Here is a 103,884-nt window from a genome sequence, read left to right on the forward strand (position 1 = left end):
TGTGTGTTTTCATGAAATATTTCCGAACAACCATTTCCAACATTATCCTTAGAAAATAAACCCATTTAAAATGATAGTGGTATCATATATCCGCAGAACGAACAGGTACAATGCGTTTCGTCTGAGGTTAAAAGTTAGGGGAATTATTCCCCTAAGTCATCTCTGTACTGTCTGTATCTGTGCATGTAAAATTGTTGCTGAAAAAGCGCATTGAGGTCGACCCCCAGAAAAGGGACATCTGGAATTTCCTTTTTTATTCTGGAACGCATTAGAGGTATAAATAAACCGTATAATTGATGCCTAAAATTTCCTAAAATTTATCTGTCCACTAACAAACATAATACCAGCTGTAAACTATGTCACTAATTTAGAATATTCTTGTCTAACTTAATAATTATTACTTAATTTACACAAAAAGTGATCTATTTTAAGCTGCTAGCGTATATTTATCGATTAGAACTTGCATACATATTTACAAGTTTAAAGATTTAAATCATCAAAGTATTAAAGCAGATATTCTAAAAGTTGCATCAAACACTAACATTAAAATCTGAAATTTAAACGCTTTAAAAGGCATTAAGAGAATAACAGAATCTAACCCAACAGGTGCGCAAGTAAGAAGTATATACATGCTTTATATTTTCTGTATAACGTATTAGTTCTTTTCTTGAGTATCATAAATTGGCAAATAAATGAATTCAGAGCAGAACATATACACTTTCTGAACATTAAAAAGTTCATACCGCTCTGTTTCGAGACGGAAAAGGTCTCAACCTATCTTTTAGATCATAACTATTTAATAAGTGCTTATAATGTCTACACGTGCATAGTATATAAATATTAAATGCTAACATCCTTAAGTTTGTTTTTTTTAACAACAATTTTGCTTTATATTGCAACTTTTTACAATTACTACAAGCATGTTGCATGTAACAAATAAAACATTCAAATTTACTCTGAAAACCTCCATTAGTGCTCAAACCCAGGCAGTGTCAATGCATTTTACTTGTTAACCAAAATCTCTCATGCTGATACCAACTAAATAATGACAAAAAGTAAATTTCAGTGAAAAGAATGAATCGCATCTCACCAAAAGAATAATAGAATATATCATTGGGTTAGATAGAGGATAGGGCAATCCCAATTTGGGGATGTTCAATTAAATTGGGAACGAGCCTTGGCGAGTTCCCGATGGAACCGATTGCCCGAACCTGACTTTCTATGGTTGACAAAAAGCATTTTACTGTCCGCAAAAAAAATCTTCTGATCCAGTTTACGTGTCGAAATATTCAACGAAAATAAATTCATATAAGATTTGTCATCAAAAAGCAAGGTTATTATGATAAAATACTTCAATATTTAAGTGGAAGATGTCATAATATTAGTGTTTATAAGGAATTCAGTCCATACCTCAATGGTTGACAAAAAGCGTTTTACTATTTTTTGCGCAAACATTACTAACCCTTTTCAGTTATATATAAGAAACGCATTTTTGTCAATAACTTAAGTATTTATTAACCTACAGCTGTTAAATCAGGATGAACAGCCATGTCCAATACATGACCCCTATTGATTTTAGGGTCATACGATCGAATGTCAGGGTCACAATGACCTTAAAACTGAAAATTGTACTTTCTGGAGCATAACACAAGTTCTACTTTGCTTGCAGTGTTCAAACGTCATATGATGATTGCCTATGTTGAATAAAAGATCCATATCTATATTTGGGTCATAAGGTCAAAGGTCAATATCATATGACCTTAATATTGTTAACAGTTTTACAACTGTCAAACTTCATAGGAGGATCACTTATATTGAGTACGTTAATTATATGGCCTTTATCTTTCCGTCTATCCGTCGTAGCATTTTTTCTTACAAGATACCAACTTGATGCTTTGGAAACAGCAACTGTATATTTGAAGGTTCTTCAGCTATAAAGGAGGGAGATATTACTTTATTTAATTCCCATGTATAACAAATGCTTCATCCTTACTTAAAAAAACACTTTCGGGCATATAATGCTCCGCCTAGCGGTGCTCATGTTATATCGTGTAATGCACAGTTCGAGGAGTTTCTCTTACATAAAACATGTCCTATTACAGCATGATAATGGATAGTTTTATTTGTCGACATTCATGCACTTCATGCACAAATTGAAAAATGCTTGCCTCCTTGTAAAACTATAATAACCATGCTTTATCACCACCTTTCGTTTTAATGTCGAGGATTTTTTAAAAATTACAAACGGTTTATACGTTCAGTTTTCAATACATGTTGGAATAATATATTTAAATAATAAAGATGCTGTCAGACTTATGACTCTAGAACGAATAGATAACTGTCTTATATTTTGTTCAATTTTGGATATTCAAACATTGGATTATTGTTAATTACTTCAACTGTCAGAACAATATTAAAAAAAGATGACAACACAATCATGCTTTAAACAATAATACGTGTTACAAACTGTGCAAGCGATATGTACTGATAAATATTTAAACACCCTTTACATGTATTTTTCTTTTCAAAGAATAACCTATTTTTACAGTTTATGGTTTGATTTACGTCAAATCGACACAATACTAATGACTGTCTAGCTTTACTTTCGGATGAGAAGCTCACGCTCTGCTCATGTGAGCTTCACATAATAAATTTATCCAAATTTGTTAACTTTAACTGTACCTGTTGAAAGATATGTAATGCATGCCAACTTGTCATAGATAATGAGATAGAATAACGCAACAGGTTACTCATAACTATCAATGAAAAAATGGGAATGATATTTCTGTATTATAGGCTTATAGCAACGACAAATTATAGTCAAAGTACACATATTTATTGAATTAAAAGAAACATCTTTGCTTTCTGAGTAATTCAATACTTTTGATCAACTCGGGGGAGAAATAATAAGGATGATAGTCATGATTTTGATGACGCTACAACAGTTTTGCTAAAATTACGTCCTGTTATTTTTTATCCACATTGACATTTTTTAGAAAGCACTTTACTTATAGAGTCATGAAAACAATTAAAACTGACTCTTAATATGACCTTAAAACAATGGTTAACCTTTACCGGTGATCTTACTAGTATTTTGGTCCCGGCTTTCTCAAAACATACCAATCAAGTTTATTACAATTTAAAGAAAATCTTCTTCAGACTTGATACAGAGTTTGTGGTAATTGATGATTGCAAACTGTTTGTTAGTCGGAGAAACTCCGTATGTTATCGGTTTGACTTTCTGTAAAAAAATAACAGGGAAGGACTGAATTTAGATGAATTTTCATTGGTCATATAAAAATTGCAAACTGAAATCGGTGAATATCATTGGTCATTCTAAAATTAAATATAAAAAACAGTTCTAATAATTCTAAAAAATGTAAAGGATAGTTCTTACCATTTTAAAATAAAACTTTAAGGATAGCTCTATGATAAAACGTAAGGGATATTTTTGTCACGTAGAGATAGTTCTAAAATGACATACGTATACAGGAATTTAACTTTAAAGTTTATTTGTAAATGATAACATATTTTTTAAAGTCAACCGGAAAACAAGAAAAAAGCACATCTAAAATTGAAGTTGTTTTTCTTTGAAAAATCACCAATATCAATATGCTATAATTTAATTTGAATGTTTACAAAATGGGTAATTTCTTAAAGCTACAAGAAATAATTATCATGTCATTGTTATACAAGTATTGCTTAAATTTTTTTTGTATTGACTTAAAAAACACAAATGTTAAACAGTTATACTTCATCCGTGTATCTTTTTAAAAAGATAATTCTTGTTTAAAAGCATGTTACGTCAGATATGACACTAATTGAAGCATTTTTTCATCATTTTGGATATCACAATCAATACTTTCAGGAATATTCAAAGTATTATACAACTCTTCTATGTCTTCGTAACTTAATGTTTCGTTATTAATATCACACATGTGCAAATGCAGTCTAACAAGCAAAAACCTCAATTTTCTATTTGTTAACATGATTCTCATCATTTCTCCGAATGTTCTTGGTATTTGTTGAACAGAGAGGTGAATGTAATCAATAAAATGTATGATAATTTGTATCTCATGAAGATTCTTTGAAACTCGATTAAATTCTGTTGGAGACCTGTACAAAATTGAGAAAGCAGTCCGGATCTTTGCAATTTTTAAGACAATGTATGGTCCTTCCTTCAGAAGAGAGTCTATTCTCATACAAATTTTGATTCGTTGAGAGTGTGTTAGTTTGCCTTCGAGCAAATTTCTTTGTGGAATCATATAGCTTGGAAAATTGTTCGTGACAACAAAATGTTTCAGGTAGGCAAGTGCCTTTTTAAGTGCTATTAATAATGCATGCTGGGTAAAATAATTATAGTCATTAAGTTCAGCTAACCAGAATACTACATTCTTCATAAGATATGTAGACATATCTTTACTTAGAGGTTTCAAAGTGACTTTAGGAATTTGTTTTAGCAATATAAAAACTTTTGTAAGGCAATCATTCAAACTATGAACCAATTTTATTTCACCTTTTGTGAAACATATTCTCCATTCTAAGAATTGAAAAAAGCTAGCCGTATGTCCTACGGGAACCACGTGTGAATCTAAACTTGAAACTTCTCTTATGACTGCAGCAGGCGGCCACTGATAATTTCTGCTTCTACATATCCATGAGCTTAAGTAACCAGGACACTCACATTTAAGAGCCATCACATCGTCTTCCGAAGTTAATGCCAAACGGTTTGATACTACTGAGGGACCTTGAGTTTCTTCTTTCACATTAATATATTCTTGATTTCCAGGCAAACGACTAATTTCAATCCTTAAATTTTTCATTTTATTTTTCAAAAAATCACTAGAAAGATATAAGCTATTTGGAGCTAGTTCAACCATGGATTCGTAAAATAATGTGGCTGTTGGAAGTCTGTTACAAATGATAACAGTTCTTAGTAAAGAATAACCAGGACGCGAGTGTTCCAAAACAAGTTTGAATTGGTGTTGTTCTTCATGTGCTACCAAGTTAGAATGTTCTTTGCAGACTGCGTCAGGTAAAACTTCCATTACATCTAGATCATTCTCTAATGGAGCTGTCACACCCTCAGCCTTACTCCCAACTACAAATCTGTTGATTGAAAGTCCAGAATGGATCTCATTGTTGTAATTCTCTGCGGTAATATCTTTATATATTTTCCTTCTAAATGCTATCATTTGTTTACCGTATCCGATGTCCGTAAGTAAGTTTGAAATAAGAATTGATTGGTTTTGATACTGTGTCATTTTTCTTGTATTTCCTCTTAAAATGTCATTGCTATAAAATCTGAAATGTTGATAAAGAAATATATTTTTTGATTAAAATACACTTATGTACACGATCACAGTAAAATATAATATTTTAACTTCTATTTCTATAAGAAACATTGTTTTAAGCAAATGTCTTTTGTTGAATTGAATTTCTATTTTTCTTCAGTAGTAAAATATGTAAATTTTATTTCATCGTGTAAAATATCAAATATGTATGTGTTTGAATAGGAAAGCTGTTATCCAAATATCATTCAAAATGTTTATAAAATGTGAAGTAGAAGATAATCATAAACATAATGATGAAAACATATCATTTAGATTTATAGATAGGGAGATGCTCCTAAAAATATGATACAGACTTAACAAGAATTGACAAATTAAAAGAAACTAGTTAGGAGCTTAAGTGTCTTAACTTTTTCTTTCTAAATCATTGGAAAATATTAAGTATGATGTTTAAAGTTAAATAAAGCTCTAAACGAAAAATAATCACAGAGTTATATTTAAATGGAGAGGAAGCTACGACGTCATACAAGTAATATCTGTATCAAATATTTATTATCAGGCAAGTTCACATTTTTGCGCAATATTCCGAGACCACGTTTGACACGATACATGTTTACATGTACGCTGTCATGTTGTCTAAAAGTTATTGTGGTAATGAAAGAAGAAGTTACAAGTTTTGTATGAAAAAAAATAAAGATCAAGATGAAAATTATTCTCTGAAATAGATGTAAATGAAAACAAAAAAGGCAGTAAAACAAGATGGCGGAGCTGATCAAATCTAAGACACAATAAATCTCGCACAAAGGATTGTGGGTCAGGATTAAAAAAAAAATATTTGGCCGAGCTTGGGCCCATACAAACTACTTCGCCGAGAAAGACAAAAGTTGGAGAGGGAACTGTTTTACGAAAGTATAAGACAAATGATTTTTATACAGAATTGGTCTATCTCGTCGGAATCCGACATGACCCTACAGAGAAAGCATCTTTTATAAATTATTTTTGCCCACCACTAATCTATGGTCATTTTCGAACTGGCATAATTAACTGTTGAAATTCATTAGAATATCTATAGCGAGTCATGATTTGAAGAAATTTTCTGTTAACATTGTGTTCAAAACAATTTTATGTTCCATAAGGATATCATAGCTAAATCGATCAATACTCATTAATAAATTAATATCTTCCCGCTCTTTAAAACTATGTATAATGCTCTGCCTCTTTGAGTAAGTTCTTATAATAGAGTTGTTCAGTAAACATTAAAAGCAAGAAACTATCTTTTGGGTCTGTGTTATCAAACAATCCCTTTAAGGGTCAACACAACAATCTCATCTATGTACTGATCAGCGGAAGTAGCTTTTGCTGATACACTACAATTAATTTTTTGTAGCGGTTACTTCCCCTTATTAGTAATCAGTACATAAAGTTGATAAACGTATTATAAAATAAATAAACTCCGATACGAACAAGTTTGATGTAAATCTTAAAAATAATATTCATTCTAAAAAGGGTACATGGGTTTTAACTAATTATTTTTAACACGAATAACAGTAGAGGGCTTTAATACTAGCAGGCGGAAAAAACATAAATTTACATTATATTGCGCACAATGTAATATTAGAATTCACTGCAAAAGTACCATATAATTGTCCGTTACATTATAATAGAAGATATTCAATATAAAAGGAAGGAAAAATCGAAAAACTTGTTTATTCTCAATCATGGAAAGAAAACGAAAAGAGTTTAGAAACAAAATATTATTTTTTATGAGAAATTGAGATAAGGAGTAAAACTAAAACTGAAATAGCAATATTTTCCATATTCCAAAAAGTACGCTCTCGGGTATTGTGTCTAAAATAGAAACAATGGACTATTTTTTCTTCATCAAATGATCTTCAAAATGGCGGACAGTTCGTTATATGTAAATCTGTTCGCTATAAAAACTCCTGATACAAAGAACTAATTCGCTATATGCTTACAAGGAATTTATCACAATTCGTTGAAATATGACTCACAAGGTCAATTTTCAACAGGATCAAATTTTGATATTACTTTTATCAATTATGTATATGAATATAGTGTCTGAGTAGAACTTCGTTAAATAAAACATCACACTGATAACTTACGAATTTGATCGTGGAAAATGTCCAGATATTCTGACATGCCATGAACAAAGTTGTGTTCAACCCGATTCTGTTGGTTTAAGAAATTGTTATATGTTAAAATGAAAACAAGTTCTTTAAACAACTCAAAAGTACTGCAAAAGTAATTTAGCTGTGTGGTGAAACATATAGGTGTTAAGAATTCAGTTAAAATGTCAAGGTCACGCTTGAAAGCCTCATTAGCTAAAAGTCTAGTTCACATTTAAATATTTCCATGTTCTTTTGTCTTTCAGTGAAAAACTGTAATAGCTTCGTTCAAAGGTTTGGTTCATTAAAACAATTTCTGATGAGTTTGAAGCTTAAATATCAAGGTCAGATAGATACTCTTAAACTTTAAATGTTTATAGTTACTTACAAGTACATCAATTATTATATCCAGTCATCAAGTCTGTCATTCATGAACAGTTTTTGAAATAACTAGGCATATTTCTATGGTAAATTAGGAAAACATGCCACATTCAACTGGTTTTGTTTTTAATCTGAAAATATGAAAAAATACATGTTAATGTTTCTACATTATTGAAACATACTTTTTAAAGTTACTGTAACGATGCCTTTGATGCAAGACAATGTCTAGCTGGTCCTATTTGGGGCACTTGCCTGTTTCTGTCGACAGTTCTCGTCCTTATCAAAATTTTGATATATGTAATGTAGAAATACAAGTAGTTCTAGTATTGAGGAAATTAAAGTTTAATTTGAAAAACCAGAGTTAATTTTTTTTAAGATTAAGTATTGAGTTACAACTAAATATTTCTGTAACAACAAAACTGGTACAGCTGAGTCTCGATATACATCAGATGATGCAGTGAAAGTATCATCACTATTATGACATCTATCCTGGGAGATTTCTCCCTTAGATAAAATTGTCAAAGCAATATACACTGATAGATATTGAAAATGCAATTAGGAAAAGCATTAAACAAATTCTAATAATGCTGATAACTTGAAAGGTGTTGATCATCAATAAAACGATTGACACTCGTTCTCTGATTAAAGCACAATACAAGTCTTATATATTCACGTAATTTAATTATTAACCAGAATTTCGAAATAAAATATCATCCATCAAACTTAGCAATGGTAATAAACTTTATTGACAGGCAAAAATATTTGCTTTTTAGTTCTAATAAGTTTTTGTTGCACTTAGTTATAACTGCAAGTTCTAGTAGTAGCAACATAATGAGCCAAAGCAAGCGTCGGACAACTGTTATGTACAGTGTCAATTATTTAGAATACATAAAATTTAAAGCCGGTGTCTTTTAAAACAAATCAGATTATGTAATTTTTAAAATCTTAAAATATTCACAACATTAACAGAAAGTATTAAACGTGATTTTTCAGAGGTGTTATTTTTTTTTTTTCAAAAATCAAAATGCATGTCTTCTGTTGTTTCCGACTTATTTAATTTATTTAATTAGTTTTCTGACTACACAATTATTATATTAACTTCATTACATAATAATGAACTCCTTTTTAATTGTTTAAAATAACAAGCTTATTTTTAATAATACAACATATGTTTATTTACCTTTACAGTGTTTGTCTCGTCACGATGGTTTATCAAAATGCAATTTGCAAGTCTTTTTTGCACACGAAAATAATGTAAGTTTATTTTTTATTTCCCTGTATTTTTGTTATCAAAGACTATAAATCTTTTGAAACTACGGTGACTGATTTAACCCCATATCGTGTATTTTGATTTCTTTTTCGTCACGAATATACGAAAACAAGTAGACACTATTAAGTTGCATTTTGTACCTGATATCAAAAAATAATTATCAGGCAAGTTGCCCTATTGATATCTGACATACAATGGTTTGAATAGGAACGTTAAATTAATTGACTGATTGAAAGACTAATTGATTGGTTGATTAATGATTGATTAATTGCTTGATTGATTGATTAATTAGAATAATATGAATTTTTTGTTTAATTGATTGACTTAATGATGCTTAAAAATGCTTTTTAAAAACGACTATATTTTTGTTTAAATAGAACAACCGCTATACATTGAAGTTTATTTGGAGCTTTACACCGCTTATTTTCCTTTATATGGAAAGAGATAAAATCACAAGTCCCCCTTACGTTGAAGTCAAAATAAGAGGGCTTTCTCCGTTTTAATGGCTGTACGCATGCGCTTGTGCAACCGGAACACAGATGAAACGCAAAATGCATCTTATGTGTTGTAATTATGGCTTGATTTTGTCGACATTCAGTCATTTCGCAACGTAAATGCGAAACATTTATTTGGGTTATTTTGGTTATTTGGGCCATGTCAGGCGGAAACAAAAAACTACCACATAGCGGTTGTCATATTTTCATGTTTTTAATTTAGCTTCCGCGAATTGAAAATCTTGCAATATTACTTGTACGTGAAACTGATTGTTTATTTAGGGGTTTTGTAAGTTTCAGTAATACGCTACAATTTACGCATTTTCTATAAAATTTTAATGATTTATATACGCGGTATATATACGAAGGAATTTATACGCCAAGCTGCACTTGCCTATGTGGCATATACATTAAAATCAGCATGGTTTATTTCGAAATTTGGTAATAACTGATAAGAAGTCTGGCTATGGTTAATATGTGCACACAAAACCCTAATATCATATCAATGCTGTTTGCAATGTTTTACTGCATTTTTAAGTTTACTCTAAATTGCGCTAAATATGTTAGTCCTCAAAAGAAGCTATAAATAAAGACAAAAGAACGTTTGATGCAAGAGTTAAGAGAACACTGTTTTATTTTGATGTTGACTATTTACATATTCATTATTTTAGTATAACTATGTGTTAGAAGGTTGTCCTGTTGATGTGCTCCTTGCCGTTGGTCCTCTGTTGCTAGGTTGTCATGATGGGTACAAACATTGAATGCTGCCCTTCCTTGCCGATCTTGTTGATTTTTGTTTATGGAAACAAACTAAAACCATGCAGATTTGCTGACGTCATTCATGCAATGTCGATTTTGAAATATACATCATACACATGTATTGTCTATACTGTTAAAGGAAAACAATTACTAAAAAGTAACTTCTGAAATACAGAATCGATGCTTGGAAAAGTCAATGATTTTCTGTTAAAAATCCCTGTGTATCATATTTTATTACATGCTTTTCGGTGGTTTATAGAAATATACCAGTGATATAAAACTGGTAATTTCACTGTTTGAAACAGTGAAATTACCACTTTGATAATTTCACTGTTTTTAATTTAAGCCCCTTACGTCGTTTTAGTGAAATACCGGCGTGCACAGTACTGGGTACCAACTTCATGACGTGACGTCGTAAATGACGTCACGTTGTATTATTATTTGGCGCGCTTTTCATTCAGTATTAGATTTAATGTCTATTTAAAACGTTTCTTTGCATATAATAAAAAGAAAATTTGTTTAGTTTAGTGTAAGATCGAAATATATTTCACCTTGTGAACACCAAAACTTCATATTTCACTCGTGGCTGCGCCACTCGTGAAATATACCTTTTGGTGCTCACTCGGTGAAATATATTCCGATCTTATACTGAACTAAACAAATATCCTCTATATAATGTGAAACATATTCCACTATCTGAATGAATATATTTTTGAAGCGCCCAAAACTAAAGCATTTTGTCATGAGGAACTTCCAAGCTAAGATTTCACAAAGAAAGTACGTACCAACTCATTTTTATTTGATGTTTTAGCTTGGTAGCGAGGTATTAAGCCGAAAAAATAAAAGATGGGTGAAAGCATGATTTCTTAATCAGCTATTATTTTTCGTAAAACTAGACTCACGAACGACATTCTTACAATACTAGATAAAAGATAAAATACAAGCATTACAGGTAGCTGCCACTAGAGTGTCGTATGTAACACTCAATTTACATTTCTTTTATCATCTTATCATTATATCTTATCATTCATTTAAAAAAATGATAACAAACAAATATCATATCATTATGGCAATCAGTTTTAAATTTATCATAACTTTTTAGAATTACATATTTCTCAATTATATCATAGGCGGGTATTGAAAATAACATAGTCAAATATGAAGTTATAAAAGGAAACTGGTACAGACCTGGTACAATTGAAATATTTGTTTTTGGCAATATCTTTCTCGAAGGTATAGCGAGCTTTCAGATCGAGATGCTGGCTGAATGAAATGTGTTAGTTAAGTATTAAAAAAAAGCATGATTACTTGAAGCTCGCAGTTAACAGCCTAGAAAGTCATCATACATTATAAAAAGTAAGTTATTAGTGTTTATCAAGGCATATTAAACTTCAATTGAAACATTTCATTACTATTTATAAAACAATTTCTTATAATGTTTTCCAGTGTGAAAATAAATTTTAACTTCAAATCTTATTGCTTAGAAGTTCCTCACGACAAAATGCTACAGTTTTAAGCAGCGCTGCAGAAAATTTATATTCATCTGCTAACAAAAAAAGTCTATTACAGGATGACAAAATATAGGCTATATGATGTCAATATCTTTTTAACGGTTTGCTTACATTCATGCTTATGAACTTTCTCATATCCTACTTCCTTCAAACTGAAATCCACATTGATGAATACGGTAGGGGACTGTCTGTCCGTCCGTCCGCATGTCCGTCCGTACATCTGTCCACAACACTTGATCACGTGATAACGCAAAAGTACTAAAATGTTTTTACGAAACTTGGAATATGGCGAGATGTCTGTCTGGAGATTATGGACATCTTTGTCTTCTTCCTATGATGAAAAATTTCTTGCTGTGGCAACAAATACACTTGAAATAAAATATTTCTTATAAATAAATGACAGTATGGTGTTTATTCACATCATTTTAAATTTAGTTAAATTAGTATATTGAAAGCTATCCTATTCAGCTAGAACCGGCGACTGTGTCTTGATTTTAAGCAGTAAAAATCTTTTTCATTATTGCTTCTAAATTTCTTAAGACATGTGTTTCAACTTGAAATATATGTTTTTGTCCATAAACCACATCATGTGTGACAATATTCTTAAAACTAGCTGGATACTTTCAGAATAACCACCCTTGAACTTAGCATCTCCATGACAACTTTTATTTACCTTATTAAAACCAACATGATATGTGGCAAGGTTCATAAATCTAGCAGCTATATGATCAGAATTATTATCATTGAACTAAGAATTTGCATGAAAATATTTTGTTCGTTTTTTTAAACTTCGTTCTTTCTTAAGACATTACCTCACACTTCAGGTATATGTTCCTTCTTATACCTCAAATGTGTGAGATGTTTAGATACTAGCTTGACAGTTTCCACAATTATGTCCCTTCTTTCTAGTTATTAAAATCTATTAAAATCTCTTCATTTCTTAAAGGATTGCAAACTTCGACATCTTGATAATATGACAAGCTTCAGTGTTGTTATATTTTCTGGTCCTTCGGGATCATTGATGCCAACACTATAGTGTTGAGAATTGAGAATTGAGTACCGCTCAAGCCGGTGCTAGGGGGCTTGAGGGATGTTGCACTTATTCATTATCCCTCATGTACAGACTCAATCAAACCGAGTCTGCAATTCTTATGTTATTTTGTTGTGATTAATGCTACCGAAGGATCACTTTGTTTCCAGAATTTTGTACTTCACAACAGCAGGTGTCAAGTGCTGTGTGGCAGCTGTAAAAAGTTGCCCCGTACTTCACTTCAGTGTTGTTATATTTTCTGGTCCTTCGGGATCATTGATGCCAACACTATAGTGTTGAGAATTGAGTACCGCTCAAGCCGGTGCTAGGGGGCGTGAGGGATGTTGCACTTATTCATTATCCCTCATGTACAGACTCAATCAAACCGAGTCTGCAATTCTTATGTTATTTTGTTGTAATTAATGCTTCCGAAGGATCACTTTGTTTCCAGAATTTTATAAATCTAGTGTCCATATTTCCAGTATTATCTCCCACATAAACTTTAAATTTTCCTTCTTTGTTCTGTAATTTTTTCTATTTATTCATGCATTTACTTCAAATTTCAAATATTTGTTCGTTATCAACACCTACACTAAAAGTCTAGCACATGGATTTTCATGATTGTTTTCATTTTGAACTTAGAATTTATAAGAAAGTTGGAATATATATTATTTTATTTTCTTCTTCCTTCGTATAAATGGTATTTATGTCAACATTTCAATTTGTTGTATCTTTGCCTGAAGAAGTTTTCTCTGTTTGATAATTTTCAAGAATAACAACTACACTTTGAAATTGAAATGGCCATTTAATAATAAATGACGGAAAAACATATAATACAATGTTGATATGAAAGTTATCAAACTAACATAAAATTGTGAAATGGCCATTTAATAATACATGACATATAAACATATAAAACAATGCTGATATGAAAGTTATAATATAACATAAAATTGTATACAAAGCAAGCAAACATTTCTGAAAAATGTATATAAAATTATATACACACATATCCCGAAAAATTATCAAAGGTTGGGTTCTAAGAATATTATATTGCTTTGCCCAACCTAAGAATATTGCCTAAAACTGTGTATGAAATTAATATACACACATCTCTTGAAGTGAAAATAAAAATCATTTGTATATAAAATTATAAACAAACACAAAACCTTATTGATGTTTATAAGCTTGTCAAAAATTAAATACTGAATGTGGGTGGGATGGTGGGTTATTGAAAATTGTTATGAATTATTTCTTCTTCTAAAATGGCGGACTTAATCAGCATCAATTATCACATTGTACTTACGCATAACGATAACCTTAGTGTACTTACTAGTACGGCTTTTTCGAACCAAATATATTTCGACCTATGACTAAAGACCTAATGAAACCCACCATCAAGCTTGTAAGTGACCATAAAAACATTTATTTTGCAATAAATTAAGTTTTATGTCAACATTTCAATTTGTTGTATCTTTGCCTGAAGAAGTTTTCTCTGTTTGATAATTTTCAAGAATAACAACTACACTTTGAAATTGAAATGGCCATTTAATAATAAATGACGGAAAAACATATAATACAATGTTGATATGAAAGTTATCAAACTAACATAAAATTGTGAAATGGCCATTTAATAATACATGACATATAAACATATAAAACAATGCTGATATGAAAGTTATAATATAACATAAAATTGTATACAAAGCAAGCAAACATTTCTGAAAAATGTATATAAAATTATATACACACATATCCCGAAAAATTATCAAAGGTTGGGTTCTAAGAATATTGCCACAAATTGTGTAAAACACAATTCCCCAACCATATAAATGGTATATATTTTTATGAAAAAAGAGTTATTTTTCTCCACTTTTCTTATTTGTTAAAGCAAAATGATATCTGCTTTAGTGCTCAGATGATTGATCTTTGTCATCATGTTTATCGTCTTATTTCAAGACTTATCTCTTTACTTTGAGACTTTTGCTTTTAAACATTTCTGTTTAACATAAAGCTTTTGTTAATGTCAGTGTCTGAAGACATTTTTGATATTCATTTGATCCAGACATAGTAATAGTAGGTTATTGCTTCTTTAGAACAACCATAATGTTGATAACTTTCGTTTTGGTAAAAATTATCTGAAAAACACAGGAACAGTAAAAAGAAGAAATGACATGTTACCCAACTTACTCTATCTTTCGCGTGACACTTATTACCCCGTATGTCGGACAATTGATCATAGCGGCCTGGTAAACCTAATATGACTAATTGTCACAAGATTTGCAGTGCTTTAAGTGATAAAATATGAATTTATAGGACTTGAAAAAAGGTTTGTTTTTTAAATGTTTTTTTTAGTCAAGGTGTAACAAGTTAACAGATAACATGTTATTTTGTTTATTATCATGTTTAAACTTCTATATGCATGTACATGTAGTTAATAGCTGCTGTTTTGTTCATGAAATTAGAGTCGTTTTTATCCAAGCATTGATTTATGCTTTACCTATCGCTATTGTAAACAAAATTGAAAAATGTACGATTTTCCTTATCAGTACCATGATTTTTTAAGCATTTATATTGTGAGGACTTACATCTTACACGTTTTCAAGGATAATCTTATCTTCTTGCAACGTTCATGTTAATCTTTATAAAGCAATATGTGTACAAAATGTTTTGTCAAAGCAATACAATTAAAGGGACTTCACTGCGGCTTTTATTAGATGACGGGACTGGAAACATTTTTTTTATTGATATTTCACTTGATGTAAGTCTAGACCAGTACATAAAAAATAGCATAAGAATACGATTTTTTAATTAACTTGCGAGTATGTGTCATAATTTTATAATTTTGCTTTACTTACTGTTTTAAGTGATCCAGCCGATTTATGTAAAAAGTTCAAAATTTATTGTTTGATTATCGCTTGCCGCATGGGTTCAAACTCCGTCAGTGGCTACTCGTTGTTTTCTTGAGCAAAAAGTTTGCAACCATCGCTCAGTACTGAATGGTTCCAGGAATGGATTCGAAGGTGTATCATGACTTTGGTCATGTGAGCGACATACGTCTCCTTACTTCTGGCATCATAACAACCGGGATGTTTGTCTTGTTGAAACATTGAGAGATTTGAAGACAACTCTGAGGAGTGGACATTTATCAGATTATTTTGATACCGATGTTGACATTCTAAAAGGGAAAGATAATAGTGTGTGCTTAGTATTTGTAACATTTACCTGTACATTTAATTAGAACATGACTCAAATACCAAAAGCATGTAAAGACATTATAGTTCTTTACAAATGTTATATTTGTACTATGTAACATTTAATTAGTCGTGTCCTATAGTGGTTAAAATGTCTGCCTTTGTATATAGAAACTTACTCCGTTTACGAACATGTTACCCCATATTATGTCAGAAATCGTTAGATTGTGAGAGCAGGATATCAATTGCAATAATTTGTTTCATATATTATTATGTCTGAATCTATAATTGACCTTTCCCCGCAGAACATGTTGATCAATTTACACCTCAGGAGCGATATAAACGAAAAAAGACATCTTAATTATCCATTTATATTATTTTAAACACATGGTCTATTAAACAATTCAACATAAAACTTATCAAAGTGCTTGTAGGTATACTCTTGTAGAAAAAATATACATTTTCCCATGGTTGGAGGTTAATGTAAAGATACGGCTCTACTAGAAATTGTCTGAAGCACACATACTTTTACGAGCAATTTATAACACATTTATATATGGGCTTCAAATTTGAAGTCTAACAGAGCTAACCCTTGCTTTGAATTTGCTAAATTTATTTTTGAACTTTTGTTTGAAAACGACACTTTGAGGGCATACCTCAATATATGAGCTGTGATTACTTTAATTTTAAAATATACAAATTTTATCAATCTTGACACATGTTCATTGATTTTTTTGATTTTTTTTTTGGAATCGATATTTCACAAAACATTTCTTGCAAACAAAAACCAATTCAGTTAATATCAATGGAACCTATTCCTTTTTAATGTAACTAAACATCGGATTAAGATAGAATTATGTTAGATCAACTTATTATAATGTTTTTTTTCTGTTTTTTCTTTTTAATTGTTGTATCAAAAACTATTTTATTGCAACACATGTTCTAGCAAGATCGTTTCCACTACCAATTACCCATTCAAATCATTTATAACTCATTCCAAAAATTACTTTTTTCTTTTGATTTAATATTGGGTGAATTCAAGACCAGCCTCTTGTTTTTTTTCTTTTCAGACAGATTTTTTGTTCATTAGAACCTTTCCATTCAATCAATACCTTCTTTCAGTAGCTTCTGTCACAATAATTACATTTTCTTGGTTAACAATATAATCAGGGCGCGTTTATATTATACGTATTCTTCAGAACAAGATGTCAAGTAATATATTGTGGAACGTCTCAATTATGTAATTATGTTTCTTAGCGATGACATATAGGTGCTCCACTGAGGTCTTAATCCTAAACACGTAAATTTTGAATTTCTAACATATATCGACTGGTGGGTTTTAAAACAAAAATAATTTTGAAAGTAAAATATGAATATTTTATGGGCACACATGCCTTTATTGAATGCCACCTTCCTTGTTGAATTTGCTTTTCATACTTAATTTGTTCGAAACACGTGTATCGGAATACTTCATAGGTAGTATTTACCCTGCAAATCCATCTACACAGAATTTGTAATAAACGTTTGTTGTGATGTTGTTGTTGTTGTTGCTGCTACTACTGCTGCTGCTGCTGCTGATGATGATGATGATGATGTTGTTGTTGTTGTTGTTATTTGAAATCACAACACAGTCCATATAACTGCATTGAAAGAAGATTTAATCATTGTTCTAGTAAGGCTCGAACCAAGAACAGCCATCAAGTAAAGTTTTGAAGATGCGACTGTCTAATATTTCATCATCACCTCTGTACAAATATTTCGGATGTTTTTTTATTAATTTTGAAGATAAAATCAATTAATTCATTAAAATGTTATTACAGATTGTAACCGTACAAAACATATTTCTTAAACTACTAGATAAATTTGTTTAACATTTTTCATAAATATATCACGTATACGGCTTTTGACTTTACGAACATGTTTAGTGAATAGGTTGCTGAAAATGTATTAATGTTTCGAAGCGTGCGTTTTAGTAGACCGTTAAAAGACCTTGCGGCTCATTTAGTACTCCTGAAGCTTCATTTACCCTGTTACGTAATTATGAAGATGATGTTGCTAAACTGGTTATATTAGATTTGTTTACTTAGAAATCTCCATATTTTCGTTCTTTTTCATTCTTTTTTTCTTTGTTTTTACAAAGTGGCTAAAGCTTTGTTAGTTATGAATGGATACTCCTCGTAGTAAATGGATACAACAGTCTCTTGGCATATACCTTTAAAGTTGATGAGACTTACATTGAATTTAAGTACTTACATTGAACTTGAGTCATAAATGATCTTTATTCTTAAGGTCAATTTATATATTTAACTGGCTATAACTTTATTATTGATTGCTCTGTCCCATTTAAGTAGCCGTTAGAGATATACATAGAAGTTCAACATGAAAACTCTGATAGGTAGTCTTACATAATTAAGTTCATTTTATTCAAATTATTTTCAGAAGATTAATTTTCTTTATTTATTCACCTCCCTTTCACTTCTTTAAAGAAATAATAGTAAGCAGATGATTATAAAGCTGATTTGACTTATGATATTGCAGATATTTTAGAAAATATAAAAAGATAATAAACAATTTAGTTTACATTGATGGAGACTAAAAATTATTTGACGTTAGCTCTCCATAAAGCAATCGAAATTTTACTGGACACTCGATTAACCAATCATTGTTACATATTAACATTTAAACCGATTTCTTGTCCTATAGAAACACATTTTGATTTGATTAATATTTAGTTGTTTCTTTTTTTTGTAAACGCATAATAAGACGGTTTAACATTTTTTGTATTTTTTCTAGCTGAAGTATATGCAAGTTGATTTTTTTGGAGGTTGTTCAAATATATAGAAATTTTATAAATATACAGGGTACGAACAACATTTTTCCATTTTGAATTAAGAAGTAATTGATAAGTGTTTATATTTCAGCAAAGATAATTTGTGAACAATTACAACATCTAATACATTCAGTTTAAACAAGAGCACACAAAATCAGGTAGATAAACACAATCAACATAAATGTAACAAAACACTAGTAGTTCTGTTTCATTTGTATTACTTTAAGTAAGCCAATCTCAACGCAATCTTTTTCATTCATTAATAAATCATTCACTAACAAAAGCATATTAAGGTTCTGAAACCGTCACAAATATATAATATAATATTTGTTAGACTTTTACTTGCTTTTGACACTTAATTAAGGATTTCATCATTTGACTGCAAAAGAAAAAAACATTTGACGTTGAGTACAAAAGAAAAAAAAATATGACAAAGTTTTGATTGGCAAAGAACATATTTAGTTTTGTTTTTGTAAACCACACCTGACAGGCTATTGAAAAGTGTTTTTATGCCCCCACTTCGAAGAAGAGGGTGTATATTGCTTTGCATTTTTCGGTCCGTCGGTCCGTAGACCAAATGGTTTCCGAGTGATAACTAAAGAACCCTTAGGCCTAGGAACTTCAAACTTGGTATTGTGATTGGTCATGACCAGTAGATGACCCCTATTGATTTTGGGGTCAAGTGGTCAAAGGTCAAGGTCACATTGACCTTGTAGGTAAAAACGGTTTCCGATCAATAACTAAAGAACGCTTAGGCCTAGGAACTTCAAACTTGGTATGGTGATTGGTCATGACCAGTATATGACCCATATTGATTTTGGGGTCAAGGGGTCAAAGGTCAAGGTCACAATGAGTTGTAGGTAAAAACGTTTTCCGATCAATAACTAAAGAACGCTTAGGCCTAGGAACTTCAAACTTGGTATGGTTATTGGTCATGACCAGTAGATGACCCCTATTGATTATAAGGTCAAGGGGTCAAAGGTCAAGGCACATTGACGTTGTAGGTTAAAACGGTTTCCGATCAATAACTAAAGAATGCTTAGGCCTAGGAACTTCAAACTTAGTATGGTGATTGGTCATGACCAGTAAATGACCCCTATTGATTTTGGGGGGTCAAGAGGTCAAAGGTCGGTCCGTCCGTCCGTTGGTCCGTGGGTCCGTAGACCAAATGGTTTCCGAGTGATAACTAAAGAACCCTTAGGCCTAGGAACTTGAAAATTGGTATGGTTATTGGTCATGATAAGAAGATGACCCCTATTGATTTTAGTGTCAAGGGGTCAAAGGTCAAGGTCACATTGACCTTGTAAGCAAAAACGGTTTCCGATCAATAACTTAAGAACCCTTAAGCCTAGGAACTTCAAACTTGGTATGGTGATTGGTCATGACCAGCAGATGACCACTATTGATTTTGGGATCAAGGGGTCAAAGGTCAAGGTCACATTGACCTTGTTAGTAAAAACGGTTTCTGATCAATAACTAAAGAACCCTTAGGCATAGGAACTTCAAACTTGGTATGGTGATTGGTAATGATCAGTAGATGACCCATATTGATTTTGGGGTCAAGGGGTCAAAGGTCAATGTCACATTGACCTTGTAGGTAAAAACGGTTTCCGATCAATAACTTAAGAACCCTTAGGCCTAGGAACTTCAAACTTGGTATGGTGATTGGTCAAGACCTGCAAATGACCCCTAATGATTTTGGGGTCAAGGGGTCAAAGGTCAAGGTCACATTGACCTTGTAGGTAAAAACAGTTTCCGATCAATAATTTAAGAACCCTTAGGCTTATGAACTTCAAACTTGGTATGGTGATTGGTCATGACCAGCAGATGACCCCTATTGATTTTGGGGTCAAGGGGTCAAAGGTCAAGGTCACATTGACCTTGTAGGGTAAAAACGGTTTCTGATCAATTAACTAAAAACGCTTAAGCCTAGGAACTTCAAACTTTGAATGATGATTATGCGTGACCAGCAGATGACCCCTATTGAGTTTTGGGTAAAGGGGTCAAAGGTCAAGTTCACATTGACGTTGTAAGTATTAACAGTTTCTGATCAATTACTAAAGAACGCTTAGGCCTAGGAACTTCATACTTGGTATGGTGCTTGGTCATGACCAGCAGATGACCCCTATTGATTTTGGGATCAAGGGGTCAAAGGTCAAGGTCACATTGACCTTGTAGGTAAAAACAGTTTCCGATCAATAATTTAAGAACCCTTAGGCTTACGAACTTCAAACTTGGTATGGTGATTGGTCATGACCAGCAGATGACCCCTATTGATTTTGGGGTCAAGGGGTCAAAGGTCAAGGTCACATTGACCTTGTAGGGTAAAAACGGTTTCTGATCAATTAACTAAAAACGGTTAAGCCTAGGAACTTCAAACTTTGAATGATGATTATGCGTGACCAGCAGATGACCCCTATTGAGTTTTGGGTCAAGGGGTCAAAGGTCAAGGTCACATTGACGTTGTAAGTAAAAACAGTTTCTGATCAATTACTAAAGAACGTTTAGGCCTAGGAACTTCATACTTGGTATGGTGCTTGGTCATGACCAGCAGATGATCCCTATTGATTTTGGGATCAAGGGGTCAAAGGTCAAGGTCACATTGACCTTGTTAGTAAAAACGGTTTCTGATCAATAACTAAAGAACGCTTCGGCCTAGAAACTTCAAACTTGGCATGGTGATTGGTCATGACCAGCAGATGACCCCTATTGATTTTGGGTCAAGGGGTCAAAGGTCAAGGTCACATTGACCTTGTAGGTAAAAACGGTTTCCGATCAATAACTACAGAACGCTTAGGCCTAGAAACTTCAAACTTGGTATGATGGTTGGTCATGACCAGCAGATGACTCATTGATTTTTGGGTCAAGGGGTCAAAGGTCAAGGTCAGTTTCCAATCAATAACTAAAGAACGCTTTGGCCTAGAAACGTCATACTTGGTATGATGGTTGATCATTGCCAGCAGATGACCCCTATTGATTTTGGGGTCAAGGGGTCCAATGTCAAGGTCACATTGACCTTGAAGGTAAAAACGGTTTCCGATCAATAACTTAAGAACGCTTAGGCCTAGGAACTTCAAACTTTGTATGATGATTGGTCATGACCTGTAGATGACCCTTATTGATTTTGGGGTCAAGGGGTCAGTGTCACATTGACCTTGTACTTAATGACGGTTTCTGACCAATAACTCAACTACTCAAGTTGCCTTTGTTGATATTTTTATATTTAACTAAAAATGCTTTTGGTATACACATTTGAAGGTTTTAAATTGCTGCACACAACCTATAGGGTCACAATAATTATTACCTTGTGACTAGTCATGACCAGTAGATACTAGATAACCCTTATTAATTGTTTGTTCACTGGGTCAGAAGTCATGCATAATAACCTGATCACATGACTAATTGGCTGCCGACAGGGGGCATACATGTTTTACAAACATATCTTGTCTTTAAAAGATATGTGAACAGTACAACACTCTCCTACGTGAGAATCCGGCTATAGTTCTTTTGTAAAATTCAAATACAGATTAACTTTCAAGATCTTTTAGATCATAAATATTTAATAAGTGCTTAAAATATCTACATATACATGGTATATAAATATTAAATGCTTACATCCTTAATTTTTTTTAATAACAATTTCACTCTATATTGCCACTTTTTGTACGAAGTATATACATTCTTTATTTTCTGTAAAACATATAAGTTCTTTTGTTGAGTATCATAAATTGGCAAATATATGAAGTCAGAGCAGAACATAATACACTTTCTGGAATACATCAAAAGTTCATACCGCTCTGTTTCGAGACGGAAAGTGGTCTCAGCCCATCTTTTAGATCATAAATATTTAATAAGTGCTTAAAATATCTACATATGCATGGTATATAAATATTAAATGCTTACATCCTTAATTTTTTTTAATAACAATTTCACTCTATATTGCACTTTTTGTACGAAGTATATACATTCTTTATTTTCCTGTAAAACATATAAGTTTCTTTTGTTGAGTATCATAAATTGGCAAATATATGAAGTCAGAGCAGAACATAATACACTTTCTGGAATACATCAAAAGTTCATACCGCTCTGTTTCGAGACGGAAAGTGGTCTCAGCCCATCTTTATGATTATCAATATTTGATAAGTGCTTAAAATATCTACATATACATGGTATATAAATATTAAATGCTTACATCCTTAATTTTTTTAATAACAATTTCACTATATATTGCCACTTTTTGTACGAAGTATATACATGCTTTATTTTCTGTATAACATATAAGTTCTTTTGTTGAGTATCATAAATTGGCAAATATATGAAGTCAGAACAGAACATATACACTTTCTGGAATACATTAACAGTTCATATCGCTCTGTTTCGAGACGGAAAGTGGTCTCAACCCATCTTTTAGATCATAAATATTTAATAAGTGCTTAAAATATCTACATATGCATGGTATATAAATATTAAATGCTTACATCCTTAATTTTTTTAATAACAATTTCACTATATATTGCCACTTTTTGTACGAAGTATATACATGCTTTATTTTCTGTATAACATATAAGTTCTTTTGTTGAGTATCATAAATTGGCAAATATATGAAGTCAGAACAGAACATATACACTTTCTGGAATACATTAACAGTTCATATCGCTCTGTTTCGAGAAGGAAAGTGGTCTCAACCCATCCTTTTAGATCATAAATATTTAAAAGTGCTTAAAATATCTACACATGCATGGAATATAAATATTAAATGCTTTCATCCTTAAGTTTGTTTTTTAACGACAATTTCACTATATATTGCCACTTTTTACAATTACTACAAGCATGTTGCATGTAACAAATAAAAAATTCAAATTTACTCTGATAACCTCCATTAGTGATTTAACCATGGCAGTGTCAATGCATTTTACTTGTTAACCAAAATCTCTCATGCTGATGCTGATGCCAACTAAATAATGACAAAAAGTAAATTTCAGTGAAGAGAATGAATCGCATCTCACCAAAAGAATAATAGAATATATCATTGGGTTAGATAGAGGATAGGGCAATCCCAATTCGGGAGTGTTCAGTAAAATTAGGAACGAGCCTTGGCGAGTTCCCGATGGAACCGATTGCCCGAGCCTTACTTTCTATGATTGACAAAAAGCATTTTACTGTCCGCAAAAAAATCTTCTGATCCAGTTTACGTGTCGAAATATTCAACGAAAATAGATTCATATGAGATTTGTCATCAAAAAGCAAGGTCATCATGATAAAATACTTCAATATTTAAGTGGAAAATGTCATAATATTAGTGTTTATAAGGAATTCAGTCCATACTTCAATGGTTGACAAAAAGCGTTTACCAATTTTCCCGAAAACATTACTATCCTTTTTCAGTTATATATAAGAAACGCATTTATGTCAATAACTCAAGTATTTATTAACCTACAGCTGTTAAATTAGGATGAACAGTCATGTAAAATACATGACCCGTATTGATTTTAGGGTCATACGATCGAATATAAGGGTCACAATGACCTTAACACTGAAAATTGTGCTTTCTGGAGCATAACACAAGTTATATTTTGCTTACAGTGTTCAAACGTCATAGGATGATTGCCTATGTTGAATAAAAGATCCATATCTATATTTGGGTCATAAGGTCAAAGGTCAATATCATATGACCTTAATATTGTTAACAGTTTTACAACTGTCAAACTTCATAAAATGATCACTTATATTGAGTACATTAATTATATGGCCTTTATCTTTCCGTCTATCCGTCGTAGCATTTTAACTTACAAGATACCAACTTGATCCTTTGGAGCAGCAACTGTATATTTGAAGGTTCTTCAGCCATAAAGGAGGGAGATATTACTTTATTTAATCCCCATGTATTACAAAAGCTTCATCCTTACTTAAAAAAACCACTTTCGGGCATATAATGATCCGCCTAGCGGTGCTCTTGTTATATCGTGTAATGCACAGTTCGAGGAGTTTCTCTTACATAAAACATGTCCTATTACAGCATGGTAATGGATTGTTTTACCTGTCGAGATTCATGCACTTCATACACAAATTGAAAAGTGCTTGCCTTCTGGTAAAACTATGAAAACCATGCTTTATCATCATCATCTTTTGTTTTTAAGTCGGGGATTATTTAAAAATACCCATCGGTTAATGCGTTTAATTTTCAATACATGTTGGAATAATATATTTGAATAATAAAGATGATATCAGATTAATAATTCTCGAACGAATAGATAACTGTCTTATATTTTGTTCAATTTTGGATATGCAACATTGGATTCTTGTAAATTACTTCAACTGTCAGAACAATTTTAACAAAAGATGACGACACAATCATGTTTTAAATAGTAATACGTGCAACAAACTATGCAAGCGATATGTACCGATAAATATTGTAACACCCTTAACATGTATTTTCTTTTCAAAGCATAACCTATTTTCACAGTTTATGGTTTGGTTTACGTCACATCGACAATTTATTAATGGCTGTCTAGCTTTACTCTCGAATGAGAAGCTCACGTCCTGCTCCAAGATTCACGAATGTAATCTTCGCAGAATTAATTTATCCAAATTTGTTTCCTTTACCTGTTGAAAGATATTTAGTGCGTGCCCTCTTGTCATTGATAATGAGTTAGAATACCGCAACATGTTACTAACAACTTTGACCAATACAAGAGATCCTTACTATCAATGACAAAATGGGAATGTATAGGCTTATATTGCAACGACAAATTTATAGTCTAAGTACACCATATTCTTATTGAATTTTAACAGGTAAAATGCCTTTCTGATTGTTCGATATTTTGATTCAACCGGATGAGAAAATAACAAGGATGATATTCATAACATAATTTATTAAAAACGGAAATTGTACGAGATTATAAAAAAAGGTAGAAGAGCAGCTTAATCTTAATTTTTTCCCAAACACCTGATCATCTTATAACAAGCAATTTATTAAGGACTAGCCGACTTCGTTTAACCGAACATTTTCAGATTTCCATAGGGTTATCAGTGTTCCTTAGTTTACACTGTATCAATAAACTATAAAAACATTTCACTTAATAGTATCACAAAGTAAAATGATTTTGATGACGCTACATTACAGTTTTGCTAAAATTACGTCCTGTTATTTTTTATCCACATTGACATTTTTTAGAAAGCACTTTAAATTACTTATAGAGTCATGAAAATAATTAAAACTGACTCTTAATATGGCCTTAAAACAATGGTTAACCTTTACAGGTGATCTTACTAGTATTTTGGTCCTGGGTTTCTCAAAACATACCAATCAATTTTATTACAATTTAGAGAAAATATTCTTCAGACTTGATACAGAGTTTGTGGTAACTGATGATTGCAAATTGTTCGTTAGTCGGAGAAAAACTCCGTCTGTTATGGAGGGAAGGACTGAATTAAGATGAATTTTCATTGGTCATTTAAAAATTGCAAAAAACTGAAATCGGTGAAATATCATTGGTCATTCTAAATTAAATGTAAAAAACAGTTCTAATAATTCTAAAAAATGTAAAGGATAGTTCTTACCATTTTAAAATAAAACTTTAAGGATAGCTCTATGATAAAACGTAAGGGATATTTTTGTCACGTAGAGATAGTTCTAAAATGACATACGTATACAGGAATTTAACTTTAAAGTTTATTTGTAAATGATAACATATTTTTTAAAGTCAACCGGAAAACAAGAAAAAAGCACATCTAAAATTGAAGTTGTTTTTCTTTGAAAAATCACCAATATCAATATGCTATAATTTAATTTGAATGTTTACAAAATGGGTAATTTCTTAAAGCTACAAGAAAATAATTATCATGTCATTGTTTATACAAGTATTGCTTAAATTTTTTTGTATTGACTTAAAAACACACAAATGTTAAACAGTTATACTTCATCCGTGTATCTTTTTAAAAAGATACTTCTTGTTTAAAAGCATGTTACGTCAGATATGACAGTAATTGAAGCATTTTTTCATCATTTTGGATATCAAAATCAATACTTTCAGGAATATTCAAAGTATTATACATCTCTTCTATGTCTTTGTAACTTAATGCTTCGTTATTAATATCACACATGTGCAATTGCAGTCTAACAAGCAAGAACCTCAATTTTCTATTTGTTAACATGATTCTCATTATTTCTCCGAATGTTCTTGGTATTTGTTGAACAGAGAGGTTAAAAATGTAATCAATACAATGTATGATAATTTGTATCTCATGAATATTCTTTGAAACTCGATTAAATTCTGTTGGAGACCTGTACAAAATTGAGAAAGCAGTCCGGATCTTTGCAATTTTTAAGACAATGTATGGTCCCTCCTTCAGAAGAGAGTCTATTCTCATACAAATTTTCATTCGTTGAGAGTGTGTTAGTTTGCCTTCGAGCAAATTTCTTTGTGGAATCATATAGCTTGGAAAATTGTTCGTCACAACAAAATGTTTCAGGTAGGCAAGTGCCTTTTTAAGTGCTATTAATATTGCATGCTGGGTAAAATAATCATAGTCATTAAGTTCAGCTAACCAGAATATTACATTCTTCATAAGATATGTAGACATATCTTTACTTAGGGGTTTCAAAGTGACTTTAGCAATTTGTTTTAGCAAGATTAAAACATTTGTAAGGCAATCATTCAAACTATGAACCAATTTTATTTCACCTTTGGTGAAACATATTCTCCATTCTAAGAATTGAAAAAAGCTAGCCGTATGTCCTACGGGAACCACGTGTGAATCTAAACTTGAAACTTCTCTTATGACTGCAGCAGGCGGCCACTGATAATTTCTGCTTCTACATATCCATGAGCTTAAGTAACCAGGACACTCACATTTAAGAGCCATCACATTGTCTTCCGAATTTATTGCCAAACGGTTTGATACTATTGAGGGACCTTGAGTTTCTTTTTTCACATTAATATATTCTTGATTTCCAGGCAAACGACTATTTTCAATGCCTGAATTTTTCATTTTGTTTTTCAAAAAATCACTAGAAAGATATAAGCTATTCGGAGATAGTTCAATCATGGATTCGCAAAATAATTTAGCTGTTGGAAGACTGTAACATATGTGAACAGTTCGGAGTAAAGAATAACCAGGGCGCGAATGATCCAAAACTAGCTTGAATTGGTGTTCTTCTTCATGTGCTACCGCGTTAGAATGTTCTTTGCAGACTACGTCCTTATAAATAAACATTAAATCAAAATCATTCTCACATGGAGCTGTCAGACCCTCAGCCTTACTCCCAACCGTAATTATGTAAAGTGGAATTGATTTATCACAGATATTTTTGTCTAGAACGTCTTGGATACATCTACACATGTTCCTTCTAAATTCTATCATTTGTTCACCATATCCGATGTCAGAAAGTAAGTTCGAGATAAGAATTGATTGTTTTTGATATTGTGTCATTTTTCTAGTGTAATTGTCTTAAAATTGCATTGCTAGGAAAGTCTGAAATATACAAACAGAAATATGTTATTAAAACCAAATACATATATGCATAAGATTATAGTAAACTATAATATTTCACCTCTATTTCTATAAGAAACATTATGCAAGTTAAATGACCTTTGTTGACAGGTTAATATCATTTTCTACATGAGAAAAACTATTGTTAAATGCCTGCAATAATTACTGAATGTAACTGTTCAACATAACGAATATGATTACTAATCATCTAAACCATATTAATAAATTTCCATGCAAAATATTGTAACCTATGTATACTTTCTGTCTTTCATTAATGTTTTAACTGTGATTTTCTGTCCGTCTCCTATGTCGTACTAGAGGATAAGCAGCTCCTATATACAAGTACTTCATTGAAATATCACTCATGCCTATAAAAAGTGAAAAATTAGGCATTTTGTAGCAAATAAAAATTTTATTATATAATCTATAAATAGCTTTGAAACGCCTTTCCCTGATTGGCTAACAAGCAACTTTTTGTAAAAAATTACAGGTCAATATCTGAGTATATTCACTGTTTTTTTCCCTAAAATTAGATTTACAGAGTATATTCACCGGTTTTTCTTCTAAAAATAGATTTTTTCTGGAAATTCCCGAAAGACGCGAGACTACGACGTGACGTCACGCCAAGTTTTTTGTTAAATATTATTCTGGAAAAATGTAGGATGCCTCTTAAATAAAAGTCAAATTAGTCTATTTTAGTCTTTTTTATATTTTAAAGAACACTAAGAACAAGCTTGCTAATGCGCTCATTTATAAGATAAGGCAAATTTATGGAAAAATTAGACAAGCTGAAAAATGTTGATTTCCGACGAAGGCAATGACAGGTTTAATAAGCCATATAAAAGCTATTTATAAATAATATAAAAAAACAGATATGTACTTTTTAGCAGGTGAATATGATGTAATATGCACTGAAAAATTAATATTGACTTTCCATGCTTTTCACTTAGAAAAATATAGCATAACATACCCACTGTGCCAGGTTTTTCGTCATATGAATAGTTTTGTAACAAAAATTATTAAGAAGTTCTCTTCAAAAAGTGATGTATCATTTATTTAAATGGGAACTGTAATTATTTTGCCTGCAGCCATAGAAAAATGCATAAGCTTTCAGAAAATGTATTATTTTCCTGATTTTGATATCTGGTTAATAAGTTTAACTTGCTACAAGTTTTTAAGTTTAGCAGGCACGCGTGATATTTTAACTGGTAAGGAAGTTGCCTATCTCTGTTATCTATGTCTCTGGTTGTACAGTATAATAGCTTAGGGACCATAATGGAAATAAGAATTCTATTTTTGTATAATACTGTATCGACAAAAACGACACGTTTCTATAGTTGGAGAAACAGACACATTACTTCTATTGTAAACACTACAATTACTACGAAGAAATCAGAAATGCACATATCTTGATAACATTTTTTACCGATGAACCTAATAACTTAACAAACAAGTCTTATTCCAGGTTTTAATTATCCTTTAATTATTTTCGTTGCGTTAATTAATATTGTAAATGCAATCTAAATTACCGATATGTCTTTAGACATATTTATTTAAGCTCGATGCGAAACAAGTTCTTGCAACTTATATTATTCACTTTCCGCTTCCTGGAACCAACCAGTACTGGTGTCATACGAAGATACATGGTCGTGATCCGGTTAGGACTCGAACCCATGACACCTGGGTTGAGAGGCAGACACCTTAACCACAAGGCCACCGCTCCCTTTTAACCCGATATGTCTTTTAATAACAAGTGATCAAAGCAAATAAACAACATAAAACACATAAGAAACACACAAAACACTAGTTTTACCGTGTAAAAATTGCGGATTGAAGTGGTTCATAATAAAGGATTGTTTTACTATAACGGTTAAATTTGCTTATACCAATTTACTATGTACAGACTCAATCAAACCGAGTCTGCAATTCTCTTGTAATCTTGTTGTGATAAAAGCTTCAGAGGGATCACTTTGTTTCCAGATTTTTTTTTACTTGAATCATTTGTCTGACAAGATATGCGAAACATAAAATAATACAAAACACTTTAGAAGGTGATACTTTTTAGCTCGACTATTCGATAAAAATAAGTAGAGCTATTATAGTCATCCGAGCATCGGCGTCGACGTAACTACCTATGTTAAAGTTTTTGTAATAGTTCAAATATTTTCAAAGTCCATTGAGATATGGCTTTGAAACTTTGCACACTTGTTCACCATCATAACCCAAACATGTAGACAGGAGGAGGTAACTCTATCAAGCATTTTGACAGAATAATGCCCCTTTTTCGACTTAGAATTTATGTTAAAGTTTTTGTAATACCTCAAATATTTTCAAAGTCCATTGACATATGGCTTTTAAACTTTGCACACTTGTTCACCATCATGACCCCAACCTGTAAACAGGAGGAGGTAACTCTATCAAGCATTTTGACAGAATTATGCCCCTTTTTCGATTTAGAATTTATGTTAAAGTTTTTGTAATAGTTCAAATATTTTCAAAGTCCATTGACATATGGCTTTGAAACTTTGCACACTTGTTCACCATCATGACCCCAACCTGTAAACAGGAGGAGGTAACTGTATCAAGCAATTTTTTTACTATCGAGCACTAAGAATAGTCGAGCGTTGCTGTCCTACCAACAGCTCTTGTTGTAATTGTTTCTAGGGACATTTCTGGAGATAGAATATTTTGATAAAAACCAAAAACATTCTTATCCTATAGAAATTTGTAATGCCCAGATAAATACAGAAACTACTGTAATGCATAATGCTTTACAACATAATGTTAGTTTGGATAAAAGAGACAATCGACTTTAATCGAAAATTAAGCAAAAACTATATGATGACTGGTAGAATGGTTATATGTAACCCAGCAGGCATATCTACGTTGTAACAATATTGAAATATGGCCACCTTTAAACGTTGACATAACGTTAGATTTAACGTTGGATTTGAAAGTTGAAACAACGTCGCAGTTTAATTAAATGTCATTATAACGTTGAAATTGAAAACCTATCTTACTTCATCGTTGAAATATTCATCTTATTTAAGATCAAGAAATAATGTTTGTGAAAATTATTTGCTTGTATTTTCATTTGTCTATTGTTACAAGTTTGTAAAATATGATAATATGCCCGCATATTCATATCAGACTGTACTATTTTGAAATTGAAATACATCAATAACAATCACAGGGTATAAAAGTGAAGAGATCTTTTCAGAAGTCTTTTTTTATTTTCAAAAATCTTCAGGCTGATTTAATTTTTCTGAATACACAATTTATATATTTAAGAAAATTACTTTCGGATTAAGTATTTTGTTTACTATCTCAAATAACAAATTTTGATTAATACAAATAAATTTACCTTGATATGTTTCTATTGTCATGAAGGTTTTATCCAATTGTATTGACTAGCATTCCTTGCATGATAAATTATGAACAGTTTTATTTTTGTCACAAATTTCATACCGATATTTTTGTTTTTGAAGACTATCGATCTGTTGAAACTATGGTGGCTAATTTACCCCATATTCTTAATTTGCTATTACCACCATCTATCTATCTATCTATCTATCTATCTATCTATCTATCTATCTATCTATCTATCTATCTATCTATCTATCTATCTATCTATCTATCTATCTATCCATCTATCCATCCATCCATCCATCCATCCATCCATCCATCTATCGATCTATCGATCCATCTATCGTTCTATATCGATCGATCGATCCATCGATCCATCCATCCATCCATCCATCCATCCCTCGATCCATCCATCCATCCATCAATCCATCATTCCATTAATATTGTTTGAATTGAATGAACGTTTTATTTATTCCTTAATGATTTATTATTTACTTTAGTAGTAATTTTGATGCGAAAAATTGACATTATAGACTTTTGTGCTCTATTCCTACACATCAAAACTCCACACCGATGTTAAATAGGCGATATATACTGCTCAGACCCATGAATTATTCCAGTTTTTTATAAAGACAATATAACTAAGATTTTTTGTTACCAATTTTCGAATTGAGTTGTTCTGCTCGGCACCCTACAAACGATATCGTTATAAACAAAAGAAATTTTAATAATTGTTTGGTATATTTCGTTATTCTTTGAATGTTATTTTATCATGTTTCCAAGAGAATTAACCTTACAAAATCAGGCTTGTTCATTTAGTGTTTACATCTGTCCTTCACTTATGTAAGTTTATATTAACGTATTTCTGTCTCCTTTCATGAATGAGTTGTGCTTAGGATAACGGTATTTCGAAAGTTATGACTGGAGTAAAATTCTAGTCATACATTATTTTGGTAGGAGGTATCAAAGTATCAAAGCAAAATAGCGAAAATGTAACGAAATACTAGAAAGTTGTTACTTTGTTGTTTCTTCGCTGCTTTTCCGCCACACCAAAAAAGCCAAAACTCAACAGTTGTAACACAAAAAAAAACATTTGATATGTCGTACTTTTTGCCTGATGTTGTCAACTTTCCGTAATTTCGCCACGTAAATGCAAAAATATATGATGGCTGATTTGTGCCCTTGTGATATTTTTGCTCTGCGGGCTGCGAGGCAAAAACACAAAATTACTACATTGTGACCACTTTGCCGTTCTCTTGCTCTGCTGGGCATAAGTCCAAAACATGAAAAAAAACGGTAAAGTGGTTTTCGTATCTGGCGGGGCGCTGAGCGAAATACGACATGACATAAATCAGCAACCACAAAATGTGATATCAAAAAGTGCAAGAACGTTTTCCTTTTTCTTATCTTTGTTTTTTTTTCATATTTTTGTTGCGAAAACCCGAAAATACGCCATGAGACAGCCACCACACGAAGCATTTTTTCAAGTTTGTGACGCTATTGTTATCTAATCCATGGCTACGCGTTATTTGAACGTGTTCCAATATAAATATAAAAGAAATACTTTACCAGTGACTTGTTTTTTAAGATCAAAAATAGATTATTTAGATGACATAGACATTATATTCTACCTTAAAGTTTCTGTCAACAAGCCAATTACGTAGTATTTGAACAAATTATATCTTTACGCAAATTATTATTGAGATATAATAAAGATATAAGAAAAGTTAAGTTTTTTTTAATATTCTTATATCATTTCTTTCGTTTAACATTCTTTCATTTTTTAAGTTCTCTTCTTCGACACAAATGATTAATAGTAGTCAATATATAGAATTATATATCCTGAAAAAAAATCCTGTTGAACATTTAAGCGTACATAAAAGTAAATCACTCAGATTTTAATCAAGGTCTTTCGAATAGAAAATAAATTCATTTTGAAAGACCAGGTGTTTAAATCAACAGCGAATTTTCCGTTTTTCTTCTGGAAGTGATGGATTATAGAAATGAAAACTCAGAACATTTTTAATTAGACATACCTACGGAAGAGTATATTATTACCCCTCACTTTTTTCGTAATGTTAATTTCCCATAGGCCTCTGGGAGTTATTCTTACTGTTAATGCAAGTGTACAACGTGACTAAGAATTTTGTACTGATACATAGGTATCAGTATTTTTTAACACTATAAAATCTGGTCACGTGGTCTATTTTCTAAATAAAATGAAATAAAATGGCCGCCATTTTGTTCTCGATTCATTTTTATTTTCGACGATAGGGCATCGCCGAAGTAACTATTACTCTCATAAAATTTAGTTCTTTGCACCCTAGAGTTCCTTTCGCGTATAAAATATCTTTTTGTTGAATAGTCAACCGGAAACATCCGTTTTCAACGGAAGTAATTGTAATGTAAATAATTTTGTGTCAAACTGGAATATGCAGACAATTAAAGCATGCAACAAAGGATAATTAACAATTTTAACCAGTGAAACGTTACAGATAGAGTTGGTGGACAGTCATCAGTAGGATATCATCGTTATTTTCTAAATGCACTTTGTCAAAAACCATGCGAAGAATATTCTGGATGCAGACGGATCAGATTTCACAGATCATAACCTTATAAATGGGTTAGTGTTTTGTTATCTAATAAAACCTAGCATATTGTATGTTTATGATTTGTAGATGTCATCATTTGCTTAAAGAATAAAAGAAAAAGAGAACTTCTCAAGTAGGCCTAAAGTACACTTAAAACTTAAAAGGTAAGGACAGTTTAAAATCAGTTATTGTTACTCTTGGTTTATTTTTGTTACAGTTAGATTTAGTTGACAATTTCAGATCATCACAGTATTTTTGTTCGGGGGTAATAAAATAAATAACACATGGGTTTGTGTTTAACAGTAAAAATATCACCCCTCGTAAAAATACTGTTACCCTCGGCTACGCCTCGGGTAACAGTATTTTCCTCGGGATGATATTTCTACTGTTACCCACAAACCCATGTGTTATTTATATACTGACCCCCAGAAATTATTAGACGTTCAAAAGAAAACAAACGATTTCAAAAACTTAAAGTACTGTTTTGAGCGTTTGTACAAGTAACTTAGCTTCGCTATATATAGGAGAACATTTATTTCTGAAGGCTCAGAATAGAATGACTCTGCTAATGCTTACATTACTTTGAATGAGTGTAAACGGTATGCAATTTAAAGAGTTCTGGTGTTTGTTAAAAAATTATAGCTTCCAATGGGTCTCTTATAGGTCTCTCTTCTTCAAGATATTAGAGGTCATGGAGTATTTTCTAGGCCAGGCAGATTTTTTAATTAACTTTTGATTATAAACCTTTTACTCTTAATTATGAATGTACATATAGACAGATTCATAGTGTCTAACATAGATATGAAATTATTGTTCATTGAATGCATGCAATAATTACAGATTTATAGTAACTGTTTAAAATATAGAATGCGAATACTAATTATCTTAAGCCTATTTATAAATTTTATGCAAAGTGCACTGAATGAGAAACTTAAAATATTACATGTATATGTCTTTCATTGATGTTTAAACCGTGATTTCCTCTGCAATATGAAACACATGTCTCAAATGTTATTCAATATTCTAGCTTAAGGACCATAATGGCAATAAAAAATACAAATGTATTTTTGTGACAGCCTTATCTTATTCACTGTATCGACAAGCCTGTCACGTGATTATAGTTGGGAAACAAAAAAGGGCTGCTGTTGTAAATTATACACTTTACTATGGTGATTGCAGAAATAGACACAGCTTAATCACATTTATTAACTGATAAAAAATCTTGCGAAAGAGTGATCCCTCCGAAGCATTAATCACAACAAAGTTACACGAAAATTTTGCAGACCCCGGGAATTTTAAGTGTTGTACTGGGGCCCCAAATCTGATAACATAAAAAGTTTTATTCAGGTTGAAAATCTTCATTGCGTTAAAAAGTAAAAATCAATATTGAAAATAAATTTAAAATACTGTTATTTTTTAGATTTCCTAGGTAAAAACTTTTTTTTCTTTTTAAACTCTAACATTTAAACAGTGTGAATTCATATAACAATCATAGATTCGTTATGACTGAAGAGAAAATATGCCGTATGCCTCTCAATTTGAGATGAACATATAGTAAACAAGAAAGTCTACAATGTTTCAGCAATTCATTTTCAACAACAGATCTGTCAATATTCACTGCAAGGAGAGGCGTAAAATTTGCTCTTTTCATAATCCCTCATGTACAGATTCAAACAAACCAGGCCTGCAATTTCATGAATACAGAAACTATGTAAACTGTATGCGTAATGTACAGCGCACGAGATACTATGTCGAGGCTGCGAGTTACTAAGTCGTGCACACGAGATAATCAAGTGGTGCGCACTAGATACTATGCCGTGGCCACGAGTTACTATGTCGTGGGAACGAGATAATTCAGTGGTGCATGCGAAATACTATGTCATGGCCACGAGTGAGTTAGTGAGTGGTGTGCATGAGCTACTATGACTTGGCCACGAGTTACTTAGTCATGGGAGAAGGTAATTAAGTGGTGCTCATGAAATACATTGTCGTGGACACTAGTTACTTAGACGTGCACGCGAGATAATTTAGTGGTGCGCACGAGATACTTTGTCGTGGCCACGAGTCACTATGTGGTGCGAACGAAATAGTTCAGTCGTAATGGCTTGCAACATTATGATTGTTTGAACAAAAAAAGACCATCAGATTTATCTGAAAAGGACACAAAAACAATAAGATGACTAGTAGGATGGTAATATCTGACTCAGTAGGCAAATCAACGTTTTTACAACATTGATATATGGTCAGATTTCAACGTTGTCATAACGTTAGATTTATATTTGGATTAGAATGTTGAAGCATCGTTGCAATTTAAATGTCAGTACAACGTTAAAAGCTTACAATTCTTCAATGTTGAAATGTTCAACTTGCTTTCTAATCAAGACATGTTTGTGAAAATTGTATGTTGTATGTGCACTTGTCTAAAATAACCAGTTTAGAATATATACATAAACCCTTTTAAGAAAAAAAATCAAATATTGAAAACATTTATAACATCAATAGAAAAGTATCACAAAGTATCAATGGAAATGATCTTTTCAGAGTTATGTTTGATAGTTTTTTCTTGTTGTTTTTGTTGTTGTTGTTTTTTTGTGTTTTTTTATCTGTTTTTTTTTACAAAATCCTCCGAATGATATAATTTTCTGATAACACAATTGATACATTGAAGAAAATTATATTTGAATGAACTGCTTTGTTTTCTATCTAAAATAATTTATTAAATTAAAAAGAATAAATATTTATTTACCTCGATGTATTCCTCTCGTCATTAAGGTTTTATTCCAAATGTAATAACTCGCCTTCTTGGCATATAAAATACATTTTAAAACAGTTTATTTTTGTCAATTATCTAATACTGGTAATTTTGTTATGAAAGACTGTTGATATATTGAAAGTATGGTGGCTGATATAGCCCATATCATATTTTTGCTTTTTACGCCACGTAAATGCGAATAACACATTTGTACAATCAAGTCCTACTTTGTACCTGATATCAAAAATATAAATGTATGTATGTATGTATGTATGCATTTATTTATGTATTTATTTATTTATTTATTTATTTATTTATTTGTTTATTTATTTATTTATTCATTTATTTATTTACTTAAAAGTAAAATTTAATATAAAAGTTTTATCTATTTCCATATTTATTAATTTATTGCTTGCTTGTTTGCTGGTTTGCTTGATTGATTTATTTATTGATTGATTGATTTTTGTAGTTTTTATGCGAAAAATTAACAATCCAGATTTACGAGGTCAGTACCTACACATCAAAACTCCGTATTGCTAGGACTGATTCTAACAAGTCAAAATACGCAGATTTTTTTCGATGTCGATTTTCGTAGTGGTCTGTTCTGTTCGGCACCCTACTAAGACAAACGTAATAAATGAAATAAAGATAACAAGTTATAGTATTAGTGTGGTATATTTCGTTATCCTTAAAGTGATATTATACCAAGTTTCCAAGTATTAAAGCTTATATATCAGAATTTATTCTTTTCAGTGGGGTACTAAATCATTTTATCATTGTGATCCCTTCGCTTAGGATGACGTCATTTTGCAGGTTATGAATAAAATTCTTATCACACATGGTATCAATTAAAATAGATAAAAAATAAAGTAAATCTAAACTTTCCGCGTAAGTGGTTATGAATAGTTTATTGTTTTACATAATATCGTGAAGAAAACAGAATAGGAACGGAAAACATAATAAAAAGGCCTTTGTATAAGTTTATTCATGTATAAATAAAACAAACGCATAAACATGTAGTCACTAATCGAAGTTTAAGTGCACCTCCTTGACAACGCTTTTTTATTCATGTGTATAGCGACAAAACCACGAGTCAAGTTATAATCAAAATTATAGGTTACACAACTTGGGAGCTTTCTCCGTTTTAATTGATGTGCGCATGCGCTTGTACAAAATGAAAGCGAACAAACGGCAATGTGAAGGGAAGGAAGTAAATTGCACCAAAGCCAACTGGCGAAAATTGTGACGATGCGAAAATACTATAAAGTTAACTGCTGCTTTTCCGCCACAAAAAGCATCATGTCAATAGATGTAACGCAAAATGCATTTGATGTGTCGTACTTTTTTTACCTTCAGCTGTTTCGCCACGTAAAATTCAAAAATATATGGTGGCTGATTTGTGCGTGGCAAGAGGCAGACACACAAAATTACGCCAATGCGACCATTTTGTCGTACTCTTGCTCTGCGGGGCACAAGGCAAAAACATGAAAAAAACGGCATAGTGGTTTTCGTATTTTCATCTGGCGGAGCGCTGAGCGATATAAGACATGGCACAAATCATATACCACAAAATGTGATATCAAACAGTGCGAGAAAGTTGAACTTTTTCTTATCTTTATTTTTTTTAAATATTTTTGTGGCGACAACCCGAAAATACGCCATGGTGTAAATCAGCCACCATACGAGGCATTTTTCAAGTTTGTGAAGCCTTTGTCATCTGGTCCATGGCTACGCGTTATTTGAACGTTTTCCAGGATAGATATAAAATAAATACTTTACCAGTGACTTGTTTTTTAAGATCAATTATAAACTATTAATTAGATGACAAAGACTATCCTACATTAAAGATTCTGTCAACAAGCCAATTACGCCTTTATAATATCATTTGAACAAATGATATCTTTATCAGATTATTATTGAAACATGAAAGATATAACAATAGTTTAGTTGTTTAATATTCTTATACCATTTGTTTTCATAAAACATTCTTTCAATTCTTTAAATTAAAATATTTTGTTCTCTAAAAATTACGACACAAATGATGATTACTCTAGCAAACTAGATATAAAAGATATACAAAAAATGTCAATTGAAAAAGCTAGTTAATCATTTTAACTTATATAAAAATTTTAAACAAATTTAAATCAGGGTCTTTCGAACAGAAAATAAATTCTCTTTGAAAGACCCTGTTTAAATCAACAGATAATTTGCTTGTTTTCCTTCTGGAATAATGATAATGAAAACTTAGAAAATCTTTAATTAGACATACCCACGGAAGAGTATACTGACCACACCCCCCCCCCCCCTGTATAATTTATATGCCCTATCCAGCTATCTTACGGAACGTCGGTGGTTCTACTCAGGTGCCCGTTCGTGACTTCAAAATAATGCTCGGAAGGGCATCTGAAGTCTTCCTCCATCAGTAAAGCTGGAACGTCGCCAAATGACCTATACTGTGTCGGTGTGACGTAAAACCAAATCAAACAAACAAACAATTTATATATGCCTGTTTAAAATAAGACGATAAATGATGACAACATAGTTCGAAAAGGTTTTTTTCTCTTCTTTGGCTACAATAGTGTTAGAGATTAAAAATAATAAAATAATAATTAAGATTAATTATCTTAAACTAAAGACTTTCTTAAGAACTTACTTTGATTTACAAGAAATATGTTTTTTCCTCTCTTCATTGAAATTCTTCTTTAGAAAGCAGACGTTTCCTTTGGGTAAACCGCTTTCATTTATCTAAAAATATATGTTTTCGGGGCATAATTTGTTCGACAGATATAGAGATAATATAATCAGGTATATATATATATATATGTGTGTATATAGAAGTCGAGATCGTACAGTCTTAAGAATTACCCAGAGTGTGTACCCACTCAAAAAATATTTTAAACATAAACATAAGCATTTGTCAATGCACATGCCCTTTATAAAAATGTTTATTTTATTTATGTCGCTAAAATCCCAAGATTTATATATCGATCAATAATAAAGTTACTAAAACTTTATTAGTAAATAAAGTTAAATATACCAGGTGTAGTACTTCCTCATTCACGTAGTGAAAAACGTATGTTTCTTATATGTTAACTTCCTTTTTGCGTTCAGGAATATTTAATTTATACAGTAAACAAGATTACAGAATGTTGGTTTCTGCTTTAATTGTTATGGAAATTATCGTTACTGGTAAGTGCTTCAAACTTATTGATATTATTAAGTTTTAATTCGTTACATATTGTGACATCAAGTTTACGTATTATTTTGAAAGTGTATTAAGATAAAATATTTGTGGTTTTATTTCACATGTGCATTTGTATGTTATTTGGGTTGATGTGTGTATCTATCAAAATTACGGTGAGAAAAGGAAAAGAATTACACTGGAATGATACATTTGCACATAATTTGCTATTCAGTATCGACCACGCACGTTTTGTTTTTGTTTGGTTTAGCGGCATATTAACGCAAATGAGGTCATTTTATGACGAAAGTATGGTGGCTGATTTGGTACACTTTGCGCGTTGCGTTGTCGTTATCACCTTTTAGTCTTGTCGCTAGCATAATGCGCAAACGGTGCGTTGTCTCACTGTCGTCTTGTCATCCTGTCTTTATCGAAGCACGCCAAAAGGCGCGTTGTCATGCAGCGGGATGTCGCCTGTCACTTGGCCCTGTACCAATCCTTCGATTTGAGCCGAGCGACAATATCACAATTCGACAACTCAACGCACGACAACGCGCCGTTTGGCGTGCATTGTTAGCGACAGGACGACAAGACGAATGTCCGACAACACGCCTTTTGACACTTTGTCGTGTTTTCGCTAGCGACAACACGACGCACAAAAACGTTCCAAATCAGCCACGATACGAAAGCGACCATATAAGTTAATAGAATAAGAGGTTTAAAGTTTTATCAATATCAACTTAATTTCATTTTTTTTATTATTTAAGGTGGAGTAAAAAATCTGTTATTTAACTCATTATCGGTTTTCCATTACTTTTTTGCAACAAGTGATACTATTGATATTTTATTTTTTGTATATGTTTAATGTGTCTGGATTTTATAGGCTTAACAATTTATCTTTTGATTTTACAATTTTCATAGAACAAACGTCTTAAGTCCTGACATATCCTACTCCTGACATAAGCTCTGTGACAGAAATAACATTTTGAATTTCAACTTGCTACGTTTACTTAAATTTAAATTACACTGCAATGAACCTTTCCAGAGTTAACAGATGTTAATGGCTATCTGATTGCTACACACACGGGTTAAACTTGTTTAACGCAATGGAGCAGCACATTTTGTGCTTTACACTGTTTATGAGCGGTTGTCCTATTATTTTATGGAACATGTAGAAGAATTTTTCCACTTTAAAAAACTAGAAAAGCCCTTGACCGTACATCAAAATCATTAGCTATTTATATATCGTCGAGATTCAAATAATACGGTAATCCGTTAGGGCCGTCGTGGTTATACTTTATAATCAAGAGGGCGACATATCGACGATGTGAATGGAAAATTATTTAGATGATTCCGTAAATTTGAACAGTCTGTGTAAAATTAAAAATAAAATGATTCCTTATTTATCTTTAAATGGTTAATAGCTCATAGAGGATATTCAAGTTTTTTTCCCCATAAATACAGGATTTTTTTTATCAAATGGTATAAAAAGAAATATTTTATGAGTTGCGGTATTATTATATAAAGTTTTCTATTTTTGACATTACGATTTGAAAGAATTGCCCTTTACTTTTGTATATCGGTTAATGTAGAAAAAAAGTAGTCCATGACACCAGTGAAAATACTGATGTTTTTACCTTTGTTTAACTTTTGTAGAGGTCTACTACTATGTAGCATACAAGATATACAAGATCTGAGCACCAATCAAGTAGATTTGTTTTCTTGTACCTTATTCTACAAAAAGCATGTAACCCCAAGACCAGCCCTTATTTTCACCTCATGGCCATGATAAATATATTAAATTTGTAGAATTTTACCAATTGATGCAACATGCCATATTTTCTTCGCTTTCATAGTTTAGGAGAAGAAGGAAATTTTAAGATTTCTTTTTGATATTAGTCTACATAAACAAGCGGATATCGGGTTTGAATGAGTCTCTTTCCTCGTTTGCTTTAAATAGATTCTAACCAGATAATCGATTAGAGAAATTGTCTTATAAAGAATGCCTCTTTTATCCGCCAAACAAATTTCGGCGTATAATGTTATGCACCTGGTTGTCCGTCCGTCTGTTCGTAATTTTGTATCTGGTCTGATTTTATTTTGGACCGGTGGAAGGAAAACGAGTCTGCTTGTTAGAAATGTAACCAATAATGTCATTTTACAATACAATACCCATTTATCATGTCCATTGAGTCAATATTGGCCATATCTTGTGGGTCACTTAGTTAACATAGCTTTGTCTAGGAAACACTATTACTGTCTTATTCAGGTTAAACTACAATGCTTAGCGTTTAGATATTGAACATGTAGCATTGTTCTATTAATGATGGCTGATTTGTTACACTTTGCGCGTTGCGTTATCGACAACACAACTTATATTGTTGTCGCGTTTTCGTTTTTTCGCCTTGCCGCTAGCGAAACGCGCCAAACTGCGCGTTGTCGCATTCTCGTCATGTCTCTGGCGAAGCACGCCAAGCGGCGCTTTGTTGCGATGTCGCCTTGTCGCTTGGCCCTTTTTGTCGTATCTATAATATGCAGAGCTAAGCTATTTCGGGAGTCACCAAATGTATATATAAAAAAAAGAAACAAACACATTAAAGTGTTATTTTGAGAAACTAAAATACCAAGAGCTATGATATTTAGTATGTAGCAATACCTAATGTGAACCTCTGCAAAACTGTTATTATCATTTTCCTTGAATCAGTATTTGTTCGCCCCTCGATCATGTTATTCATAAGGACTTAAATAGGGAAAGACATTCAGTATTTTTGTGTGAAACTACAAAGGCCAGAGCTTATAGAGATTTTGGCATGTAGCATCAATTTATATATTTCTACATAAGTTACATTTATCATCACTCTTAGGTGAAAATGAGCCTTGCCCCGGGAGCCACTTGCTTTTTGTAGACTATTATATAGGAAAGCACATCCTATTTTTTGTGGAAAAAATGCAATGCTTCTATATTTGGCATATAGCATTGCCTAGAGAACCTCTATATACGTTTTATGAATCATGCACCGAGGGTACAAATGCCTTCACCTTTGAGGTCATATAGTACCGTAAGATTAAACAGCTGAACAACATAACTCCGTTTGATTATGTACATGAGGGCTATGAAAAGGTGCAACATCATAATTTTTCAGACAAGTTTCTTTATTGGGTCCCTACCCTAATTGAAGATTAATTTTGATTACTCAAACAAATTGACATTTGGGTGTATATTTCCCCACTTAAATGGTTCTCGTTTTTCTATGACACGGCTTAACATTGCAGTTTATATTGTCACATGGCGCTTTCAAATGACGAAATGCAATATTCCGATATTGGCCCAAGTAACTCCTAGCTTGGGAAGGTAGGGCCGCCTATTTTTAATCTGAATTTGAATGTTACTTACTATCACATTATCCTTCGCTCCTTTGCATTTCAATCGACGTATTTATGATGCCACCGACTATCTGAGTGATATTTTTCTAAAATCTACTTTCTTTTGATATTTGGTAAAGAAAGACTTACCAGGTTAAATAGACTAAACATGTAAAGAAGGTACTATTACTTTTTCCTTTTATTTTGTGTGCATAATATGCATATATTTGTCTTTAAATAAGTAAAAATGTGTAATAATAAAATGGGAAATTGGTCATTGTCGAACATAATTCTAAGGTTTTCCTTTCAATAACACATATTCAAAGCTCGTCATCAAAGTCAAAATTGACAAATAAATATGTTTTGTTACCCAGAGTACATACCTCAAGAGCTCATTGTTTTAAAAACAATGCATTTACCAATGTGTAAAACATTTAGTCGACACTACTAGGCAATACCAATCCTCTTCACAGATTGTCAAGAAAATATTTCAATTTTTATTTGTTTACTAAAGCTCTAATAATACAAGCCGGAATATCAAGTTTTATCAATAAGGTATCTGACAAATTCTAGGGGAATTAAGGGTGAACAAGCGCTTAACTTTCTATGATCAGATTAAATCAAAGGAATTCTAAGGGATCTCGTTATCACCCGTCTAGCCTAATGATCTGCTATTTTAACAGAGTGTGGGATTCATGTTTATTTTATGTTTATTTTAGTGAGAGAGAAATATTAATAATGTGTATGCAAGATAAAAGGGTGCATTTGCCAGAAAGCGGTTAGAATGTGGATTCGAAGGTGGAATCGATAATGTGTGTATAAAAGAAAATTGGTCAAATCTTTGACATGATTAAAAAGTCACATCGATGACAATTTAGCTGTAGCAAGTTTAAAGTCACATCATTGACATTATCACATAAATTAAGTGGTCACATTGATGACAAATAAGTAATAAAAAGGATGTGTAGGAATAAGTAAAGCTGACGGTATGTTAGACTTATTATTTTTTTCAAATGTTTAAGACACATTTAAAAATTAATTGTTCTTTGCAAAGTATTAAGCATATGATAAATCTGTTGCACAGTCTAAGGAATGATTATTATTGTTGGTTAATCATTACAAATGCATTTTAAATTAGTTTTTTTAATGAGAGTTTATAAACGTAAAGGTAATCTAAATACATACGTAAGACACTTAGGGATATTTTAATGCTTTTGTAGGGTTCCAGACGGTTGAGGTTCAGGTTTAGATGCAGATTCCTGTTCACGTTAATATTTGAGAAGATTTATTGAACGAAATATTTCATTTTATAAGAAGATTCCTCTGGGAAGTTGATAGTTTACATACGAAAATTTTCTTTGACGGAAGTTGTCATTTTAGTTTATAAATTGGAACAAAGTTCATATTTTAAAGAGATAAATTTATAAAGTTGGAAAGCGTATACAATTAAAAAAACTGGATAAAAAGAGCAGTGAAGACCAAGACTAACATTAACAAGAAAACATAGACAATTGCCTCAGATAGTTTAATTTACGGATTACATAAACATTGTTGTTTTTTTTTATATAATTATCATTATTATTTCTTCTGTTAAATATACTTAAACAATTAGTCTTTTCATGTTTTACATATAATCTTAAAGTATTTAGTATTATCTAGTTTGTTGTAAATAAAATCTTGTACACCACACAACAGTATTAGTGATTTTACACAACCCCAAAAGTCTAATTTGCTTATCAAGCGAACATCGTGACACAGATGAATGGTTCTTTTCTTTAGCATTTTTACAATGGGGGCTGTTCTCTGTTTTGTTTGTTTTGTCAGATAAAGCCTTAACTTCATGATTGAAGTGCTCCTCTTTTTCTTAATATCTCACGTTTTCTGTAAGGATAGCGCAGTCTTTGATTTTTTCTGTTTTTTTTTTCGAGGTTCCGCTTTCGGAAAAGATCGAATCACTTCTTTGTTACATTTTACATTCAGACTTTCTTTGGTCTATTGACCGGATTTAACTTTTTGGTATTCCAGTGTTGTAATATGATGAGTCCATGTAAAGTTAACCAGATGGTGCCTTTTTAACATTCTCACTTTCCGTGACACTTGTACATCTTAAGTACCAACGTTATCTCCTGTCAAATTACATACTACAACCTTTATCTGCAGTGCATTATATAACGCAAGAATTCCCTATGTCTCCTGTATCTGTATTGCATATTTTACCTGTATGTATTGCTGATTTCTACAAATCTATTCAGATCCATCTGCCTGAAGCTTCCTTTCAAAGATTTCTACTATTTCGTTTTCCTGGCTCTTGCATAGATTTTCTGTACCCGCGTCGCATACACTTTCAGCTATAAGACTTCTTTTTATCGAATGCAATAATCAATCAGAATCTCTATATACTTTGACAGAATATTTGCTTTCCGTTTTCTGTGTTTTTATGTTCTTTTCTTTTTTTTGCCCAAGACCAATCTGCAGGGCTGAATTTTGGTTCGTGGAAGTCATGGGATTCAAGGACCATATGCTGGCACATCCTTTGGCATTTTTGTTGTTGTGGGTACTTGAACCCATGTTTTTTAAGATTCCAGGAATGTCGTCAATACTCATTATTGTGTTAGAAAGTTTAGCAGATAAGATTTCGTTTTACCACTCTGGTTCTACATGTTGATTTTCTCGTATCAGATATAAGCACAAAGGCACAATGCCTCATCAAGATAAGTGAATAGGCGCCGAATGTTATCTACCGTTTTGTGTGACTTAAACACACATTAAGTTTTATTGCATCATATGTACTTCTGCAAGTGTACACATTTAATGATAGGCGGCATTTTCTGCATTAAAATATAATTCAACTATTTCAGTGCATTTGATATCTGATAACTGTAAAAATATCAAATAAACATAAAAATGCGTAAATTAATGTTTACAATAGCCTACATGGTAATTAAAACAGATAAAAATAGCAATCTATTCATTACAAATTTTAAGTGACAAGTTTTAACGACTCCGTGGATATTTTTTTTGCATGACGTCATTGCATTAAAAAAAATACAAATAAATGAATCAATGGCAATCAATACGGTGAGGTAAGCGATGGTTTAAACAAATTTGTATAACGCTGGTTGAAATTCTTTTGTTTGTAAATTAATTTTTTATGGATATCTAATGAAACAAGTTGAGCACATTATAAGGAAATTATGATTCCCACCATGTATATAATGATGATTTTAAAACGTTAAATGACTTTTCTTTTTTGTTTTTAAAATTACTTAATTAAAAAGATGAGCTGCATTTCACAGTTTAGTTTAGATATGTCATAAGTTTATAACTAATTATTTGTGAAGAAAAGAATATTTTATTTTGAATCAATTAATGCACTAAGGCCTTTGTATCTTAACATTAGACACAGCTGCGCAATACCTTTCATTGACATGTTGAAATATTGCCTTGAAAGTCATATACTAGACACTTCTGCAATATGGCAACGTTCAAGTAGTATAACGTGACTACTATTAAAGGGATGGTTTCAAAATCATTTTAAAAATCTTTACAAAAATGTAATTGATAAAATAATATTACCTCTCACTTTTTGCGTAATGTTAATTTCCCATAGGCCTCTGGGAGTTATTCTTATTGTTTATGCAAGTGTACCACTGGACTAAGAATTTTGTACTGTTACATAGGTAACAGTATTTTTAACAGTATAAAATCTGGTCACGTTGTCTATTTTCTAAATAAAATGAAAAAATGGCCGTCTTTTTTTCTCGATTATTCTTATTTGCGACGTTCACCACGATAGGACATCTCTAAAGTAACTATGATACCCATAAAAATTAGTTGTTCGGCCCTGCAGTGCTTTTTGCGTATAAAATATCTTTTTTGTTGAATAGTCAAAAAGTAAACATCTGTTTTCAACTGAAGTAATTGCAAGGAGAATAACAATGTGTTAAACTGGAATAAGCAGACAATTAAAGCATGCAACAAAGGATTTTTTTAACAATTGTAATCAGTAAAACGTTACAGATAATTGGTGAACACACATAGGATATCATCGTTATTTTGTCAAAAGTCATGCAAAGAATATTCTGGATACAGAAGGATCAGATTTCACGGATCATAAACGTATAAATGGTTAAGTGTTTTGTTTTCTAAATAAAATACAGCTTATTGTATGTTTATGACTAGTAGATAACATAACCTGCTTAAAGAATAAAAGAAAAAGAAAACTGCTCAAGTAGGCCGAAGGTACACTTAAAAATTAAAAGGAAAGGTCAGTTAAGTTATTGTTACTCTGTTTATTTTTGTTACAGTTAGATTTAGTTGACAATTTCAGATCATCACAATATTTTTGTTCGGGGTAATAAAAAAATAACACATGTGTTTGTGAATAACAGTAAAAATAACATCCCTCGTAAAAATACTGGTACCTTCGGCTACGCCTTAGTAACAGTATTTACCTCGGGATGATATTTTTACTGTTGCCCACAAACCAATGTGTTGTTTATATACTATTGCTGGTAAGTAAATAGGAAATACATAGGTTATTTCTTTCACGTGGACATGTTAGGATATTGACTAACCAAACACCTAAATACACTGTCAATATGAAATTTGAGCAAACATTTATTTATTTGAATTTCAGTAGACACTTTCATGTCACACAGTACTATGGAATTCCATGTAGTTCAAAACTGCACAAAAGTGCGAAAACGCAAAGAGTCATGAAACTATAAATATAAAACATTCGATGTAAGTCGGGCCTGTAAGGTAGTTGGGATGTAAACGTCCGAAACCCAGGCTGTTAAACTGCAACGTGGTATAAGCCACACGGATGCGGTAGCATTAACCTGATGTTCTTCTGCAATTTTAGGGTGCTTTTCACGAAATGAATTTATCAGACCTCTTATTTCACTTTATTTGTCTCTTATTTGAAATCAACTAATTGAATTATCTGATCATTGTCTGTTATTCTTTTCATGCCCCCGAAAGGAGGCATAATATAATCGCACCGTCTGTCCGTCCGTCTGTGCGTCTCCACTTAATCCGTCTCCGGACTGTAACTTTGTCATACATTGAGAGATTTTGAAATAACTTGGCACAAATGTCTACCACATCAAGACGATGTGTGGCATCCAAGGACCACGTCACATGATCGCAATTAGAGTAAAAAGTTACACACATTCGTGTCCGGACTGTAACTTCGTCATGCATTGAATGATTTTAAAATAATTAGGTATAAATTTACCACATCAAGACGATGTGTCGCGTCCAAAAATTACGTCCCTACCTCAAAGGTCAAGGTCACACTATCATTTTGAAGTTTCACATTATCGCAATTAGAGAAAATAAGTGCACACATTCGTGTCCGGACTGTAACTTTGTCATGCATTGAATGATTTTAAAATAACTGGGCATAAATGTCTACCACATCAAGACGATGTGTGGCGTCTAAGACTTACGTCTCTACCTCAAAGGTCAAGGTCACACTACCAATTTGAAGTTCAATTTATCACAATAAGAGTTTATAGGTACACACGATCGTGTCCGGGCTGTAACTTTGACATGCATCGAAGGATTTTAAAATGACTAGGCATAAATGTCTACCACATCAAACCGATGTTTTGCGACAAAGACCTATGTCCCTACCTTCAAGGTTAAGGTCACACTTATAGTTTGAAGGTACTCGTTCTCTCGATAAGAGTTTGATACACATTCATGCCCGGACTGTAACTTTGTCATAGAAGGATTTTAAAATAACTTGGCACAAATGATACCACATCAAGACAATGTGTCACGGCTTAGGCTCATATTCGTCTGTCCGTCTGTCCCCACTTACACAACAATCATGTCCAGACTGTAACTTTGTCGTGCACTGAGGGATTTTGAAATAATTTGGCACAAATGTCTATCTCATAACAACATTTTGTCGCGTCCAGGAGCCACATCCCTTCTTCAAAGGTCAAGGTCACACTTATATTTTGAAGGTTCATGCTATCACAATAAGAGATTACAGGTACAATTAAACAAAAAACAATATTCAGCAATTAGTTACTTTCATTCTCTTTTCTTTTCATAATACCTGCATGCTTAAGAAACCTTTTCGGGGGGCATGCGTCACTTGGATGACAGCTCTTGATTATACTTGTTGTTCTGTTTAATCCATATATCAGCTCTTATTTTGTCTTTGGATAGACGGAACAACAGTATACTTGCTTAAAGATTACTTGTTCATCAGCGGATATTAAACAAAAAACTGGGCTCATAAATTATTATAATGTTGGCTATGAGTTTTTTGCTCAGACTGAATTTTTTTCCTGATGTTTGACTTGTTTTCTTCCAATAAAGATTATAAAGAAACGTATTCATTGAATTGTGTTACCAAGTTTTTATTATACATCTGGCATGAAAACTTTTATTAAACTTAAAGTTGTTTAAGTAATAATAGTTCAGTAACGTAAGTTAAATGGATAAATGTGTATACAGCTCAATGTTGTGTCATAATTTCAAAAAAACATTACGCCTCTAAAATTTGTCTTGAGCGATAACTCGCTCAGTATTAAGCTCAGAATTATTGTTTCCCTATATTACCAAGAAACACAACATATTACATTATCTAGGTCATCAAGACAGTTTATATGAAAGTCACTTCATGATTCTTGCAATGAATTTATATCTGGAAATGAAATATAAACTCCCGGATAAACCAAATTTAGAATATTGAAATCAATTGCTGTGGGTAAAAGAACTCGGTTTATTTTTTGTTCGAAAGCTCTACTACCCTTCCTACAAAATGGAAGGTTTAGGCGATACTTATTAACTTTTGTAAATATTTTTTCGAACATTTTTGTGTACGTTTTTAAAATACATAAAATATGGTTACATTCGTTACTTTTATAAAGTCACAGTCAATTTGAGTTAAACGGCTTTTTATTATCATTATTATTATAATTATTTTCGGTAATATTATAATTATTGAAGGCTGTTAACTCGAACCCCTCTAGAAAGTCTTATCCTGTTGTTACAGTCGTGTGAAGATGATTCTTCAATATTTCAAGATAAATGTACTTGAAACAAGCAAATTCGTTGAATTTATATCCCCCGCCGAATACTGGTTTATTTCTAACAACAGCAACTGCACACACAAGGCTTAATATTCAGGGGCCATAACTCCATTATAAAAGGTCTGACCAGGACAGTCCGAAGACATGCGCATCTCATATTGGTATTGAAGATTCTCACAAACTTTCATTGAAATCCAGTGTGAATTTGCAGAGAAATTGTGTGGAAACAAATGTTACTCTGTGTAATATCAGAGGCAGCGTTAAAAGATTTGACCGGTACAGTCCAATCACATGCACATCTATTCTTCTGGTGTTGGACGTACTCAAAAACTTTTATTTAATTCACCTAAGACAAGGTTTTGTTATAGAGAGGTCATAACACCCGTTTTGGAACTAAGATTCCATATGAATACTCGCTTGCTGCTTCGTCTTCGTCTGGACCAACAATGCACTATGCTATATGAGGAAAGTCGACTAGAAAAACATCATATGGCATAGTGTGTCGTAAACAAGCATGTGTAAAAAATGTTGAGGAAAACCCTTAATCTTTAAATCATAAAATCGAATGGCAATTGATTCTTCATTTTTAAAAAATATACATTAAAACATTTTTAATGTATTTAAGTTTAACACTTCACATTTTTTAAACAAGAGCCGGTAGAACTGACATTGCTCCCCGAGACCACCTCTAGGGTTTAAAGTTGACATCTAGTAGTAAGAGTAAAGTATGAAAAACTACAAAGGGCAATCACTCAAAAATTATGTTAGAGAGTTACGGTTCTTGAGCACTGCACATCTCCACAATTAGATCTATCCATCTGCGAAGTTTTAAAGTAGTTACTTGAATAGTATTTGACTTATGCTTCGGACGGACGGACGGACAAAGCGGCGACTATATGCTCTCGGGGAGCATAAACATGTTTGGTCGGTATGTTTGGCTTGGCGTTTTATTTCGCTAAATATTGAAAAAAAAATCTTCCTGAAGTTTTCAATTATGCAAAATACTAAAATTATTTCACATTTTAATAACCCTTGTATTGATATTTTCAAAATATTGAGGTGTTGCAGTAGGCCATTAAAAATGCATATGGCGTACTGCTATCACATTTACAACGCAGTATGCCATTTGTGTGTGTTTGGGTTTGTTTACCCTCGCCACCGGAAAGAGACCATATGGGCGAGCATGCAGTATGCCATACTGCGGCAGTAAGCATTTAAAGGTGCGGCAGTATGCCATATAACCTGCGGCAGTATGCAATACATAAGGCATACTGCCGGATATAGCATACTACGTCGCGACAGGGCTTTTTTTAAGGATTCTTTATTTCTCTCTATTTTATTTTTTGTTTTGAATTTTATACTGCCTTCCCAGAAGCGGTGGAGGCGTGCAATTTGTTCCCAATTTTATTCATTTATAAGACATACTGCGAATCACCGAAGTGGAAACCAATATATGACTTTCATAATCGGAAGGTATAATTGATTCCGAATATATCTTAGCTGTAAATCGAAGGGATAAGTTGATAAAAATCGAGTCCATAGACAAAATAATCGTAAACACAAATAGCTCTGTCGGAGCGAAACAATGATTATTGCTATTTGTGCCTTTATTTTTTAAACGTCACTAACAAAAACCATATCGGGAAGCCGGATGATAATCATATCACATTTCTTTCAGTCTTCGAACTTTTAATAACTGTAACATTTTGCAAGTACATTATATAGCTAGGTCTATTCCTTATTATAATACATTAATTTCCTGCATAGGATGTGTGTTTACACATGCTAAAAATATGTTGCTGCACATTCAAATAAATAGTTTCGTTTAAATACAATGATCAACGATCAACAGTGAGCAGTTTGCAAATGTGTTTTTTTTACACTTATTGTTTCATGCAATTCATCTCTTTATACTATAAATAATCCGGTTTTTTCCAGTTGAAGCATGGCCATGTGTATCACCAATCAGAAAAATGTACAGTCGTGTCAACTCTGATGCTGCTCTTCAGTTTTCTGCTGACCTTACAAATCTAAATTCACCAAGAATATTTGATATCAAGTTTCATGATAATAGTATCAAGGCTCGTATAACATACAATACAGACAAGAGTTCAACAACTGACGCGTTGTCAGGTTTCAGTATAACAGGAAATAATGCTGGCAATGTTGTTGTTACATTGACTAATGTTCAACAAAACAACGCTGGAGTTTACACATGTTCCGCGACAGGGTTCTCAACAAAATGTAACTGTCTGTACATATTAGGTAGGTATAACACATGTAGTATTTTCATCTCTTTAAACAGATGCAATTTTCAAATTTTGTCGCGCCTAGCTTAAAATGCATTTGACCTAGAGTCATGAAACAAAATGGTGCTAAGTATGTGTAGCTGTGCAACCACCTGAGCTTTTGCTTATATTTTAATTCAGTATTTGTCGAATAGTAATTGCCCATTTCGTGAGTAAAAACAGCAAATATTGTGTCACGTTTGCCCCTAAAAGTGCTTGAGCTAGGACAACACAATTTGCAGGAGTGTTGATCAAAATGTTAAATTGTGCATCTGGGAAATTGCTTGATTATTTATGTAGGAACTATTGCCCTTGACATAGTAAAAATTTGGAATTTGAAACTCGTGTCGCGCGTAGCCTATAGCCTTAATGTATTTAACATGAAGCATGTTTGTCAGAATGTTTAGTTTTGCAATTTTGGTATAGCTTGTATATTTTGTTCAGTATTTGTAGAGATAATGCCCTCGAGTTTGTGAAATCCTTTCCGAAATGTTGTGTCACGTGTATGAGCTTGAATCAACAAACTTTATAAAAATGTAGATCGGCATGTGTACTTGGGCAATTGGGGTTTTGCTTGTTTGTTGGTTTACTCCCCTTTTAAGCATATATACCTTATATAAAATTGAAATTTGAAATTCGCAATATTTGAAAAAATCAATATGTTAGCATTCGAAAAATTTCCGTTATAGAAGTGGGAAACACCTGGGAAAACCATTATGCCATAACGTAGTAACGATTGAAGCGACCTCTGTTTTGAAAGGGAATCGGTATTTCTGGTCTCTTTTTTGTTGTAATTTCTATATAGTTGGATAGCAATATTTTTGTTACCCTCTTAATAATTGTAAATAGTAACTTTTGAATGTGTACGAGGCCAGTTTCCTATTATAACTTCCAAGTGATATTATATAACTTTTAATGATGTTTTATAGAATATGCGAATATGAGAATACATATAACATTTGTAAAGTGTATTATGAAAATCACAGTTAGTGATTAGCAAATTAGGGCATAGGGAAGGAAATACGGCGTAACAATTTAAAACACCAACATAAAGTGTAAATTACAAACTATGTATAATACATTTTGCGCTCAGAATATGTGAGAAAATGATATGTTTGCACTATTGATTATCTTTTCCATATAACACTTAAGAAAATGGGACATATAAATAAGAAACCGGGACAAAGAATATTAGAATATTAATTTACCATTGCATCCATTTGATGAACATGCACGAATATGTCATTTACATGAAAGGATTTCACTTTACAATGTAAGAATAATTATTAACATGAATGGAAATTTTACTTAAATACCCTTCCAAAAAATAACAATAGGAGTCGAAAGTTCCACATAATCTGTTCAAAACATCCATACTTTCAGTATCATTGTTGGATACAATTAATATTTCAAATTTTGATAAATGTCTTTATTAAAAAAGCTTATTTTATATGTATATATCTATAAATTCTAATCAAAATTGACCTATCTATAAACTATAGATAATTGTGTTGTTGTGCTGTATCCTGTTTTCATAACTAAGCATTGTTTTTGCAGCGTTTAAAAGTTTTCTTTTTAATTAATCTCAGTCTTGCTATATTTCTTTTGCCTAAATGTAGCATTGATTTCGATTACAAAGATTAAATGACTTCTACACTTGTGTTAGGGATTAGCGTTAAATATGTTTCATTTGAACAGCCTTATTCGAGTGAGGCTGTAATTTACTTATATCGTTAGTTTTACTTGCTCCGGAGGGATCTCCCGTTTTCAAATATCTCCCAATAAAAGCATAATAAATTATTTCCAAATGATCATAAAGATATTTCTTCATCCTGATCTATTAATCATTGACTGATCTATAATAAATTAAGTGTTTACATTCTTAGAAATACTATATTTGCAATGATGTTAATAAATCTTTTTTTATATTTTATTACTAGAAAGTGCTCTTTGTAAGTGTAACTTAGGTTTTAAACTGCGCGCCTAAAATTTAATATGTTTTGATTATTTTTTGTTAAACACTAACTTAATGTAAAATAATTTTCTATCGAAACATGATTATCTTTAATAAATGTAAGCCTACAATTCGTTCTTCCGTAATAGCTAAGTGACAATTAATATATGCATACTTTTCTACAAATAACATTAAATTAGGTACATGGTATAATTTGTTCGCAGTATACCACAAAAGCTACATGTAATCACGTTGGGAAAGATTGTGTCAAAAGTAAAACAAAATTAATTTCAGGAGCACCAAGAAAGCCCACAGTAACAGTAAATAAAGCACCGTCAGTTGGAGAGAGTGTAACATTAACATGTAGCAGTACATCAACAACCACACCCAGTAACCACAGCCTCAGTCTGACATACTCCTGGAGAGTTGACACCACAGACAATCCAGGTGGCGCCAAATATACATACACTTCTAGTAAGGATAAACTTACTGTAAAAAACATTGTAAAGGAGGATGTCAATAAACAGTTTACATGTACAGCTACAGAAGTTGCAACTGGGGGATATACATCTAGTAGAAGTGATACGCTCTCACTTGATGTTTATTGTAAGTTTATCTTATGTTACTTATACTATTCAACAAGCAAAAGTGATACATTCTCGTTTGATGTATATTTTAAGTTTATCTTATGTCACTTATACTATACAACAAACAAAAGTGATAAAATTCTCATTTGATGTTTACTGTAAGTTTATCTTATGTCACTTATTTTATACAACACGATAAAGTGATACATTCTCATTTGATGTTTACTGTAAGTTTATCTTATGTCACTTATTTTATACAACACAATGAAGTGATACATTCTCATTTGATGTTTACTGTAAGTTTATCTTATGTCACTTATTTTATACAACACAATGAAGTGATACATTGTCTTTTGAATTTTATTTTAGTACATCTTATATCATTTATACAATAAAAGAAACAGAAGTGATACATTCTCATTTGATGCATATTGTAAACAGATCTTATGTCACGTATCTTATACAACACACAGAAGTGATAGATTCTCGTTTGATGTTTATTGTATGTTTATCTTATATATTAGTCAGAATGTGTTTGTCACTTATAGTACATATCACACAGAAGTGATAAATTTACATTTGGTGCTAATCATAATCATATGTCAGAATCCATTAATAAGTCAGTAGTGTCGCTGCATCTTTTAACATAGACTTGATGACGAAACTGTTTAATAGAAGTCAATTCAGTTTTACATGACCTTAGAATGTGTAAACATAAAACAAAACAAAAAAACTGACACTTTTTCATTTTCGAGACCTAATAATTATTATGCTTTGATGCTTTGCTAATGTCAAAAACATTTTATTTTATGCCTATAATTTTTGCCACACTTAAATGGTAATTATTGATTGTTAATAAGAAATAAATAAGCACAATAAAATGCACCTTGAGAGAATATTCCGCATGTAAAGTCATTTATGAATAGTTTTGAAACTCCAAGCCTAATTGCCTGCAACTATTTGTGTTCGTGTCAAATCACATTTCACATTTTAAATATTTATGATATAATTGTACGTAGGCGTATGTCCGTTATATAACTTTGCATTGATGAGCATTTATGTAGATATTTTGAACAAGTTTTGATAAATATATGGTACATTAAAACTATATGTCGAATGCAAGACCAATGTTTGTAGTTTAAAAATCGGGGTCACGCCAAAACGTCTCACACTTTATCTTCTAAAGTGTAATTTTGGTTTCCAGTCAACGATTCTAAGATTGATTAAGAAATACTTTAGTAAAACCATGCGCTTGTAAAAATGATTTGTAGTACACAGGAGCTGATTAATCAGACTTGACATTGATAATTGTGACATTCATTAATATGGTCATTGATCCTTACCAATCGAGTCATAGTTTTTAGATTGTGAAGTAATTTGGCAAAAATATTTGGTACTTTAGAAGTTTTTAATCTAACACTTGGTATTTCATTAAACGATTATGTTTTGTCATCTGATAAACAACAAACGAATACGTTTGTGGCGACCGGTAACGCTGAACCTTGAAACATTCATTCTTAATGTTATTAACAAGAGGCACACTGAGAATATTAAATGTTTGTTTGCTCTGGAAACACTGTTTCTATTAATAAAAAGTTCTTTGCATGTAAGATTTAAATTATTCCAAATTTATGTACAATCCTTAATCTATCATTTAGGAAATTTCTTTACTAAAGCTATAAGACAGGAACATAAATATCGTTTGCAATTATTTATTAGAAGAATCTGTTTTACTACTATTTATACCATTTTTCTGGTTTACAGTCATGTTGACTTTGTTTAAGAGGTCACGGAGGGAGGTCACATTAACTATACGTGCCGCTAAAGAATGAATGTATTCTCGACAAAAGCATTTGCTTGCCATAAAATAAACCAACTTTTCTATTCAAATAGACCGAAATGCAGTGAAAATACCATTTTATTGTACATATAAATCTAGAGAAAAGAAAATATTTTGAATGACCAACAACATCAATAATCTATACAATGCAAATTGTAATTGACAATATCTGAGTTGTTTACATGATAAGGAGCTGCATTGTAGCGTACGCCCCCTTTCGTTAACGCGTCGTTATATGTACAATAGTACTGCACGTGGCGTGTAAAATTGCAACTATCTTACACCGACTTCCCGGGTAACTGTTTACTACGGTATTTTCAAGGAACATTGGCCCGATCATTTTGCTTTTTATAATTTTGAAAACCAATGTATCGGTGAATATTATTATTTACATATTACAGTAAAACATGATTTAATCAGTTTCCGATAAATAGTGACGACAGCCGGTGTATGGACTTCATTCATTGCTGCAAAAAACGTCATCTTATAAACTCTAGTCATTGACAAAAGGCGCGCGTGAATGACATCATATTAAAGACGCGACTTGTATTACTTGAGTAGTACGAAAAATATAATTTATTTTTGGGTAAGATAGACACGCCTGGTAAATGATAGAGGTACCTCTTTCGGAGATATACTATAAATATCTCTATTGCTACTTCCGAGCCAATGCAGAAAAAGCTAAAAATCAAGTGTCGAGTGTTTTTATTTATTTATATATTTTGTAAACCGAAAATCGGAGAATGCTATGCCATGTAGATTTGATTAAGGTTTCCAGAAAACGTCTAAGGTCTAGAAATGAAATAAGATTGAAATCAGATCAAAACATTAGTTAATAAAGAAAATACAGTTAAAATTTTCTGGGAGACAGCTCTGTCGTGAAGGAGGTAGTCCTGTCGCTAACGAGATAGCTCTATGGTTTCAAAGAGGACCAAAATAATATGGGCAAAGAATGTAAAAAGTTTTCGGTGAAAAAGATCTTTAGGATGTTGATACATCGGGTATTATTATGAAGAAAGATATCAACTATTTGACAATATTTGCTTTATATTAGCAGTTATTCCTGCTTCATCTTTCACGAATTGATCTTACTTTTATCCCAACTTCAGTATGAGTAGTAGGCTGTACAAATAAGAACACTGTGTACAAGCTGAGACTTCACATTTCAAAAATACACACAATTACCTAACAAGAACACAGAATGTATACATTGCTCAAAACTATTTAGTATGCCTAAAGCCCGTTTCACACAAAACACGGTTGGGCACACGGTTCCCATACAATATACTCGGTTATACACGGGTTGACTAGTACGAATATTGGGCTCCAACCGTGCCTTGGGATAAGTTGGCACGAATAAGACTCGAATATAGCACGAGTATGTACGAATAAAGCACGGATATACTCGGTCAAGCAAGGTTTGAACACGATTTGCATACGAATACATACGATTGTTGTAAGGTTCCAAGTACGGTCTAGTACGGTTTGGTACGATTAAACACGACTTTTACTCGATTTACTCGGCCTTCACAGGGTTTACTTAGGGTCCCGCCGACTTTTGTTCGAGTTATGCTCGAATTATCACACATTCGTGTATCTTTTGATATAAATTTACCCATTTTGATGACTTGGCTTCATAAATTTTCGAACTTTCAACGAAGAACTCCTATAAATATATAATTAACATCAATAAATAAAATGTTAAGCAATATAAAATGTGTCTTTATTTCTTGGGTGCGGCGGTTGCTGGAGGGTCCACCGAGCTGGCATCTGAGTCTTTATCACTGGGAGACATGGGTATTGCCGGTTGGTCCTTCAGTTCATCAGGTTCAATAAGTTGGCGTAGTCGGTGGGCCTAAATGGCCCTTTTTGTATTCCTTCTGTGCTCCCAAACCTTCTTCTTTGGATACATTCTAGTGTGATGCAGCAAGTACTCTTGGTAAGGTGGCAGCAGGTAGTTGTGTGTGTGTGTTTGTACCGTTCTTGCTGACGTAGAGGCCGTGTAAGACCATACGAGGCAGTGTGAGACCTAGTATACCCGTACTATACCGTGTCGGCCATGTATATTTCGAACATGAATCGTATTGGTCGTATGGCGATCGTATGAAACCGTGTGTGCACCCGTTTGAATCGTACCGTGATCTTGTGACATTCGGGAGTTAATCGTGTGTTGGATGTAGGACTTGGGGACGGTCTCGAACGATTCCATACGATTTATATACGACCTTGATACGGTCGGGCATACTCGTGGAGTGGACTTCACAAACGGCTGTATATACGGTCTCATACGGTCTCACACGGTCTCTTATGGTCTTGTACGGTCGCTTATACGGTCATACACGGACATGGCATCCGTACCAGTTTTTTAAAAGTTTTAAAAATCATACACGGCTTACACGGACACACTCGAATGACCCGAGTGTAACTCGGATAACGCCACGGTTAGTTCGGTTGTATGTACGGTTTACACGGGTGGCTAACCGTATAAGCCGTGTGTCCTGTGTGAGATGGGCTTAAATGCTTGAAGCGTCACATAGTAACCGTTCAAATGGGAGAATAGTAGTATGGACAAGAAATATATATTGAGCGTTTGGTGTACTTGTTTTTAAAGGTTACTGAAACATTTTTTTGTTCTCTATTTAGAATGCCCAGTGAGTTGCCATTTTAGCTAACGTACTTTAGTATCTACATTGTTTCCAGCTAGTCAGAAATCTATAATCATGTTTTCCTTTCAAAATCTTGAATATACAGTAACAGGTGAGGTGCAAATAACACAGGCATTGTGAAAATAAGAAATGCAGAATCGTGCAATTCTGTGGCCGAAACGAGACCAAGGAAAAGAAATGAACTAATATCTTTGTTGTACATCAAATTAAAAAAAGTGAAAAGGCGCATACGGTTGTTTTGACATTATACTTTTATAATCATCAAAAATATTTCATGACAATGTTTATTTTTTAAGATCATTCCGGAGAATTTCGATGTGACTTTTGAGTTTCGTCGTATCTTAAAATACAATATCGTATATATTACCTTATGGATTTTGATATCGGTGTACATTAGAAAAAAACTACTCGTGCCATGATATACTCGATGTAAATTCAGTTATCTGAAACAGACAAACATTTACTTTGTTTATGTAATGTTAGTTTTGTACAAAAAGTTAAAGTCTTTTAAAACATGTACTTTTAAGTTAAGTTCTTAATGTAACGTGGAAAGTGATTATGTCTGTATAAACTGAAAGGATATTGAATGAGCGCAGGTTCAATACTTCATTTAATACTACACAAATAGAGATAATACAGTATGCTGTTTATCACATATACAAAGTAAAAATGAGTCGATAACAATTTGAACGCTGTAAATGTTAATGTTTTTATGCAAAGTACGTCATGATATACGTTTTTAGTATTACATTAGTATAATATTGTTTTTATTACTTTTTTTGTGTCGTGATAAATATAATTAATAAAATATACACAAACATTTACCCAAACAATCAGACACTTTGTATGTATTCTTAGCGACAGGACTACCTCCTTCTGGACAGAGCTGTCTCCCATAACATATATCCTACATTTTCTTTATTATCTAATGTTTTGATCTGATTGCAATCTTATTTCATTTCTAGACCTTATATCTACTGGAAACGTATTTGTCCTTAATCTGAATCGCTCTTTAGATGAAAATTTGAGGAAAAATAATCTGTTTCATGATTAAACGGTCCTTTCAACGCTAAATTTGCGAACTTGGAAACGCCGCCACAACTACATTTCAAACACAATTACAACAACTTTACGTTTTTTGGAAACTTTAATCAAATCTACATGGCATAGCATTCTCCGATTTTCGATATTTAGTGTAGAATTTATAAAATATTTAAAAAATGAAAACACTAGACATTTGATTTTAGCGGGAAGAAGCGATAGAGCGATTTACCGTATATCTCCGAAAAAGGTAGCTCTACCATTTACCAGGCGTGATAGAGGATAGATCAATCCCAAATCGCAAACACGAGGGTTCGGATTTCCTAGTTCTCTTTCTAAACAAATGATTAAATATTTTTATCACCTTAACACTAATGACATTTAATGAAATATTAGTTCAACTACTTTTCTTGTAGAACACCGTGTATATTCAGTAACGCTGGAATGTGAAAATAACGCACGATTCGTTCAAAACGTAAAGTAGAAATGTGGCTGATACCTGACAGGATTTCCAAAGCGGTAAGTAAACTGGCCAAAATATTTTTTTTTATTTTTCCAAACTATTAAAAGGAATAGCGCATACGACTGTCATTTGTTGCACACTTTTGCTTTACTTTTTGCACGAATCGTGCGTGATATTCACATTCCAGCGTTACTGGATACACACGGTGTTCTACAACAAAAGTAGTTTTAAATTTCATTTGTGATAAAAGTATTTAATCATTTTGTCTAGAAAGAGAATGGTAGATTATTCTGCCGGATATACAAAAAGGTTTCTTTTCCACTACAGCTTGTGTTGGTAGTTTGTTAATGAAAATAAAATATGATTAAGTACATATTTATTTAACATTTTAATTATATTGACGTCATCTCAATTAAGTTTTCTCATATATTTTAAAGTGTGTTATTTGTTTCTTGTATTGGATTATATATTGTAAATTAGGCAATTATTCTAATTTAAAGATATTGTAACTTAAAGTGTGTTGTACAACCTATAAATAACAAGCGTGGTATACATAAGATTTACCTGTAACCTCTAAAAAATAAAAACCTGTTGGACTAGCAATAATGGTCTAATTTTTTGGTTTCCAGGAGTCAGAAGTTTGGAAGTTAGTGAACAAGAAGAAATTCAGTGTTTCATTTAGCTGTGATTAAAATAATTATGTGGTTTATAAAATAGAATAAAATGACACAATTTTAGGATATTTTCTTAACAAGTAAATTGAATTTGATTCCACCTATAACTTACATGAAATTAATTTTAAAGTGTTTTCAAAATGTAAGACTAAAGAATGTTTAATGAAGTACAAGCTATAAACCTGTAATTGTTTGTTACGTACGATGAAGGAAATTTCTAATTGTTAACATGTACCTGTTTGACATTATTTATATTTCATAACCTGTCGAAAAACTTTATGACTAATATCATAAATATCAGATGGTCAAGATTGTTTTATATTTAGTGATGCAGTCTATCAGAAAAAATGGAAATAAGAATCGTAATCAAGTGATTTATAACCTGTCATCTTTTCTGTAGTTCTAGAATAGATCATTTCTATATGTTGAGACATTTATGGTCAGAAATGCCCTAATAAAAGGGTAATTAGCAAAGGTAACAAAAAGGTTTTGAAAATGTATATCTTCAGATGGTCCAGATAATGTTGCATTTAGTCCAAGTGAAACAAGCCATGAGAAAGATGAAAATGAAAGTCTTAATCAAGTAACTTGTACAGCAACCTGTCATCCTACATGTAGTTTTACGTGGACTAAGACAGAAACAGGAACACTTGTTAGTAGCTCAGCTTTATTAAACCTTGGGAGGCTTCAGAGTTCAGATGCTGGAACATACAGATGTACAGCAACAAGGACTGGTGGTGCATTACAAAGCAAAGATTTAACTGTGAATGTAGTTTGTAAGTATACATTTAACTTTTTTACAACAGGCAGGCAGTATAAAATCAAACGTGTGTTTTATAACAAGAATGTTCACCAATACACCTTCATAAGAGGGAACTCCAACACCCGATTTTAGTTCAAAAGGTCAATAATATTGGCCATTAGATCAAAGAGCATAGACGCAGGAATATATTATAATGTTTCAATTCATTGATTCATATTATGAGCTTGTTTAAAAAGCAATTCGTCCAGACGTCTTCTGCCGGCTCGCGGTATAACGTAAGGATTTTACTTAGGAAGCAATAGAAAAAAACATAAAACTCAAAATATATCCAAATTTTAACCGAGGCTTGGCTTCCGGATTTTTACATGATTATCCTGTCTGAGCTGGACTCAAAAATTAATTTGGCCAATCAAATTGAATCTTAAAAAGCGGCTAAAAACCTTCAATTTGAACGCCATTTTTAAAAAGTTAAAATAAAAAAGTTTGTTTTCATGAATTCTTTTTAATCAATCACTTTCACGCTGCCGATTAAATTACTTTATTTCACCTGTTTTCGTTTGATTAATTAACATATTAAGTTTTTATCTAATTGTACACATTTCTTTTTTTTCTTTTTTTATTAAATTTCGGCACAAATTTTCCTTTCCGGTATAAAGTGAATTCACTCTTCTCCGATGTAAAAATTCTGCGTTTTTTTTCGTGAAAAGGGTTAGATTTTCGTATTTTATTTTTCCCATAGACTTACAGTATGAGAATTGTCCCTTATTCTACCTTAAAATTGAGTTATCATGCTAAAGAGGTAATTTTGCTATGAGTGAAATTGTTGACACATAAAAATGTTATTGTTTTAAAGGGGTAACCATCATATTTTCATTGCAAAATGACTTCATCTCAAACATGTCGTAGTGATTCCATGCAATATATGTAAAAATGTTGTTTACGACAGTCTGCAAGCGAAGATAAACAACTTGTGATATGATAACTATATATTGTGACGTGATGTGTTTTACTGTTAGTAATTCGTTTTCTAGGAAACTCTGTTTCACAGCCGATCACATCAAGAATAATTTGCTAGGGTAATAATTCATAGGTTTAACTTATTCTTATATATAATACAAAAATAGCTAAAACAAATCACGTATATAACATGTGAATATATATGATATTATTTAACACTCTCGGTTGTATTGGGGAAAAAGAAAATAAAACAGATTATTAGTAAGGAAGAGAATAAGATAAAGAAAGTTGATAATTAGGAGAATATATTATATTTCTTACAGATGGACCCAGAAATATATTCTTCCACCCAAACGATGTGTCATATCGACACGATGAAAACTATAACCTAGCACCAATCACATGTGGGGCAGATTGCTGGGAATGTAGCTATAGTTGGTCTGGACCAAATTCATTAAGTGTTTCTGGAGCAGTGCTTGACCTGAGTCCATTAACAAAGTCGATGGCTGGAACATATACATGTACTGCTAGAAATGTTAAACTGTCTCAACAACCATTACAAACAAAACAGTTGCTAATTGAAGTTAGATGTAAGTTGATATTTTACATACGTACTGTTTTTATAATAACGGCTTTACTAATTCTTATTCGTCAAATGTCCTGTAATTGAAAAATAGTATACACCTAAGCCTGATTTTGTGATGAATTCTTTTGATTGTAACCAGTTCTGATGTTAAGTATTTGCTTTTGTATAGTTGTGCTTCATTTTTTACATTGATCAAAATCTTAATATAGAAATATTATAATTGTATGTTGGATAAAACTGATTATTCAATAAATAAAATATTGAGCTTACACAAATTAAACATTATCTCTTTAATATTGTATGCTTAGTTGCAAAATGAGTATTTTAAACAAACATTTTATTAAAAGTAATTTGACTTATAACTTGTTTTATATACATAAAACTTTCATCACCAATAAAATGAAAATCAATTTTAAAACACGTCAAATTAAAAAAGAGTAAGATTCCTTCTGTTTTGTAAAAAAGACTCTGTGCAATGTTGCCTTTTCTATAAAACAGACTAACAGAAAATAAGGTAGAGCAACGTACGAATACATATTTATTATGGCATTGATGTCAGTTTGCACATTGTGACGCAATTAATCATTAAGGTACTTTGGTCGTATATAAGGCACTGTTTTTAACTTACATTTGTATTTCAGAGAGTAAATAATTATGTAAAACAAACGCGCAAGAAGGTACATTTTTTAGTTGAACAAATTGCCATTTTTGATATTGGTATTTTTCATATTTTTTGTTTTCTTCTGCTAAACATGTGTAGTTACAGAAAACCACAAATCTTTATCAGCGGACATTGCGATAATCTACAATAAAGTATTTGTTTCTCTGTACTGCGTTAATCTTGTTTACAGTTTGTTCATGTTCAAATGGATTCTTTTCCCAATTTATGCTTCTCGAGACAAAATATCACAAATTCCGATATTGATCTTTTGATTTAAAAGGGATAACTCCCACTATTTCAATGTATCAGGCACTTAATCATTACGCTAGTTTATTTTTGTTTACAGTTGGTCCTGATTTGATAAAAGTAACAAATGGGAAATCAGTATATACAGTTGATGAGGGAACAATATTACCCGATGTTAAGTGCGAGGCTGACTGTTTTCCTGTATGTATATATAAATGGACAAAAGATGGTCATAATATCGTCAATACAGATACTCTGTCATTGGGCCAAGTACAAAAATCATCAGCTGGAAATTATACATGCAGGGCTACTAATGGAGACATGCAGTCTAGATGGAAGGAAAAGAGGGTTACTATTTACATTAGATGTAAGTATATATCATCCTATTTTGTTTCAAAATGTGGGTAGGTGTATTACATATAAAGTTCATAACACTTTGTATAAACGTTTGAGAACAGTAGGTATATCTTATTAAAAGGGTTTACAATAGGATTACAAGACTATTTGCTATTGATATCCCTATGACATATCGGAGAGTTTACAAGAATTTAAAACATTTTGCAAACAAAGTTCAAGATGCTCAACAAATGAATAGATATAAATAAATATATATTATCACTTTAAAACACAAGATTTAACAGAGCTGTATTAACTACTAATTAATCTAAATAATTGTTACCATTTAAAACAGCATAATATATCTTAAATCAATTAAACCAAAGTGCATTTATATTTATCGAATCAAAACAACTTGTTTAAACGTTGCAATAATTTTTTTCTGCTTGAAATGTAATTCAATTGTAAAAATACAGCATCAGTAGGAGAGCTACCTTTGAAGAAAAAAAAAAAGATAAAAAGAACAATAATTTAGCTTTAGAAAAATGTCATATTCAATATAATCCAGGTATTTTTTGGTCAAAAATGCTAGAAAATTTTTACAAAGATAACTTAATAAATATAAAAAAATATATTCTTGGGTTATTTGGTATGTTTTATGTCCAGATAAAACATTTTTGCTGCTGCATTCTTTCTGTGTGTATTATTTACACTTTTTACATTATCTTCACCGCATGTGAGACATATATTATTTAAATATCAAAAGAGAACGATATAACTCTTTATCATCATCGCTACACTTTATATAGTCATATTCAATTACTTTGGATCCGTTACTTTTGTTTTTACTTAGTGACACGAAATTTCAAAATTTAGAGCAACATGTTTTTATGCCCCCACAGAGTGGGAGCATATAGCGTTGCACTTGTCCGTTCGTCCGTCACGCCGTACGTCTGTCCGTCCGTCTGTCCGTACGTCCCGAAATCTTGTGAACGCAACTCCTCTTAAACCGGATGTCAGATTTTGCTTAAACTTTCAGGGATGAACAACCTTAATATGTAGATGGTAGTAAAGGAAGGAATTTTCGCTGCGACCAAATTTAACAGAATTATGGCCCTTTGTTGATTTTTTCACTATATACTATGTAGAAATTTTGTGAACGCAACTCCTCTTAAACCGGATGGCAGATTTTGCTTAAACTTTCAGGGATGAACAACCTTAATATGTAGATGGTAGTAAAGGAAGGAATTTTCGCTGCGACCAAATTTAACAGAATTATGGCCCTTTGTTGATTTTTTCACTATATACTATGTAGAAATTTTGTGAACGCAACTCCTCTTAAACCAGATGGCAGATTTTGCTTAAACTTTTAGGAATGAACAACCTTAATATGTAGATGGTAGTAAAGGAAGGAATTTTCGCTGCGACCAAATTTAACAGAATTATGGCCCTTTGTTGATTTTTTCACTATATACCATATAGAAATTTTGTGAACGCAAATCCTCTTAAACCGGATGGCAGATTTTGCTTAAACTTTCAGGGATGAACAACCTTAATGTGTAAATGGTAGTAAAGGAAGGAATTTTTGCTGCGACCAAATTTAACAGAATTATGGCCCTTTGTTGATTTTTTCACTATATACCATATAGAAATTTTGTGAACGCAACTCCTCTTAAACCGGATGGTAGATTTTGCTTAAATTTCCAGGGATGAACAACCTTAATGTGTAGATGGTAGTTAAGGAAGGAATTTTTGCTGCGACCAAATTTAACAGAATTATGGCCCTTTGTTGATTTTTTCACTATATACCATATATATGTTGTCAGTGGGGGCATCAATGTCCTTTGGACACAGTTCTAGTTTTTTTTAAATCATTAGTACTTAAGACTCTAAAAGTGTTAATAATGTCCAAATTATTTTCACACAATAATAAAAATCAATGAAGCTAGCATTATTAATAGGTGATAGATTAGCGATTAAATGCATGTGGAATAAACTTATTTTTGAGTTTGTGATTTCTTTCTAATTTTATTCACTTGTAACACTTCATATTCATATCTTTTTTTTGATAACATAACAAACAAGTAATCAATTTACGGAAACCATTGTAAAACAAATATGATTTTGTTTCTAGCTTTATCATGGTTTAAAACAGACTAATATGACTTATTAAATAGAGGATATTGAATGAGTGTAGTTTAGTACTAAATTTATTGAACGAGTTGAATAAAATCATATTATGCGAGCCTCTGGCGAGCATAATATTGTTTTATTCAACAAGTTCAATAAATTTAGTATTGAAACTACACGAATATAATATTTTATTTATCACATAAATGTAATTAGAAGATTCACTTGATCATATGATGTAAAAAAACAGAAAGTACGAAAATATTACAAAAAGCCTAAAACGGTAAAATTTAAAAAGTTTAAAAATGCTTTCTTTATCTTTAAAATCTATGGAACCATTAAATACTCAACACGTGATAAGGAACCTTTAAATGAGATGTTCGTGAAGTTAGCCAGACAGCCGGAGCAGCCGGAACAGCCGGAACAAAATTTTGTCTCGTCCGGCTGTTCCGGCTACTCCGGCTAGCCGGAATTCGGTTCCGGCTGAATCGGCTAGCCAGAGAATATACAGTAAAACCTGTGCAATAGACAATTGGTTAATTCCATAATGTAGTTTCAAATTACTTATCACCTCGATCTCTGGCTATTCCGGCTGGCCAGAATAACCAAAATGAAGGCTATTTAAGATGAAAAAATAATCCAGGAACAAATTTATGAATATTTGTGTCATGCAAAAAGTGACAGTGGGTCCGCTGGCAAAGGTGTGTCCGTCGGGAATGCTGTAGCATTTTGCCGACGTGGAGCCGAAGATCGTGCTTTAAATGGTCTGTGAGGCTCAGCCTCAATTGCACAGAACCCCATATGGTGGGATGGTTAGGGTCTGACCGTGTGTCCGCTGGCATAAGTGTGTCCGTCGAGAATACTTTGGTATTTTGCCGACGTTGAGCCGAAAATCCTACTATACATGGTCATTTCAACTCATACCACGGCATTTCCGGCTGACCCCTGTGAGGCCCAGCCTCAATTGCATAGAACCCCATATGGTGGGAAGGTTAGGGAGTTTAACCGCGTGTCCGCTGGCATATGTGTGTCCGTTGGGAATACTTTGGTATTTTGCCGACGTTGAGCCATAAATCGTACTATAGTTGGTCATTTCAGCAACATCTCGCCTATTTCAGCTGGCCCCTGTGAGGTCCAGCCTCAATTTCGCAGAATCTCATATATTTGGATGGTTAGGGGGTCGGACCGTGTGTCCGCATGTTTATTTGTGTCTGCCAGAAATGCTCTTGTATTTTGCTTACGATTAGCCAAATATCAAAATATAAATGATCATTTTAGCTCATATTTTGCCATTTCCTTGAATGACCCCTGTGATACCCATAACCAATTTAACAGAATGCCATATAGTGGGGTGGTTATGGAGCTGACCGTCTGCTCGCGGGTATAGGTATGCCCGTCAGGAATACTCTGGGTTTTTTGCCGGCGTGGAGTCCAAAATCGTACAATACATGGTCATTTCAGCTCATATCTTGCCAATTTCGGTTGACCCCTTTCTCTTGTGATCCCAAGGTTTAGCTCAACAGAAACCCATAAACTTATAATCTTAGGTACGAAAGACCAGTGGGGCCAATTCAACTACAGGAATTCCCGATTATATCTTCGTCATTTAACTTCGTCATTTAACATACGGAAATCACAAATGTATGATCTAAACTTCAAGAATTCACAACTTCAACATCATAAATTCACGATTTCAACTGCATGAGTTCATGATTTCAACTTTCAAATCACGAATTTACGATTTTAACTTCATGAATTCACAACTTTAGCTTCATGAATTCACGATTTCAACTGCACGAGTTCACAATCTTAACTTCTCTAAATCACGATTTCAACAACAGAAATTCACGGTTTCAACTTAACATGAATCCGACATTTCTTTTAGTGGTATGTTTAAAGTCATTTACATGAAAGAAGTATGTGGCCAAATAATTATCAGCACAGTCAATGCCCAATTAGTTTTAAATAGCATGCTCAACTTACTTATTGTAGTATATCATATTTTTCTGTTTTTCACTATCAAGACATCAAAATTAATACATGTACGATGTTATTCTATTTATTTTAAGCTGATTTTGTTAACCTTCCCTGTTAAGTTTTTTTCCTTTAATAAATTGTTAATTTTCATTTGTTTAATATGATCAATAAAAATCATTACAGGCATATGTTGAACGTACGGAAGAGCATTAGTGCCAGGTGTAGGTTTTTTATTAACTCGAAATTTCGAGTTACTTACTCGAAATTTCGAGTTCCTGACTCGAAATTACGAATTACCTTTCTCGAAATTTCTAGATAATAACTTGAAATTTCGACTTACTTACTCGAAATATCGGGTTATTTATCTCCAAATTTCGAGTTACATTGTACTTATCTCGAAATTTCGAGTTACTTATCTCGAAATTTCAAGTTACTTATCTCGAAATTTCAAGTTAATAAGTCGAAATTTCGAGATAGTAAGTCGCTATTTCGACTTATATTGCACGACTTTCATTGGTTACCGGTGAAAGCAAGGATTGAATTCAAGATACTTTCTTTCGTGTGTAGTTGTTGCACATTGATGGTAGAGCACCTATGTATTTAACAGAACAATTTAATAGGGTCAAATTGTCCACACATACTAAACATATCCTTCGCTTTTTATGGAGGGGGTGTAAAATCACACTTTCCACATTTCCGTGTTAACCGGATGTTTTTTTTCTAAAGCACACATTCAACCATCATGTTGAGATACAACAAGTCCAAAACCCACCCTTTTGTAAACTGTGCAACATTCATGTGTAAAATAAATTTTAAATGGCGTGTATTCGCCAGTTAGTCTGTCATGTTTCTTTATACTAATAATGTTTTTGTAACATTATTCATTATTTACTTAGACTTTGATTCATATTGTGTTGATAAAAGTTGATAAAATGTGAACTTGTTGTTATATACATGTAGGGAATAATATAAATGCATCCGATTTTACAAAAATATAGTCAGTCAAACAAATTTGACAAAGGTCCCAGCACCCTTATTTTGGCCACTCCGCGATACTTTCCTCAGATGTCCCACACGTAAAGTATAGGATCGTTTTATTCACATGGATGAGAAGAATATGATTGGCGAAAAGATATGGTCGAACAGGTAGGATATAACGTCTGAAGAACGCCTGAACGTACAAATTAAAGGAAGCCTTGTGTTTTTTTAGGTCGGGCGTGTACATGCCATTACTAAGTTTAAGTTTAACTTTAATAGTTTGTCCAGACACCTGTTTCTCAATCTCCATCGTTCAACCGCACTCCCTACTATATCTTATATTATCTAAACTCTTAGTTACTCATAAATTTGGCCATTCTAGTAACGTTAATAAATCGAAATTTCGAGTTAGTAAGTCGAAATTTCGAGATAAGTAACTCAAAATTTCGAGTTAGTATGTCGAAATTCGAGTTAGTACCTCAAAATTTCGAGTAAGTAAGTCGAAATTTCGAGATTAGTAAGTCGAAATTTCGAGTTAGTAAGTCGATTTTTCGAGTTAGTAACTCAAAATTTCGAGATAAGTAAGTCGAAATTTTGAGCAAGTAACTCGAGTTACTACCCCGAAATTTCGAGTTAATAAAAAACATACACCTGGCACTAATGCTACTTCTTATGAACGTGTAGTTTGATATTTGTGTAATTATTCAATTACTATTTTCACAGATATATAAGCAACGGATAGAAAACTACGAAAATAGATGTGAGTCCGATTCAGACCCACAATCCTTTGCGCGCTTCGGTGATAATCGGGCCTTCCCGCTAGTCTCCGATTTTCACGCTATCGTTAAACTTCGGCGATATCCGTGAATTATTGCTTACATTACTGACATAGATTTTCATCGGAGAAATATTTGTGTTGAAAAGTGTTTTATGTACGTTTTAGAATAAATAACTATTGCCTCTTATAAAAGTAAAAAATGTTGCTGATGTACCTCCGGGAATTCAATATGGCGGTATTTTGACTACTTTCACCCAGGTTGCATCAAATCTTGAGACATATGAGAACTTGTGGGTACACAATTCCGCCGATACTGATTTTAATTGTGTGACGTCACAGTCTCTTCTCCATCTTATATTTAGCCCCATGCTATATTTCAATTGATATTTTACAAATTTATGTGGCTTGTCACAATTTCGTCGAAGTGAAGAGCACCATGAACAAATAAAAAAGGAAAAATCAAGAATACAAATCGATTTTTCAGAATTAAGAAGAATTCAAACGATTTAATATAGAGGACAGAAAGGGGGTTGGGTGGAGATAAACTAAGGTTAAAACCCTTAATTAAGACAAACATCGTGACTGAAGTGGTCGTAATTCAGGGTTGGTCTCAATTGTGGATATTCTTATCATTGCTTAAATACTTTATGACCATGACTTTATAACCTACAAATACAATATTTAAGTATGTTATAATATTTAATCTGATTAGAGCTAAACAAATTTCTGAAGAAAAGCTAATTCAGTAAAAACCCTCAATTTAGACCACAATCAGGACTGGATCAAAGTGGTCTTAATTGCGGGGTGGTCTTAATTGTGAATATTCTTATCATTTCTTACACACTTTATGACAATGGTCTATTTCAGTTATTTTGTTTGAACAAAAAATATGTATCTTAACCTGCAAATACAATATAAAAGTGTCTTTAAGTTTATGTTAATGTTACATCTGATGGGAAGAAAACATATTTCTGAAGAAATTAAATATCAAATTCTATTTAGCCTGATTTCATTATTAATTATTTTATGATGCACAAAATGCATTCAACAAATAAAAAAATAAAATCTTCGCAAAATCGATATGCTTAAAGCAACATTAAACAACTTTAAAATCTACTTTCTCATCTTATTTCATACAATATCCCCCAAAATATAAGGTGTTTAGACATAATTATTGTGAAATCAAGTGTCATGCTCAATAACGTTCAAGCAGATGGTTAAAACATAACAACAAATTTAAGGTCTAGGTGGGTGTTAACTTTAAATCAGTGGTCTCAATAGTGGGGTCAAATAAAAAACAAAACAAAGAATTGGGACTTAATTTGGTGGTCTTAAAAATGGATAAGCGTTCTTTATGCTGGATCATGTTACCATTGACATAAAGAACAGAAAATTCTGTTCTTATAAGAAATGGTCTTAATAGCGGGTTGGTCTTAATTACGGGGTGGTCTAAACTAGAGATTCTACTGTATAAAATTCATTTTGGTCTGATTTAAATATTAATTTAAGTATTATGTGCATAATTCAACTATCATATAAGAAATGAATTCTTTACAAAATAAATGTGTCGAAAGCAAAATTAAACCACAGTGACGCAAAACATGTACTTTCTCACCTTATTTCATCTAATAACCCAATAACACTTGTTAACACCGTCATGCCAAAGAGCATTCAGACAGAAAATAACAACAAATTTTGATTTATTACAGGTAAGTGTTGAGTTTAATCAGTGGTCTCAATATTGGGTTTAAAAAAGATTAAAATAAGAAATTTAGGACTGAATCTGGTGGTTTTAAAAGTGGATTAGCAGGGTGGTCTTAATTCTGAATCCTGTAACCATTGACATAAAACCACAAAGTACGATTCTTTTATTAAATGGTCCAAATAGCGGGGTGGTTTAAATTCCAGGATGGTCTTAAGAACAGAGAGTCTACTGTATGAAGTAGAATTTGCTTCGGATAGCAGGGCAGTTTGAACAAGGACAATATCAATATAATTTTTTTTAGAGAGTTGCCTGTTTTCATCAAACATTGTTTTATTTGATTCATCGTTATATAATTTAATGTATGGCTATGGTGAATGCTCTATTCAATCATGAACAACCGCTTAATGCTCAGCTTTGATATATCTAATTTATAAAGTTGTCTCCCTTTAAATATTATCACCATTTGTAGTTCAGTTTAAATTTAGTTTTAGAGTATTAGTTTCGAACTGGCCAGGGGCAAATTAACAAATAAAAATCACATTTGAAATTATATCAGATAGTTGAGCTTCTAAATATCTAAATGTGCTATATTTCAAGTTTCAGTGCTTAGAATCGCGTTTCAAATAATTGGAAAAAAATGCGGGAAACTCATCATAATAATATTATTAGCGAATATATCGTTTTCTCATGTTTGAGGAAATTTCTATTTAATCAAGATCAAATTTTCAGAATTGAAAAAAATGATAAAAGGAAGAAACATAACAGTAATGAAAAAATATAGTACATAAGGAGGCAGGATACCAGAGTATTCCCGACGGACACACCTATACCCGCGGACACCCGGCCAGACCCCCTAACCATCCCACCATATGCGGTTCTGCGGAATTGAGTCTGGTCCCCACAGGGGCCAGCCGGAATTGGCCAGATATGAGCTGTATAGTACGATTTTCGGCTCATCGTCGGCAAAATACCAGAGTATTCCGACGGACACACCTATACCCGCGGACACCCGGCCAGACCCCCTAACCATCCCACCATATGCGGTTCTGCGGAATTGAGTCTGGTCCCCACAGGGGCCAGCCGGAATTGGCCAGATATGAGCTGTATAGTACGATTTTCGGCTCAACGTCGGCAAAATACCAGAGTATTCCCGACGGACACACCTATACCCGCGGACACCCGGCCAGACCCCCTAACCATCCCACCATATGCGGTTCTGCGGAATTGAGTCTGGTCCCCACAGGGGCCAGCCGGAATTGGCCAGATATGAGCTGTATAGTACGATTTTCGGCTCATCGTCGGCAAAATACCAGAGTATTCCCGACGGACACACCTATACCCGCGGACACCCGGCCAGACCCCCTAGCCATCCCACCATATGCGGTTCTGCGGAATTGAGTCTGGTCCCCACAGGGGCCAGCCGGAATTGGCCAGATATGAGCTGTATAGTACGATTTTCGGCTCACGTCGGCAAAATACCAGAGTATTCCCGACGGACACACCTATACCCGCGGACACCCGGCCAGACCCCCTAACCATCCCACCATATGCGGTTCTGCGGAATTGAGTCTGGTCCCCACAGGGGCCAGCCGGAATTGGCCAGATATGAGCTGTATAGTACGATTTTCGGCTCATCGTCGGCAAAATACCAGAGTATTCCCGACGGACACACCTATACCCGCGGACACCCGGCCAGACCCCCTAACCATCCCACCATATGCGGTTCTGCGGAATTGAGTCTGGTCCCCACAGGGGCCAGCCGGAATTGGCCAGATATGAGCTGTATAGTACGATTTTCGGCTCACGTCGGCAAAATACCAGAGTATTCCCGACGGACACACCTATACCCGCGGACACCCGGCCAGACCCCCTAACCATCCCACCATATGCGGTTCTGCGGAATTGAGTCTGGTCCCCACAGGGGCCAGCCGGAATTGGCCAGATATGAGCTGTATATAGTACGATTTTCGGCTCATCGTCGGCAAAATACCAGAGTATTCCCGACGGACACACCTATACCCGCGGACACCCGGCCAGACCCCCTAACCATCCCACCATATGCGGTTCTGCGGAATTGAGTCTGGTCCCCACAGGGGCCAGCCGGAATTGGCCAGATATGAGCTGTATAGTACGATTTTCGGCTCAACGTCGGCAAAATACCAGAGTTTTCCCGACGGACACACCTATACCCGCGGACACCCGGCCAGACCCCCTAACCATCCCACCATATGCGGTTCTGCGGAATTGAGTCTGGTCCCCACAGGGGCCAGCCGGAATTGGCCAGATATGAGCTGTATAGTACGATTTTCGGCTCAACGTCGGCAAAATACCAGAGTATTCCCGACGGACACACCTATACCCGCGGACACCCGGCCAGACCCCCTAACCATCCCACCATATGCGGTTCTGCGGAATTGAGTCTGGTCCCCACAGGGGCCAGCCGGAATTGGCCAGATATGAGCTGTATAGTACGATTTTCGGCTCAACGTCGGCAAAATACCAGAGTATTCCCGACGGACACACCTATACCCGCGGACACCCGGCCAGACCCCCTAACCATCCCACCATATGCGGTTCTGCGGAATTGAGTCTGGTCCCCACAGGGGCCAGCCGGAATTGGCCAGATATGAGCTGTATAGTACGATTTTCGGCTCAACGTCGGCAAAATACCAGAGTATTCCCGACGGACACACCTATACCCGCGGACACCCGGCCAGACCCCCTAACCATCCCACCATATGCGGTTCTGCGGAATTGAGTCTGGTCCCCACAGGGGCCAGCCGGAATTGGCCAGATATGAGCTGTATAGTACGATTTTCGGCTCAACGTCGGCAAAATACCAGAGTATTTCCCGACGGACACACCTATACCCGCGGACACCCGGCCAGACCCCCTAACCATCCCACCATATGCGGTTCTGCGGAATTGAGTCTGGTCCCCACAGGGGCCAGCCGGAATTGGCCAGATATGAGCTGTATAGTACGATTTTCGGCTCATCGTCGGCAAAATACCAGAGTATTCCCGACGGACACACCTATACCCGCGGACACCCGGCCAGACCCCCTAACCATCCCACCATATGCGGTTCTGCGGAATTGAGTCTGGTCCCCACAGGGGCCAGCCGGAATTGGCCAGATATGAGCTGTATAGTACGATTTTCGGCTCATCGTCGGCAAAATACCAGAGTATTCCCGACGGACACACCTATACCCGCGGACACCCGGCCAGACCCCCTAACCATCCCACCATATGCGGTTCTGCGGAATTGAGTCTGGTCCCCACAGGGGCCAGCCGGAATTGGCCAGATATGAGCTGTATAGTACGATTTTCGGCTCAACGTCGGCAAAATACCAGAGTATTCCCGACGGACACACCTATACCCGCGGACACCCGGCCAGACCCCCTAACCATCCCACCATATGCGGTTCTGCGGAATTGAGTCTGGTCCCCACAGGGGCCAGCCGGAATTGGCCAGATATGAGCTGTATAGTACGATTTTCGGCTCAACGTCGGCAAAATACCAGAGTATTCCCGACGGACACACCTATACCCGCGGACACCCGGCCAGACCCCCTAACCATCCCACCATATGCGGTTCTGCGGAATTGAGTCTGGTCCCCACAGGGGCCAGCCGGAATTGGCCAGATATGAGCTGTATAGTACGATTTTCGGCTCAACGTCGGCAAAATACCAGAGTATTCCCGACGGACACACCTATACCCGCGGACACCCGGCCAGACCCCCTAACCATCCCACCATATGCGGTTCTGCGGAATTGAGTCTGGTCCCCACAGGGGCCAGCCGGAATTGGCCAGATATGAGCTGTATAGTACGATTTTCGGCTCAATCGTCGGCAAAATACCAGAGTATTCCCGACGGACACACCTATACCCGCGGACACCCAGCCAGACCCCCTAACCATCCCACCATATGCGGTTCTGCGGAATTGAGTCTGGTCCCCACAGGGGCCAGCCGGAATTGGCCAGATATGAGCTGTATAGTACGATTTTCGGCTCAACGTCGGCAAAATACCAGAGTATTCCCGACGGACACACCTATACCCGCGGACACCCGGCCAGACCCCCTAACCATCCCACCATATGCGGTTCTGCGGAATTGAGTCTGGTCCCCACAGGGGCCAGCCGGAATTGGCCAGATATGAGCTGTATAGTACGATTTTCGGCTCACGTCGGCAAAATACCAGAGTATTCCCGACGGACACACCTATACCCGCGGACACCCGGCCAGACCCCCTAACCATCCCACCATATGCGGTTCTGCGGAATTGAGTCTGGTCCCCACAGGGGCCAGCCGGAATTGGCCAGATATGAGCTGTATAGTACGATTTTCGGCTCAACGTCGGCAAAATACCAGAGTATTCCCGACGGACACACCTATACCCGCGGACACCCGGCCAGACCCCTAACCATCCCACCATATGCGGTTCTGCGGAATTGAGTCTGGTCCCCACAGGGGCCAGCCGGAATTGGCCAGATATGAGCTGTATAGTACGATTTTCGGCTCAACGTCGGCAAAATACCAGAGTATTCCCGACGGACACACCTATACCCGCGGACACCCGGCCAGACCCCCTAACCATCCCACCATATGCGGTTCTGCGGAATTGAGTCTGGTCCCCACAGGGGCCAGCCGGAATTGGCCAGATATGAGCTGTATAGTACGATTTTCGGCTCAACGTCGGCAAAATACCAGAGTATTCCCGACGGACACACCTATACCCGCGGACACCCGGCCAGACCCCCTAACCATCCCACCATATGCGGTTCTGCGGAATTGAGCCTGGTCCCCACAGGGGCCAGCCGGAATTGGCCAGATATGAGCTGTATAGTACGATTTTCGGCTCAACGTCGGCAAAATACCAGAGTATTCCCGACGGACACACCTATACCCGCGGACACCCGGCCAGACCCCCTAACCATCCCACCATATGCGGTTCTGCGGAATTGAGTCTGGTCCCCACAGGGGCCAGCCGGAATTTGGCCAGATATGAGCTGTATAGTACGATTTTCGGCTCAACGTCGGCAAAATACCAGAGTATTCCCGACGGACACACCTATACCCGCGGACACCCGGCCAGACCCCCTAACCATCCCACCATATGCGGTTCTGCGGAATTGAGTCTGGTCCCCACAGGGGCCAGCCGGAATTGGCCAGATATGAGCTGTATAGTACGATTTTCGGCTCAACGTCGGCAAAATACCAGAGTATTCCCGACGGACACACCTATACCCGCGGACACCCGGCCAGACCCCCTAACCATCCCACCATATGCGGTTCTGCGGAATTGAGTCTGGTCCCCACAGGGGCCAGCCGGAATTGGCCAGATATGAGCTGTATAGTACGATTTTCGGCTCAACGTCGGCAAAATACCAGAGTATTCCCGACGGACACACCTATACCCGCGGACACCCGGCCAGACCCCCTAACCATCCCACCATATGCGGTTCTGCGGAATTGAGTCTGGTCCCCACAGGGGCCAGCCGGAATTGGCCAGATATGAGCTGTATAGTACGATTTTCGGCTCAACGTCGGCAAAATACCAGAGTATTCCCGACGGACACACCTATACCCGCGGACACCCGGCCAGACCCCCTAACCATCCCACCATATGCGGTTCTGCGGAATTGAGTCTGGTCCCCACAGGGGCCAGCCGGAATTGGCCAGATATGAGCTGTATAGTACGATTTTCGGCTCAACGTCGGCAAAATACCAGAGTATTCCCGACGGACACACCTATACCCGCGGACACCCGGCCAGACCCCCTAACCATCCCACCATATGCGGTTCTGCGGAATTGAGTCTGGTCCCCACAGGGGCCAGCCGGAATTGGCCAGATATGAGCTGTATAGTACGATTTTCGGCTCAACGTCGGCAAAATACCAGAGTATTCCCGACGGACACACCTATACCCGCGGACACCCGGCCAGACCCCCTAACCATCCCACCATATGCGGTTCTGCGGAATTGAGTCTGGTCCCCACAGGGGCCAGCCGGAATTGGCCAGATATGAGCTGTATAGTACGATTTTCGGCTCAACGTCGGCAAAATACCAGAGTATTCCCGACGGACACACCTATACCCGCGGACACCCGGCCAGACCCCCTAACCATCCCACCATATGCGGTTCTGCGGAATTGAGTCTGGTCCCCACAGGGGCCAGCCGGAATTGGCCAGATATGAGCTGTATAGTACGATTTTCGGCTCAACGTCGGCAAAATACCAGAGTATTCCCGACGGACACACCTATACCCGCGGACACCCGGCCAGACCCCCTAACCATCCCACCATATGCGGTTCTGCGGAATTGAGTCTGGTCCCCACAGGGGCCAGCCGGAATTGGCCAGATATGAGCTGTATAGTACGATTTTCGGCTCATCGTCGGCAAAATACCAGAGTATTCCCGACGGACACACCTATACCCGCGGACACCCGGCCAGACCCCCTAACCATCCCACCATATGCGGTTCTGCGGAATTGAGTCTGGTCCCCACAGGGGCCAGCCGGAATTGGCCAGATATGAGCTGTTATAGTACGATTTTCGGCTCAACGTCGGCAAAATACCAGAGTATTCCCGACGGACACACCTATACCCGCGGACACCCGGCCAGACCCCCTAACCATCCCACCATATGCGGTTCTGCGGAATTGAGTCTGGTCCCCACAGGGGCCAGCCGGAATTGGCCAGATATGAGCTGTATAGTACGATTTTCGGCTCAACGTCGGCAAAATACCAGAGTATTCCCGACGGACACACCTATACCCGCGGACACCCGGCCAGACCCCCTAACCATCCCACCATATGCGGTTCTGCGGAATTGAGTCTGGTCCCCACAGGGGCCAGCCGGAATTGGCCAGATATGAGCTGTATAGTACGATTTTCGGCTCAACGTCGGCAAAATACCAGAGTATTCCCGACGGACACACCTATACCCGCGGACACCCGGCCAGACCCCCTAACCATCCCACCATATGCGGTTCTGCGGAATTGAGTCTGGTCCCCACAGGGGCCAGCCGGAATTGGCCAGATATGAGCTGTATAGTACGATTTTCGGCTCATCGTCGGCAAAATACCAGAGTATTCCCGACGGACACACCTATACCCGCGGACACCCGGCCAGACCCCCTAACCATCCCACCATATGCGGTTCTGCGGAATTGAGTCTGGTCCCCACAGGGGCCAGCCGGAATTGGCCAGATATGAGCTGTATAGTACGATTTTCGGCTCAACGTCGGCAAAATACCAGAGTATTCCCGACGGACACACCTATACCCGCGGACACCCGGCCAGACCCCCTAACCATCCCACCATATGCGGTTCTGCGGAATTGAGTCTGGTCCCCACAGGGGCCAGCCGGAATTGGCCAGATATGAGCTGTATAGTACGATTTTCGGCTCATCGTCGGCAAAATACCAGAGTATTCCCGACGGACACACCTATACCCGCGGACACCCGGCCAGACCCCCTAACCATCCCACCATATGCGGTTCTGCGGAATTGAGTCTGGTCCCCACAGGGGCCAGCCGGAATTGGCCAGATATGAGCTGTATAGTACGATTTTCGGCTCATCGTCGGCAAAATACCAGAGTATTCCCGACGGACACACCTATACCCGCGGACACCCGGCCAGACCCCCTAACCATCCCACCATATGCGTTCTGCGGAATTGAGTCTGGTCCCCACAGGGGCCAGCCGGAATTGGCCAGATATGAGCTGTATAGTACGATTTTCGGCTCAACGTCGGCAAAAATACCAGAGTATTCCCGACGGACACACCTATACCCGCGGACACCCGGCCAGACCCCCTAACCATCCCACCATATGCGGTTCTGCGGAATTGAGTCTGGTCCCCACAGGGGCCAGCCGGAATTGGCCAGATATGAGCTGTATAGTACGATTTTCGGCTCATCGTCGGCAAAATACCAGAGTATTCCCGACGGACACACCTATACCCGCGGACACCCGGACACACCATGGACGACGCTCATATTTTAGGAATATATCTGAATTTTTCATCTGAAGTACACTTGATATCGGTTATTCTGGCTAGCCTGAAGAACCTGATATCGATGTGATAAGGAATTTGAAACTACATCATGAAATAAATGAATGGTCTTTTGCACAGGTTTTACTGTATCATTTCTGGCTAGCCTATTCAGCCAGAACCGGATTCCGGCTAGCCGGAGTAGCCGGAACAACCGGACTAAACGAAAATATGTTCCGGCTGCTCCGGCTGTTCCGGCTGTCTGGCTAACTTCACGAATGCAATTGAAAAGTACATAATTTATTTTTTTAAGTTGTTATAGGTATATTACATTGACATGTTGAAACAGCAACATTATACATATAATGACACTAAAAATATTTAGTATAATTATACACACTATTTATAATGTTTCAAAAAGTGTGTAGGTTCGATCGTATGCTCGCATAAGTATGTGTTCTTATAATAAGGTATTATGAAATTTACTATAATAACTATTTTGTTAAGTGACATAGAGCACTTCACTTGACGTAATATTAACCAATAATGTTTTTGCCGTTTTCCTTTTCGCTTCCTAGTAAATAAATGGTTAATTTCAGCTTTTTTGGCTAAGGATATGGCATGCAAATGGAAACTGCATTTACCTTTTCATATGTTTGTTTGATTTAAAGATGGACCGTACCAGTCATCAACTACATTATCACCATCAGCACAAAATTACACCAAAAATGAAGGACAGAGTCTAAATGATATCATTTGCTCTGGTGACTGCTATCCTGATTGCACATACACATGGAGAAAGACAATACAGACAACCACAGTCAGTAGTACAAATGTTTTATCTATAGGGAAACTACACCGTGAAGATGCTGCAATATATACTTGTATAGCAAAAAATCCTGAAAAAAGTTCATCTTCAACAACAACAATACAAACTATTGTCAATGTAAGATGTAAGTAGACAGTCTTATTTTCTTGTAACTACTAGGCTTTCAGTTTATGTCCCTTGATGTCCCTTTAGCTGTATTAATGTTCAGCGCCAGTTAGAAATTTCTCGTACTTAATATGATTGGAGTAAGTTAGATTGTCAAGCTTACAATGTTGTATTCTTTTGTTTTCAGGTAAATATCTTAAACAATAAAAGAGGAATTATTTAAGCATAAATTCAGATACATCAATCGCTAGTGTATAAGTTATTAACAAAAGTTTAAAACTGTTTTTGTGCTTAACCAATTACATTTTCAGAGTGTTATGGAAATAAGAAAGGAAAGAATAAAGACATAATATAAATTATTTTAGAATCTTGTAAATAAGTGCATATTCGAATATAAGCGCTCTTCTCATCGCTATTCATTAAGGGGCAGTGATATCATGTAATACCAATGTTTTGTACAGAAAATAGCTTTATATTATTAGGCAATATTGACCTAAGACTCATTAATTTCCAGAAGCCTTTTTGTTAGATTTCGTGATTTATTACGGTTTAATAATTGGTTTTAAAAGAAAGGAAAGGTCTTAATACTGTATTCAGGTCCCAACGACCTAGTGCTTATTATGATAGCGTAGCGATCCCGAAGTTGCAAATTCGAATCCTCAACAAAAGATTTTTTCTAAGATTTCTTTAATATATTTTGTTTTTTATAATATATGAAGCATTAGTGGATGAATCATCATTTCCTGTATCTTTTTTGTTACAAAATCATAACTTTGATGTATAGATGTATATGTAAAATTCCATAATTTAAGTTTGTACAGTCATACTAGCGGTGATTGGTATGCACAAAAACTAAGTAGTCAGGTTTCGCAAAATATAACAAAAAAAGAAAAAAAACATAAAAAATAATGATTCGTTAAGGTTAATAATAAGGGGGCTATAATTTTGGCACAACAATCCTGAAAATATGTTAGAAGGTATACAGCTCAAATGTGGTGAGAAGAAAACCTTGTTCGCATTTGCAACCTTTAAGATGCAGAATGAACGATATAATACCAGTTCAAGGTTAAAGCAATTAAGTGATGATGATGGTCCACTAATTTTTCTTCCTATGTTGAAAAAATCTGGTTGTTTTTATACACTTGAAAAGTGGAAAGATTATAGTCAAGAAATAATGCATGTCATTCTTTTGTTCTTTTGTTGTAAAATGAAATTACTAGAACAACAAGTAGACATAGCAATACATTTGGACCCGTTTATAACGTTGGTTATTTTTGAGATTTGCCATTATCCTTCCGCCCGTTCCCGTGTGCGTGCGTTTGTTTTTGCGTTCTCATGTTGTGTCAAATGTAGCATAAAATTCGCTTGAGCTAGAGTCAACAAACTTAACAAGAATGTGCTTATGGAAGCAATTCGTTGTCTAAAAATTCCAGTTTTGTTAATCTGAGTCGAACCGTTTGTTTACGGACAAAACACAATCGTATTTCTTTGTATGTCAATTCCAACGTTGTATTCTTGGATTGAGTTTTCCGAATTAACATTGTAAACATATGTTTTGAACAAATTACATTTGTTAAACGACAAATCATTATCTGGTTTTCTGAAAATAGCATTACCAAGTTTTCATCATAACACGCTGAATACTCCTTGTTGGTGCATACGCCGATAAAATAGAAGTTACGTTTATATCTTTACATTGCCAAACCCTCATGTTTCAGATCAGCAAAATCAAGTTGTACACATCTGCATAAGAGATAAATAAGCTTCGCCAATTTCCCCGCCCACCACATCATTTTAAGTAAACGTATTTATCCGCTCAGTTTCTGTATTTACCGTCAGTGGCTAGTTCTCGTTCTGTAGGTAAGCAAAGAAGCAATAACAAGCAACGGTCAGTATTTTAGTAACTCGTGGCTATCACATAGTATCCCGTGCGCAGCACTTAATTGTTTGACGGCAACGACTTTGTAACTCCTGGCCACGACATAGTATCACGTGCGTACCACTATATTATCTCGTGGCCACGACATTTAGTAACTCGTTGCCATGGCATAGTATCTCGTGTGAACGAGAAAAATAAAAACGCATAAATGTCACTTCTGTGCAACCGTATTATCATATCCCATGACTCAAGATATCTTCCAATTGATGTAAACAGAGATGCAAGGATACACTAAATATTTATGTTATCACAGGTACGTTAATATACGTACCTGGTTATCATTAAAATGGGACAAATTCACATTTTGGTTATACCACGGAATTATCAATAGTAAACTTTGTTTATTCCGTGGTTATACACTTGGTCAAAAATTTGGGTTATCTACAACCAAATATAGTCTGTTATACTGTTGACAACCTGAGAGTGTTATCTTGTGCAGTTACATTCTTAACGTCATGATGTACTGCATAGAACTTGTTATGTACGTTCTATCGTTTACATTTCTACATGTCGCAAATTTAAAGTTATACATTTCTAAATACAGTTTGTTATAAATTTCTAAATACAGTTGCATGTTACCAGCTTCCATTTTAGATTTGTTAAATCGAGATGATCTAAACGCTTAACACAAGTGCAGTATGTAACTCTCTCTCGGATCGACAATTTGATTTTTACTTATCTATTTAGTAGAACCGAAGTATGAATTGTCAAGTTTCAAAGGCTGGACTTTTGGCAATATGTGTTCAGGTGACAACAGACACTTTCCGTGGTACTCCCATAAATGTCATTTAAATGAATTTATTTAAGTAATACTTGTTATCTATTTAAATCGTGTGCATTAAATGTAAATGTGATCTTCATAAAAAAATAACATTTTTGAAAAACATGCCTTTGCAAGTAATTAGTTAAGCAAGACACATCAAAGTCATTTTTTGTCATCAAATGTTTGAAATATAAACATAATTATAATGTCTAGGGGACCATGTTTCAGATTATTTTTGTTTTTCTCAAAAATATATTACGTAACGTCAAACATTTTATGCGACTTTTTTCACCATACATGTTACGTAATTGAAGATAATTAAATCACTGATTGAGCTAACAAAAGTCCCTGATACGGTTCCCTCCGTAAATGAATTCCTTTCATTTGCTTTAAACCGCATGTCAATTGCTTGATTATTAAAAAAAGTTATGTCGAATCAAAATTAGTCCGACCCGCATCAAATGAAGTGTCATAAATCGGCTGTTCTCTCTCAGACCTCTGTATTTTACGCTAAATCATTGCATAATACGCAAATATCGCACCAAAGGGGGTCACAAGATGCGGTTACATACTCTAACAACTTTTTATGACCCAGTGACATCTGACCAATTAAAATCTGCTGATTAATATCATTTTATAGCAGAAAATTCTACAAATCTTACGTAATATACTGTCCGTCAGGTATCTGTCGCAGATATCACGTGACTATTGGTAACATTTGAGGCACTCTGTGGGGGGGGGGGGGAATCGTGCGTACTGCAAGCGGGATAATTTATTTGTTTCACTTTTGAAGTTTATTATTATCATCATCATTATTATATTATATCAGTGTCATGCTGCCTGTGTATTCGTGTATGAAATTCCGTGAAATATTAATAAATTAATTCAGCTGAATAACTGAGCTTAAGTCCGTGGTACGATGTACAAATAAGAACGGGATATTATATATTTTGTCCGACCAATTCTTATAAATGCCTGACATATTCTAATAGAAAAAAAGGTATCACTCGATCAATATGATCTGACCTTGATTTTTATTATCATGAATATTAATCTATGCATGGGATAGATCTCGATTCTGTTTCTTCTGGGACAATAAATGTCATACTTTGTCTCAGGTTTATTAGTACAAATGACTGGCAAACATATTCAAAACATTCACTAAAACTATATTTCCATTTTGTTCCGATTTTTCCTTTTGATTCATAAAAATATCGTCCGCATATTATCATAAAATATTTTAGAAATTTATCATCACCTGTCATATCTATAGGCGTTTACATAAAACATGTTGTCTGTTTCCTTTTATTTTGTAAGAAAACGAGGTTGAATGTACAGCAAGCTATTGGATCCGTACAATTGTCCACACATTCAGTTTAATGTCTATCAGATTACGGGACAATCAAATTATGATTTCACACACTATTGATATAATAGGCAGCTATATTATTTTAACAATACCCATGGTCGTGCGATTTGCCGCTATTCTAAATTATTTATGTTACATCTTGGCCAACTATTAAATAAAAGGTATACGACAAATGTCGAGATATTCTCAAAAGATGTACAGTATTTGTACGATACATGTATTACGAGTAATATGTACGGATATTTGGGATTACCGATTTCCCTTATTGATGCCTCAACAGAGGGCGGAGCGTTATCGATAATTGACAGGTGACGCAAATGGCAGATAAAAATGGTAAAGGTACCATTTTAAAACGTTTAAAAACTCACTTTTGAACTAAATGTTACTGCTTCCAAAATTAAATCACGAATGAGTTCAGAAAAGGTTGATAAATCTAAGAAAACATTTCATTTTAGGTATTTTCAGTGATAATTGACTCCGTTGTCACCTTAATTTATATGGATTAAACTTGACTTTAGAGTTTACAATGTTCACATTGTTTTGCTTGTACTCAACATATTATTTGACTTACATTCATGGAATTTTAAAAGAAATGTAAGCACCTTGGGCGTTGCTTGTATATGACTTCAGAATTTGTGGAGTAATTTCGCATTCCTTTGAAAAACCGTTCCAAAATGTTACATCATGTGTCCCACTAAAATGCTTTAGCTTAATCAAAATCTTTGCAGGGAATGTTGACCAAATCGTGACGATGTGCACATGAGACTTTGCGTGTGTATTAATTCAGTTTGTTAGAGTGATAGCCCTTGACTAAATATAAATTGTCATTTTTCAACTTGTCCAAAAAGGTGTTTGACCTGTAGTCATGAAACTTTACAGGAATATTGATATTAAGGTATACACCTGGGTGTTCGCTTTAGGATTTTGAGAAATATTGCCTTAATTGACTTATGAAAAGATTTGCAATATTAAGCTTGAGTCTTGCTTAACTTAAAACGTATTGGACATAGAGACATGCAATCGTTGTTCGTTGATTTGTTGTTGTGCGTCCGCGTTTTACTTTTATTTTTAATGTATTTTAAGCGTACTTGAAAATGAAATTTGTAATTTTTAATATTGGACAAAATCAAGATGTCACCATCGACAAGTTTGATGTCGTTTTTTTATGCCATTACCACTTGAAGGTAGAGGGATAAATGTAGATTTTCCTTTGTCTTTCTCACTGTCATACTGTCCTGTTGTACGTCAGTAGACTGACAAGGAAGCGGAGTGAGTGTGGATGCATCCGTATCCGTATCCTATGGATGTATTTCTAGCTTTAGTGAAACTGGACACTTGACAAACCTCATTATGTGGATTTCTAGTTTGCCCTGTCGGAGCTTCAGATTTGCCATCTGTCTGTCTGACCTTTTGAAAGAGTAGGATCTGTGATAACTGAAGATATACTCAAAACATTTTAACTTTAAATATGGACTGATGGCAGTATAAATGTTATGCATATCATTTTAATAACAAATAGAATTGGATTTATAACTACATAGTGATGTCAATGGCAATCCTTGAGTTATGTTATTCTTTAAATGTATCCGTTATTGTGTCCATGAAAGTTGAACTATCAGGTATACAATTGATCCTGAGAAAATTTAATCTTATATGTTGTATAAACATAATTTTCTGGTTAAATAGTAGGTTATCTTAACAATTTAAGATGAAATAGATATTTTAAGAACTCGATAGTTCATCCATGTCTTCAACAAAGGCAAAATTGAAAAGCCATGGCCCTTGAAAATTTTGTGGGCATACATTTTGCATTCTTTAACCGAGAGTTGATATTCTAATAACAACACTTGCGTGTTGATTAAAAAAAGGAATCTCATCCGGGACTTAAATCACCTAGATGGAATTGTTTCTTCTTTGGTAAAAATGTCGCTTTGAAATCATAAGAGCTTTGGTGTGATTCATGTAAAACAAGGTATCACATTAAATGCCAGGGTTATATGTTGAATTCTATACATAATATTATTGAAACAGCATTTATAATATTTTTGTCGTTCTTTAGGGATTCGTAGTTCTTTATTTTACAATTTGTGTTTATATACATTGCCAACCACTCCAACTGCTTCACACACATGATACTTTCTTCATATAAAGTATTTTAACAGTCCTGGTGAACCTTAATCGCATGACCTCCGAAAGAAATCACAAACAAATTGTCTACTGTCTCAAAATAAAATGTTCAAACACTCTTTTTAAAGTAAAAACTATTATCTTCAAGTCAATTAAGAACCAAAAAGCCCAAACAAGATACCTCCATAGACTTATTTTCCAGAGTTACAGTTATTGGAAATGAGTCATTGCGTGACTCCTTAATTTCAGCATCTGAATATAATAACACTAATAATAACCTTTTTTGTATAGAAAGGAAATATCAAAAAGTTGTTCTTTGTTAAATAATAAGAGGATATTTTTTTTCGTTTGAGTAAAATATGCTATATATTTTCACAAAACATGATAAAATATGTGGCACTTTATCATGTTGAGTGAAAATATATAGCATATATAACGAAAAACGAAAAAAATAACCTTTTTATTTAATTCCACTATCAAAGAAAAATGGTTACGAATCCCAACTGCAATTGTACAGCGCGGAGATATATATTGATTATTGATAGATGCGTCTTGTTTTTCCTGTATTTGCACACGCTGTTTGGCGCTTCATTGTGACATCACGAAAACAAATCTTTAAACGTCTGTACAGCGTTAATGACTGAATTAAAGATATTGGTGTTCGGATACATTTTCTTAGTTAGACCATTTTTTATCATTCTAGATAGTTTTAAAAATAAAATTCAACAAACAGTTGTTTTTTTATTTATCAGACTTTTAAAACAAAATGGCGAAAGTAGTCCCTTAAAATAAATATGAGTTTTGACTTCGCCCACTTTCGTATTCTTTTTTACAAATATGATATATATTTGACTGATATAGCACCATATTTTATGGGTAAAATTAAATAATGATCAATATTTTTCAGATGGAGCTGTTTCAGTAAACATAGGAAAAGTGACTGATTTCAAAAATTATCAATGTCATATTATTGATAACATTTTTCAGATGGACCTGATTCAGCTGTTCTCAGCAAAACATCACCACATATTATAACAGAAGGGGATACAAATGAAAAAATCGAATGTCTTTCAGAATGCTATCCAGGTTGTTCTTATAAATGGACAAATAGATCCTCTGCTATAACTTCTGAACGTGTACTTCAACTAAACACTGTGTTAAGAGAGAATGCCTGCGATTACAAATGCATTAGTACCAATACAGCAACATCACAGTTCCCAAAATCTGCAGAGGCAACTATAAAAATCATTGTTCAATGTAAGCTTTTGTTTTATTACTAATTCCTGATTAAATAGGGCTTTTTACGTCCAGGGCTTTTAAAAACATATTTAAAACTGGGCTTCGAATTCAAGGATGTTGATTTGTTTAGTTGAATAATTTCTTCCAGCTGAACTTAATTTGTGAAAAACCAAAGTTCTACGTAAATTGAATCTTAAATAATGAGTGATCTAATATATAAAGTTGGTAAACATCACTGTCGAAATTTACTATTTTACAAATACAAATGTGTTAAAGGAAAGTAATTTTTAAACAAATGCCATTTACAATCAAGGCTCATGTTGTATCTTAGAACATATACTTTTGAAATTATTTAAAGTCCCATTTCTTACCCAGCTGTTATTACCTAACTTAAGCATTCGCAGTCACATACTGTTTCATAAAACATCTCAAGTTCGCCGTGGTTCAATCTGCATTCAAGTTCAAAAAATCAGTTTTTGCATGCAATACAACGACTACATAGGTGGACGCATACAAAATGGTTGCGATTCGTGAAGGGATGGCTTATGCGAATGATTGTCTTGCGTTGACGGACAACACGTCACACGTCAACGCAAACAATATTTTTTTCAATTTATCGATCAAACAATTTAAAATATTTGATTTTGACATTTAAAAAAAAAAAACTTTTTGCTTATAATAACATAATGCTCAGCGTGATATAACAGTATATAAATAACACATGGGTTTGTGGGTAACAGTAAAAATATCATCCCAAGGAAAATACTGTTACCCGAGGCGTTACAAAAATAAACCAAGAGTAACAATGATAACTAAACTGTCCTTACCTTTCAAGTTTTAAGTGTACTTTAGGCCTACTTGAGAAGTTTTCTTTTTCTTTTATTCTTTATGCAAGTGATGATATCTACAAATCATAAACATACAATAAGCTAGGTTTTATTTAGAAAACAAAACAGTAACCCATTTACACGGTTATGATCTGTGAAATCTGATCCTTCTGTTTCCAGAATGTTCTTAGCATTGTTTTTGACAAAATAACGATGATATCCTATGTCTGACCACCATCTCTGTAACGTTTCACTGTTTAAAATTGTTAAATAATCCTTTGTTGCATGCTTAAATCGTCTGCATGTTCAAGTTTGACAATTAATTATTTACATTGCAAGTTCTTCCGTTGAAAACGGATGTTCATTTTTTGACTATTCAACAAAAATATATTTTATACACGAAAAGCACACCAGGGTGCGAACTACTAAATTTTATGGATGTCATAGATACTTCATAGAAGAAATTGATGTCCTATCGGGGTTTAACGACGAAAATAAGAATGAATCGAGAAAAAAATGGCGGCCATTTTATTTCATTTTATTTAGAAAATAGACCACGTGACCAGATTTTATACTGTTAAAAATACTGTTACCTATGTAACAGTACAAAATTTTTTGTCACGTGGTACACTTGCATTAACAGTAAAAATAACTCCCAGAGGCCTATGGGAAATTAGCATTACGAAAAAAGTGAGGGGTAATAATATAAAATAAGTGATGATCAGGTGTTCGTCTGCGTCAACTTGGTCTATTGGGAAAATACTTATAGTTTGAGGCTCCTAGTTGGGGAAAGACATTTTTATTCCAAAGTTTCATTGAAGAAATGTGATTTAATTAAGAAAAAATGTTTGATTTTGTTAATATCTTATGCACAAAAAACAATGTATAGCCTCGATATAATTAGCACACGGATGGTCTTATCTTATTAAAACGATGGCAATGCAAGATGATATATACTCTTTGCTGACGAGAGAACTTTCAATATCTCTCGTATGACAAGATGCAGGTTGAAAAGCCCCAAATGATATTCGCTAGAATAAGTGACTGATCTTATTCAAAGGGTTTTGTTCTAACACGAGTCTGAACAATTTAGTTTTGATATTTTCGTTGCTTTTCTTCAATTAAACAAAATAGATGATAACAGGACAATGCAAAACAGTAAAAGTGTTTAAAATGTGAAATTTTGCATGATATTTGCGTCTCCATCTGAGTTAAAATAACACGTTCATGCCATAAAAATCATGACTTTAACTCTCGTTCACTAAACATAATTTCTATCTTTTAATAAGTTTGGTATATATGGTTAGTGGTTCTACTCAGATGTACGCAATGCAGGGCACCATAAGTTTTTATAAATTAAAATAGTCGTCTAAAAGTCGTCTTACAACCTTTATAGAAAGTTGCGATGTGTTATAAATGATATTCTAACACGACCCGCATTTTTCACTATTGAATATAGAAGAACCGAAAGTGTGTGTTATTATGCAACAGAGTCACAGTTTTAGATATGTGACGTAATCATTATACATGTGACGTAATCACTAAAAGAATCTGACGCGCTTAAAATATGTACGGAAACAAATCAGGCGCAATTTTTCATAATATCAGATACGACAGCATTTATTTGTTGATGTCGTGTTAGAATCGAAATAATATATTCAAATCGGTGATTTTATCGCTTGATAACATCACTGTTTGTCGTTCGGATGCGCATCATAATATCACTCGGGCTACGCCCTCGTGATATAATTCCTCGCATCCGAACTCCAAACAGTGATGTTATTGAGCGATAAAATCACTGTTTGAGATATATTATTTCTTAAACAATGTATTAGACACGCGCTGATGGAAATGTTTGTCAATATATGCATTTGATGCGTTAAGACATAACTGATAATACAAACAAATATGAAGATGGCAAACAGCATGATCAATATAATATTAAGCATTTGTTCTACCCCCACCACTGCATCTCGTATATAAAAAGCATTTAGCATAAATCAAGAAAGAAGTAAATTGTGAAACCACACATACTATGTTTTAAGGTGTAAAATTGCCATAGTATGCAAAGCGTTTCAACAGGTCTCTTAAGTTATTTAACTATAACTTGTTTTTGTTTCTTATAAAGTTAAGAGTTTTGTTATTTTCTATTAAATTATCATTTCATTTTATCTTTGTTATATGCCCGAAAGGGCATATTATGTTATACCCCCTGGCGTCCGTCTGTCTGTCTGTCCGTCCGTCCGTTAGCAATTTGGTTTCCGGAGCATAACTTAAGTTTCATTTTGCCCACATTGTTCAAACTTCATATGATGATTGTCCATATTGGGTAGAAGACCCCTATTGATTTTGGGGTCAAAAGGTCAAAGGTCAAGGTCACTATGACCTTAAAACTGAAAACAGTTTCCGGAGCATAACTTAAGTTCCATTCGACCCACAATGTTCAAACTTCATATGATAATTGTCCATATTAGGTAGAAGACCCCTATTGATTTTGGGGTCACAAGGTCAAAGGTCAAGGTCACTATGACCTTGATACTGAAAACAGTTTCCGGAGCTTAACTTAAGTTCCAATTGACCCACAATGTTCAAACTTCATAGGATGATTGTCCATATTGGGTACAAGACCCCTATTGATCTTGGGGTCAAAAGGTCAAAGGTCAAGGTCACTATTACCTTGATACTGAAAACAGTTTCCGGAGCATAACTTATGTTCCAATTGACCAACAATGTTCAAACTTCATAGGATGATTGTCCATATTGGGTAGAAGACCCTATTGATTTTGTGGTCACAAGGTCAAAGTCACTATTACCTTGATACTGAAAACAGTTTCCGGAGCATAACTTTAGTTCCATTTGGCCCACCGTGTTCAAACTTCATAGGGTGATTGTCAATATTGGGTAGAAGACCCCTATTGATTTTGGGGTCAAGAGATCAAGGGTCAAGGTCACTATATCCTTAAAACTGAAAACAGTTTCTGGAGCATAACTTATGTTCCATTTGGCCCACAATATTCAAACTTCATAGGATGATTGTCCATATTGGGCAAAAGACCCGTATTAATTTTGGGGTCACTAGGTCAAAGGTCAAGGTCACTATTACCTTAAACCAAAAACAGTTTCCGGAGCATAACGTAAGTTCCATTTGGCCCACAATATTCCAACTTCATAGGATGATTGTCCATATTTGGTAGAAGACCCCTATTGATTTTGGGGTCACAAGGTCAAAGTCACTTTTACCTTAATACTGAAAACAGTTTCTAGAGCATAATTAAAGTTCCAATTGGCCCACAATATTCAAACTTCTTAGGATGATTGTCCATATAAGGTAGAATACCCCTATTGATTTTGGGATCACAAGGTCAAAGGTTACGGTCATTATTAATAACTTAAGTATTAATCAACCTACAGCTGTAAAATTTTATAGGATTAACAGCGAATTCCCATGTCTTACAAATGCTTCATCCTTACTAAAAAAAACAACACTTTCGGGCATATAATGCTCCGCCTAGCGGTGCGCTTGTTTTCATTGTAGCCATATCTAGCTAGTTGATTCAACATTATATTGAATACTAAACAGAATGCATACACGTACAAAAGTCGTTTCAAGTATAGTTAAGTTTGCATAAAATACTCGTGCAATGTACATGTTCTATGACTTCAACATACTACATAGGATAAAAAATCATTATTACTGGTATATTTAAATTATAAGATATTAAAACAAAACCACCTTTATATTCCACTTCAATCGCATCTAATGTAAAATCTAAAAAGTAGGGAAAGAAAGAAAGAAAAAAGATCAGACAATTTGTAAGGCTCGAACACATGATAAAATTTAAGTCGCACAGCATCTCATTGACTTTACCAACTTTGCCATCGAGACATTTCAAACTCTATTTCTTATCTTGTATTATAATCTAAAATCACTGTTTTACCAAATCAGATAAAGGTTGTTAACCTTTGTGTACACAAAAAATGCAACGTCACTTTCACATTATCATAGTGGCACAGTACTATGCAATGTAAGCAGTGCAAAATATATTTCTTATTTGCACTCTAAAAACTATAATTGAATAAAACTTATTCTTGAATTTTTTTCTTTATAATTTCCATATTCATTATATAGACAAATAATCACTATTATCACAAATATCTATGATTATAAAATCTACGAAAACTTATCTACCCGATGTAAATCATATGAGGTTGTTATGTTTTGGCGAAATGTTATGTAGTGAATTTTAGTATAGCGAATTTGTCCAGCCTTTTATTTCCGATCTCACTGCTGAATGGATTTACGCTATTTTAGTTTTGCCGACAACAAGTCATATCACATTACACGTAGAAGTGTATCTGATTTGGACTATCATGTATTCGAAAACACATTACAACTGTAAACCATACATTTTTAAGATATTCTTTACTTTCTTTAATACAGATGCCCCTGATGTAAATATCAGTCTGTCAACGACAAGTGTCAAAGAAGGAGAAAGTCTTTCATTATACTGTAACGGCCATGGTGTACCATCTAGTTACATCTACACAAGTTTATTTCAAAGCTGGAACAATGTTGCCATACCAAATAACAATACAGTTGTAGATCATACAGAGAAGTATAGCTCTCTTTACTTTAAATCGCTCCGACTTGACGATACAGGGACATACACGTGTACATTAAACAATGGAATATCAAACCTATCAGGAATACTTGACCAAAGTGGTACAAGGGAGATAATTGTACAAGGTAAACTCAATGATTTAAAAGAAAATTCACTAAAGCCTTTTTAAAGAATTGATATGCATACATGCTTCCTACCAACATAGTTGTTTGTAGAAGTGTGTTTGTATGTGTGAGGGCGTAGAGGTCCACAGGAATCACTTTGTACCTTCCGAACAAATTATATTTGTAGTTTTATTGCATTTATCCAGCTCTGTTAAACAATAACACAGTTTTTTTATTTTAAGGGGTAATAAACAAAAGAACAGACTTCAAAATTTCATTTTAACAATTTTCACAATGACATTAATCCTTATTAAAGAAACATTATACGGGGATTTTGCGAGATAATGGAACTTCATTTTTTGTTTTAATTTGGATTTGCTGACCAGTTTATTCGCATGTTCTTACATTACTTAAGTGACACATTGAGCAAACAGGTATTCTTGTTGATGCTTATTAAACTGATTGTCTTATATTATAAGATTATTTTACATTGCAAGTAGGTATACAAACAAATTCAACTCAACAATAACATATTTTTTTTTTTTTTTATGTACAATAAGTTGAGACGAGACCGAACACATATTTTTAAGTGATATATCAATAGGAAAATTGAAAACAAATGTTTACCTGTGAAAAAATAAATCTCTGACAAAAAGAGTCGCCTCTCTTTGCCAGCATAAAAACAATTAAAAAGATGTATAACAAAATTGCTAAAATGAGATTCCCTAAAATTAGATTCCTGCAATAATCGCGAAATTTTCCGTACGGGAAAATAACATGATATATCGAATCTGAGACAAGAACGATGCAAATCTGAACACAAATCGTATATGAAGTAATAAACATGTTTATTTTGCTGCGTTTTACAAACATAATTTGTCATTTCTTTCCCAAAAAAAGCCTGACATTTTCTTGAATTGTTATAAAAGCAAAACAATGTGCTGAGAAATGTGCTATTGAAGTCACTCCAGAAACTACATTGTCCAGAGTAAGCATCACTAGTTTATAGCATAATCGACGAATTTCATGTCACTCCAGCCCTTAAACGTAATATTGGCTTCGCCCTACGATTCACTTACAAATACTTAAATATGAAAACGCAGTTACATATTTGTGACTCAAAACCTTAGATGATAGACACGTAAATGTCACATTGTGTTCTTCTACGAGGAGTGCTAATATATGAATGCAACTGTTCCGGTAAAATTAGATTCTTCACTGGTTTCACTGTTATTTTTTATTTCGGTCCTTCAACGTATTCACCTCCAACATATATAAAATGTATTAGTCAATATACAAAACAGATTTAATTAAAAATTGTCCTTACACCACATGCCAAGGAGACAACCAACCATTTTTAGCTCGACTGTTTTCGAGGAAGAAAAAGAGAGTTATTGTTATAGTAATGTATGCCTCCCGCGCTGCCGTTGCCGTCGTCAAAATTTAACATTGATCATAGCTTTTCTTTTTTATTTCTTGGTGTAAAGTCTTCAAACTAAGCCTTGCTTATATTTTGTAGGCAATCTTTTAAGGTAGACCTTCCAGTTACCCAGACAGACTTTACTCATAAATGACTTTCACTTTGTAAGTCAAATGATTGATTTAGTTTTTGTTCTTACTTTCTATAACTTTATTTTTAATGAATGGATTGACTTCAAATTTAGATACAATATAACTAGTATACGACTATCGAATACATCAAACTAAGATTGACCTCGGTCCATTTATGACCTTCAAGGTTAAATATTTTTGAATGTTCACCTTTTCTGTTTCAATTGACTGGACCTTCGTAATTAAGTAATCTTCATCCTTGGATAAAACAATTTATCGACAAGACCATCTAAAATGTTGATCTAACATTGACGTTCATAAAACCTTGACCGTTCTAAAATTGCTATAATTTTGTTATGTATGTACTTTGCCAAAACAAGCCTTGCGACCAAACACACTTAATTAAGATCTGACCTTGGCCGTCATTGTTAAAGTTATGAATCTCTTGTTATGGCTTATGGTTATGAAATGTTGAACACATTGATATCAGCTGACCTAGATTTTGTCAAGGTGACCTATTTTTATCATTTGTTGAAGAGCTTTCAAATTGGAATTAAGACCATATGCACATTTTTTTCTGTAAAATGTAAGATTATTTTATAACGGTACCTATCTTCTTGGCCTTTGATGACAGCTATGAAATTTAGACCATGTGCAGAGATTTAGAGGTGACAAGAGATTTTGATATTAGCTGACCTAGATTAAGACAAATGTGCGTACTTTTTGTCATGTGATGTACAACTATGAATTTTGGACCATGTTCACACATTTAGATGAAAAAATGAATTTTGTGATATCAGCTGACATAGATTTTGAAGAAGTGGCCTACTTTAGCTTCTTACATGAAGCTATGACATTTTGACTTTGTGTCCAGATTCAGGTTTGAAACTCTAATCCGATATTTAATGACCTAAATATTAACCTAATTACCTACCCTCTTAACTTTTTATTTACAAATTTGAAATGAAAATCATTTATAAAGTTAAAATTAAAAAAGAGTTGCGTATAAGTATAGTCAAGTGACCAAGGCCGTTCAAAAACTCGTAATAAACACACGGTGCATATCCATATCGGTACCCTCTTTGCGAAATCTACTCAAACGGTAACCTCCCTGCACATGCAAAGGCTATTCTTTGCTAAAAACAAACAAGCGATGGATAATAATTCAGCTTATGTTCCTTCAACTGACACAAGGAGGTATGTCATGTGGAAAATATGTATACCACGGAACAGTAGAATGTATTATCTTTGAGTGTTCATTGTAGTGTGTCCATTTTAAATTAAATTTAACTGCCATTTGTCCGAAGATGATATACGTCAGTAACAAAACTTGTCCGGACTATTCCCCAAAAACTAAACTACTTGTACAATGTCATCCAAACTTTTCAGGAATAATCAGAACAAAATTAAGTTGTGCATATCGTCGGCATTTTTGGTCCAATAGTTTTGTCAGAGTTATGAACCTATTGTGTTTTTTTTTTTTTCAATTGTCCGAACTGCTCCTCTCATGCTAATAATGCAGTTGCAATAAAACTCTACCAAATTTATCTGCATTTCAAGTACTTGTGCATATGAAACGGATTTTACCATTGAATGATTTTTAGCCGAGTTATGGCCTGAATTAAAAAGGTGTTTTGCGTGTGCTGCAAGTTACGTATACAAAGAAACTTGTTCGGACTACTTTTTAGAAGTTACTGGTGTAATTTCATCCAAATTTTACAGGAATGTTCAGTTCCAAGATTCCCCGGACTATTCCTCTTATACCACTTAATATGCAATTTCAATGAAACTTTACAGGAATGACTGGTATCTCAATTACTTGTGCATAATACACATAACAAGTCAGTTTTCTGCTTGAACGATTTTAACTCGAGGTATGGTTCTTGAATAAAAAAGTGTCTTTTCGTGTTGCCAGCTACAAAGAAGCTTGCCTTGACTTCTCGTCAGACACTGCTGGTGCAATTTCATCAAAACTGAAAGTAATGATGAACACCATGTCTAGTTGTGCATATCATCCACTTTAAGGTATGATCATCTTAAGTCGCCGCTGTCGATCTCTTAGTTTTCCGCCGGATTTCGACATTATCCGCCAGAGTTGGTCAGCTGATTGACTTGGGCAGCAGTCAGCAGTGTGAACATGCAAATCGTGACGTGACACTAAGAGCCCACACGAACATAAATTATGGTGTAACTGAAGCATTGGATTTTCGTTTTCATGCTACTTCAACTTCGTAAATGAAGGACGTCATTGCATTACAAAGATATAGTTAGATGAATACAAAATAAAAGTTGTAGCTTTTCTTCTTTTATGATTTATTGTTCAAAAATTTAAACCGTTACCGTTGCTTTTCTTTATGATTATTTAAGATTTGTTCATAGATAGTTGAATTTTTTTTTTCTGTTGTAAGTTTCATATAGCTACCAATGTTATGTGTTTCAATTTTATTATTTTACAGTTGTTGCTGATGTTGCATTGTTGATAAACTGTTCTTAACAGTAGCCTAAGACATTTTGAAGTAATTGCTTTATATGTGACTAAATTGATTTTATAAAGATTAGATAATTGTCTCATTTTATATCACATATTTTCCTTACATCAATAATTACTATAAATATTGTTGCAAACAGTTTAAAGTTACTATTTGATTATTATAGGCATAGGTTAGATAAACAAATTTGTTTCCTTTTCAAAGATTTTTGTTTGTGAATAAATTGAAAAGTAAAAACAATGGCAATATTTTCATGAGCACATGTAGTTCCCTCGAAACATATATATTGTTAATACTGTACTTGATGATATTTAGAGATCTTTTCAAATAAATTATTTTATAATTAATTAGACACCTAGCTTGTAAGTTAGTTGGTCATATTTGCATTCATATGCAGTTGTAATACATGTATTTGGACTTTAATGTAAGTTACAATACTGCTTTGACTCAGTTGAATACTGAAGGTGGTCTCTCACCGGGAGTTTACACCGTTAAACATGCAGAGAAGTTTGAACATGCTCGGAAGCATGCCCGAGAAGTCATCAACTTACCATCCACAAAACGAATTATTCTGAAACAAGAACGCTTTGTAAATCAAATGACTGAGGAATCTCTAGAAGGCGACTCTTATATTAGGCTGGTAAGTTACTGATTTCTTTTCACATTGTATGTAGTATTTGTTTTGTGTGTCTGTCGGTTAATGAGATATTATGCAAGCACCTTTTCAACTCCTTGTTTAAGGCATTTCAAGAGATCAGTTCTAAATGCATTGCTCTAAAGTAATGCATGTTTTTCAATTTTAAATACAAACATGCAGGAAAAATTGATACCTTTTCCTATTCTTACATTTCAATAAAAATTATGAAATATGTAAGTCACATTGAGTGGGATAGTTTATGAAATAATCATATAAACGTGCTATAGTGTGTTAACATTTTGTTCTATTTTTCTGTCCATATCTCATGTATAAATGCACTAGATTGCCAAGTCTGTTTAAAAATATTATATATTGAGAAATGCTAGAAAAAACTTTATCGCATTTTTTGAGGTTTGTGACTTTTTTGTGATGTAGCATTTTTATATTGCGTTGTACTTGTTCAATTGTCAGAACTGTTAACAATAGCAAGATTTCCAGATCTCGTATCTTATTTTTTCCATAACGTATGGCATATATTTGTGAAATAAAATGTAACATTTTATGAAAGGTAAACTTCATTTAAACCTCGAGTCATTTATTCTTTGTGATTTTTCAGTCAGAGGAGATCAACTACCACATTTGATCCAAATAGCTGGACACGACATGGGATCAGGGTTGAAGTTTAATAAGTCTGTGGTACCAAAGATCCCAATTTCACCATCAGCTGAGAGGGTAGCAAAAATCTGCATGCGAAATAATTCAGACATGGTTGTAAACGGTTTTCTAGTAGAAAATGTTGGAATCAATCAAGCTCTATTTTAATTAAATGGTTAAAAATCCTTTACAAATGAGGTATTAGGGGCCCATAATGGGCGTAGGTTTGATTTCATTGTGCTTTCTCTAGCCCTTACCAACTGTGCGCTTATTGATGAGTATGCGTCAGTTGTTCCAGGTCTTTCTGATTCATTACCATTGTTTAAAAGTGTCATCAAAAAACAAAAAAAGTTATAAACAAGAGGACCTTGCCAGGAATATACTCGTATAAAATGTAATGCTTATAATGCAGAAGATAGTGTAAAGTATTAGTCATGCTATACACAATGATTCTGCTGAAAAACTTTCCTCCTGAAGACATAATTTTGACAATTCGAATACCCAATAAAAACATCCAGCTTTGCTTTCTCTAATAAGTGATTGAACAATAAAAATGTGGCACGCAGAGAATATTGCTAGTTCTGGACTAAATTATTTTCACCTAAAGACTATATATGAGCGACATGGAGAATATGGACTCTACAATGTTTTTCAAATGAAAAATAGTTAAGGGCAATCCATGATGACAAACGTTAAAAAACCCTTGAAACAATTGTCCCAATATTAGAGAGCCATTTTACAAATATCGAATGAATTTCGGCCATAAAACTTACCCAGACCCCAGAATAGCTTGGTTCATATCTTAAATACTGGTAATAATGCATAGTCGGGTACAAAACTGGTTCTGTTTGACAATGTACACAGCTATCAAACCAATTTGAATGGGGCGCTAGCATTTTTCAGCTGTGTTACTGTGTACCAGAATCAGTATTGTTCTCAACAAAATGTTAAATAACCTCATTATTTCACATTTTTTGACATTTTGTCAAAACTTTGTTACTTCAAGTGCAAGAAGGAATAAATTTAATTTTTGATTATAAAAATTGAAATGAGGCTAAATGGAGTAGAAAGTGCTTTTAATATAGATGTTTTGGATATTGTAAATGAAAACAATGCTTTATGGGGTATGATATGCATTTAATTAAGATGTTTTGAACTCTGTAAATGAAAACAATGATATATGGGGTATGATATGCATTTGATATAGATGTTTTGGACTTTGTAAATGAAAACAAAGCTATATGTGGTATGATATGCATTTAACATCAATGTTTTGAAGTCAGACTAAATAGATTAGAATGGATCCAATGATTTCTATTGGAAGGTAAAGTGGTTCAAAGGCTGAGATTGGTAATATTTTTAAGGTGCGAAAAATAAGACTTATTTTATCTTTTTTCTTTTTCATTCATCAAGGTATATGAAAAATTCACGATGTGTAGGAACTATAGTTATGTTTTCTTTTATAAATTTTGTACATTTTTAGATGTAATAGCTGGTAAATTGAACAAATATTTGTATATAAATACATGTATTTTGGCACAAAGTAACAGTCAATTTGAAAAAGAAGATAAAATAAACATTTCGAAAGCTATTTTGATAGTGGACAGAGTTGACCTATACCAGGTTGATTAAGGGCTGAGTTAATAAGTTTCTCTCTTGGGTGATTTGTTTTGTAATTATAAAAAATGTTGTTAAATTCTAAATTGGATATATTTTAATCAATAAGAGATTTTTGTTATGTAATATTATAAAATAATAATTCGACTTTCGGGAAATGTAATTTTTCTCAGTTTAAAAAATTGATAATTACTTCAAAACAATAAATATGGTGCAAAACATCTCAAAATGTTTTTTTCCCAAATATTTTGATAAATTGTGTTCATAATACACCTTTCTGAATTAGAATTTAAGTAGATTTTTATTGTTAATATAGCTACTGTGCTGTACACTGACGCATTTTGGCAGATCCAGTTTGCCAGTTTTCATAGTGATTAAAGTTATCATTTAATTTACTGATATTTAGACTTTAACGTTTCTTTTTTCTCAATTAATTTTGTCAAAAAAGTATTGAGGAAAATTTTGATGTGTTACGGCGCTTCAAAATAAGTTCCGAAAAATCATTTTTTTGAAGTCCTTACATTGCGAACATTGAATATAGAGCGTGTACATATTTGTTTGATAATTTATTACTCTTGTGTGGTACAATTGCATTTTTACTTCATTATTTATAGGACTTACATTAAAACTGATAATAAAAACCAAAAAGCAATCATATTTTCTTGTTTTTTTTATTGAGATATTTGTAAAGAGCATTGACAGAGGGCGGCCATAATGGAAACTGATCAATTGATATTGCATAATCTTATGTCTTATACAATATTGATATATCATGTTATGACAAAATGTATGTTTTAAATGTTAGCGTTAGGATGATTATACCTTATGAGGTTCATTGTTTTTTGTCAGAGTTATCACCCTTTAATGTTTTTAGAATTTGGCCGGGCTATATCTCTTTTACCCCTTTGCAATTTCAAAGGAACTCTACATAATTTAGTAGCTCAAGAAGTTGCGCATATAACACATGTTCTCCGCTTGAATGGGTTTGACGAGTTATGGTCCTTGAATAAAAACGCATTTTTCACTGTTTTTGTGTCACCTGCTACACAGTAGCTGCAACATGCCATTGTCTATCATGAGGCAACGCACGTGTTCAGTGATCGCTCTTGTTTTCATAATTTAAGTGCAAGTTCTGATTACCAAATCGGAGTGTGGTACCTTCCACGTACCGCTACCCTCAATGATAAGGCTCAAACATACACAGTTTTCATTTTAAGCTAGCCTGGTGTTTTTAATCTTAGTGGCAAGTGTGAGTTTGTGATTTTATATTGCCCGTGCGACCGTCCTTCAACATTTGTTGTCTCTGCACACTTGCATTTTTATGTCTTATTTATTTAAAGAAAATCTTGCTAAGAGCTGATTTCAGCAAAAAATAGTTGCTCCTTTTTAGACCGGCATTATGTCATTAGATTAAAGGACGAAGTCCCAACTAGTGCACTTACATACCCGAAATTTCCAACCATACAGGGTAACGCCCACTGCTGTGACGTTTCATCGCCACTCTACATGCTATATTGTATTCTAACATATCAAGCGAAGCTGAATTCATAGTGATCACCCGACCATGACCGACGCATAACTGCCGCGAGTGAAAAATAGTGCTCTGAATTTCTGAAAACTTCGATTTATTGCGAACAGAAGAGGAGACAAGAAATTTATTTTTTGAAAATAATGTGCAAATGAGCTTGAA

The 103,884-nt window shown here is 34.0% G+C and overlaps 2 protein-coding genes across 2 annotated transcripts; one reads left to right on the forward strand and one right to left on the reverse strand.

Annotated features, from left to right (window-relative positions):
• Positions 1-3,800: 3,800 nt before the first annotated feature.
• On the reverse strand, positions 3,801-5,264 carry LOC132724575 (uncharacterized). Its single transcript, XM_060709453.1, has one exon. It carries the CDS (start codon positions 5,262-5,264, stop codon positions 3,801-3,803), a length of 1,464 nt encoding a protein of 487 aa, XP_060565436.1.
• Positions 5,265-40,142: 34,878 nt separating this feature from the next.
• LOC132724576 (hemicentin-1-like) lies at positions 40,143-99,926 on the forward strand (the record flags this gene model as incomplete). The annotated part of the gene is made up of 11 exons (XM_060709454.1): positions 40,143-40,276; positions 52,628-52,954; positions 55,226-55,537; positions 62,712-62,978; positions 64,246-64,512; positions 65,516-65,782; positions 81,994-82,275; positions 89,442-89,711; positions 94,962-95,267; positions 95,726-95,742; positions 99,738-99,926. Coding segments are annotated over exons 1-11 (2,607 nt in total), but the record flags the coding sequence as incomplete, so codon positions are not given.
• Between the last annotated feature and the right edge of the window lie 3,958 nt (positions 99,927-103,884).

The sequence above is a fragment of the Ruditapes philippinarum genome, unplaced genomic scaffold (genome assembly GCF_026571515.1).
Source record: "Ruditapes philippinarum isolate M1 unplaced genomic scaffold, ASM2657151v2 ctg2194_1_1_1_1, whole genome shotgun sequence".
Classification (NCBI taxonomy): Eukaryota; Metazoa; Mollusca; class Bivalvia; order Venerida; family Veneridae; genus Ruditapes; species Ruditapes philippinarum.

Bases quoted from the DNA above. Each gene is read 5' to 3' on its own strand.
- LOC132724575 (XM_060709453.1), bottom strand. From the start codon at position 5,264: ATGACACAGTATCAAAACCAATCAATTCTTATTTCAAACTTACTTACG.